General features: G+C 44.2%; 5 protein-coding genes and 3 long non-coding RNA genes across 17 annotated transcripts; 4 read left to right on the forward strand and 4 right to left on the reverse strand.

Moving 5' to 3' along the window:
• Window positions 1–3,194: 3,194 nt before the first annotated feature.
• Window positions 3,195–7,229, reverse strand: LOC114015958 (uncharacterized). Of its 2 annotated transcripts, XR_008731441.1 has the most exons (4): window positions 7,059–7,229; window positions 6,816–6,965; window positions 4,476–4,564; window positions 3,195–4,351 (listed from the first exon to the last, which is right to left on the reverse strand). It is a non-coding gene; the product is annotated as an uncharacterized LOC114015958 (long non-coding RNA). The 2 variants fall into 2 exon arrangements; XR_008731440.1 differs by having other exon boundaries at window positions 3,195–4,564.
• Window positions 7,230–8,120: 891 nt separating this feature from the next.
• On the forward strand, window positions 8,121–36,933 carry FAM83H (family with sequence similarity 83 member H). 2 transcript variants are annotated; one of them, XM_005439532.3, is made up of 5 exons: window positions 8,121–8,274; window positions 28,475–28,935; window positions 29,951–30,115; window positions 30,446–30,570; window positions 32,665–36,933. In XM_005439532.3, the coding sequence occupies exons 2-5, from the start codon at window positions 28,489–28,491 to the stop codon at window positions 35,309–35,311; spliced, it is 3,384 nt and encodes a 1,127-aa protein (XP_005439589.1). In that variant the 5' UTR covers window positions 8,121–8,274; window positions 28,475–28,488; the 3' UTR covers window positions 35,312–36,933. The 2 variants fall into 2 exon arrangements, with proteins under 2 accessions (XP_005439589.1, XP_055561260.1); XM_055705285.1 differs by lacking the exon at window positions 8,121–8,274 and having other exon boundaries at window positions 26,365–28,935.
• A 1,214-nt stretch (window positions 36,934–38,147) lies between these two features.
• On the reverse strand, window positions 38,148–63,304 carry MAPK15 (mitogen-activated protein kinase 15). 5 transcript variants are annotated; one of them, XM_055705290.1, is made up of 14 exons: window positions 62,929–63,304; window positions 59,691–59,789; window positions 59,212–59,241; window positions 56,471–56,561; window positions 55,790–55,920; window positions 55,469–55,632; window positions 54,407–54,546; window positions 53,076–53,133; window positions 48,067–48,204; window positions 47,709–47,814; window positions 44,433–44,730; window positions 43,818–43,969; window positions 39,918–40,145; window positions 38,148–38,358 (listed from the first exon to the last, which is right to left on the reverse strand). In XM_055705290.1, the coding sequence occupies exons 1-13, from the start codon at window positions 63,106–63,108 to the stop codon at window positions 39,939–39,941; spliced, it is 1,794 nt and encodes a 597-aa protein (XP_055561265.1). In that variant the 5' UTR covers window positions 63,109–63,304; the 3' UTR covers window positions 38,148–38,358; window positions 39,918–39,938. The 5 variants fall into 5 exon arrangements, with proteins under 5 accessions (XP_055561265.1, XP_055561264.1, XP_055561263.1 ...); XM_055705289.1 differs by having other exon boundaries at window positions 39,913–40,145; XM_055705288.1 differs by lacking the exon at window positions 38,148–38,358 and adding an exon at window positions 38,467–38,741 and having other exon boundaries at window positions 62,929–63,303.
• A 1,928-nt stretch (window positions 63,305–65,232) lies between these two features.
• CCDC166 (coiled-coil domain containing 166) lies at window positions 65,233–78,590 on the reverse strand. The gene is made up of 2 exons (XM_005439542.3): window positions 78,473–78,590; window positions 65,233–66,441 (listed from the first exon to the last, which is right to left on the reverse strand). Exon 2 carries the CDS (start codon window positions 66,407–66,409, stop codon window positions 65,456–65,458), a length of 954 nt encoding a protein of 317 aa, XP_005439599.2. The 5' UTR covers window positions 66,410–66,441; window positions 78,473–78,590; the 3' UTR covers window positions 65,233–65,455.
• A 3,560-nt stretch (window positions 78,591–82,150) lies between these two features.
• LOC114015962 (uncharacterized) lies at window positions 82,151–87,199 on the forward strand. Its single transcript, XR_003560168.2, has 3 exons — window positions 82,151–82,856; window positions 85,401–85,499; window positions 87,073–87,199. It is a non-coding gene; the product is annotated as an uncharacterized LOC114015962 (long non-coding RNA).
• On the reverse strand, window positions 85,508–90,780 carry LOC129735662 (uncharacterized). Its single transcript, XR_008731456.1, has 3 exons — window positions 90,448–90,780; window positions 86,993–87,174; window positions 85,508–86,828 (listed from the first exon to the last, which is right to left on the reverse strand). It is a non-coding gene; the product is annotated as an uncharacterized LOC129735662 (long non-coding RNA).
• GFUS (GDP-L-fucose synthase) lies at window positions 90,780–95,274 on the forward strand. Of its 4 annotated transcripts, none has more exons than XM_055705475.1 (11): window positions 90,780–91,275; window positions 92,009–92,170; window positions 92,256–92,370; window positions 92,589–92,717; window positions 92,793–92,866; window positions 93,094–93,227; window positions 93,402–93,466; window positions 93,707–93,773; window positions 93,852–93,931; window positions 94,135–94,234; window positions 94,690–95,274. In XM_055705475.1, the coding sequence occupies exons 2-11, from the start codon at window positions 92,022–92,024 to the stop codon at window positions 94,743–94,745; spliced, it is 969 nt and encodes a 322-aa protein (XP_055561450.1). In that variant the 5' UTR covers window positions 90,780–91,275; window positions 92,009–92,021; the 3' UTR covers window positions 94,746–95,274. The 4 variants fall into 4 exon arrangements, with proteins under 4 accessions (XP_055561450.1, XP_055561451.1, XP_055561452.1 ...); XM_055705476.1 differs by having other exon boundaries at window positions 91,032–91,318; XM_055705477.1 differs by having other exon boundaries at window positions 91,059–91,244.
• Window positions 95,275–95,529: 255 nt separating this feature from the next.
• On the forward strand, window positions 95,530–99,031 carry LOC129735527 (uncharacterized). The gene is made up of 2 exons (XM_055703858.1): window positions 95,530–95,688; window positions 97,087–99,031. Exons 1-2 carry the CDS (start codon window positions 95,530–95,532, stop codon window positions 98,077–98,079), a joined length of 1,152 nt encoding a protein of 383 aa, XP_055559833.1. The 3' UTR covers window positions 98,080–99,031.
• The last annotated feature ends 29,524 nt before the right edge of the window (window positions 99,032–128,555 follow it).

The following is a 128,555-nucleotide window of genomic DNA, read 5'->3' on the forward strand; positions in this document are numbered from 1 at the left end:
TCTGTAATTCCTCTGCAAGGGCCAGGTCCAGTGATGGTGACCAGGGTCAGACACAGCTGATATCTGGGCCAGGTCCACATGACGATGCAGGTGTGAGCTCAAGCTGGGCGGTCAGCCATGGGTTGGGGCCAAGACGCGGATGGCTGCTGCTGGGCTGCACATCAGTACTCACATGGTGTAGCTCAGGCAGGACAGAAGGCCCAGGTCTGACCTGAAATGAAGATCCTGGGGCTATCGGTATGGGTATGGATAAAGGTCATAGGAGAGTCTGGTGAGAGCCATTAAGGCCCACCCCTACACCTAGGGCCCCGATATTTACGCTGGATGTTCACATTTAGCCCCCTCTTCCTCTGTTTCTCCTCTGGATTTTGTACGAAAATGTCCTTCCCAACTGAGAATTATCCCGTTATCACTGCTCTCCATGTATAAAATGATGAGATTTGTGAGGTTCAGATTCTAAGTCGGATATGGAAATGTTTAAATAGTTTTAGGGGAAATGAAAAAGGTATGAAGGAAAGCAACGAAGCATGATGCAACCTGTAGAGCAGGATCGCGCACCACCTAGAGATACAAACTAGTTGAATGCACTTTGCTCAGGGCGAAACACAAGTGCCTTCTGCAGGTCACCTTTGGTTACTGTTTCAGAAAACAAAAGTCCAAAACAAGGGAACTGTAGGGCCTATTCCATCCTACCCTCTAAAACACTGACAATCGCCAAATTTCCCTTCTTTCCAGCTTCTGTTCCAGGAAAACTGTTAATTCCTCACAGCTAGAGACATCCTACTAGCCAGCGTATTGCTGTAGCAGGCTAGTGGCAGCTGTCCTTTCTAAAGAATAAACACTAACCTCTTGGCTGGTCTGAGCAATGGAATGGATAATAGCTTCAAACAAGAACCAAGACAAATCATAAAGAAAAACTGATCGGACAACTTAGTAACAGCAGTGCTATGAACAGAACTAATGCCTTTCCAGTTTGTACTTCCCTCCTAACTTGCTAACACGTTTTTGGTCAGGTGGTAGACAAAACAGAGAACTGCTAGGTTCCCTGAAGCCTGAGAGGCATCATAAGGGAGTGAGGTCACGATAAAAGACAAGCTCCTGTCAGGCCAGATTTTCACGCTGCAACCCAGCCTGAAAGAAGTCACTGATAAGAATGGTTCTGAACAACTGGCTTCCTGGCCACGGATTTAACCTTGAGCAGTTAGAGGCAGCAGTCCATCCAAGCACAGGCAGTCATTTTCTTCCAGTCCACTGTGATTTCCAAAGAAGGATGAACGCTACTACCCTAGGGGCAGGTGCTGATGTCTTTCTTCTCAAGTATTTTGGTCAAGTTCATCTGTGTGTTAACACCAACAAAAATCTAGAATTGGACTGAGGACAAGACGGCCTTGGACACGCATTCCCATGTTACAATACGTTTCTTTCTCCTCTTGCCAGTTGTGCTAACACACTAGTTTGCAGAGCCATTATGTGAACTGGACCAGGAAGCAATTTCCAAATTTTAGAAAGTTTTAAACCAAAATTTCATTTAACAGGGTTTAAGATGAAGTGGCAGATGTAAGGTGCAGGTGTTAGACACAAAACAAAATGAAATACAAGATGCAATCCAGTAAAAAACAATACAGAGCATCTTTTTTATTTATTGATTTATTCTTTATTATTCCTAAAGCCAGTAACATTTTTCATGGAACCATCCTACTTTAATCAGCTTCCTCAAATTCTGGATGAATTCTTTCTGTCTCTCAAACTGTTACTCTGGTCTGGGTTTCCTGCATTGATTTACAGCTTATGTTGGCATCTCAGCTATTCAAATTATTCTTTGTTTTCAGTATACTCCCCATCCCTGGTAAGCCTATGTGCTGTAGTGATAACCAGAAATCAAAGTTTTGTGGCTTCATGGACTCTTTAATTGTATGGATCATTTGCATAAGACAGTGTTTTAATCTAATTAATTTTACAACACAGGTAACTTAACCAAAATGACTTGATGCCACAGCATCAGTTTTGTTCATGCATCTGCCACTGCTGCTGTTATTTAACTCACGGAGGTGAACATGTGTGCAATTTACTATGCATACTTACACCTTTGCAGATGCGAAGCCTGAAGGTCCCTAAGCATTTCCTAAAAAGGAAAAAAGAGTCACTTTGCCAAATGGGCACAAACTTTTAAAATCTACGTGTCAATTCTGTGGCACTTCACAAATTCGTGCCATATCCTCCTAAATGCTGCTGGGGTTCACAGAAACACTCCAGCACAAGCCTGATCAAAAACTTTGTGTGCTGTGCTGCTTCCCTAAAACAGCAATGCAGCAAAGCTCTCCCAGCTGTTGCACAGCTGCTTTTCCCGCTTCTCAAATTTGTTATCACACAGGTGCTACCAGCGTCGCTGATTGGCTCTGCTTTGGCCAGTGGTGGGTCCATCTTGCAGCAGTCTGCAACTGGCTCTGTCTGACACTGGGCCAGCGCCTGGTGCCTTCCGACAGAAGCCAGCCCTGTAGCCCCTCAGCTACCAAAACCCTGCCCCGTAAGCCAACATACCGTTACTGATCACCACAGGTCTGTGCTATGTGTTGGGTTCCGCCTCATATACCACCAAGTCGCAACAGAACCAGACAAAATTCTCTAGGCTACAGTAGCAAGCGCTCTTGGACTGGTGTGAGCAGAATGGAGTGGCCTGTCCACCTTTTCAAGGTGTCCACTTGTTAGTGTCCTTTGGTGCTTACTCTTAGAGCGCTGAAGTCTTAACAGCTGTAGCAACTGCTACAATCTGAAATGAGGTTCACTCACTTTGTTTTATCCCCCTGTTGCATCATGTCATTGACCCAGATTACAACCAATCTGGGGCAGCAAATGTCTCTTTCTACTGGCTCTCTGAAGGCGATTAGCATAAAAGAGCCCTGCTGAAGACATTGGTTACGAACAGTAATTACTCAGTTGCATTACTAAACTAATCCAGTGTAACAATGCATACGTACATTACAATTAGTAAAAAAAGCAAACAAAATTTACAAATCAATGCAATGACTGAGGATTCTTTAAAAATAACCACTATTATCTTGGAAATAATATAGAAAAATAAACACAACCAACCTTAAGAATAAGAAAGTAGTAAAACTTCATTACTTATGACCGATTGGAAAGATGCAGGTAATACCATCATGCTACAGTATGATGATGAAGGCCTTTGCAGACCATTAGGAACGCCCTTCTTGCAATCAGCCATTCTAGATAATTTTCACTCACGAGTGCCACGGAAACTGGCTCAGGAAGTGTCAAACCTACTCAGATAAAGTTTATAGACCTTGGAATAGCACTATAATTTTGGTGATATATTTGTGTGTACAGCGATAGTGAACCTGAAAGTAAAACGAAGTGTTCAGTTTGATAATCAGATTTTTAAGTTAGTTTTGAAAAGCTGGAACAAAAAAGGTCCACAAATACAGTCTAAAGGGTAGGGGGAAACAGAAAACAACCCATTTTAAGATGTTCACTTTATTTAATAAATGAAAGAGAAGACTGAAAAGTGATGTGTTTATTTTAGATACATTACTGAGAAATACTTTAGTCAAACATAGGTTATCAGACTCAACGCAAAATTAACTAGATTAAATTCAATGTATAGTATGATATAGAAGGCTGAGACAGAGAAGCGATGGAGTTCGACTACAAACTCTGTGAAGCCCATTGCACTGGGATTTTCCTCAAGTAACAAATACCCAAGAAGAATAATTCAAATAGGACCTTGCCTGCTAATAGAATCTGGAGCCAACATTTACAGGGATTTTAAGTTCCTTTACAGAGCATTTAAGACTGTATTACAAATCATTATTATTTATGGAATAAAAGGTTTGTAAAGCCACACACTGAAACCCTGTAGAAAATTTTGTGAAACAGTCTAGATTTGACTTTTTGGGGCATTTCAACAATTTATACTTAAATATCATACAGGGAAAAGCCCCAAACTCACATGAAGTCTTGCTTTCCTTACAGTCATGTTTGGTTCAACTCCTTTTGAATCTCTTCTTTAGACTAGGAGTGCTATTTATCCAATCTAAATTTAGGTGTCTATACCCAAGATAGATGGTTTGGCTCCCTCTGTACCCAGTGAGGTTTAGCCGCCAGTTCATCTTTCCAGCCTTGAAGGTCTGAAAATTGCATCCACAGACATATTGACAAGCTCTCCAAAGACTATGCAATTAGTATGGGATGACTTGCCCAGATGTTGACATCTACGTAGCAGTCACCAACGTTCAGTCTGATAAATTCCACCTTAAATACCCGTATCATAACCGAGACACTACCAGCAATCTCATCACTTTTTTGGGCCTCAAAAAAGGTCCTTTGCAGTCTCCTGACAACAGAAAAGATACATTACCTCAAAGATTTAAATAATCAAATAAAATTCTATGGTCTGTTAGAGAGCAAAAAATGTTCTGTCCACAGGAAGAGAAGCCAAGGAACTGATGAATGATTACCTTGGTAGATCTGCCTCAATCATGAATGTGTTAGCCTTCAAGTAGTTTCTTCCTTCCCCACCGTCCATGCGTCTCCATTTTCTAGCATCCTGCAGCAGATCAATACAAAGGAGAAGAAATTGAAGTCACAGTGGCTGAATAAACCAAAATAAATCTATGCAGAAGCTGCACTGCAGGCCTGAAGCCTTCCAGTCTGCTTTCAAGTACTCTAAACCCAGATTCAGACCTGAGTATGCCAAAATCAAGTGTGGAGTTATCTGTCCAGTTATCCAGGAGAACTAAGAACCACAAAAAATAGCCAAAGGCCAAGCTTTAAGCACAAAACTGCATTGTAAGAACAGAAAAAAAAATTATAATTATCAGAACTGGCACATGACTCGGAAAGATATTTCTGCGCACGAAACATGGAAATGTACGTAAAGATCACAGGGCAGCAATTATACGTGCAAGCGCACAACATAAAGAAACCAAATGATAGATAAAGCCATTTCTTCAGGTACATGTAAATTTGAGAAAGAAGTTTACCAGGAGTTTGCAAATAGCACCAAAAGATTTATATCCATATGTACATTATCAGGAGGCATTAAAAGAGGAACAATGCTACTGAGAATTGCTTAAATTCCCAGACACAGCCTGGTAAACAGATGGTAGTAACAGTGGCTAGGTCTAAGCAGTCACACAGGTGATAACTAACAACTTCCTCACAGAATAATCACAGAACCAGTAGAAAGAGATACACTGTAAAATTTAGTTTTGCTAAGGGAGATTTTTATTAGAACTCTGACCATAAAAAAACCATAGGAAGTGTATCCTAGGCTGTGCTTCTGTCTGTGAGTGTGACATATATCCTTTCCACCTAAAGATGCTGCACGAGAACCATCGTGTCAGTCGTGGCTAAACTGCTGATAACTTCAGTCAGGGAAGGAATCACCTACATCTCCGCAACAGACCTTCAATGTCAGTTTTCTTTGGGAAAGTGGTCAGGTGACACAGACTCGAAGACAAGCAGCATACAAGTGACACACACAGCCCTACCTGTCTTTTGCCACAACCTGCCTGTATTACCAAGATAGCACAGGAAGTTTAGATCAGCTCACGGATGAAAACCAGTTAGTCAAGGCAGAACCTGAGCAAGAAAGTGGTTATAATGTTAGGTAAAGTATTTTGGAAAGCTTTCTATCACATGTACACTTCTTTGGCTGAAGGTATGCACAATTGGAGCAGTCAGTGTGTAGTCTAGATGTATTATCATACTCTCAGACATAATCAACTTTAAAGAAAACTCCCTTTAAATATTAGGGGAATAAAAATCACCATGAGGGTGTCAAGCACAGGAAAAGGAGCCCCCAGGGGCTGTGGGATCTCTGTCTTTGGATACACTCAAAAAACAAACAAGCAAGGCACCAAATAACTTGCCCTAATGAGTGCTGCATGAAGCAGGGTGTGCTGGATCAGATGACTCCCAAGAGATCCTTCCAACCAAAATCATTCTGATGTTTTTCTGTTATTTGTTTCTTAAGCTATAGTCTCAGATAACAGCAACAATGCGTAACACTTTCTCCTAGAGGATTCAGTCCTGTCCTGCTGGATGATGGCTTGGATTAACCAATCAGTCCTCAACTTTACAGAATACTTCCAAATAGTTCCTCAGCAGTGTGTTAACCACAAGAACATCAAACTGACCAATTACTCTTTGCCTTGGCTTCTCTTTGGATAAACACCCAAATTCTAAATTGTGTACACACAACATATAAAGATCATCTGATGTTCTAAATCGTGATAGAGACTATCATAATCATCCCAATAGCACAACAGAACGCTATCAGAGCACAAATTCACTTGTGCTTAAAACACACTTCTTTGATCTTGCCTTTTCTAACACAGATAGCAACCTGCACGTTAAAAAAAAGAACAGAACATAAAAGCCCTACCAAGGAAAAATATTCCAGGACATACACAACTATATGCAGGCTCTCAGGAAAAGAAAATGCAGAGAAGAGACAGCAGTCACACAGTAACGTGCTACTGGAAAGTGGGTACTTGGGGCTGAGGTCACTGAGAAATTATGAAATTACCAAATTAAGATTGTTTTATATGCACAGGTGGCCATCCAACCTCCATTTCTTATATCCCTGACTGCCAGAGACCCTAAAAGGTGTGATCCTTGAATCGAAGTACTCGGAGCAAGTAGAGCATTTTAAATGCAGTATTCCTGCTCCAGCTCCTTTCCTCCGAAACGGGGATAATCACACCATCACAGCCCAATTGAGTACTTGGAAGTTAATTGATGTTTGTGAAGCATTCCAGGAGGATACTGATGAACAGCATGGCAACACCTACCTGGAAGTTAATAACTCCATTCTATGTGGTGTTTAAGTGGCATATGGTGAACAATGCCCAGGGCAATACCGTGAAGGCTGATTAAAAGCTGTATTGAGTGGTTACCTCCCCAGCTGGCGCTCCGCGTCCTTCACAGAGTGGAGCAAGTTCCTAGAGAAAAACCAGCCCCCAAGTGTGTAACTGATGATGTATCACCACGCCGATTTCCAGATTCTGCGGTAACCCCCCCTCTCATCACGGCACCTTGATATTAAACGACGGCTGTTAATGCATACACGAACCGGTCGCCAAGCCCGCGTCCTGACGGAAGGCGGCACGACCCGGGAGCGCCCGGGGCCACCGAGCGCCGGCCCCGCGGCCCGCACGCCCTCCCGCTCCGGTCAGCGCCCAGGCAGCGCGGGCGGCCGGCGGCGCGGCACCGCTCCCTGCCCGCCTCCGCAACATGGCGCCCCCGCCCGCCGCGGTGCCCGGGCCCGCCAGGACCGGGCTGCCAGGGCCTGAGTCACCGCCGCCTGCCGCGGAGCCGCCTCCCGCCGCGCCCTCCCAGCCGCCCGGGCACCGCCCGGCACACAGCAGCCGCGGCGCTTGCCAGGCTGAATAAGATAGAACATGAAAGGTGAAATAACAGGAGCTGCCACGCCCGGGGCTGCGGGGAATCTCGCTTAACCCTTCTCCGCCTGCGCCCGCCGCGGCCCCGGCTCGTGGAGAGGCCGCGCTGCCAGCCGGGCTGCCCCTCCGCCAGCGAGGCCGGGTGCGTGGGACCGGCTGTGGAGGGAAGCAGGCAGGCGGGGGGCCACCGCTGCGGCCTCACATACCCTTTGCACAGTCCCCCCAGGGAGATGGGGGGGGGCGCGGGTATGGCCTCAGATGCCCTTTGCATCGCACCCCCAGGGAGACCGGGGGGTCGCGGGTTCCCCTCGCAGGCTCGCCAGCGCGCTGCCGTGCAGGGGGAAGGCACAGGGCCCTGCGCCCTTACCACCCCTGCGGCGGTGGTGCCACTTCCCAGGAGCTGCTGCTGCAGCACCCCGCCGCCCCCCAGCACGGAGCCCGGGGCGTGCGGAGCCCCCGCTGAGCCCCAGCCCTGCCCCCGGGGCGGCTGCGGGGCCGAGGTGTCCGGGCCGGGTGGCCAGGGCCCGGGCCTGGCTGCCAGCGCCGAGCCCGCTCCGAGGCCTGCGCCCCAGCCAGGCCTGAGCTGGTCTGACAGGCTCAGGGCAGACGGGAAGGGAGAGGCTGCCTGCGGCTCAGGAATGTGCAGCCCTTATCTCTGGCTCCCCTGCAATCCTGGGGAGGGAATAACTCTCCGGAGTTTGCCTTTCTCTCGCTCTTACTCACCCTCTGCCCTGGGTGGAGCTTGATTCTCGCAGGCTTGGAGGTGCCCGTGAATCAAGCTGCAGGCACGTCCAGGGGAGCAGAGAGCCGGAGAGCACGACCCACCACCTGCCCCGGCTCACCTGGGAAGGTAGGAGAAGTGCAGGCACCTCCTGGGGTACCCGAGTGGCTGCCTGAGGCGGCGGGCGAGAGGGCTGGGGAGGTCCTGTCCTGCTCCTCTGCACAAGGCAGGGCGCAGGGGAGCTGAGGCAGGGACAGTCTGTGGGGCAGGGGGTGGCTGCTTCAGCGCGGAAAGGCTCCAGCAGCAGGAGCTCCCGGCCACGCCATGGCTGCACCCCTGGGAGAAAGGAGAGGCCCAGGAGGGGCAGGGGGGAGGCAGAATGTGCCAGCTGGGATTGTGGATGGTGAGGGAAGAGACCTGTTGGTCCTCAGGTAGCCTGATGTAAACTGCTTAGCAAACGCTTCACTGAACTCAGGTCCCATCTCCTTTGAGAAAGCCCAAAAGAGTGGGTGTTTCTGAATTTGTCCGTCTCTTCGGGAAGAGATCTTGCAGCCTGACTCAGCTTCCCATGATCGAGCCCGCGCTGGCCTTCCCCTCGGATAGGAAATGCTATAGGGGCGTGTGGTCAAGCGACTGGGACAAAGAGGGCTTCACTGGTGGTAGCACTGGAAAGGCTGAGGTCTGCAGTAGGCTAAGGGCCAAGAAACAGCTCCTGAGGCCCACTGCGCCATTACTTGCATTGACCTCGCTCCACACGCATGGGTGTGTAGCCGTCTGCCAACATGGCCTGCAAGCAGCGACACAGGCATTCATGCACGTACATGCAAAAGCACCGACAGATGCATGTGGACACATGCGTGCACAGGCACACGTGCATATACTCACTAATTTTTTCCATAGATGTGAGCCTGTCTGACAGACCTCAGGTTTTGTGTGTAAGCAGAGAAGGGGGGAAAGGTCTTGTCTCCCAGTCACTCTACATTGACTAAGGTCAATAGAGGTCAATTATGGCTTTTCTCTGGCCTGAGGACCAGGGTTCTCTTATCTTCTAAAACAGTTAGAGGGGGAGGAGGCACTTGTAAAGGGACAGGAATGCCTATAGCATCCTTCTGCTGCTGAAAACACCTAACTTGTGAAAGCTGCAGAAAGCTGAGCTGTGACAGAGGCCCAATGTATGTAACAACTCTAAACACCAAACTAGCCCCAAAACAGAGCAGTGACAAGAACACTGGTGGCCCAGGATCCCTTTGCACAGCCCACAATAGCATGCGCTTTCATCGGGTTGAAGAGGCAAGCAGACAGAAGAAAACACAGCATGCCTTCACCCTACTACAAGGGCACAGGAGGGCTGCACTTTTGGGGAAAGAAAGCTTTTTTTCATTTTGGCCTACCTCCCATTTATCTGAGGGGCTTTAGAGTTGTATTTGAGAGAATTGTATTTGCTGTCACCTGGCAGTGGAAATGGTAGTATTCTGAGAGGAAAAAAGTTACGCTGTTTGTGTGATTGTAGGGGAATTTGCATGTCAAAGCAAAAAGTGAAAACGTCGCAGTCTGGTTTGGTTGTGCCAGCGAAGTGTCCTGGCTGAGGACGGAGATACCTGTTTTCTGTACATCATTTTTTAGGCAATCACAGGTTTCTAAACAACTGAAATTCACCTCCAAGCCTTGCTGGATTGGACGTCTTTGTATTTTATGGTTAAATGGAACATTTTTGGACGGCTCATCGGGCCCCATTTGGCTGGATTTTTGTAGCCCTAATGAGGAAGGGGAGTTCCATGAATGCATTTCTAAAATCAGGATGTGGGGGAAAGTAAAAGTCAAGGGCAGCGTGCAGTTCCCCTTCTCCAAATTATGCCTTACACTGTTGGACCTTTCCTTGAAGTTCTCTGTTTTAGACTTCCTTATACCTGCTGCCTAGTAAATAAAAATCCAAGGAGAGGGATTGATTGAAAGAGAGTAAGCTTGGCACGAGCGTTGCTATTGTGGACATGTCACTGAGGGACATAGTTTAGTGGTGGACTTGGCAGTGTTAGATTAATGGTTGGACTCAATGGTCTTAAAAGGTGTTTTCCAACCTAAATGATTCTATCTCTTTAGGTAATCTGCTCTCAGTAAGAGGCTACTTTTGCATGCAGGATTGCATTTCATTTTCCAGTAGCTGTAAACATCAGGTTTTGCCCTGCTGACTCTACAGGTTGGATTTAAGCATGCTGCTCCATACCCTTTTTTGCATAGGACAGTTAAAATTGACATGCTGTCTCAATAATACAAAGAAAATTATGACATCATTTTTCTGCTACTTTTCCCTTCCTCTGGCCTGTAGGAAGATCCCCTGGACATTCTGAATGTCTGGCTAATTTCCTGATTTTCCAGCAAAGAATATTTTGTGGGATCCCTTGCACTGGCTGATAAGCAGAGGTGAGTGGGAGTCCAGCAGGTGTTCTGACGTGCTGACCAGGCTCCCAGCTCTCCTCTGCCACATGCCTGTAGCATTCAGTACATTTACTACTCACCTTAGACATGGAAAGAGGTTATTTTGCCGGTTGGTAGGGTCAGCTGACAAATGTATATAATATGGACGATAAAGTCATAATCTCTGGAAGCTCAGTGAATGGATTGATTAAATTAATTGAAGCACTTCTAGACTACAGCAGGCAGACTTACCATTTTTTAAAAATGGTGACTGACATTCATATTAAGACCATCTAGAGTAAAGAATGTGATCACATTCACTTAGATGCTTTAACATAGGGTGGTCAGTAGAGGCAGATCAGATGACCAAAATAAAAGGTCTGGGGGTTGTATACATGGCATTGTAACAGGAGTATACAACTCCGTATTTTCTTCTTTTCATCAGAAATTTTAACCATAACCCAGGCTTTGAGCCTGCAGCCTAAAACTGAGAGAACACTGAGAACTAGAACACAGAGAGACTTCAGCAGAAAATACAGAAAGGAAAACTGGAAGAGGAGAAATAATTGCTGTGAGGACTTAAGGGAGACAGCTGTGGCTGAGAAAGAGTCTTAATTCAGACCGTTACCCACATTTCACCATGCTGTGCTGGGGAACATGTCTGAGCCTTGCTTGGTGAGAAGAGCAGTTAGGAATCCATCATCCTTTGCCACAGCTCTTGTAAAATTTCCATGGCAATGTGCTATGGCTAAACCAGGAAATACTGGGGTACACCTGAAAAGTAAGAGTGCTACAGGCACATCACTGTGAGATTGGCAAGTGAGAGGCCTTAAATTGAGACATCCTTTCTCAGTAGAAGTCTAATCCTTAGCACAGAAAGCTAGCACGTGTAGGAGTAGCTTCTGGAAAGGATGAACATATCTGTCACTGTTAATACAGGTTATTCAGTCTGCTGTAGTAGGATTAGAAGGCACTAGTTGTCCCTCTGTCAAGCAATGAAGAATTAAAAAACCCCACACCTTAAACCATATTCCAGGAGACGAGTCCCTCCCCAAATCATTTACATAGTACAGCATTTTCTTGAGAGCAAACCAACATTTTCCATGTCTTACTGTCCCAGTGTCTGCTCAAGTAGTTTTACCTTAGGCATTACCGTCCTTTCCTGAAAATGACCCTTCCAGAATATTAGCAACCTGTTTTCATATAACCTTTTATTTTATCAGGCCAAATAATTTTTATTTTTTTTTAATAATTGATTTCTAAACCTTGGGTATTCTAGACATTTTGGAAACATGAATGTTTTTCCCATCCCACCATAAGAGATGTAAGTGATGCCACTGACCACGGTGCATGGGCCAGCTGTGGCCCAAGCGCTCCTGCCTGCTGGACCACAAATGACTGCGTTACATTTTTCTCTTGGATATAACATTTGCGGCTTCCCTGACTCTCAACGTTGCTTTGATTCATCTCTTGACCACAGCTGACAAGTCCTTCAAACGTTAGTAGCACAGAGGGGTTTTATGGCTGGCTGTGCAGTACAGCACAGCAGGCTAAAGTAAATTCTTCTGTCTGCTGCCTTTCTCTTCTTGCTGGTATGCAGGGCAATGAAAAGACAAGGTGTTTAAGCCCAGCAAGTTGTGCCCATACTTGCACATAAGCTTGGGGTCTCAGGCAGAGGTCGTATCTCACTAGCCCTTTCCAGCCGGAGTGACACAGCCTTGCTTCCTCTCAGGCAGTTCCCTCCGCTGGTGCCATGCAGACCTGCGGAGGCCTCAGCTTTTGGGAGTGTCCTGAAGCAGAGAAGCAGGTCCAGCCAGGGAAGTGATCATCTGAGAGAGGCAGTCTGGGAACTTGCTGTGCAGGCAAAACACGTAACAACAAGCACTGGAGTCAGCATTGGGAAGGAAGATAGAGCCAGCCTGAGGTGCTGAGACATCAGCAGGGGCTGACATCAGGCAGCAGCAGATGAGAGAGAAAGGAGATGAGAGAGAAACATTGAACCAGTTTCCTTTTGCTTAGACTGGGTAAATACAGTCCATCGCTCTTGATTCACACCTGGCACAAAGAATCAAGACAAATAATGCGGGTCCCTTTTTTTTAAAAAAAAAAATCTGAAGGGCTTTATGGTGATCATCCACTCAGCATAGCCAAAACTAGGATTTCATGCTATTTTAGAAAAATAACTCCCAGTTAGTCCATTGAAATGAAATGCAATATGGGCAGGCAGCAAACGATGCACAAGCCAACAGGCATATACCTTTACCGGTTTCTGCTTGTAGCGTTAATCCAGAGGTAAAGGGAGAATTTTTACATCTTAGCTTCATCTGTCAGTTACTTTCCCCTGCTCTGCCTACAGTAAACATTTCCCTATGGTTGAACATTTTTCTGGGCAGAGGTAGTTGTAGAATGTGATCACATCTCTGCTTACTCTTTCTGATATTAAGAGGGTCTTGATAGCTTTTGCGGATCACAAAAACCAAATGCTTGTGATAAGTATCCAAGCCAGTAAAGGCACTCCCAGTTACACCAACCTGAACAGAAGCAGGCCTCAGGCCAAGCCAAAGGGAAATTTCTGTTGGAGACTCCCTCCTTTAAAAAAGCTCTTGATAATTGCACACAGGTAGCTGCCTGCTGCTTTCTCTCCTCCTGTTTCTCCCCTGCGAATGTTTTTCTGGCTGAGGAGGGGAGTGATTGCATTACTCCCTGTGCCGGGGTGCATTGGCACAGTAGCAAACAACCCAGTGTCTTTGGGAAAGCCCAAGCAGACGGGTGTAGGAGACCTCTGCTGCTGAGAGATTGAATACTGCCTCTCATCAGCCCATTATATCAGCCTTCATCTCCCACTTGTTAAATTTGCAACAAGCTCCTTTGTGCTCTCCTTTATCCACTGCCCCTAAGCATGGGCGGAGTTACTCATAAACAGCTACAAAGCCTAACTTCTTTTCCTCCTTCAGCTTCCTCCTGAAAAAAACCCAACATCTCTACCATATTAGCATGCTAAAGAGTAAGTTCTAAAGAGCTAGTGTACTAAATACTTGTTTCTTTCTATAGTCTTCTCTGTACCTGTCTGTGTTCCTTGTTGTCCCATCTACTATATGTAGGAAGGAACTAGTCTGAAGTTTTGGTTCACTCACTCATTATCTAATATGGTAAGGTTCTGATTGTGAGTGGTGTTCTTGATACTTCTAAATTTATGAACATGATTTTATGCAATGATTGCTTAGGATAGCAGAGGAATGACAGCAGAGATTGCATGAAATGCCAAATAATGCTAACAGCCTTCTAGAACATGTGTAGAGGAGACACTGTGGACCAGTGCTTTTTTTCCCCGACTTCACGAAATACCAGTTCTGAGTGACTACAAAATCAGAGGAACAGTAAATGCAAAGCACTGCAGGGCTTGTATGGAGAAGATGAGAGCCAGTTGTGGTGACTTGTCAAATGATAAGTGAAAGCTAGTCTGGAATCCCTGTAAAAATAAATTCACAAATGTTTTGTCTTGGTCCATGTGCTTTTCATGGTGGAGCACATGGACCAAGTACATGGTTCCTTAACAGACTTTTTCTTTATCTGTCTGATGCCAGTTACTTTCGCTGTCCTTTCGGCATTGTGATGGTTCTCCCATGCTTCTCCTTATGTTAAGAAACTCCATCAAAAATTTGTTTTTCAAATGTCCCTATAGAAGCTATCTGTAGTACAGTGGCTACAGACCACTTAATTCCACAACTGATTATATGTACAATGCTATATTTGCACATCTCCCAGTTGTTCCTTTGTACCTCCCAGCTCATTTTTCTCCTTCGTCTGTTTATCATGTCTAATGTGGCCTAGATTATGAGACCGTCTTAAGCAAGAACCCATTTAATAATTGTTGGTACCTCACCTAGTACAATAGGATTCTGACTCTTCATCAGAGTCTTTTACTGTAACTGTATATTCAACCAAATCAGCAAGGCTGTTTGCCTGTAGTCTCTTGGGATTCAGGAAAATCAACTGCTTGTCAGTGGGGCAGCTCAGCAACAGCAGGACTAAAAAAAAAAAACAGACCACAAAGCACAGTAATCCTGTCCTATAAATCAGCAGGATGCTTCTCGCTCCTTGGTGGTCAAAAAGCAAATGGCATATTAGGAAAGGAACAGAATGTAAACACCGTATGTAAAGCCATATTTCAATTCCATCTTGCAGCTCCAGTCCCACCATCTCAAAAAAGTATAGAGTTAAACAAATTCAGAGAAGAGAATAGAGGATCATCAGAGGCACAGAATGGTTTCCACATAATAAACAGTTGAATAACTTAGGGGTTTCTGTCTAGAAAGGTGATGAGTGACAGGAGAGTTGACAGATGTACAAAATCAGAGTGACATCACAAGGATCAATAGATGCTGATTTTCCTATCCAAAGCAAAAAACCAACTACAAGCACAGATTCAAAAGAGACTGCTCATGACTGTATTGCTGAGTTGTAGAACTTTTAGGTTTTTAGGGTTTAGGGAAGCTCTGTGTGAGTTTATGATAGCAAAATCCTTTGGAGCTATCCACAGTCATTAAAGCGTAGCTAGGTCAGGAGGTTCTTGAGCCTCAAGCAACTATAATTGGCTTAGAGAACTGGTGAACCATCATAAATGCTTGGCCTGTCCCTATATGTTTTCCACATCATCTGCTCTTAGTCCCTGTTGGAGGTGGGTTTCTAGGCTTGATGGGCCTTTGATCCAATCCAGTATGGCTGGTTTTGTGTTCTGTTCTCCCAGAAACATGCAGTAAAGAGGGGGCTCAGACATAGAATGAAGCCTGGAGAGACTGAGAATTTGTGCACTCTTTATTTAGAGAAAGCAGAAGGAAAATGCAGAAATTAAAATGAGTAAATGGCAGGTGAAATGCAAAAATGTTCAGAGGGGCTTTTACACTATAAACATTTAGTATTAAAGAAGACAATTCATAGGAGTATAAAATGCAGTACACTGCATGGAATAGGATTGGGAAAAACTGTAATCTTTCTGGAGGATTATAATCTAAATTATCAGAATTTATGTGATGAAAAGCCCTCTCAGTAATTTACACAGAGAAATTTGATTGAAATACATTATTTTGAATACAGTTTCAGATGAAGGATGTAAGTGCGCACAAACCCGCTGTACACTCAGGTGTGTCATCACAGAGTAATGATTTCATAGCAGCTGCCTGTATGCATGGACCTTTAGTGTATAATACTCTGTGGTAAATGCAAGGTACTACAGTTCACTTTTGTTGAAGAAGTAATTGCCTTTCATTCGTGACAAGGAACATGTATGGTAGGTACAGTGGTTCATTACGTTTGTGCAAACTTAGTTTGCTTTGCAGTAATTCGATCACAAATCCGTACCCTCATGGCCAGTCATTTGCTGGATAAATATGCTAAAATTGTTTCAGGGAATAGAAGTGCATTACTTTCAAAAGACCATTAATAAGATCTCTCATGAAGGTTACTGAAAGTAAGTGGTAATAAACACCGAAATCATTAAATCCAGAGATAATTGCAGGGAACTTCAAAAAAAACCTACCCAAGTGAACTGAAAGGCTGGGATAATGCAAATTTATTTTAATACAGTCATATAAAACACTATACAGAAATCCAGAATGAAGGTTTCAATTACAGAATTGAGGGTTCAGGGATGTGAAGATGAATTAAATTACCAGAGAAAGTACATAGAAATCTTAAGGAAAAGCCACATTGTCCAGTGACAGAAGACAAGCCCTACCAACAGAAAGTCTGTTCAATTTGTCATGGAGAAAGCTGAGAAGTGATCTACACCGCACCTGAACTGGCAAAAGATTTGGTACTGGGTAATTTTCCAGTTGTGCAGGTAGAAGCATTAAAATACAGTTAAAATCTGAAGTTAAAGATTACTTTGTGAAGTAAGATGCATTTTCACTGCAGTAAAGTTAAATGAACGCTGAAGTAGCTTGCTAAGAAAATGGTTGTCTTACAGATATTCGGTATTTAAAAAAACCACAACCCTATCTTCCTAATATATATATTTGAATATAGTTGCTGGGAGGAATGTGATCGCCTGTCTGTACAAGCCTGCCTGTACTAGGGTGTTCAGGCTGAAAGATCGATTGGCTCTTTTTTGTCCTTTGTATCTGCACTTTTCTACTCTGCTCTGCTCTGCTTTTCTCTTATCTGTCAGACCTTTTGTAAAGTAGGACTGGGTGCTGCATGCTAATCATGGCTACTGCTCTTCCATCTATATATTAAACTAACACTGATAATCAAATACAAGAAGTATTGTAGGACTTCTCTGAAGGACCCAGGAAGTAGTTTTCATTGCACATTGGATAAATGGATTTAGGGCTTTTCATCTTCCTTTGACCAAGCTGACCACAGGTACAGGTAGAATGGGACAGTGAAATACTGAGTTGCAACATGCAAGCCAGCTATTCACTGACCTGCAATATTCAGTGCTAAGCTAATGGTTTTCAGTGTTACATCAGATGATTTAATAGTCCCCTTTTATGTACTCTTAATCTTTTAAAAAGCATTTGTGATATACACTGGACAACAGAATTCAAAATTAAAACAGGCACTTTATTAAGAAGTTTTGTTTCAAAAAATAGTCATCATTGTGCAAATCCGTTAAAAACAAACCTATCCAAAGTTCGGTGTTATGCTTTATTTCTTTAATATTTTGATCAATGAAGTACAAACACCTCTGAAGAAGCTTTTAGGTACTTGATTATTGGGAAGGTCAATAAAAAGAGAAGGTAGGCCAGGTATACAGGGCACTTTGGATCACTTGATAAACTGATACATCACAATTGTTATTACACGTGCCAAGAATCCATTTCATACTTATAAAAAGGAGACTGTATCCCAACAACTGTTGCAAAAACTAATGGGTATCAGAGGAGCCAACGAACTGAAGTGCAATGCCATGGCAACATCCATGGATGTATAAGCAGGAGTAGGGAGGCAGTTTGTCTCAAATACAGCATTGGTAAAAGAACCATCGGAATATTGTGTTCAGCTTTGCTGGCTGCATTTTAAAATGGACCTCGAACAGGATACAGAAGAACTATGAGTACGATTTGGTGGTTCACAAAATGTTGTACAGTAATGATAGGGTTCATCAGCCTTGATGTGGGTGTCTAGCGTGAGACAATTACTTACTTCACTGTATTGACTAGATTTTGGTAGTTGGTAATAGTAGCGTAGACATCAGACATCCATGGAGTTGTTCTGCAATGAAGATGCCTGAAGTTGGTTGAGACTGATCTGTCCTACTGTAGAAGTTATATTTGAAAGTACAACTGAAAAGGCAAAAATCCTGCTTCAATTTCTTTACTCTATTAGCCATTTAAAGACTGAAATTTTGGAACCCATCCCTAGGCACGTTCTGGTATAAGATATTGACAATTTCTTGTCAGGTTGGATCGTGGTAGAATGAATTGTATGACTGGCTAAAGGTAATCTTGGAGTTAAAAAAATTGAAGACTGAGCACTGAAGCTTTGGAAGACTGATTTGTTAATGCCTCTGGGAGAAAGATAAGGAGAAGACTTGGCCAAATGTAAACACCTGTACTAGAAGTTTAATCTCATCCCGTACTCCTTTGATTTTACTCACTTATTCTGTATCAACTATAAAGGGGAACATAAGGCAATTAGCTTGAATGTAGGTATGTTGTACACCTGGATTTAGTGAATTAATCTGACCTTTGAGGAGCAATCCTGGTTCCTAAACTTAGGTGTTTAGTGTCATTTTAAGTGCCGTAGGGTATCTGAAACACAGCAGATGTGGTGCAGCCCTATGAGAGACTCACAGCCCTCTCAACCAGCAGCTGGAGGCCAGGCAAGGTACCTTAGGGCATCCCAAGTGACATTAAACACCTGTGTGTAGACACCTGAATTGCTCCCCTGGTTATAGTTTGTTTGCACTTTATTTATATTCAGTTTACCCAAGGCTTGAGGGCTAGGTGCTGGGAAGAGGTGAGAATATTTCCCCCTGCTACCTTATTTGGCTCTTGGAATTTTTCTTTCATCCTCTTCTAAAACAACAGGGACTGGACAGCAGGATCAGCATATGCCAGTATGCTTAGTGGTCTTTAAGGAACTTCTCAGGTCTCATATTCTGTTCTGCTCATAAAATCAAGTTTGAAACAACAGCTGGAATTTTTCCCCAGGTCATATTGGCAGGATATAATAGGATTCCTTTGCTTTATTGTACTATGTAGGGGCAGTACTCTTCCAGGGATGCTTTTCCTGATAAAATTGCAGCTGCTGAAGGCATGAAGGGCATTGGTGGTGTGCTTGAGCACTGGGGCTCTGGTACAAAAACTCTGGTACACTTGGTATAAAAGCTCTGGGGCTTTTGTACTAAGGGTCTGTAGGGTCTGTCTTTTTTCAGTACTTGCCATGTAAATGTAAAGACGGATCTTCAGTGGTCCTTTTTGGACTGACCATCTCATAGAATCACAGAATGGTTTGGGTTGGAAGGGACCTTAAAGACCCCTCAGTCCCACCCCTGGCCACGGGCAGGGACACCTCCCAGCAGACCAGGTTGCTCCCAGCCCCGTCCAGCCTGGCCTTGAGCTCCCAGGGATGGGGCACCCACAGCTGCTCTGGGCAGCCTCTGCCAGCACCTTGCTGCCCTCACAGTGAAGAATTTCTTCCTTACATCTAATCTAAATCTGCCCTCTTTCAGCTTAAAAACATTCCCCCTTGACCTGTCGCTATGGGCCCTTGTACAAAGTCCCTCTCCAGCTTTCTTGTCAGCCCCCCTTCAGGTACTGGGAGGTGCTCTGAGGTCTCCCTGGAGCCTTCTCTGCTCCAGGCTGAACCACCCCAGCTCTCTCAGCCTGTCTCCACAGGAGAGGTGCTGCAGCTCCCTGACCATCTTCATGGCCTCCTCTGGGCTCACTTGCACAGGTCCGTGTCCTTTTTGTGCTGGGGGCCGCAGAGCTGGACACAGCGCTGCAGGTGGGGTCTCACCAGAGCAGAGTCGAGGAGGAGAATCACCTCCCTCGACCCACTGGCCATGCTTCTTTTGATGCAACCCAGGATACGGTTGGCTTTCTTGTCTTCAGGCACACATTGCTGGGTCAAGTTGAGCTTGTATGTCACGTAGCTGTTCACAATTGCAGATGTGGGGTTTATGTGATCTCTTCTCCTCCTGTAACCGTAAAAATTCAGTTCCTGAACTATAACTGGACTACAGAGTATCTTGCTACCCTTTATAAAGACCCTCAAGGGCTGCATGGAGTGGCACACATTATTCTTTTTAGCATCTTCATTTTTCATGAGATTCCCCATAGCTCGTGTCATAAATATTTGTAAACTATGACTAACAATTAAAAGAAAATGCAGTTCTTAATTGAATAAAATACACAAGCATATAAATAAACAAAACTCTCTATTAGCCAGTAGTTACAGGCTCCCATATATATTTGGTGTATTTTCAGTTTGTGACTTAGTTTCTTTAACTTGTAGTGGTTCAGATTTCCAAAAATACGTCTGTCTTTCTCTGGGGTGAATGAACCTGCAGGAAATAGATTTGCAGGGTGAAGTTCAAGCAAGGAGGCAACCCCTTCCTGGAGTTCCTCTTTTGTTTTAGGTGCCACCATAATCTAGGAAAATACAGTCATCATGCAAGAATACTAATAAATAATATGTGCCCTAATCTTTTGTCACTCTCGATTGAGGGAATCTGACAAAGTGTTCACTGAATTCCTGTTAAAGGAACCAAGGCATAAAATCAAAGAACCGATGTCTAACTTTACTGACAGCCTTTGACAATCAGTTCTAAGGAAGTAAGAGCCCACATGGGCTATGCATTTCGGAGAGCTCTTGCCCAAATTTTGCTGCTTCTGCCAAATATTTTCTTCATTCTGCTCTTCCAGGCCTCCTGCATGACAACTGCCAAAGATTTAAGAAGGAATGTGAAACTACTTATAGTCAGCTTCCCTTCCTGGTGTTATACATCCTGAGTGCCTTACAAAATGAACAGAATACTCAGTTCTAGAGTCAAACAGTAACAAGGCAACACTGCGTACTTGGTAATATATCTGGTCTTTAAGGCATGTGAATTGGTACTCCACAAAATCCAGCATTGCACTATGATAAGTGACACATTTTGAATGGATCAAAAGTCGTTAACAGATATAGAGACAGTAGTTTAAAAAACTACAAACTGATACTAGCTGTAAATGGTATGTTATAATTTTCAGCTAATTTGTAGGGGAATTACTTATCAAATAGTGATTTGACCTAGAACTAGAGCCAGCGTTGTGGCTGGCTGCTTAACAACATGAAATTTGAACCAGAATCTCAGAGTTCTGCCAGTTGCAGATAGCTGTTCCCAGGAGTTGTAACCTAGAAAAAAAACCAAAACCAAACCACCAAACATTAATTAAATGCAGAATCTACATGAATTGTAAGATTGAATATGCAAGATGGACAGTAGCAGTAGCGTACTGACAAAGACTACAAGTGCATGGAATCCAAAAGCTCAGGTGACTCTGCTTTCTCATTGTGAATTAGCATTCCTAGCAGAGTTCCTGCTCAGGAGCTACCTAAACCATTTTGGTAAAGGTTTTATTTATTCATTGACCTGAGATCAGCTCATGCTTACTATAGTGACAAAAGATAATAACCTTTGAGCTTCCAGTTAAACTTCTCCCCTTCTGCTTAAATAGTCAGGGAGGCAGTTTGAAAGACTACTGAATGAGTATCAATCATTTTGTGCCTCTCTTGTCATGCAAAGCATGGAATATATTCATAGTAGATGTAGCAGCACACAAGAAGGTAGAGGGAGATTACTGGGATGATGCCAATGCTAAGTGTTCCTGAGACATTTCTTCACATAAATTACACATACTTTTTAGGGCTTACAAATGGTGTGATGTGAATACACTATACAAATTATAAAAAAATAAATAAGTTAATAAATAAATTAATATAAACCCCTTAGCATTCTTTATGCAAGCTGAGAATTCATCAACCTAGTATAGTTCTTGTTGCAGATCAGGGAATTAAAGCATGCTAACCAATTAATGGAATCATAGAATTATAGAATGGTTTGTGTTGGAAGGGAGCTTCAAAGGTTATATAGTCCAACCCTCCTGCCATGGGAAGGGGACACTTTGCACTTGATCAGGTTGCTCAAAGCCTTGTCCAGCCTGACCGTGAACACTTCCAGTGATGGGGCATCCACAGCTGCTCTGGGCAACCTGTTTCAGTGTATCACTACCCTTACCGTAAAGAATTTCTTCCTTATTTCCAATTGAAGCCCACTTTCTTTCAGTTTAGAACTGTTGTGCCTTGTCCTGTCACTACAGGCCTTGGTTAAGAAGTCTCAGTCCATCTTTCTTATAAGCCTCTTTAAGTAGGAGAGGATAGGATAGGATAGGATAGAATTTCAGTTGGAAGGGACCTACAGTGATCATCTAGTCCAACCGCCTGACCAGTTCAGGGCTGACCAAAAGTTAAAGCGTGCTATTAACAGCATTGTCAAATGCCTCTTGAACACTGACAGGCTTGGGGCATCGACCGCCTCTCTAGGAAGCCCGTTCCACGGTTTGACCACCCTCTTGCTAAAGAAGTGCTTGCTAATGTCCAGTCTGAACCTTCCCTGACGCAACTGTGAACCATTTCCAGGCATCCTGGTCCTGGCTCCCAGGGGAAGAGCTCAGCATCTCCATGTCTCCTTCTCAGGAAGCTGCAGAGAGCAATGAGGTCTGCCCTCACCTTTCTCTTCTCCAAACCAGACAAACCCAGAGTTCTTAGCTGCTCCTTTCAGAAGGACATACCTTCCTGCCCTGTCACTAGCTTTGTTGCCCTCCTTTGGATGCAGTCAAGGACCTTCACATCCTTCTCTAAATGTGGGGCCCAGCACTGCACACAGTACTAAAGGTGAGCCCGCACCAGCGCTGAATACAGCAGGATAATCCCCTGTTTTGACCGGCTGGTTCTGCTGTGTTTGATGCCCCCCGGGATGCAGGTTGCCCTCTTGCTGCCAGCGCACGCTGCTGGCTCCTGCTGCCAGCCGGCACCCCCGGATCCCGTTCGGCAGGGCTGCTCCCCAGACGTTCCTCTCGCCATTTATACTTGTGCCTGGCATTACTTTGTCCCATATGTGGAATCCAACATTTGTGCTTGTTAGATTTTATGCTATTCATGATTGCCCAGTCCCTCTGCAAGGCCTCATGTCCCTTGAGAAAGTCAGCAGCACCTCCCGGTTTAGTATCATCAGCAGACTTGCTCATGGGGCATTCAACTCCTGCATCCAGATGGCTGAGAAAAATATTCAACAGAGCTGGCCCTAGAATTGAGCCCTGAGCTGGTGACTGGTCACGCTCCAAATGTAGCCCCATTCACGATGACCCTTGGAGAACTGCGTTTGAGCCCAGCGTGTACCTGCTCATCCCACAGCTGGACAACTTGTTCAGAAGGATGCTGTGAGGGACAGTATCAAAAGCTTTACTAAAATTCAGAAAAACTACATCTACTGCCTTCCCTTCATCCACTAGGAGGGTGATCTTATTGCAGAAGGGTTTCAAAGTAGTTAAAATATTGGTTAAGTATTGAAAAGTGTCCCTGAGCCTCCTCTGCTCCGGGCTGAGCCCCCCCAGCTCTCCCAGCCTTTCTCCGCAGCAGAGGGCTTCCAGCCCTCGGACCAGCTCCGTGTCCCTCCCCTGGCCCCGCTCCAGCAGGTCCCTGCCTGGCTTGTGCTGGGGACCCCCGAGCTGGGCGCAGTGCTCCGGGGGGTCTCCCCAGAGCGGAGCAGAGGGGCAGAATCCCCTCCCTCTAAAGGCTGGCCACACTTCTTTCAGTGCAGCCCAGGATATGCTTGACTCTCTGAGCTGTGAGTGCACACTGCGGGCTCATATCCAGCTTTTCATCCACCAGTACACCCGCAAGTCCTTCTCCGCAGGGCTGCTCTCGATCTGTTCCTCCCCCAGTCTGTACTGATACTGGGGTTTTCCCTGAACCACGTACAGGACCTTGCATTGGCCTTGCTGTTCTTTGTGAGGTTCACGCTGGCCTGCTCCTCAAGCCATTCAAGATCCCTCTGGATGGCATCCCTTCCCTTGAGCAAATGAACTACAACGTTCAGCTTGGTGTCACCTGCAAGCTTGCTGCTAGTGCACTCAGTCCCACTGTCCGTGTCGTTAATGAAGATATTAAATTATGCAGCGTGAAGAAAACACACAAAACACATCACATCACTTTACCCATTATTTAATTTTTTTTCTAGTTGTATGAATGCTAATAGCCACTAACTAGAAAGCACTCTAGATGAGTAGCTTTAAGGAAAACTGCCATACGGAATAAAACTGAACATCGTAGCCCACCTCTCTGCTTCCGTAAACAAACCCCTGCCCACAATAGTGCCCTTTTGGACTATGAAATCAGCTGCCTGTGTGTTTGAAGTAACAGATACAGAGATACTTATTTGCCCGTGCTTTTTCTTCTTATATGCAGAAACTTCAACCTCTTCAACTGTCATTCAGACCCAGAGGTTATAGTAATATTTTCTTACAGATGTAGACACCACCAGTCACTCCTGAAACTGTTTTTATTCCCCAAACTCTAAATCTGTATTAGTAGGTCATCAGCTGCCCACCTTGCACAAATGTAAGGTGCAGGCACTTGTTCCACTCTGACGTATCAGGAGGTGCATCACAAGTGCAAACAGGAATGTATCTTTTTTAATGCATTCCAGGTAATTCCCAAGACCTGTCAAGTGCTTTCGCTCCCTGGAATCCTATTCAGTAAGTTAGTTTTCTCTTCAGAGTTGCAGAATATTTAAGATATTTTTTAAATTAAAGTCCTGCTTAGTTATGATGGAAGCTGTTTCAAACCAGAACTCATCTACCTCTAGCAAGGATTCTACAAATTGATGCGCTCCAGCGCATACAGTGAGTGCGGCGTGTGCAGGTGGTTGAAATTGCTGTTCTTGCTTACCTGTACTGTCCATGCAGCTATGAGAAGTGTCCTGAGTGTATTCGCCTCATTGCACCCACGCAGACTTTCTGTGTGGCACTGCTGCTCTTACCTGGGGGCACTGACCTTCTGTGAACACGCTGCAGAGTTCACCTCTGGGTGCACAGCAGGCTGCCCGCTCAGTCTGACAGCTGCTGTTGCAAACGGGTTGTCACACAATCCAGACAAAGGTATGAAATCCTCAGGTTCTTCCTGAACTTAATTTCTAAAATGAAAACGAGGGCCTGTTCAGGGGAATCAAAGCTACGTGACAGCTGTACTTTAAAAGTGAGCAGACTGGACTGATTTCCTCACGCTTAGACTCAGGGTAACCTAGGGTCTTCCTGGAGGAAAAGGATTTCATTTCTTACAGTTTCCCTGCTTTAACTTGCAAACAGTGTAAAGATCGAACACAGTTACTGTAGCTACTCTTAAATTTATTCTGCCCATTTGTTAGGAACTTGTCCTTGTGTCCTCACAGGTCATGAATTACTTAGGCTTACGGTGGCAGAAACATAATTTCTGGGTTTTATTTCACAGTTCTCAGATTTGTGCGTCTATTTTGGAAGAAATTAAAACCACCTGAAGGAAGTGAGGAGGCTTAATGACTAGAACCGTGCGTGGGCAAACACAGGAACGGCACACTCAGCAGGCTGCAGGTTCTTTCCAAGCAGGACTCGATGGTGCTTCCTCAGCATTAACTTCTAAGAAGGAGCTGGCTGAAGCAGGACACAGCATCTCCCTCCTTTGTTCTCTACTTGTGAGCCAAAGAGGGTGACGTTGCAGATTTTCCAGCCTTGTTAGTCAGCCGGGGCTTTGTTGGCGCTCCAGTGTTTGGGGAATCCAGTTCAGGTGTTTGCTGCCGCCCTGGGGATCTGTTTTCGCAGGTAAAGGTGGGGGCTGGGAGCCGCCGCCTGCTGCTCTCGGGTGGCGGAGCGCTGGCCCGGCTGCCCTTCGTGGGCCCTGGTCTGAGCCGCTTCCCCCGCGGGGGCTGCAGACGGCCTCCCCAGGGCCCGAGGTGGGAGGCAGCCTGGGCCGAGCAGCGTGGTGGCCCTAAAGATGTCCCCGTCTGGGTGCTGACAAGCCTGCTCCCTGCCTGCCCTCAGCCGGTGCCTCCCCCCGCCGAGGCTGGCGCTCCTTGGGGCGCACGCAGCGCAGTAACACCCTCCAGCGCGGGCGGGAGAGGCTGCTTTTGTTCTGGCAGCACAGGCCGGTGCCGATGGCCCTCCGCGTGACAGGAGCGGCACAGGCAGCCTTCTGAACATCCTCGATGAAGTCTGTCCCACTTCACCCATGGTCACTATATGCAGTCACACCAGGAGTCCCTCCAGCTCCCTGCTCAGAATCACAGCAGCATTTAGGCTGGAAAAGACCTTGGAGGTCATCAGGTCCCGGCCCTGGGGCCAGCAGCTTAAAGAGAAAACCACGAGGATCATTTTGCTTTTGCATCAAATTTATTTCATCACTGGTACTATTTCTCCTGCTTCTCCATGAATATATTGACTACCACAAATCCTTAGCGAACTAAAGCGACTCCTCTTACTCTAAAAACTACCCCACTTAGCCTTCCCCTGATGTTTCCTGACCTACCTTTCCAGCCACAAATTGTGGGATTGTGGAAAAGCGTTCTGACAGCGTTGTGTGTCTGTCCTGTTTGTACATACTTTTCCTAACCATCCTAAAACATCCCATGGGAAGGAGTTCTGCAGAGTAAGTACAACTGAGGCCATGTGTTTCCTGGTGTTCAACTTGAATCTACCACCTGCCAATTTAATTTTATGCCCTTCTGGTTCTTGTACTGGAGGAGAAAATGGACAGCTGTCCCTGGTCATATTTTGTAGATGTCTTCTCTAGAGTAAGGAGTCATAGTTCAGATTTATAATAGCCTCTTTCAAGATGTGAGGAATGACACTTTCATATTCACAATGCATGCAGGTTGCACGTTCCCTCTGAGTCTGTGTACCTGTGTTATTTTCTGTTTTCCTTACCTAATAATACTTAGCCTTTAGCTGACGCTTTGCCTTTAAAGTCCATCTTCTTAATTTGATTTTCAGTATTGGAATAATTATATTAACCAATAAAATACAAAATTAAGGTTGTTTGACCACTTCATATTTATCAGCATCCTTCTGCCCTTTTGATTGTCCAGTCAGTATCATAAGGTTCTTATGCTGCTGCTTTGTTTTTTGGTTTTGTAGTTGGCTCTCATCATCACTGTTCCGAGCAAGCTAGCATTATAGGCAGCATTGCCGTCCGTCCCCTTTATGGGTAGTATCTGATGGCTGAATATGGTGATCTCATATCCAGGAATGAACGGAACTCTGGGAGCATTTCCTTAAAATGAAAGGCTGAAGGCTCAAATAGTCTCAGACTATTTGATACTCAAATATACTCAAATACTCAAATAGTTCAGAGCAGATACACAGGTGACAAGCACACCGAAATGGAGGTATACGTTAGACTGCTTTTTATTTTAAGCAAAAAAAGACAGAATGAGAATTAGAGTGGGAAGATAAATCTAGACACTTCAGACTACAAATAAGGCTACATGTTCAGATGATTATCAGTTGGAATACTTTGCACAGGGACCTGTTAAATTGAGTTGCTATCTTTATGTTAAGACCCTATTTTTTCCTGTTGCACCATGCAGCTCTGTTGGGAGTTATAGTTTGAAGCAGGAGTAACTTGTGGGAGTATGAGGCGGGAGTAACATAGCACTGATTTGTGTTATGCAGGTAGTCAGAACAGACTTAAGTCCACCCCGGCTTTATCTTGAAACTGTTCTAGCTTTATACTTACAGCTGTTAAGAAGAGTGATAGTATGGGCCTGAACTCTTTTTCCTCCCCCCACATTCATGGCAATCCCTTTCATTTTGGGAGCAGAAGCGTTGGATGGCTATGACAACAGCAGCCACTTTCACCCTCTATACTCACACTTCTATTAATGTAACTTCTCCTGAGTGGTCAAAGACAGCCACGCTCTTTTTTTTTTTTTTTTTTTTGGACTATGAGGAAGCCTCTGTTGGCATGTCAGTGCTGGGGCCCCAGGAGAAGTATGTCTGGGCCCTGACATTAATTGAAAGTCAGAAGCCAAAGCACTTTGGAGTTCTTTACAGATCAGCAGGATATTATTTATTGAGTTGTAATTGTAGCATGACAAGCTTTTCTTCCAAAAAAACAAAAAATGGCTAAAATTAAATTTGTCTCTAGTCTCAAATAATGTTCCCTACAGACAATTGTCAAATACTGAATATGAGAGCCCCTTCAGCTCAGATTTCTCCCAACATCAAGAGACTGAAGAAGCAATCGTGTCCCTTGTTTTCTATTTCTTTATGGATCTCATGAAGACTCGTCTGACTTCTGACCATGTTACAATAGCAGGATACCCATATACTTGCCTGCATTCCACTCTGTTTCTATTCGTATGCTGAGGTGATTATAACACCCAGTTTATAAGGATTCAGAGGGTACATTTGTATACATGCACATGCTTTTTGGTTTAGTGCCATATTACACACAGTAAATAATTTCTGTAGCATTTGGAAATGAGTTTTAATGGAGTCCAGATAATAATCAGCAGAATTGTTCTTCAGAAGGGGTGGGGGTGGGGTTAACTTTACAACAAAAAGACAAGCTTAGCTATCAGCAGCCTTAAAAAGAAAGTCGGGCACTGTGTTAGAGGCATCATCCTTGTTCATCACATTGCTGCCTGATTTGATTTGTCCTTATTTTGCCCCAAAACAAGTAACTGTGTTAAAGTAATGCTTAAGTGATTACTGCCTTTGCCTAATTTAAGGCTCCCCAGCCATTCGGAATGAACTTTCTCCGACATTATTCTGTGTGCTTTGAATCTCTTCCCTTTTGATTTTGCCATCGTGAACCCCCAACTGTCACCATTAATGAGGACAGATGTGTCACTGGCGTGAAACTGCTCTCATTGTTGGTTCTTCTTTTCTTACAGCTCTCCCTCCCCTCATGGCTCGTCGATCTCAAAGCTCCTCACAGGGGGACAATCCCCTTGACCCTAACTATCTCCCCCCCCATTACAAGGAGTATTACCGCTTAGCTTTGGATGTGCTTACTGAAGAAGGCAAAGAAAGTTACCAACGCTTCCTGGCAGAGGAAGCAGCCCCTGATTTTCTTTGCAACTCAGAGGTGGATCACATCATACAGAATCTCCAGAAGCCCCAGTACGCCAATCAGGAAGGTAGCACAGACACCACAGGTGACAATGACATGGATGGATCCTCTGGGACTTACTGGCCCATGAACTCAGACCTCGCTGTTCCTGAGCTTGACCTGGGCTGGCCAATGGTCTTTGGATTCAGGGGGACAGAGGTAACAACCCTCGTGCAACCACCACCCCCGGACAATCCCAGCATTAAGGAGGAGGCTCGCAGAATGATTCGAGCAGCTCAACAGGTGAGACAGTGAAGAGCCCAGCTAGGGCAGAGACAAAATCAGATGTGTCCAAAAGATGTATCAGAATGCATCAGGTCCTCTGCTAATTCCCTTAACTTTGCTCCCAGGGCCTGGCAGAGGGGAAGGGTGATTCTGAAACTACCGTTTACAGCATCAAAGCCAGCCTCTGCTTCTGGTTTCCTGGAAAAGCATGTAAGATAATGCTAAAACACACCAAGAGTTCACAGAATCACAGAACAGCTGAGGTTGAAAGGCACCTCTGAAGACGGTCTAGTCCTGCCCCTCCTGCTCAAAGCAGTGTCGATTAGAGAGGGTTACTTAGGACATGCTCTTGAGTATCTCCAAGGACGGAGACTCCACAACCTTTCTGGGCAACCTGTTCCAGTGTTCAATCACCCTTATAGTATAAAAGGTTTTTCTTATGTTAAACTGGATTTGCCTGTATTTCTGTTTCACTGGGTACCGCTGAGAAGAGTTTGGTTCCATCTTGCATACACCCCTCCATCAGGTGTTTAGACTCACTGATAAAAGAAGAGTTGGGAACAACAGGGCAATAGGGCTTTGAAGCTACTTTCCATGTTATCAGTATACGGATGCAGCTGTGTAGTGGCTGACTGAATGCTGGCCAGGAAGTTATCTGAAAATGGCACAGGTGTGTTGGAGGGGGTGAGCAGGCAGTGGTCAAGCAGCCTGATAACCACACTGGAAGGTTGTACGTGACTCAAAAAATACCTGCTATCATTGGATTAATGAATAAGGGAACACTCAGTGGCAGTGAGGGTTTTCCCTTACCTCTCGCATACAGAATATGCACCATTGATAGCAATTCTGTTTCCAGTTTTGGGGCCCGCAGTGTTCAAAGGAACCTTTGAATGGGAGGGTTCCTGTTTAAAAAGGAAGTTGAAATGGAGACGGTGCAGCAGTGCAGCTTTGGAATGGGAGGTGCTGAGGAACGTGATAGTCAGGACATCAGCAGGCACAGATAGCTGATGTCTTTCTTGCATTCTTTTCCTAGGTGGTAGCCATAGTGATGGACATTTTCACTGATGTGGATCTGCTCTTTGAGGTGTTGGATGCCGCTGCTCGCAGAGTGCCTGTGTACATCTTGCTGGATGAAATGAACTCTCAGCTTTTCCTTGACACAGCTGCTAAATGCAGAGTCAATCTTAACTATGTGGAGGTGAGCAAACCAAAGGTGTGCCCTGCCCCTAATTCGCATCGTGAGGGCGCACAGGGGGCCACTGTGAAGTAAAAACCTGAGAAAGGGGAAAAATGGGCCAGAGCCTTGTGAAAGATGAGTATGAAGAAAGCTGGGAGAGCTGGCACAATACAGGGCTGAAAGCTGAGGACACACTAATAAATGGGTTTATCTCTATGCAGACAGACTCACTAAGAGCTGAAGTATAAAAATGGTGGCAGGATGGAAGTTAAAAGAGCAAGGGGAAGAAGGAGGGGCAGGAGGAGGGAAGTAACATATTCTAGCTGAGTTGGTGCCTTGTCTGCTTTGCAGTTCCTAAGGGTGAGGACAGTTTCTGGCCCAACCTACTACTGCCGCACGGGGATGTCCTTCAAAGGCCACATGAAAGAGAAATTCCTTCTGGTAGACTGCATGGTGGTGCTGAGTGGCAACTACAGGTGAGAAGCCCTGCAATGTTACATGTCCGAGTTTTGGTGAGAAAGAGGCTGGTTAATTGGTAAAGCGATGCTTCGGTACTTCCCAATGAACATCAGGGACAAAAGTTTTTCTCACTGAAGGATACTGAGCAGCAATTTTCAGGAAAAATACACTATTTTGCAACTGAGGTAGATACACCAACTAAACAAGCCCTCAAGCCCAGACACCTGAACCCAAGCTTCCTTCACATCAAGAATTAATAGAATCTGTGAAAAATATACAGCAATTACAAGGTATTGTGGGTTAACCCCGGTAGGCAGCTAAGCCCCACACAGATGTTTGCCCACCAGTCCCAGCAGGATGCGGGAGAGAATCAGAAGGGCAAATGTGAGAAAACTCATGGGTTGAGATAGAGTGTTTAATAGCTAAAGCAAACCTGCACACATAAGCAAAACAATATAAAGAATACATCCACTACTTCCCCTTGCAGACAGATACCTAGCCATTTCCAGGGGGGAAGCAGAGCTTGATGTGGGAAGACACACACCATAATGCTGAATGTCTTCTTCCTGCACAGAATCACAGAACGGTTGACCTTGAAAGGGACCTCTGATGGTCATCTGGTCCAACCCCGCTCTGCTCAAGCAGGGCCACCTAGAGCCAGGTGCCCAGAACCGCATCCACATGTTTTTTAAATATCTCTAAGGAGAGAAACTCCACCAAGGTCCCTGGGCAACCTATTCCAGCGCTCAGTCATCTGCACAGTAAAAAACTGTTCCCTTACGCTGAAATGGAACCTCCTGTGTTTCAGTTTGTGCCCGTTGCGTCTGGTCCTGTCACTGGGCACTCCAACCTCAACCACTCTGTGAAAACTGGACTCGGTACTCCAGATACAGTGTCACATATGCTGACTTGGGGGCAATAATCGTTTCCATTGACATATTGGCTGCGCTTTTACTACTGCACCCCTGTATGTGTTGAGCCACCATTGCTGCAAAGGTGCTGCTGTCTTTTTTTTGGCCTTGCTGCCTGCCAGAACCCTGAAGTCATTTTCAGCCAAGCTGCTTTCTAGATAGTCATCTTCAGCCTGTATCGGTGGATGGGGTTGTTCCATGCCAGGTGCAAGATTCTGCATTTGCCTTTGCTGAATTTCATGAGATTCCTGTCAGCGCATTTCCCCAGCCTGCTGAGGTCTCCCTGGCTGGCACATCAACTGCACCATACCCCATTCTGGTGTCATCTGGAAGCTTGTTGAGGGTGCACACTGTCCTGTTGTCCAAGTCATTAATGACAGTGTTAGAGACTATTTGCCCAAGCCCTCACCCCTGAGAAACACTACCTATAACTGTCCACCAGTCACACTTCAAATCACTGACTACCACCCGTTAAGCCTGACAGTACAACCAATCTCCCGTTTACTGTGTGACAGTCATTCAGTCTGCAGGGTTCCAATGTGGCTAAAAGATACTTACTTAAAGCCATGTGGAAACCCTTGCTAAAGTCAAGAGAAACCTCATCTTCTGCTGACCCCTTGTCCACGCAGCCAGCCTTCTTTTTGTAGAAGGCCATCAGAATGTGTCAGGCATGGTTTGCCCTTGATAAATCCCTGCTATCTGATCCCAGTTGTCTTTCTGTTATTCCTATGACTGGAAATTGCTTCCAGGAAGATCTGCTCCACAATTTTCCCTCAGACTGAGGTAAGGCTGACTTGCTGTAGTTCCCTAGTTGATCCTTTTGCTCCTTTTAAAGATGGGCACAACATTTTCTTGATAAAGATCAATTACAAGCCCGAAGTAATTGCAGGAACATCTACTTCATATAAGGATTATCATCACCTCACTCTCTTGTTGTTGTTAGTAATGACTGGCTTTTTTAGAACAGAAGTCATTTATTGCCTTGTAAAGTCCTCTGCAAAGATGTGATGCCAAATCAATTCATAATTACAAATTAGGAATTACGAATTAGGCTTAGGAACATTAGTGTGCAATGAGTTGCTGCCTGAGTGGTAAGTAATAGCAGAATTTTCTTCAGGCAAGCAAATGGTTTAATGTAAAGTGGTACAGTTGAGTTACTTGATGCTAAAACACTATCATGACTTCTATTTCTCTTTGTAGTTTTATGTGGTCTTTTGAGAAGATTCACAGAAGCATTGCACACATCTTCCAGGGGGAGCTGGTGGCCAGCTTTGATGAAGAATTCCGAATTTTGTTTGCACAGTCAGAACCTCTTGTTCCTCCAGCCAATGTCTTGGCAAAGGCAGAGAACACATTTGCCATGACTCCCTTTGGCAATAACATGCCTTTCTTTCCAAAAAAAGCACCCCTGATGTTCCAGAGGGATGACAGTCTTTTTCCCTCCTTTATGGACAGAGTTGATCCAGACAGGTACTTCCTATCAAATTTCAGGCGGGATGACATGTTGCGCCATACCGTGGAGGGGTCAGCCATGCGAATGTATAAAAAGGTAGAAATGGAGAATTCTCAGATGGATCCTGTCAGGGGTTTTCTCCGTTCCAAGCAGTTGGAGTTGGATGCTTTTAAGAGACACAGTTTTGCAGAAGGAACATTTGAAAATTTTGCTTCTTCCAAACAGTATGCCAGGCAGATGTTCATGAACAATATGGATGAATTTAAAATCCAGTCTAGTCATTTTCAGAAGGATCAGTTCTACCAGTACCAGTTTGAACATCCCCATCTTTCTGGAAGACCTCAGGGACTCTTTGAGAGAATCCGAGGTGGCAGGCCAGGATTCAATGAGCTGGAAGACTATGGAGAGGGACCCAGGTACCCTGAACTTGAATCCAATTTTCCACAGGAGGGCTTCCCCTTAAGGCTGGATTACGTACCTTCAAATTCTTCCAGGGAAGTGAGACATGGCTCGGATCAGCTGAATCCTGCAGGCAATGGCCCAATGGGAATGATGTTAAGAAGGCAGAATATAGGACAGAAATTTATTTGCCAGACTTCACCTACACAGAAGCAAAGCCTGGAACAACGCCTGTTCTTCCAAGACAAAGATGAGGACCAAGATGAAGACAAGAACACACAGGAAAATAGAACAGGTTTACGTAACTGGAGGATTTCTTCATATCTTAGCGCATACCAGTCCGAACCAGAAGAAGGTCTTCCAATGCCTATGGAATCAGAGGCATATAATGATGTTCTTGGGGATACCCTCACAAAGCACCCCACTGACCTCATCCCAGCATTCAAATCCCCTATACCTTTTAATAGCAAGTCACTGGGAATTGACAGTGCCAAAGAATTTGCAGATCCTGACAGAGTAGGTGAAGAAACACCTATAATGAAACAAGATGCCTTTAGGTCCAGGATAAATCCTTTGATCCAGAGGAGCTCAAGACTCAGGTCCTCTCTGATTTTCAGTGCTGCCAAGCTAGATCAGCCTAACACCACAATAGAAAAGGTTCAGATGATCCAAAAAGAACAAATGTCCAGTGAGTTGACAAAAGACAACGAAACTATAAAGACAGCCACCTCATCTAAAGTAGCAGAACTTTTAGAGAAGTACAAAGCTGTGGGCAAAGACACAGAACGAGCTACAGTCACTCATACCAAAGCTGTTTCCAGTTATCTACAAGAAGAATCACAGAACACAGAGAAGAAATGTACCAAATCTGTGCAATATAAGATTCTGGAGAGTAGGGTACTAGACTCCAAAGACTCCTGCAGTACTTACAGAGTGCATGGAGAAGCAGACAGACCATTTGGAATGGCATCATCAACCCCCCAGCTTGCTGACACATTGAGTAAAGATCCCCTAGCACACATTAGCACTAAGGTGGACAAATTATCATCTCGGTTTTACCCCATAGAGAATAAACCTGCTCTTCCAGAAAAGGAGAGTCTTATATTTGTAGGAGACACTCAGAAATTGACTCTTCCAGAGAAGAAGGAAAGAGTGACATTCAAAGATGACACTCAAAAATTAGTCAATACAGAACTGAAGAAACCACAGATTAGGACAGGTACCACATCAGTTCTTGAAAGTTTACCTAGAAGTCAAGGATCTGACAGCTCTCTCAATAAATCTGAGGAAGACTGTTCAAAACAAGAACAAAATCCAATGGAATTTTTAAGAAAAGGGTCACTACGGCTGAAGCAACTTTTGAACCCAAAAGGTGAAAAGAAATCGGAGGAGGAACCCACTTCTGAGAGTGGAAAATCTGACAAGCAGGCTGTGATTCTCAAACGATCTTCCATAGGGGACTGTCAGGAAACGATGGAGGAAGAAAAAACCCATAAATTTGCAACACCACTTCCTCCCAAAAGCAGCCAGCCAACACAGGGGAGATTTCCTTCATCCACAGCTAACATCCTGTACAGTAGCAACCTCCGTGATGATACCAAGGTGATTTTGGAACAAATCTCTGCAAACAGTCAGAAGAACAGAGCTGAACTGGCCAAGCAACTACCATCCACTAGTAACCCTGATCTTTCTAAGTCAACTACAAGCTTAGAAAGGAAAGGTGAGAAGGAGAAAAGCTGTAACATCCATAGGTCAGAGAGTTTTGGGAGCCAGAAACGAAATCTTCAGCGGCAACCATCAGAGGATAGAGATACCCTTCTGAAAAAAATGGAGAATATGCGGAAGGAGAAGCGAGTCTACAGTAGATTTGAGGTCTTCTGCAAAAAGGATGAACATACAAGTCAAAGTGAAGAGGAGTATGACACAGATGCCAAAGACAAGAAGATGGGAAAATTCATGCCCAAAATCCTGGGGACCTTCAAGACCAAAAAATGATCATACAAATGCTATTTAACTCCATATAATCACTGACTGTCAAAGGGGAATGAGGAAGTAACTTGTTTATAATGGCTATAAGCACCATAGGCAATACTCTTCATGGTTAGTAAGTGAAAATGTGTTCAGCGTTAGACTCCTATGGCACAATTTGCCCAATAAAGTCATGTGGTATCAAGCAACCTTATCCCAGTATATTTCAAATAAAATTATTAAATTGCCAAGATGCTTAAACCAAAGAAATAAGGAAGAGTCTCTTTATGTTGTGCTCAGGGAACAGTTTCAGCAGACAAAGCAATTCCACTTTCAGAAGGAAAGAATATAAATAGAAAATTCAATACTTGAGTTCAGTCCAGGAAATAAAAATACACACAGACACACACAGAGACGTGCATATGCATTAACTGGAAGAAATGTTTAAAAACCAATTGTTTCTGAGGTACAGTTATCTTTTGCTTGTATCCAATAACAAATCAAATATGGGAGGCACCTTTTCGGAAGTTTACAGGAGAAAAAAAATGTCAACAACTTTTTGCCATTATCTATGATTATGGTCTTGTCTAGCAGTACATGCTCAGCTTCCGTATTTACCATTTTCTAAGTTCTGTTTCGTTATTGGTTTGTTTCTTTATGTATAATGGAACTATCGCTTTAGGGGGTGAGCTGAAAGCAGCAGCTGAAAGGCCAAAAAAGGAAACTGACATGCAATTAATGGAAAAGGACCTGGGTTTTGGATTCCTTTTCAGCCGAGTCAGGGGTTTAACTAAGCATCTAAAATACTGTCTTGGCCAATTAGGAACTTCCTTGACAATGTAACTGCCCGGGAACGATCATTTGTCAGCACATCTTTCCATATGAATACAAGGAAAGAATGGACTCGTAACAATGGAAGGAATAAAGGTACTGGAATTTTCAAGCTCAGAAGTATTTTCTCTCACATACCTTTCTTGTAGTAGTTTGGTACCAAGCTTAAACACCCAGCTTTAAAACAGGCCAGAGAAGGCCATAGGTTCACGCTGTTGTGTTACAGTGTTTTGCAGGACAGAAGGTAGAGAGAGGCTGTCGAGAAAACACTGTACATTGTAACATACACATACATCGTTACTTAGCTGTTTGGGTTTTTTCCTCAGCTTGGATTGTCTCTGCTTGGCATCCAGCAGGATTTGCCAAACTGAATTATTTTTTTTTCCTGATCTTTGTGACGTTGTCTAAAGAGATGACAGGGAATAATGCTCTCATGTGGAACTACTGAATTTCCCATTCCCGTTAGCTTGGGTTTCATGTTTACCCACTTGTGACACTAGCTGCAGGCTCACCAAACCAGTTCAGGTACGTGGCTGATGGATGGAAGCAAGAGGCTGCATCAATTCCTGAAGGTAACTTCAATAGGGTCTCTAAAACTTGAGCTTTTTTGCTTTTTTTTTTTTTTTTTTTTAGGATGCCAGCTCCCATGGTAGCAGGCTTTATATAATTTAGCAGGCTTTATATAATTCACGTATCTGTAACAATTAATTAATTTTACTGCTTGTTGAAAACCTTGGGAACTGAATGTGTGGAAAGATAGACTGTCTGATCTGAAAAAAAAAAAAAAAGCTGATTTTCATATTAATACGGATGGCGGTAAAAATCTGCAAGAATCAAGAGGAATTATCATTTTAACATAAGGAGGTAAACCTAGAAATGAGAGAGTAAAAAAGACAGGAGGGAAGAGTAGCCAAAATTGGAAGAAAAGCTGCAATTGCTTTCTTATGCTTATTTCATATTGTATAAATGTATACCATTTCAGGTACCACTCATCATCTCTCACATATGTGCAAATTCATAAATGAATGTTGTATGTATACTTATTTTGTCTGCTGTTAGTAATGAATCAGATGCCGTTATTGGTGGGTCCCAAAATGAACTGTAATGATCAATACAGTCGTTATTTGACGGATGATACAGACAGAGATTATTTTACTCTGGAGAGCAAGATAGGCTATATAGATACATCCTATTATATAAACACTAGTCCTGTTTTGTGAAATTTTTACTCATGTCATTCCATACCTCCCCAGCCTTTCCCAAACCTACTTGCTCCAGCGTCGTTCTGTAACAGATCAGTTAGAAATGTAACTATTTCTGTAGTCTCAGATTACATTAACATTTTAGAATTTTGCTGTATTTGTTTAGATTTTTAGAATTTTATCTTGCTGTGTTCAGTGTAGACGTATGTTCCTGACCAGAACCAGAATAACTCATCTCTTTCAATGATCCGTGGATTACCAGATATTATAGGTGTACATAAATACTGCAGAATAACTAATTCACTTGCTAATAACAAAAGCCATTTTAGGAGTAAAAAGTTAGTGTTACAGCCTATCACCTATCTGTCTGAGACTGGGTTCTCAGAGGATCTTGGGTGTCGCGTTGTATTGTCTATTGCTAGGTGCTAGGCTTTCAGTGGAAGTCACAACCCCAAATTAAGCAGTAGGCTCCCTTTTCCGTGCGTGAGAACTGGCACCTTAGACTCGCAAGAGCCAACGTGCTGCACAGAGCACTGCTTACACACGTTCCCCCTGTCATTGCCATTTCCTGTGTCTGCCTGTACCTGAGAGAGGAAATGCCTAGGTTATGAATATATCAGAATAAACCAGGCCTTCCCTTGTGAGCTGCGTTCCCAGCTCGCTAGTATTACCAGACTTAAGTGCCTACACCTGGTACCAGAAGTGAATGTATATTTTTTTAACTGGACTAGCCTTTGGTGTTTAGGCACTATAAGATAAAATGGATGTTCTATCAATGGCAGTGGTACTCACATGTTGGAATTTAGTGTCTCAGTCCTCTCTGTAACTGTAGTCCCAACATTCAGGAATAACAACCATTTATCATAGGTGAAGTTAAAATTTCAGGGACAGAACCTTCTTACAAGAACTTCAAGTTAATGAGGACAACGTATGAAAAATCAGCATTAAAACAGGAATATGGTTTTGAAGTTTACTATAGTCCCACTGTTGCCTGATAACATCTTTATGTTTCAGGAGTAGTATCTCTTGGAACATTGCTTTCTGAAAGCAAAAAAAAAATATATTACTATTATTCCCTGAACAAAATACCCCTTATTTTTCCCTTTCACACACAGAAAACATTGATTGAAAGACAAAGATTTTCTGTAGTGGAATATAAAGTATTTATTATTACAATATTTACAATATTACAGGGTAGGTAAGCTATTAAATATTACAGCAGATCCCACCTATATTTAAAATGCTTTTCTACTTGATATTAATGAAAATAAGCCACTGTTGATTATGTTCATTTACCCTAGAAGGGCCATAGAAATTAGTGGAAACCAAAATGAAGTGCTTTAAGATTATCTGTGAAGAGTTCAGTCTTCTTGGTCTTCAGAGAACAGCTGGTTACCTGTTCCACTCAAAAAATAAAGGTAAATCTACATAAAAAAAAAGAAAGGTAAATCTACATTTAGGCAGTGCACCTGAAACTGCTGAAGAACCATAGAATGGGTTGGAAGGGACCTTCAAAGGTCACCTAAGTCCAATCACCCTGCCTTGAGGGACATCTTTCACTAGATGAGGTCGCTCAAAGCCCTGTCCAGCCTGGCCTTTAACACCTCCCATGATGGGGCATCCACAGCTGCTCTGGACAACCTGGTGTATCACCACCATCATCGTAAAAAAATTCTTCCTTATGTCCAGTCTAAACCTACCCTCTTTTAGTTTAAAACCGCTGACCCTTTTACTGTCACTACAGGCCTTGGTGAAAGTCTCTCTGCCCTTCTTATAAGCCCCCTTTTAAGTACTGAAAGGCTGCAATACAGTCTCCCTGGAACCTTCTCCAGCTCCTGTTCCCAGGCTGAACAACCCCAAGCCTCTCAGCCTTTCTTTATAAGAGATGTGTTCCAGGCCTTGAGCCATTTTTGTGTCCCTCCTCTGGACCTGCACTAACCAATCCATGTCTGTCTTGTGCAGGGGACCCCAGAGCTGAATGCAGTGCTCCAGGTGAGGCCTCCCCAGAGCAGAGCAGAGGGGAGAATCCCCTCCCTCTAAAGGCTGGCCACGCTTCTTTTGATGTAGCCCAGGATATGCTTGGGTTTTCTGGGCTGCGAGTGCACATTGCCAGCTCACATCCAATTCTGCATCCACCAGCACCCCAAGTCCTTCTCCCCAGGGCTGCTCTCAAGCCCTTCATCCCCCAACCTGTACTGATACTGGGGGTTGCCCTGACCCAGGTGCAGGACCTTGCACTTGGCCTTGTTGAACCTCAGTTGAGGTTCACATAGGCCCTGAATGTATCTGAATAAGTCTAAATATTCAAGTATCAGAATACTGCAATTTTCTGTAATTTTTTGCAATAATTCAAACAAGGATCATTAACTGACAGTATTCTTTGTTCTCATGGTATGGGAGCAAATAGTGCTGTGCCCTGTCTGGTAAGACAAAGGCAAAGGGGTAAGATTCTTTTTCCGTTTGGTTTGTCCAGAGGAAAGTAGTACATTGTTCCATGCAATAAATAAAGCGTTTCTCTTCAGCTGGACTAACTGTCAAATGCCTGTTATATTTTGCTCTCACTGGTTTAGTTAGGGGACTGATGAGATCACGTACCTCACCTGGTTAGAATGCTTCCATGTTCACTGCTGGTATTGTTGGGAGGACTTTGATATCGGAAGGCTCTGCAGCGCAGATTTACATATGGTTCCATAGGCCTGGGAGTAACTGCCCATGAATGCTTTCGGATCACCAGCAGCTCCCACGTTTGCAGTAATCTGGAACATCTTTTTACTGGGCTTCAGAAGGGGATGAACATCTTTGCTCTGAAACTGAGTATTTCTTGGATTCTGTGCAAGAAAGGCCAGCCAAGATAGTTAGTAACCTGTACTCAGCTTTCTAAAATCCAAATAAGGAATACAAATTTTCCTTCAGGTGCAGAGTAGGACAGATCATTAACGCCATATGAATAATAAACAAAACAGACTGTTCTGTAAGATCAAGAATAGGATGGTGAGAACGACGTGAGGGAGAAGGGCTTAAGAATGAGTGTATCAGGAATGAACTAGTGGCACTGGAGCAAGATACAACAAAGTAATCCTGCGCTAGAACACAAGTCTAAAGGCCTGTTTGACTAGTATTTTGTTTTCAACAGCTGTGAATGTTTTAAATATATGTACAAAAGACAGATCATCATCGTAATTCCCCAATATATACTCCTGGCTTCTGTCAATGAAATTACTTCAAGACATTGTGACTTGGAAGCTGCATATGGATACAGTGTTTATCAGCTCCTGTGGTGGGTTAATAATATAATACATTTGAATCTGCAGTTCACAAGGAGAGCTATTTCACTGCAGCTTACACTTTGTGAACCTCTATAGTTAACTGAAAGGCAAGAGTTTCCACCCACTATTGTGGCACTGGCTGCTGTCACCCCAGCCATTATAGGAGTCTTTCCTGGTCAAATAGCTGAGAAAAAATGTTTCATGAGCCTGATAGGATATTGAAAATGAACGCAGAGCAAACTGGAACATCAGAAATTTTCAGCTCCTGCTGAAGCTGAATAAGGAAGATGGAAAAGTCAACATTCACTTAAGATAAGCCACAATCATAGTCTTTTTTAGACTGTAAGATAAAGTCCAACCATTGACCCATGACTGCCAAGTCCACCACTAAACTATGTCCCTCAGTACCACATCTACACATTTTTTAAACACCTCCAGGAATGGTGATTCCACCTCTTCCCTAGGCAGACTGTTCCAATGCTTGACCACCCTTTCAGTGAAGAAATTTTTCCTAATATCCAATCTAAACCTCCTCTGGTGCAACTCGAGACCATTTCCTCTTGTCCTATCGCTTGTTATCTGGGAGAACAGAGCTACCCCCACCTGTCTACAACCTACTTTCAGGTAATTATAGAGAGCAATAAGGTCCCCCAGAGCCTACTTTTCTCCAGACTAAACAACCCCAGTTCCCCTCAGCTGCACCACTGCCACCAGCAATGGAAGCATCCAATGCTAATGACCTTCTACCACAATATCCTGTCTCTGACACTAATCAGGATTAGCTTCTCAGGGAACAAATATAAAGCACAGGGCATGTGTAGGGTGATCTCCCTATTATGCTCTTCCAGTAACAGAAAGTTGGTCACAGTTACCCAAAGAATCTTCAAAATGCATTGTTTGTATGTACATCTGCACATGCAGCAATCTCCACAATCTCATATTGTGGAATAAATGGTTCCACACTTGCTCCACACTTCTAGAATAAATGGTTCCTCTCACTCTCAAAACAGTTTCAATAGGATTCCAAAGCAAAGGGGCTGACAGACGGGTTCTAAGTGTGCATGTGGACACACTTGGAAGCTACTGGCAATTATGTCTCCTTTTAGCAGTTACTCATACGTATTTTCGTATCAATCACAACAGTTAAAAAGAGATCCAGTAGGAACAAGCTTGACTTTTAAGTGTCTGCAGCTTGTTTCTAGCTTGAAATGGTTCAGATCATTCAGAGCTGTGTTCAAACAAATAATTTCCTTTAAGGTAAATGTGATATTGATCCCACCCAACTCATCTTAGATAGTGGTGTCTGTCACAAGTCCCTTCACACAACTGCACTCAGCATATATTTTGAATGGTTTGGAGCTCCAGCACATAGACACTAAAGTATTCTTTTGTGGGGATGTGAGAAAGTCCCACAACAAACAAGTCAATCTTCAGTGTCACAAAAAAGGTAATCTATGGTGCCTCCTCCCATATTCTTCCCCTGATCACTTTGTGTTGGCTTGACTCTCCTTGAGCTAGTCAGCAGACAACTAGTTCAGGAAAAATAAAGAAGCAGGGGCAAGGAGGTCATTTAAGAACCCAATGAAGATAAGAACTTTTACAAGGAAATGTGGCCAAGAACAAGGAAGAGGGAGGAGCAGAGAGGACAGGACTGAAACTTTTCAGTGTTCAACAACAGCAATCCATTACGTTGACTACAGAGGTAGTGCAAATTCTCCAAAGCCTGGAATATCCAACAGTCTCAATTTGGCTAAAAAAAGAATTTGCTACCTCCACACTTTGGACAGGACAAGCCATCATTGAAGATAATGTAAAAGCAACTGATCTGTGATTCTAAAAGTCAAAGGGCATTTTCAGTGCTGCTGACAATCTTAACAATTTGGTAAGTCTGAAATGGTGTTGAAATCCTCACTTGTCTGAAGTGATAAAATTGAAAGTAGAATGGAGTCCAAAATTAGCCTTTCCTCTAGAAAAAGGGCAGTGGAAAAAAAGTCATATATCTCAGCACATCTCAAAAGACATTGCATTAAAAACTCAAGATGGGAAAAATAAGCAGAGGCAGAAGATCTGCAGAGATATTTTTACTTTTCTTTTTTATTACAGTTAGCTGACGTATATGATCCATTACAATTCATCTTTGTGAAAAACAAATTTACTGCTAATGAGGCAGAGACCTAGATTTACAAAAGGGCTGTGTTCCTTCATGTTCTCTGAAGTAGCTAATTCCCATACTTAAATTCAACAGTCATTCACAGAACTTCTGCATAAACGTATAGGCACCAAAATACTCTTGCTGCTCAAGTCACAGGTGATAGGTTTTTGAAAGACTGGGGCTAAACTTAAAACTGCAGGAGAAAGTTAGTGTTTATTAACCCAGGCTAGCTGAAGATCAGTATTACATATGTCGGAGATGTCATGTTTAAGCCACATCTGTGCCCTTGGCATTTCCTGGTGATTACTATAAGTGGTCTTCCTCTCAACGCTCTGCCTCATGCACGGCACTAAACTCAGGGTCATAAACTTCATTAGTAGACTAAACACCTGAAATGTAGGTATTGCAACACTGAAGACTGCAAGTATCTATGTGAATCTCCCCCATATTAGAGGCAAATTATGTCTAGTTACTTCCCTACTAGCAGAAACTCTACAGTGAGCACACGCTTCAGCTCTCTAGTAAAAGAAACATATTCCATACAAGCCCAACTGCCTTATCAAACTCCCCACTCAAGTTTAAAAAACTCCCAGTTTTTTCCCCACTCAATCTCTTTTCTTTTTTCTTCCCTATAATAATGCCTCATGGTGGATTACATCCCACTGTAGAAGGGTAGTACCTACTTTGAACAACAGTGTGTGTTATGGGATTGTATATCACACTGATCTTTGATCTCTGACATAAAGCTCTTCCTAAGTCTTCACTCCGGCTGGATACTTCTGGCTGGACACTACTTGTAGTTCCAGCATGCACATACGAAGTTTTTAGAAGAGGCAGAGTTGGTTGTCAAACTGGTACCATTTGACTGACACCACATACAAGCAACAGAAATGCAGTGTATATCTTTGTCATGAGTAATTTTAACTGACAAAAAATTAATCTGCTCACTCACAGAGCAATATGTCTTGCCTCTCATTTAGGTGTCTTCACAAAGTTGCAAATCAAGATATTCTGTGTCTATATCATTTTGGTCTATCAAAAGTTAGGATGGGTTTGGCTTTTTTGGTAGCATTACTACTCACATTATACAGGTTCTGTACACTTGTAGGAGGTAGCCAAGCATTCGCATTTGCCCACGTGATTCGTCTCTCAAGTTTCCTATTGTTGGAGATTCTGGCCTGTTGAAAAGGTGGTGCAGAACAGTTCCTGATCACAGCACCAGAATTTGCATTATCTGCAGAAGAAAAACCATGAGAGAAAGTAGGAAGATCATGAGGACACAGAACACACTAACTGAGGCAAGGACAGAACATAAAAACTGAGTTAGCCCCTGCCATCTCACCTCATCTCACAAACACAACAAAAATACTCAGAATAAAATCAGAATGTAGTAGGCAAAAAAACCCCAGAGTTCAAAAGGGAATGGGAAAAGGTAACAGCAGTAGAGAAGGAAAGAGAAAACCGAAAGGAACACAGAGTCAATACTGAGGCAGGAAAGAGCCAAAGAGAATGTCATACACCCCAAACTCATTCAACAGTGTTTTGTTCTTCTGTCATTTTCCTCCCACACTTTCACATTCTCATTTTGCCATGTAGATACTCCCAATTTTTTTCCCCACTCAATCTCTTTTCTTTTTTCTTCCCTATAATAATGCCTCATGGTGGATTACATCCCACTGTAGAAGGGTAGTACCTACTTTGAACAACAGTGTGTGTTATGGGATTGTATATCACACTGATCTTTGATCTCTGACATAAAGCTCTTCCTAAGTCTTCACTCCGGCTGGATACTTCTGGCTGGACACTACTTGTAGTTCCAGCATGCACATACGAAGTTTTTAGAAGAGGCAGAGTTGGTTGTCTCTGGCCTTTCCTGGTAGGTAAAGTCACAGAACTGGAATCTGGAAGTGGCCTGGATTCAGACTGACTTAGTTGAATGTTTTCTCTCTGCACTTGCTCCTTTGGATGACTATTTAATTTCTTTCCAAGGATCACCTACAAAAAGCAAAAGTTGGTTAGACTTAACTCAGCTACATAGTAGAGCAGAGGAACAAAACATAAAACCAAAGACTTACAAACAACTGCAATTTACTTAGCAGGAAAAGTAACAAGTATAATTTTAAAATTAATACAGGGTTGGAAAGACGATAGAAATGCTATTCTCAGTGGAGAGAAAGAATAGGCTGAAGCATTAAGAAAAAGGATTGGAATAGGATATACCCTGCGGCAGAACACCAATAAATAAAATGGACATTAGCCTTGGAAAAGACAGAATCTATATACCCAAAACGTTAAAACTATGTTGTTTCTTACCATTCCTTTCTAGAACTTTGCAAAGCTGATTTTTTAAGAGTCAGAGCAACATTCATTTTGGTTAGTTCGCAATTACTTCTCACCTACCTCTACTGCTATTATCTAGCAACAGAATCCTTGCCAAGGTGGTAAGAGCGTTAGGAGCCATGAGCAGATGAACTAGTAAAGTGAATACTAAGCGCAGGTAGTAAAGGTATTCTAAATGCCAATAGATTGGTCACAGATATTCTAGGTACAAGGCTAAGAAACAAGGAGGAGAGAGAGGGGGAGAATCCTCTCCCCCTAAAGACTGGCCACGCTTCTTTCGATGCAGCCCAGGATATGCTTGGCTTCCTGGGCTGTGAGCACACATTGCCAGCTCATATCCAATTTTGCATCCATCAGCACCCCCAAGTCCTCCTCCACAGGGTTGCTCTCAATCCCTTCATCCCCCCGCCTGTGTTAATACTGGGCACTGTCCTTATCCAGGTGCAGGACCTTGCACTTGGCCTTATTGAACCTCATGAGGTTCACATGGGCCCACTTCTCAAGCTTGCCCAGGTCCCTCTAAATGGCATCCTGCCCCTCAGGCATGTCAACCGTACCACTCAGCCTGGCATCATCTGCAAATTTGCTGAGGGTGCACTCAGTCCCACTGCCTACAAGGAAAGTACAGCTTTTTATTTTCCTTTTGATCTTACCACATATACCAAATGGTATCAAAAGGAGTATCTTTCCTTTTCCCCATACAACTGAACATTTTGCAGAGGTCTTTTTTCTGTTTGCTTGATTATTGCATCATTTCCTGATTTTTCAAATACTATTTCCCCCATGTCAATGCATTCAAAATATGGCTCCTAAGACATCACTGTCCTTTATTCTTAGTACATCAGCTACATTGATCTTTCACTTGCTCTTCCTCCTCTGTTCATTAATTATTCTGAAATCTGATAGTTCCGTGTATGTGGTGCAGCATTCAATGGTACTTATGTTCCAGCAAAAAACCTCAGCATTAGGTTATGCGATAACAGCTTGTCTGCACGCTCACAATGGAGCTCAGAAAAACAATGGCAGGATGGGGAGCCCAAATAATATGCTGCTGAGCTACTCCCTGACCCCTTTTCATGGAAGCCATCAGCTCATCAAAGGCCCATCTGCAACAGGCTGAAAGGAGCACAGGGATGCACTACCACAGACAGGAACCCAAATCAAGTGCTACTCAACACCTTGCCTAGGCCCCTGCCAGGGCTGTCCCAGCAAAGCCATCAGCCCCATTGTCCAGACCCGAAACTCATCACAAGTCATCAGGATTTCTCTGGATCACCTTTGGGATTAAGGGTAGCAGGGGATGGGGGAGTGGCAAGAGATGGAGGTGTGGAGGTTGCTGTCTAGGGGTTAGACACATTATGAGATGCAGGGGAAAGCCATTTGGGATCACACAGGACTTATGGAATGTTTAAGGTGGGAGCCAAAAGAGGAAAAGAGGAGTTTAGGTGGTTTGAGGAAGAACAAGTGCAGGAAGCAGGGGGCAAGAGGTATAAAAATGGCCAGTCCTGTGTAAATAGCTGGCTGGTCAATAAGCTTGTCTGGCCATGCCACGCGCCTGATCAATGCAGTTTGCCCTACCTTCTTACTAAAATCCTTCCTCCTTCCTGGAAGGGAGGCTGTCTCTTCCGTCTGTGCGTGTGTGTATGCAGATGTGAGTGCCAGCAGCTGGAGTCAGATCACAGGTCTGTGTCAGATCAGGCCCATGTGTCGGGTGCCAGCAACTGAAGAGAGTGCAGGTGTGCAAGTGAGCATGTGATTGCTAGCAAACATCAAGTCAGACTAATGGGTGAATAGATCAAGTAGCCTGGGAGCAAGGGGGTGAGCAGGTCTCTAAGGGTGTGACAGCACCTGCACATCCCCAGGGGTGAGAGCACCTGGGGGCAGGGGGAACAGAGGTCAGCTAAGGGACTTGGAAAGTCCTGGCCAGCTGTTTGTGTGCATGGCCTGTACCAGCAACTGGAGTAGGGTTGCAGCCTTGGGGGCTTGTATATCCAAGTGCCAGCAACTCAGGAGACTGGGATCCAGGGACCAGCTACTGAGCAGATGGAGTGCCTGAGACCAGCTGCTGCAGGGATCCACCTTTAATGTGTGTGTGTGTATATATCCTCACGAGTTGAATTCCACCTTGCTCAGACAGAGAAGGGAGCAGAATGAGGCTGATGGTGATGTCTATGTGTGAGTGCTCTGAGTGCCCGTTTGTGATCCCTGTGGCCAGCCATGTATAAATGCAGTGTGTGTGCCTACTGAGAATGCATCTTCAGCCTTGCTACTGGCTGGATCTGGGGACACAAAGTGGCAGCAGCCTCACCTCTCTTGCACTGTTGGATCCAACATAATATATTAACGTAATAATATCCTAATAAAATATATCCTCATAAAAATAACATAATAATAACACAGTCTCTCAGACATCAGGCTTTACAGACTTCTCCCAGCAGAAATCTAGACTTAAAGATCTCTCAAAAATGATGACAGTATGAAGCTGACTGATAAGAAGCACCAAGATTTAACTGTAAGCATGTATGGAAAGACCAGGGGAATGTAAACAGAATAAAATGACTGAATTCATGAAGTGTGTGCAAGAATGGCAGGTTACTTGGAGGATTAGGACTGTGGAAAACAAGAGAAATTACCTCATATAACTTATTTCGATATTCTCCCACAGACAGCTGGATATCATCACCTAAAGGAAGAATCACGTCGTAGTCCAGAGAGGGCTCCCTGGCAGGACAGTGAAACCTAAGAAGATGATAACACATAATGTAATTCATTAAGACTAAAACCAGCACAACAGATCAATATAATCTTAAAAAGGATTGTTAAATCATCTAGTGTAACCTCTAGTGTAAAAAGGGTTAGAGAAAATGAAGAATCATTTTTGTCTTTTTTTTTTTCTTTTCCTTACCATGCATACAAAGAAAACTTGTGCCAAGAGCAGGTCTGTCATCTCAGAAGTCATCAGGGTAAACTGCACATTGGCATTACTCTCACCTTTTCACATAAGGATGCTGCAGAGCCTCCTCTGCTGTGAGTCGTTTATCAGGGTTAAATACTAAAAGTTTCTTCAGAAGATCCAAGGCAGGCAATGGAGTGGAGGATGGTAAGATCTCCTCAAATGTTACTCGCTGCCTAGAAGTCAGAAAATGATGACATAAGCACCCAATTCACAGTGAAGGCATGAATTACAGTTCTGTGGATCTCATCAAGGTGACACCTGACTCCAGAGTTCACTCACAAATAGTACATCATAATCCTGGAACACCGAAGTATAGGCCTGTGAGTATGGTAAAGTCTTTTACCCCTTTGATTAGGTTTGAGTACCTCCTCCCTAGTGTTAGAAACTTCTGTGAAATGCCTAACTTGCAAGTCTAGTCTTTCTTTCTCTTCTTTCAGTGGAAAATGTGAGATATCAGACAGTATCAGAAACAGGGGAATAACAAGTCCTCTGGACAACAAGTCATTCTTTTGTTCTTTTGACAATGCAGGAAGCCCAGACTCCTAACTTGGATGCTGCAGTTGAACTGTTAAAGACCCCATGAATCCAGCCCTTAGACCACAAAAATTCTATATAATTCGCAATGAGAAGAGGAAGTTTAAAAATCTGGTTTTGCATTTTGAAATCCTAAAGATAATTATTAACATAACAAACACAAGAACATCTGATACATTTGAAAAATCAATTTTAAAACATGATACTTATTGATATTTCAAATAATTTTGTTACTCTATGACAACATTCTTTTAGTTTGAAAAATGATCCATCACTGAACATAGAATTTGGACTGAGTGGTTCAGAAAAAAATCTTCTCAGTTTTGAAGGCTAAGATTTCACTTGCTCTTTTACCTAGCTTGAGCCATCTATCAGAAACTTAGCCACTTGACCATCACATTTCAGCCAGGAATTAATGGAGAGTTCCAATTGCTGTCTTTCACTACTCAGAGAAGGGTTATAGAAATGAGAGAGCTCTTCTCAGAGATGCTGTGGTGGTTGTCCCCAGCTGGCCACTAAGCCCCCACCTACTTGCTTGCTCACTCCTCCCTGCCCATGCTGCTGCTCTTTGACATGCAGCAGCCTACAACAGAAGGATTCACTAAATAGGCTGGGCAAGCTAGACAGCTGTTTAATCCTCTCTGTATCCATGGCACCTACACCAAAAGCCCACTGGCACCCTTTTGGGTCCCTAAAGTAGCCTCTCCTGATGTAGTCCATGCCAAGGATGCACAGAGCCTCCGAATCAGTCACAACAGGATGCTTTTGCCACTTAGTGCTTGTTAGAGTCACTTCAGCCTCCAACACAGGTAACAGTTGAGACCATCCTGTTGCTCCAGAAATCCAGGTGGGTTCTGTCCCCTTGTATCCTGATGGCATTAGGGTCCCTGTGCACTGGTATCCAGCAGAGCCTTATACTCCTGTGGGTCCAATGTGCCAGACTATTGAATCCATACGGTCCAATAAACCCAGTTATGCCTTTGCTCTGCTTGGCTGGAGGCATGGCCCCTCTACTCCTAGTCAGAGCGTTCATTACCCAACTCGTGTAACTGCAAACCAGGATCAGAAGTAGTATCAGTCCTTCCACTGTGTCTGGGAAATTGCCCAACAGCAACTGGAGCAGGCACCTTCCTGAATGCACCCTTTTTGGCTGCTGTTTTTCCTTGCAATTCACATATACAAGTTTCTAGTCCAAGATCGATGCACTATCCCACTTCCTCAAGTCCTCCCCATGGTCATGCATACAGAACCACAAGGTGGCATGCACGGTTCTCTTTCCTTTGAACAGAGAAAGGCTGACTCCGTGTGGCACTCCTGATAACTAAGACACTAACCGGTATGGGTGAGGAGGAAAACATACTCTCTCTGAATTTACTAGAACTTTGGGGACAGTTTTTCTATAGCTGCAACACCATAGGGTTGGGGAGGTAGAAAGATTCTCTTTGTATTGCCAGAGCTAGCCAACCAGTCTGTCTACAGCTGGTTCCTCAATGTCTGTACGAGTATTGTCAGGGTGCTGATCTACAATGTTGGTGTGCTCTGTACAAACTTTTGACCATGTGCACTGGGCTTCACCCGGATCTATGGAGCCCTGATTATTGCCCAGGTTGCTGTAGACCACCTCCACCACCAATTCCTTAATGCTGGGTATCTCCCTCAACAGTGGTCCACTTGCTTCAGTAGTTTACAAGGTCCTCCTTGAGGGGATACCTCACCTCCACACTCAACAGAAGTCACCTCCAGAAGCTGCAGATTGTTGCTGCTCTTCTGATCCCTTTATCAGTTCCCCAGACATCCCAGCTGCTGCTCCAATTCCTGACTCAACACTGGCTCCAGTATCCTAGCATCAGAGCAACCAGGTGATAAATCTCCTCACCTGTGTGACAGCTGTAATTTTTCTGCATATCTTGCAGCCCATTCAGGGATAGGGACTGGGTAGTTTCTGCACTCATTCATGATTTCTGTCTCTTCCCCCTCCTGTTCTTGTGAGTGCTCTGCTGCAGAACCAGCTGCCTCTTCTCATTCTTCCTCTTGCTCCCTCTTACAAGCTTCTTCCTCCCTTACTAAGTCACTTCCTCTTCTATTGTTTAGGAGCAACTCTTATCGTGGAGGATTGGGTCTCTGACTTAGCCACACTGCCCATTTTTATGTCCTCAGATCCAGAGACCCTTTCACCCCACTAAGGCAGGTGTAGGCCAGGCCCCAGCATGGTGTGAGAAGTTGTTGTCTCTTTGACACAGGGCATCCTTTCTTCAAGTGTTCTGTCACTTCAGCAGGATGCCAAACTTGTTTGGGTGTGAAGTCCTACACCACTGGACATGAAAATTGCTCTAGGTACCTGCCCAAATTCTCCTATGCAACCTGTGACACATAACCTGACTACCTCAGGGCATATCCCTGTGTGGCATTCACAAATAGTCAATTATCCTTAGGAAAAGTCAAAATCAGATTCTTGACATATACCAATAAGAGCATTCTAGTTACCCAAGGACATTCAAGAAACTGAAGAGCTATTGTTAACAAGGCAGGAAAAAAAAATATCTATCCCAGGAAAGAAGAAGGGGAAGGTGCAATTCTTTACTTCCTCTACCAATTGGCTCTCGGATGAGAAGAGGAGCAATTGTTAATTGTATCCACAAGATGGTTCCCAAAGTACTGGGACAGAACCAGTGCAGGGCCTAAATACCAGCAGAGGCTCAAGGGCAGTGCTTTTACCATAACTCTCCCAGGCAAAACACAAAAAAAGTGCTAAACACCACAGCAAAGTGCAAAAGCTGAAAGCAGTCATTAACAAGCCCTCAAATCTGATGTACAGCAAGACAGGAAGCATGCCATGGAGCAGGTAAAGGAACAAATAAGCCCGTGCTGAGAATACATCAATATTATGATCAGCAACAGCTAAACAGGTGTAACTGCTACAAATTCCAGTCTAGCACACTCCAGTCAAATCCACTGTGATGTCAAACCCCTGTGGCCCCATCTTGGGTGCCAAAAAGGACTCTGGTGGGTGACCCCAGCTGACAGCTTAAGACCCCATCCAGTTACTCAGTCTCTCCTCCTCAGCAGGATGGGGAGAAAATCGGAAGGGCAAAAGCAAGAAAAGCTCGTAAGTCAAGATAAAGACAATTCAGTAAGGGGAAGGGGGGGAAAAAGGGGAAAAAAACAAACAACCAGGTTGTGCAAAAGCAGTCCCCACCAGCAGACCGATACTCAGCCAGTGCCTGACCAACAGCTACCTCAGAGAAATTCCTCCCCCTCCCCCCCCCCCATTTTATTGCTGAGCATGGCATTCTATTGTATGGAATATGGTCTGAAGGGTCAGCTGTCCCAGCTGGGTCCCCTCCCAGTCTTTGGCCAACCCTTAGCCTACTTGCTGTGGGGGCTCTGCAAGCATTGTTAAGCAGCAGCTGAAATGCTGCTGTGTTATCAGTGCTGTTTTGGTCACAAATATAAAACATAGCAGCATATGAACTGCTATGAAAGAAATTAACTCCATTGCAATCAATCCCACTACCGGTGCACAACAAAAGGACAAGAAGCAACATTTGTAAGTTGCATCAAGGGAAATTCCTATAGGCTACTGTGGCCATCCACTTCCCCCTGACAAGGTCAAACACATCATGCTAACAGCTGAATCAGCAGGGACAAACGGGTCTCAGTTGCTCAACTGCGTGGCACAGATTGATAAAGGAATCCTGGCATCCCTGAATGAAAGGGAATAATGCTCCAGGATGCCAGATGAGGAAGTCAGCATGAACACACATATGCTGTTCACGTGAACATCAACAGACTTGCTACAGCTCATGGTTTGAGGCACTGTAACCTAAACCTATAAAACGTATCAGTAAGTGTTCAGAGAACTAGTCCCACACATTGCTGGGCTATGCGTACTGCCGACTCCCCAGTGAGAAGGATGCCCACTGATGTCATGACAGATAAGAGTAGAGAATACTTAGAGACTGGTAAGTAACTTCTTATGGCCATAGGATAGTGTAAGAGCATTAAGTTTACTAACGTTTACTAATTAGGTATGTAATAAATGCAGAATAATGGGATAGTCTGTGTACATAACTGGAGGATGTGAAAGAAGTATGAGAGAGACAAGGAAAAAGAAAATTAAAGGAAAAAAAATCAGTGAAAGTCATTAAGCAGCTGGAATGAAGCTGTCAGCCTAAACAGGTTCAGGCTTTCCATGTGTGAACTGATGACATCAGATACCCAAATGACTCAGGATAGGAAAATATTCTAATTTTGACAAAGCACACATGACAATAGCTTGGAATGTAGGCCCATTTTGTTATTCCCAGATTATGTCATTGAAATTCTCATAACCCTCCATCATTATTTTTTTAAAAAAACTTTACATCCCTTCCCTAGAGGGAGGTGAATCCGCAAAGAGCAGACATCATTTCCACTGGTGAACACTGGAAGGTGACTTCAGGGGAACTTTTTGCCAACATCATACGGTAGATTGTTGACTTCTGAGACACATCAAACATAGAAGGCTTACCGGGAACTCATGCAGTTAATAACTGAGGCCCTGTAATCTGACTGTATAGCCATAATATCTGCAATAATGAAAGGAGACTGTTAATGCCAAAATTACAAATACCAGAGGTACACAGTTTATGAAGGAAAGCAAATATTTGATAGTAATATTGGAAATTATCCTAATAACACTCAATGAGAGGACTTACAGAAGGGGGATGGAATATTTACTTGCAAATTTTCTAAGCTGATTTTCTCAATTCCTGTTCATTCTATTATAGATTTCATAAACTTGCACTCATACCCACATATGCAGAAGCACCAAGCTATGTGAGGCCAAATGATCTAGCCAGGATCACTTGTGTGGGACACAGAGAATAAGGGATATTTCTTTTTTTTTTTTTTTTTTTTTCTTCAGAATCTTGCTTCTTTGGTCCCCATAAATCCTAGGCAAAGCTGCTGCTCATAGCTTGGTTTTCCGTGTTTGCAATAACTGTTGAACAAGTGCCTGTTTTCACTTGTTTGGCTAAAAGAAATAGAAATTGTGTCTGCTATAAGCTGCAACCTTGCAGCCATTTTCCTGCGGTAAGGACACAGGACCTTCTGTTAATGACTCATTTGTCCTGTGCTCTTAGAATGCAGACCTTCTCACGATGACGTTACCAACACATTCCTCAATTGTATTGCTGAGAATGGAATAGCATTTTTTTTGTTATTAGTGCTGGTTATTCTTCTAACTTCTGTTTTGGTGTTTTCACACACACGCATTTCCACTCATATTTCATTCACTGCAACCAAATCTCTAATAAAAACTATAAATAACTTTAAGCTTGGACGAAATTCTCCAAAACTGTGATGTCCTTAAACTGAAGGCAGTTATTTTTCTAAAAAACTGCTAGCTCAGTTAGAACGTATCAACTTACTGGAGAAGTTTATAAAGTGTATGGGCTGTTAGACTGGATCTCATAGAAGACAATCGTAATCATCATCATCATCCCTTTTAGATTTAACACATATTTACTTGGTCTTTTGCTTCCGTGTTTAGATTTCCAGACCAAAAAGTCCAATCTACCTTTACTACACAAGTCCCACTGAAGTATGATACTCTGTTTTAAACTGTTATCCTCTTAGAAATCTCATAAATGTTTTGAAGGCCTGGTTCTTGTTTCTCATCTAATGAAGTATGGGCTTATTTTCCTCTAACACTAACATTTCACAGTTAAGTCTTTAATTTCCTTGGAAAGATGCTGGAACAACTTGCAAGAGATAACTTCTTCCCTGATCCAGCTGGGCTGCTTTCCTTCACCCTTTTAATCTTTTCTCTAAATAACTTTCCCCATAAAAGAGTCTTACCTTCTGGGGATGGGGCAGGAATGACCCTCAAGATCTGCTCTATTTGATTCATTGTTGATGTTCCTGGAAAAAGAGGTTTTCCAAGTAGCATCTCTCCCAGAATACAGCCAATGCTCCACATGTCTACACCTTTAGTGTAACTACAAATAAGAATAGAACAGTTAGGACTAAATCAAGCAAATATTTTTCTGTACCTGGTATTCACATCATCTACATTACCTTATTTTGCTAGAAAAACAAGCTTGATGACTCCTTGAATATGTATGCTCACAGGTTTTAACTATAAAGTGAATGAGATTCAGGAATCATGAAGCTTGCGAGCATAAAACAGAAAGGAGATTTATCCTACTAAAATACACTCTAGGAAACCATAAAAGGAAATATATTAAAGGTAAATGCCAGGAGAAGGTAATAGATACTTTTCACATGACCAACAGTGAGGATAGGAGTTGCTGTTTGGAAACAACTGACTTTTCAGGGCATAATCTATCTAGAAAGTAGTTACTATTACTAAAGTAAATGTCAAACAATAGGTAAATGACAGTTTGCAAAACAGCCGCATTTCAAATTTTGGATACTAACCCATCCTGTATTTATTTTCTTTTCCAATCAATAAGATTTTGTATATTTAAGTCAAAAAAAGGACTAATCCTGACTAACAGGCAGCTGATTTAACATCTGATTACAGCATATTTTCTGAAGGTCTATCAAAGAACTCTCATTAAATTTGTAAAAGAGGACTGAAATACTCAACCAAATTTTGTAAAAACGCAGATTTAAGGGGAGAAAAAGCAAGTCTAGTGGGAGAATGGATGACAAACAGGTGAGCTGATAATGTATGTAAATGGACAATCTAAAAAAACAGGAAGGAAATGTACATGTCATGAGAGATTTTTATGTTGCAGAACTTAAGTTTAAATCCATATTGACAGAATGGACTGCTGACACGACATTGCATCTGGTGACATCTAAAATGAAAATATTTAAGACTTTTAGACAATATATTTTCCCAGTGCCAAAAAAATTTGAAATCCCATCCCTTCGCTCGCATTAAGCAGTTACCTCCGAGAGGAAAGTAAGATCTCAGGGGCTCGGTACCAGCGTGTTGCCACATATTCCGTTAGAGCAGGATTGCCTTGGTCCTCATTCATCTGACATAAAGAACGGGCCAGCCCAAAATCACAAAGTTTAACAAAGCAGTCTGCATCCAGTAAGATATTTGAAGGCTGAATTGAACAAAGGAAAATTAATAAGCTTTTTACTCTCTGAATGGCAGAAGATTATTATCAAGGTTCTTTTACTAGTCTCATTCTTTTCATACTTTTCCATTTAGTGTTTAACAGAAAACTTGAGTGAAGGATAAATACTATGACTGAAATATACCTTCTGATCTCTGTGAATAACATTTCCTGAGTGGATGAATTTAGTTGCCTTCAGGAGTTGGTAGAGAATGTAACACTTGTGGATATCTTTCAGCAAATTCCCCTTCATAATCACAGCATGTAAATCTGTCTCTGTAATATATTACATCAGTAATATATCTAACATCAGTAAAAGATTACCAAGTTGTGAATATAAGTTCTTCAAAGCAAGGCCAGACTAGACCATTGTCCAAACTGTAATCTTTCAAGTGCATCTTCAACAGAAGTTAACACTGTCATTACTAATAGTAGTGCAATCTCTCTGTATTATGGGTTTGACTTGCAGCTCATGCTACAGTAACTTTTCTACTATTGCATACTTTTGTTATAACAAAATTGCACAGTTCCTTCCATATGTAACTCTTCTGTCTCTATAAGCCTGCTAATTTGTTGCTCACTGCTGTCTTTCCTTCATCTCAACCAGCCAGTTCTCATATAATTATTAGTCCCTTTAAAGCCTCACTGCTATATCCATCTAGTTACAACTGACATATATATACAAAACAGCCTGTACTGCTCCTACTTATAGGTCTACTTATATGAATAGTCATGTGAATCATCACACACTACTATCAAAGTAAGGAACAAAGATAACTCATAGGAGAGGCTGTATTTAAATGGCTGATGCAATGCTAAGTCTCACCCATTGACTCAAAGATGAGGTAGATGTCCTTATCATTCTGAGCTCGGATAACATCAAGCAGCTTGATAACATTTGGATGTTCTCCAAATTCCTGCAGAGGTAAGGGACCCAACTGTCAAAATCAAGTGTCTTGCCTGTGAATTATAATTTCATTTGTATTATTGCCTAGAACAATCATTAACATGCTATTTCCTTCATTATGCTTCAACTGAAATAAATTAAAAACAAAGGATTTAAGCTTGCTCCACAGTATGAAACCAGGCAGTTAACCTAAAAAAAAACCCAATCAACGAACAACTCTGTTGTCCAAAGTACTAGTTCTAAAAATCCCTCTATAGCGTTTGTGAATAAAATCCACTCAGCTTTATGCACCTTCTATTTCCTAATGAACACAAAAAATCATTATGGCAGTGAAAACAGAACAAAGTTGCCATCAATATTCATAATTCAAAAACCCACCCAACCAAAAAGTATCTATTTGAGAGCAGGCTGAAACACTCTACAGGCTGCATTGATTGAACTGACTGTAATGGGAAATCAGGCAGTCAGCATACAAACAGTACCTAAAAATAGATATCTTAAACCGCAGGTGAATTCTGTCCTCACATTTGGAGACTTACAATGCCGTCAAGATCATTTACTTCATCCTCAGTCTTAACAACTTTTTTTTCCTATAGGTAACACTTCTATGCACCTAGAGACACTGAACACTTCACAGTATGCCAACATTTTCATGAACTACCCTGGGTATAAAAGTACAAATAGCTGCACCATAAAACTACACTTATATCTAAAATACATAAATGAATTTTTTGTTATTGGAACCAGCCATACAGACCTTTTATCTATTTCTGTCACAAATTCAGTTATGAACAGTCTAAAATATCATAATATTAAGCTATCTCCAGCACATTCTTACAAATAGCACCATCTTCCTGGACTCTGAGGCCAAAACATAAATTGGTTATAACGTATTACATCTAGAAAAATCCACAAACCAACACACTCACCTGCAGCAACCCATGAAAATATACTTACAAAGCAGTAATATACAACCAGGCCATCAAATACCCTTGCACTTATTCTAAGGACAATATTCAAAATACCTATCCAAATAATCTAAAGAAAGTTTTTATACCCAAAAGGGCTATTTTTCTAGAGATGCAGATCAATCTTGACCATGTAACTTGAGCTGTTTAAGAACTTACTTCGCACTGCAGGAAAACCCCATTGTCTCACACTGTCTTGCCCCGGAACGTTAAGTTAAATCACTCAACTTAACGGAAAGTTAAGAAAAAGTTTCAATCCATACTAAAAAAACAACCCACTTTGAAAAAAATGTGGTCAGAGCCAGTCTTACTTAGTTTTGCTTAAAGAACAATGCTCTCACTGATCACCAAAAATGACATTCTAAAATGTGGCCCAAAATGCACCAAATAGGCCTACAACTATACTAAACAATAAACATAAAACCTGCAAGCAGCTTGACAACCAGCATATTATATATCACCCAGAAGAGAATCACCAAAATGCCTAGATTCAACATCAACACTTCTCAATTACAATAAACTTCATCCAGTCCATCAAATTCTCATATGATAAACATACAGATTAAACTAAGCAATCATTACACACAGGAAGTAACGTGCACAGAAAGCACCTGGTTACCAATCAATGAAAGAGTATTTCTTATTTCTTTCCCTTTCTGATCTCTCAGTCTTGAACCTCAAGAAAAAGCTGTAAGATACCTTCAAAAATAGGAGGGGAAAATGACAATTCTTAAATCTATTGGTCACCAAAAGACATGAAAGTAAGGGCATAATAGCACATTAATCTCCCTCTCCCAAAATTACTAGTCCTTTCCTTCAGCAGAAATATCCTTCTTCTCCCAACTCCTTCTCCACCCATCTACTCCAGATGTGCTATACTTTCAGAGATGATCTAACTTACAGATAACTAACTTCTAAGGAATTGCTCTCATATCTTTTTAGCTTTTCAGTTTTCAGCTTCTGCTTCAGGCTGAAAGAATAATTAAAAAGTAAAAAAACTCATCTCTTTCCTGCTTATACTTGACAGTCTTAGGAAATACATCTTCCTATGAGTCCAGCCTGGCTTGTGTCCTTAGAAAAATCATAGTTATAACATTATCACCATTCAGAAACACTGGTGTTTCTACACAATAAGTCTGTGGAGGAACGGACAGATAATGTTAATGCCACTGCCGTTGATAACGTAATTAGGCATAGTGTGTGGTCAATTATATCAAAATAAGACCAGCCTTAAGGAATTCCATACGTAACTTCCATATTAGTTTTGCTTTAATTATTTCAAGTGGTCAAGTTGCTTCTCACATGATTAAGGAAAAAAATTTTGGCATGCAAATCTCTTCCACACCCCAGCCCCACCTCTGGATTATGGCATTTAAAATTTAAGAAAAACACTTTCTACCCACAAGGAAGTAAGAAGTAACAGAAAGTGCAAGTCAATATGGTGATCCTAGAACAGACATACTGCTAAAAATGGTGAAAGAACAGGGTTTATCTCAAAAAAAGTAAGACCAACTTTCCATTTCATTCAGGTGTTTTTATCTGGTCATGGAAAGACCGTTTGCCAAGATGGTGCAGAAATGAATAGAGTTGTCAACACTGATCATTGCATTTTGAAAAACAGTGGGAAGAAAATAGGTGTACAACATCTGAGATAATTAAAAGTCAGATAGGAGGGGGGGAAATGGACATTACCTTCAGGAACATAACCTCTCGAAATGTTCTCTAGAAATAAACAAAAAAAAAAGTTTATTAACACCTCAACAGAATGACAGAACAGACTATGGACTTCCCACGAGTAGGTTAAATTCATTCTAATCTCTAAAGCGAAGCAAACCCTTATATAGTAGACATGCTAGAAAAAACCCAGTTGCTCACCAGAGAGTCACAAGTATGCTCTCTGTGCTTAGACACTATACCATAACATAAGGGAGAATCAAATAGTGAATGCCTATGAAGGCACTTTTTCTTCAGGGACATCAAACAGTATTTTGTAGATGCCATAATATACAAAGCTTGATATTTATTTCTCCCTTTTATCCTAATACAGCTGTGGACTGTATTATTATATGCATAATTGTCAAATAACTAACACCTTTCGAGATATAAATCCTGAAAATATCTATGAACTCCCACCACATTTTTCAGGACATGTTAGAACAATGATTTCTCACCTGAGCATCCGTTCTGTTCCTGAAAGCATCAAAAATTTTTTTAACAGCAACTATTTCTCCTGTCTTGCGATTGATTGCTTTCCATACAATGCCATAAGCCTATGGAGAAAAAGGACAGATGAACAGTGTACTATGACACCTTAAGCACAGTTTAGACCTTTGGTGTGGAAGGTGGAAGAAGAACGTGCTCAACAGAGACTGAAAGAAGAGGTAATCACCAGCTACGCAGAAGAAAGAGACATTAGGCCAATGGGCAATACTTGGTTGAGTCAAGGACTAAGAACATCTGTACTTACTCCAACCAAAGGTCCACAAGGTCAAGCATCCTGGCCACCAAAGCAGCCAATAGTAGATGTACACACTCACGAAGTTCAGCAGGGTCAAGTGCAAGGCCCTGCGCTTGGGTCGGGGCAATCCCCAGTATCAATACAGACTGGGGGAGGAATGGATTGAGAGCAGCCCTGTGGAGAAGGACTTCGAGGTACTGGTTAATGAAAAACTGGATATGAGCCAGCAGTCTGCACTTGCAGCCCAGAAAGCGAAGCATATCCTGGGCTGTAACAAAAGAAGCTTAGTCAGCCTTTAAAAGCAAGTGAATCTCCCCCTCTGCTCTGGTCTGGAGACCCCACCTGGAGCACTGTGTCCAGCTCGGGGGTCTCCAGCACAAGACATGGATCAGTTAGAGAGGGACAAGAAAATGGCCTGAGGGCTGAAACACTTCTGCAAAGAAAGGCTGAGAGAGTTGGCGTTTAGCCTGAAGAAGAGAAGTCTCTGAGGAGGCCTCATTGTGGCCTTTCAATACTCAAAGGAGTTTACAAGAAAGATGGAGAGGCACTTTTTACCAAGGCCTGTAGTGACACTATTGTGGAATCATTTAGGTTGGAAAAGACCTTTAAGATCATCATGTCCAACTGTTAACCTGGCACTGCCAAGCCCACCACTAAATCATGTCCCCAGGCACCACATCTACACGTCTTTTAAATGCCTCCTGGGACTGTGACTCAACCACTTCCCTGGGCAGCCTGTTCCAGTGCTTGAAAACCCTTTTGGTGAAGGAATTTTTCATAGTATCCAATCCAAACCTCACCTTGCATAACTTCAGGCTGGTTCCCCTCATCCTGTCACTTGTTACTTGGAAAGAAAGAGCCATCCCAATTGCCAACAGTGTAGTAGTATTATAGCACTTATCTGAGATACTTATATGCCAACTGTTTGTAATTCCTGATGCACAGCAAAGGACCTGAACCCATACTCCGGGATCACACATATTCTTGGGAAGTCTGCCTCAATGTTGCTATCTGAGTATTTAAGCATGAAAATCACTCAATATCTCATATTACAGCTGCTTCACTTTCTACAAGTGTTTAAATATTAACTGGGCATTTCTGAATGAGGAATGACCCCACTGTGCAGATGTAAGGCATCTCCTAGAATGTGGAAAGTTAAAATTCAAATCTGTGACCTAAAAATAAGAAAACTGGTTCTGTATCACAAGGGAGACCAAGTAATCACCTTTTGCAAAGTATCACAGAGTCATCCAGAATAGGGAAAACTCAGGTTAAACCTCCTGTTCCCTTAGTAGACAACACAGATTTTAGTTAAAAAACAAAACAACAACAACAACAAAACCAAAACCAACAAAAAAACCCCAAACTGTACAGGAACAGTGTATTTCCCTTGCTGCTGCACTTCTCTGCTTTATATTCTGGGCAATCCTCATCTGTTTCAGGGACTCCAACAGCCTTTTTAGTGCTCTGGTAAGTACACTAGGTGTGTGCAAACACAATACATACAGAACTTTCTCATAAAAGAGGCAGGAAACACAGGTATTTAGGAGACTGGAAGCACTTAAGTCAAGAGCTTGACTAGTAGTTTTGATAATGTCAGTGATGACGGACCTGAAACCACTAAAGTCCTTTAAAGATGTGAATGTATGTAGTTATGTTTGTGAACAGTCTTCAAATGGATCTCTCAAATAATCTGACATTTCAGATGAAAGAATAATGTCATTCTGTTCAAAGAACCTAGCATGTTAAAAGATGTAATATATTCCATTGGCGAAGGGAGAAAGGTGATAACTAATAACAAGATGGCATCAAACCTTGTCGCGACGGAGGGAAGACACAGTCACTCAATATGAGTGATCAGCAGACTTCGTTTATTGTGCCTTACAGTCACCTTTTATGCCTTGTTATAATTAGCTCATACATATTACAAAAGTTAAGCTCATTATTGGTTAGTTGCCTAAATATCAAGCCCGCCCCTAGTTTCTCTTCTGTAGTTATCTGTTCCCACCTGCAACATTCTTTTCCCACCGCAATCTTCCTGTTATTGTGTAACAAGAACAGCCAACGATAGTGTATTTTTGCTTTACTTCAGATAAGCTGAGAGCGATGTGCATTTTTGTCCAGCCAGCTGGACTATGTCTATGTGACCTTTTTCAGCTAGCCAGTTATCCACAAAACCTCCAGTCAGAGGCAAACTTAGAATGAATTACAGCAGTAAGAAAGATCAATGTGAATTTAAAAGGAGAAAATGAAAGCATTGTCTTGGAGGATAATGAAGAAAATAAGCTCCTCTGAAGTGCCCCCTTGTACACGAGATATTTAACTTCCAGTATCAACACAACTAAACAACTGCAAAGGGCTGCCAGAACAGAAAAGCAGATAAACAGGAAAGGTTTGGAGGCTGCCTGAGAATAAAGATCTTAGGTATTAACGTTGGTTCACATACAAAAATATGAAATTTATGCGGAAAAAAAATATTTTATGCTGCATAAATCCTTGAAGCAATGGGGTTACGGCAAAGGCAAAAGAATTTGGCTGGCACAAACAGAATATAATTTGAGACTCAGATTCATTTTACTGGAAACCAGGTGTACAGGCAAGTTCAGTAGTTCAGTGCTTTGTGTGGCCGTAAGTTACGGGGGGGGGGGGGGGAAGCCTGATGGGGAATTTAAGGGTATTTTCAGTTTCACACGCTACCACATAACACTTCCTCTGAAGTTTAGTTGTGTAACGACTATAAGAAGTCACAGAAAAGTTATCAAGCTACGATTTATGATTTTTTTTCTCTATGAGTCACAATAAATATCTCAAAGCCCAGTTTTTCTTCAGCTGTATAAACGTCCGGGCCTCCAGCACTAAGCGCGGCTCAGGCCTGCGGCAGGAGGCCGCAGGGAAAGGCGGGACCCCCCCGCCCAGTCCCCCCGCGCCCCCCAGGCCCCCGGCACACTCACCCCCTTGCCCAACCGCTTCTTGATCTCGTACTTCCGAGAGACGAGAGCCTCCACCTCCGGCTCACTCATGGCGGACGAGCCGAGGCGCCGGGAGGGCGGGAGGGCGGGCGGGCTCGGCGGGGCTCGGCTCGGCACGGACGCACTCCCGCTGCTATGGAAACAAGGCGCCGCCAGGCGCATGCGCCCAGCGGCCCGAGCTCGCGCCCCCCGCGGCGGGAGGCGGCGGCGGCGGGCGCGGCGCCTGAGGCGAGGCGCGGTGCCTGAGGCGAGGGCAGGCCGCTGCCGCCTCCTTTCTTTCCTTCCTTCCCCCGCCCTGGCGCCCTGCTGTGTGGCCGGAGGTGCCGCCGTGGGCTCGGCCTGGGCTGGCTGAGCCGGTGGGTGCCGGGGGAGCCCCGCAGCGCCGCTGGACGGCTCCCTCAGGGGGCGGCCGGGCAGTGGCGCAGGCAAAGCGCAAAGCTTCTCCAGCGCAGCGCAACCCTGTGGCTTCATCTGATAAACTAGTGTCAGGGGGGGATGTCGGGCATTGCTCTCAGCACCTGGTGTCCTTCCAGTGCACTGTAAAAAAAAATAAATAACAAATTCCTACTTTTATTTTTTTTTAATCTAAACCCCGTTATTTCCAAGACCTGCAATGCAAATCTTTCCTTGCTAGCAGCATGCTCTGGCAGAAACTGATTCCCTAAATAGCCTTTGTTGACAAGCTAAATGTAGACTAGTTCAGCCACAGTTACACAGACTGAAAACTTGCTGAACTGCTGGAACCGAGGATTTGTCATCAGTGACATTACGTCCAGCTGGAGGTCAGTTGCTAGTGGTGTGCCCTAGCAGGTACACTAGGTGTACCTAGTGGTCAGGTCAATACAGGTGCCCCAGTGCTGTGTAGCTTCTTCACTAATCTGCTGGATGGGGGGCTGGAGTGCTGCCGCAGCAAGTCTGCAGGTGATAGAAAACAGGGAGGAGCAGCTGACAGAGCAGATGGCCATGCCACTAATCAGAGGGACCCTGTCAAGCTAGAGAGGTGGGTCAGCAGGAACCTTGTGAACTTCATTGCTGGAAAATGCCAAGTCCTGCACTTGGGGAGGAAGAGTCTCATGCAACAGTACAGGCTGGCACCTATCTGGCTAGAAGACAGCTTGGCAGGAAAGGACCTGGAGATCTTGGTGGACACCAGGTTGACCATGAGCCAGCAAATGTGCTTTTACACCAAAGGTGGCAAAGAGCATCCTGGGCTGCACTAGGAAGAGCCTTGCCAGCTCATTTGGGGAGGCAATCCTTCCCTTTTACTCAGCACTGAGAGACCATACCTAGAGCATCTTGTGTGGTTCTGGGCTCCCCAGTATAAGACAGACACAGACATAGAGGATTGTGTCCAGCAAAGGGCCACAAAGATGATTAAGGCTTGGGTACAGGAAGAGGCTCCCGGTGTTTAGCCTGAAGAAGGCTCAGGGGTTCTTACTGATGTATTTAAATATCAGGCAGAGCTGGGGGGTGTGTGGGGGGATGGGCAGAGCCAGACTGTTCTGAAATTGAAATTTGTGATGGAATTTAAATTGCATTTACATTAAGAAGAAACTTTTTTTACTGTGAGTGTGGTCAAACACTGGAACAGGCTGCACAGAGAGGCTATGGAGACTCAGTTCTTGGAGCTACTCAAAAGCCACTGAGAGTGGCCCTGCTCTGATTGATTGCCCTTTGAGGTGTCTCCAATCTCACTTAAGGTCTGCTGCTGTAGAAAATATCCCTATGTGAATGTTAAAACTTATAGTGAGGGTGACCTCTGGTGTTAATGAGGTAATTGAAATCCCTAAGTGTTCATCTTGGAAAGTGAATATAGCTGCAATCTATTTGAAATATAACTCTTTACCTCTTGCTTCTCAAGTGAAGCAATAAAGCAAGAAAAAAATCAGAAGTAAAAATTAATATGAATCTATCCAGTGAATATATTTTATTGATAGTTATGACCAAGGGCCAAATACCTCAACTGCTTATATTGTTTAAAGGATTCAATTGCTTGGATATTTATTTTCTGCCCTTTGGACACTAGCAGAAGGTAAAATAAAGTCTTTGGCATGTAGAAGATTTGGGAAAATGATTGTTGCTGAAAGTAAGAGCTGGCCTACATTGGTTCATACTATGGTATCAGATGTCATTTGCAGTGAAAAGTAACATACAGATTGCCTTTATATATTTATATAAATATAAAAAATACTAGAATTTTCCCATGGAAAATTAGTGATTAATAAAACATCAAAGTCTGATCTCAAAGAGAAAATTTCATTGTTTATTTTGGGACATGAAGGGATTGCAGTTTCAAATGTCTTGATACGGTTGGCATGAAAGTTAAAGCTGAGGTTACTTTTAAGATCTATTGTCTGGATTGCACGCTGAGCATGATCTATATGAATTTCCACCCACAGAACATTTACTTCTGTATACTCTGTTACCTAACTTATAGTGGCAACAGCTGACAGTCCAGCTATGTCTACTGACACATTGGCACGAGTGAGGAGTGGAGTAGTGGTTTTTTTTATTTTTTAGGTTGATGGACGCATCTGAACAGGCTGTGAGAGCCGTAGGTTTTGGCATTTGCATTGTGTGCCTCATGCTGGTGTAACAAGTGGCACATGTGTGCCATGTGCTGAGTGTACTGGTTCTCCCAAAGAAGCTGCTGGTGCTGCACTCTCAGTTGAACTTCGGTTTCTTTAAGGATTTTTGAGTATCGGATGAGTCTGAGCAATTCCTGGCGCAGATGCCGATTCTCTGCTTTTGCTTGTTTGATATGCTGAATCAGAGATTGTATTGCTGCTTCTTCTGCTGCCTTTGTGAGAACCTGGATCTTCTGATGAAAGTCTGTCTCACATTCAGCCTTGGCCTGCAGAAATCTGCTCTTGATTTTGTGCATTTCCTCTGAATGCTGTATCTTTGTGACCAACAGTTCCTTCTCCAGCTCTTTAATCTTTTCCTGCTGTTCCAGAAAAACAGATGGACCTTTGACAGGCTGCAGGTCTTCAATCTCCTTGATCATAAGAGAGTACTTTGTCTCCATATTCATCAGAGAGCTCCTTACCTCCTTCTCTTTTTCTGTATACTGTGAGATTAGTTTTTCCTTCTGCATCCGGACTTGAGACAAATCAGTGTGATTCTGGTCATTTAGTGTTATTATCAGATTCTGGCACTTCTGGTTGTGTTTTCTTATGTAAGAGAGGTAAGCCTTGTTCTCTTCCTGATTCCGTTGGACTTCCTTTTCTAGGAATTTATTTTCCTGCAGAAAGTGGTCCAGTCTTCCTGTGTATGTGTTCATATGTTCAGTGAGAATCTTGTGTTCCTTCTGCAAGTAGAGTTTTCTCTCTTTGACAAGTATTTCCATGTCACTGGATGTCATATCTCCATTCTTGGTTCTTACTCCCTGCTTACTTTTCCCAGCACGGGAAAAGTCTCCCAGCGTGGTGTCCTGTTTCATCTGCTTTGTCTTGGATGCCATATTTCATACTGGGGGTATCAAACTCTGGCAAACTGTAACAGAATGAAAAATTACAAATTCTAAACAAGCATTTATGCCACATATATAACCGTTGCTTTTTTCCCCAGTCATGCTCTCTTATGTTTTCAGCTAGTTATTCTGGCAGGTAAAATGTTCAACCTAAATTTTTTAATGTCTGGCCTATGTCTTGAGTTGAAGCACACATGCACATATGTGTATTTCCATTTTTACATTCCTAGTTAACTGAGAAGTAGTTCTGCTAATCTAAAAATACATATATTTTTAAGATTTCTTTTTGATTGTATAATGTGTTACTTTTGTAATTTGGAGTACAAAGTCAAATTCTACTAGTGAGTTATTATGGCCATTATGGTACATTGTGTACTGTCTTTCCATAGGCAGTAGATCTTGTCCATAAAACTTCAGCAGCAAGTATGTACTGAAGTGCTAATAGAGCCATGCCTGAAACTTGCAAATTCTAAAATATAACTGCTAAGTCATCGTGCTGGACTGGAAGCTACCGGTAGAAAATGTTATGGACAGTAGTACGGATTAAGCCCTGTTTCTCCATCAGACTAAGATTCTTTTATTTGTGTTTGAAGAGACAGCTGCATCCTTTTCCTGGATTTAGAAAGTTCAGTCAGTATTGTGTTACTAAATGAGGGCAGAAAATGAAATTTTACAGCCAGTTTTAACCTAGGGCTTCAATGTCAGTCAAGAGTGACCACATTCTTATCCTTCCACTGCCTGAGGTAAGTAAAGTGGTATCTTCTTGGACATCATCTGAACTATAATGTAATTTGAGATAAGACACAGGTAACTAATTATGAATACAGAGAGAGTGAAAGAATGACCGTAAGGGGGATAATGGCTGAAGAAACATCCTCCCAGCCACAGAATGTGGGCCATTTATTTCAATGGAATGTTTAATATGTCATGCAGATCCGATCTTCCCAGTTGCCTAGGACTGGATTCTTCCCTGCAGGGACAGTGGGTGGGAGGGAGGTACAGAACATTGTGGGCTGAACATCAATTCAGCATCTGTTGAGACTCTGCTGGATTATTAATTTGAAGATTATTCATCTGGCCTGCTCTACCTGTGTGCTATTTTGGTTTTGTTATAGGTGAGTAACCTGAAATTTGCTTTGGTGTTTTGGCCAAATGTTTTACCCTATTATGAGAAAGATGTTATGGCTCTGTCAGAGTACATTTGTGTCCAAGCTGATGCCTTGGTTTTCTGTGCTGTTAGGAGTTGTTCTGTCTGGGTCCTCTCTTGCTGAGAAGATAACAGTCTTCTCAGTTTAAATAAGGATAGTTTAATTAAGGCAGATTGAGAGGCTTCTCTTTCTGCCAGTGTCATTTCCTATTTATACTGGACAAATGATTGCAAGGCACAATATTATCATAGACAATGTATTTGTGTTTCTGCAGTAGATCATGTATTTAGTGCCTGTGGTAGGTATGTGAAAAAGCAGTGCAGGTCAAATACAATGACCTTGCTTTATTTTTACATTCTCAAGGTTTCAGGGACTTTTTGGGTGGGCAGATCACGTCCTTACTGGCAGATAGCAGGAGTGTTTTGCAGTGTAAGTACTATGGCACATTCTTTTGTTTGTCCTTGACTGGAAGTGGCTTTCTAGCATGCATCCTGCTTCTGGTCATCTGCATTGTGTACAGATAGACACCACACCATGCACCTAAGAATTCTGGTCTGATGCATCCCACTGAGTCTGTGTTACTTGTTCACCACTGATAGGACCGATTCACAGAACCACCACCTTAACTTTCAGGTGAGGTTGGAAGGGATCTCACAAGATTATCTAGTCCAGCCCCTTGCTCAAAGCAGGTTTAAACAGAGCAGGTTGCTTAAGACTGTGTCCAGTCAGGTGGAGACTCCACAGCTTCCCTGGGCAAACCTGTTCCTTCTGAGTGTTTGACGGCCCTCACAGTAAAAAGGTTTTCTCTTTCATCCTGTTCAACTTGTCAGGCCCAATAGAATTCTGTATGTACATTTTGTTTAAATGTTCTCTAACCTGATTCTCCTTCATTGAGGGTAAGTCTTCCTTGCTCCAGACTTTCTCCTTGGCCTTGAGGACCTGGGATTCTGGGAGGTCAGTCTTACCAGTAAAAACTAATGCAAAGAATGCACTGAGTAACTCAGCCTTTTTGGCATCCTTTGTTGCTAGTTCCCCTGCCCCTTTCAGCTAAGAGGTCATCTTTCCCTAGTTGTCTTTTTGCTGCTCATACACCTGCAGAAGCCCTTCTTGTTGCCATTCACATCCCTTGCCTATTCAGTTCCAGGTGGGCTTTGGCTTTCTTAACACCGTTCCTGCGCATTTGGACAGTGTCGTTGTGTTCCTCCTGGGCTGTGTGATCCTGCTTCCACTTCTTGGATGCTTCATTTTTACATTTGAGTTTTGTAAGGAGCATCTTGGTCTTTGGTGTAGGCCTTCTGCAACTCTTGTTTGATTTCCTGCTTATTGGGATGGACCATTCTTGAGATGGGAGGTGGTGCTCCTTGAAAACTATACAGCTCTACTGGACTCCTCTCCAGGACCATCTCCCATAAGATTCTTCCAAGAAGATCCCTGAATAGCTCAAACTCAACTCTGCTGAAGTCCAGGATTGTGATCCTAATATTTACATTGTTCCCTTTTCTCAAGATCCTGAACTCCATCATCTTGTGGTTACTGCAGCCAAGGCTATCCCCAGCTTTCACATCCACAACTAGTATTTCCTTGTTGTAAGTATCAGGTCCAGGAGAGTGCCTCTCCTTGTCAGCTCATTGATCACCTGTGCCAGGAATTTATCATCAGTGTACTCCAGTTCATCAGCACACTCTCTGCTTCCTCCTAATCAGGCAGTCTGTGCCAGACACCCATCACAAGATTACCCACATTGGCCTGCCTTCTAATCCTAACCCATAAACTCTCAACTGACTCATCACCTGTCCAAGGCCAGAGCTCCATGCATTCCTTCTGCTCTCTCACATAAAGGCATTTCCCCCTCCTGGAGCCTGTATCCATCCATCCATAACAGCACTCTGGTCTTGTAAGCTAACCCACCATGTGTCTCTCACCAAATCTCAATGAGATTTACAACAGATGCACACATGCTCTTTAATTTCTCATTTGTTCCCCATGCTCTGTGCAGCAATGTACAGGCACTTCACCTAAAAAAGGTGAGAGAGCTTTCTCCATCACACTGTCCTGTAAGTATTCCTTTATTTATGTCCTTATGATTGAGGTGGTCCCCCTTCAGCACTGAATTGTTGACTACAAGGTCTCTCCTGTCCAGTTCACCCTGCACATTTTGCATGCAGACTTAGTCCACAACTTCCTCATTTGATTGTTGTTTGTTCATCATCTTTCCTGCTTTGTTCCTAAAGTTCTCATCAGAGGAGAACAGACTGCCACCAGTCTGTTGGCAAAGATGCTTTTGCCCACTTTGTATTGTATATCCTGTCTCTTCCTATCAGTTCTTGATCTTCAAAGAGGATCCTAGGATCATAGAAGACATTCCCCTATTCTTGACACCAGCTGCACAAACAGATGTTGTTCCACAGTCCAGTTCCTCTCAAGCCCTTCCTCACCAGCAAGACAGAGGAAAAAATCACTTGTCCCCACCCCACCCATCCTCTTGCCCCTGGAACCATGTACTCTTGTTTGATAGGCTCCAGGTCTCCCCTGACAATATTATTTTTGCCCACGTGGAAGAGCAGCAGGGTGTTATAGTTTGAAAGGTAGATAGCTTCTCCACTATATCCTGGAACTGAGCTCCCAAAGAGCAGAGAACCTCCCTAGACAGCAGGTCAGATAGACAGATGAGGCCTCTGTCCACAGCAGGTGGGAGCCTCTTCCCAATATAATCTCTTGCTGCTTCCTCTTGGTGCTGCTGTGCGGCTCAGGCTCAGCCAGCTCAGGTCCTTCGCAGGAGAATTCCTAGAGCTTTGTCTGCTTCCAGAGCACTCAACCAGTTCTGTAATTGCAGAACTGCAGGTGGGGCAGGCACCTGCCTCCTGCTGCTGGAAGACAGAATTCCTGCCTTGTCATCATGGAAGTCTCCATTTCCCACCCCAGAAGCTCAGACTCAGTACAGCTGGGGATTTGGCCTCTTGAAGCTGCAGGTGTTACCGAAATCTCAGAATAACCACCAATGTGATATAGATAAGCAGACACTTCTTTATTAACGGCCAGGTGCGTGAGTCCTCTCACGATCAACGCACATGAAGTTTCAAAATCATATACCTTATATAGAACTCATTCATACATATTCATTAAATATTCATGCATAAACATAGTATTTCCAAAAATCCTTAACATACTCTCCTCCCATATCCGATTCTGTGCAGTAAAGGTTAGAAAGGTCTGGAAATGGGTCTGGGGTATTATTCGGGTAGGTGGTACATGAGTCAGTGGTCGTGATCTCCCCCTGCCGGAATTACCTTTTACTTAAGGTAACTGTTTCTTGGCAGGTAACTACGAGTTACTTCACTCGACTCTCCCCGGTTCCCATTAATTCTACATTTTGACATTTTAGTACATTCTCCTAGGTTACATATAAACAATCATCTTGAATCTTAAGTCTGTTATCTAAGTTCTAAACGTTCCTACTAGGTGATTCTGACCAATTCCTTTGGCCTTGGTACGGGGTTATACAGAAGATTTCATAGCAGCTGTTGCTGTACAAATACAAATTTCATTAAAATATTTCTTATAACTCTATATTCCTATTAAAATAACTATAAAATCAAATGTGTTTCTATAAAATCAAATGTGGTTAATTAATTCTAATAACAAATCTGTAACACACGGTCTCAGAAGATCCAGTCAATCTCTTGTTATCTCTGATGCTGCAGTCAGCTGACCTCCCTCAGGTCTTTTGGCAACAAAGATCCCACACAACTGCACACCTCCTGGTGGCAAGGAGACCATCTCCCCCTGCCCCAGCCACAGCAAGAGTGAGAGGCACCAGATACTCCCAACATCATGAGACATGGAGAGCTACATCCTCCCTCAGTCACTTGATCTGTGTTGAGGCCTCTGATATTCATAGAATCATGGAATTATTTATGTTGGAAAAGACCTTTAAGATCAGCAAGGCCAAGCTCCATGGGTAGAGACCTGGATAGAAAGCTGGTCGTAGAGGATTCACTTCAATTTATCCACGCTTTACAAAATGGGCCAAACCAATACAGTAGTGGTAGAAGATGGGATCGTAGCTCTTTAGTGAATGAGGGCTGATGAGACTGCTTCACCTGGCATGCTCCTTCTGTCTCCTGAGGTAACAGTGTGTGCCCGGACTTTGGCCCAATCCATTCTGTCCTTCATTAAACAGTGGTTTGATGGAGGCTAAGCAAAGCACCCTTGAATACTACCCAAGCATATTACACCTGAATTTTCCAGAATCCTGGCACCCTACATGAAGTACAGACCAACATTCTTGCTCCTAAGAGGTACATCCTCAGTGACTATTAGAGCATTCATACATATTATGGATGATAGCTTTCCCTCCAGTTCCTCTGGGTTTTGTAGACCTACCAAGGAAATCAAGACATAGGCAAAAGTTTCAGCCAAGCCTGCACTTTTGCAGGGTAGGGATCATATTACCCTTTTGCTGGCTCACCATAAAGTTATAAACTCTCAGGAACTGGCTTCTTGCCAACGTTTGCAGTGTTGACCTCATTCTTGTGGCCTGCTGCTTCCTTTACAACTTCAGAAGTGCTTGGTAGAACTTTTTAATACCAGTACGGAAGAACTGTTTGCAAAGCTAGCTGTAATGTTATAGTATAAGGGCAAGCAAGACCATGTCTGTCTAGTGTTAAGTTCACAGAATCACAGAATGGGCGAGGCTGGAAGGAACTTCTGGAGGTCATCTGGTCCAATCCCTCTGCTCAAGCAGGGCTACCTAGAGCAGGCTGCCCAGGATCATGTCCAGACAGCTTTTAAGTATCTCCAAGGAAGGAAATTCTGCAATGTTTCTGGGCAACTTGTTCCAGTGCTCAATGACCCTCAAGTAAAAAAACATTTCCTCATGTTCAAGTGTAACCTCCTGTGTTTCACTTTGTGCCCATTGCCTTTGGTCCTGTCACTGGGCACCACTGAACTCTCCTCTGCCCTTCCAGTTGCAGGGAATGATGAGGGAAGAGACAGGAAGAGCCAGCAGATCAATACATGGCTCCAAGCCTGGTGTCACTGGCAGAATGTGGGGGTTTTTGATCATGGGTCAGTTTACATGACACCAGGCCTGCTGGCAACAGGTGGGGTACACCAGTCCAAAGGCAGAAAAGGATCTTTGCTCAGGCGTTAGGGCTCATTGAAAAAGCTTTAACCTAGATTTGAAGGGGAAAAGGGATAAAACTAGGTTCACTAGAGATAAGCCTGGTGGCTGTGCACCAATGTTTGACAGTATGCTAGCAAGGTCCCTCAGTCTGCCGTCTCAGTAGAAGTAGGGAAATGAGATCTGTGTGGCAGTGAAGACACAAGGCTTGTTGGTGTGTTAGAAACCATGGAAATGCCTGAGAATGGTCATGTAGGAATTAGGAATTAGGGCTTCTCCCTGCAAAAAGGCGGGATTAACAGCCCAGCTGAAGTGCATCTTCATGAGTGCACACAGCATAGGCAACGAACAGGAGGAGCTGTAAGCCATTGTGCAGCAAGAAAACTGAAGTAGTTGCCCTCATGGGAAGATGGTGGGATGACTCGCACAACTGGAGTGCTGCAATGGATGGCTGTAAACTCCTCAGAAGGCAAGGAAGGAGGGGTGGTGGGGTAGCCCTGAATGTCAGGGAGTATTTGACTGTCTAGAGCTTAATGATAGTGACAATAGGGTTGAGCATTTATGGGTAAGAATCAGGGGAAAAGCCAACAAGGAAGTTATCATGGTGGGAGTCTGTTACAGACCATGCAACAAGGATGAAGAGGCAGATGAAATACTCTATAAGAAGCTGGGAGGAGTCTCACAATTGCTAGCCCTTGTTCTCATGGGGGACTTCAACCTACCAGATATCTGCTGGAAATACAATATAGCAGAGAGGAAACAGTCTAGGAGATTCATGGAGTGTGTGGAAGAGACCTTCCTGACACAGCTGGTGAGCGAGCTAACTAGGGAAGGTGACCCGCTCGATCTGTTGTTTGAGAACAGAGAGGGACTTGTGGGTGATGTGATGGCTGGGGGCTGTCAGGGGCATAGCAATCATGAAGTGATAGTTTTCGATTCTTGGAGAAGTCAGGAAGGGGGGTCTGGCCTGTTTAGGAGACTGGTTGACAAGAGTCCCTTAGGAGGCAGTCCTGAAGGGCAGAGTCCGCAAAGGCTGGACATTCTTCAAGCAGGAAACCTTTAAAGGTGCAGGAGCAGGCCATCCCCATGTGCCAAAAGATGAACCGGTGGGGAAGAAAAGCGGCCTGGCTGAAGAGCGAGCTTTGACTGGAACTCAGGAAAGTTTGTAACCTTTTGAAGAAGGGGCGGGCGACTCAGGAAGGCTACAGGAATGTCGTGAGGTTATGCCGGGAGAAAATTAGAAGGGCCAAAGCCCAGCTAGAACTTAATCTGGCTACTGCCGTAAAAGAGGGTAAAAAATGTTTCTATAAATACATTAGCAACAACAGGAGGACCAAGGAGAATCTCCATCCTTTATTGGATGTAGGGGGGGAACATAGTGACAAAGGCTGGGGAAAAGGCTGAGGTACTTAATGCCTTCTTTGCCTCAGTCTTTAATAGTAATGTTATCCCAAATCTGGGCTCATCACCCAGTGTGCAAGAGCCCATCCACACACAGCTGAGAATTTGCTTATTGCATGTCTGCGCAGAGGTGGGTGTTACATGGTGATCCGCAAAGCTAACACACCCAACACAGAGCAGAACTTTTTATATGCTTTGAAAGATTGTTTACAATTGCGTTTAGTCACTCTTAATTCTCATTTGTTCTTACAAGTCTCATCTCCATTTAAAGGTGCAGTCTTCTTTTTTTGTTCTGTGGGGAGGGATTTTGTTAGTAGGGGGCTCTCTTTGCTCTAGAGTGGATCTTTTAGTATGTTAAGATAGTTCACACATAGTTCCAGTAATTTTATGTTTAGTCTCATTAACTGTTTTTGTTCTCCTTCAGCTTATTTTGTGCCCCAGCTTGAAGTATTTATGGTGTCTCTTCCATCTTCCAAGGCTATGTTTTTTTAACTGTTTTTAAGGATTTAACTAACATCCTCTGGTTTTCAAATTCGTTCTTGATTTTTACTATAGATATTTACTATTTTTTGTTTCCCTCTTTTTTTCCTTTTTTAAAGTAAATAATTCTTATATCAGTATAGACCATTTCTTCTCCAGGTACCCAGCCCCCTGAGCTGGAAGACAGGGACAGGGAGCAGGATGAAGCCCCCACAATCCAAGGGGCAACAGTCAGTGACCTGCCATACCACTTAGACACACAGGTTTAGGGAGCTGGGTGGGATCCACCCGAGGGTACTGAGGGAGCTGGTGGAAGTGATCACTGGGCCACTTTCCATGATTTATCAGCAGTCTTGGCTAAGCAGCGAGGTCTCAGTTGTCTGTTTCTGGACATTTGCCAATGTGACACCCATCTACAAAAAGGGCCGGAAGGAGGATCTGGGGAACAGCAGACGTCAGGCTGACCTCGGTGCTGGGGAAGGCTATGGAGCAGATCATCTTGAGGGCCATCACGTGGCACGTACGTGACAGTCAGGGGATCAGGCCCAGCCAGCATGGGGTTATGAAAGGCAGGGCCTGCTTGACTGACCTCATCTCCCTCTATGACAAGGTGACCCGCTTAGTGGATGAGGGAAAGGCTGTGGATGTTGTCCACCTAGACTTCAGTAAAGCTTTTGACACCATCTCCCACACCATCTCCTGGAGAAACTGGCTGCTCGTGGCTGGGATGGGTGTGCTCTGCACTGGGTTGGAAGCTGGTGGGTGGCCAGGCCCAAAGGTGGTGGGGAATGGAGTGACATCCTGCTGGCGGCTGGTCACACGTGGCGTTCGGTTCTGTTCAGTATCTTTTATCGATGATCTGGACAAGGGGATCGAGTGCACCCTCAGGCAGTTTGCAGATGACACCAAGCTGGGTGGGAGCACTGATGTGCTGGAGGGCAGGAAGGCTCTACAGAAGGATCTGGGCAGGTCGGACCGATGGGTTGAGGCCAGCTGTATGAGGTTCAACCGGGCTAAATGCCGAGTCCTACTCGTGGGTCACAGCAGCCCCAGGGAGTGCTACAGGCTGCGAGAAGAGTGGCTGGGAAGCTGGATGGTGGAAAAGGACCTGGGGGTTTTGGTCAACAGCCAGCAGTGTGCCCAGAACCATCCTGCTTGTATCAGAAATAGCATGGGCAGCAGGACTAGGGAAGTGATAGTTCCCCTGTACTCGACACTGGTGAGGCCACACCTCAAATCCTGTGTTCAGTTTTGGTCCCCACACTACAAGTCAGACATTGAGGTGCTGGAGCACATCCAGAGATGGGTGACAAAGCTGGGTAAGGGTCTGAAGCACAAGTCTTATGAGCGAACTGGGTTTGTTTAGTATGGAGAAAAGGTGGCTCAAGGGAGACATTATTGCTACCCGCAGGGAGGCTGTAGCGAGGTGGGTGTAGGTCTCTTTTCCCAAGTAACAAGCAATAAGGCAAAAGGAAATGGCCTCAAGTTGTGCCAGGATGGGGTTAGATTGGATGTTAGGAAAAATTTCTTCACTGAAAGGGTTGTCAAGCACTGGAACAGGCTGCCCAGGAAAGTGGTTAAGTCACCATCCCAGGAGGTATTTAAAAGACATGTAAATGAGGTGCTTAGGGACATGGTTTAATGGCTAGGTTATCAGTTGGACTTCATGATCTTTAAGGTCTTTTCCAAGCTAAATTACTCTGATCCTATGAAAAGAGCCTGGCTTTGTCCTTTTTGCACCTTCCCTTCAGGTATTGATATACATGAGTAAGATCCCTCCTTGCCTTTTCTTCTCGAGGCTAAACAGTCCCAGCTCCCTCAGCCTTTCCTTAGATGAGAAATGCTCCAGTCCCTTCATCATCTTCATGGCCCTTTGTTGGACTTTCTCCAGTAGCTACATGTCTCTCTTGTACTGGAGAGGCCAGAACTCAACACACTGCAGGTGTGGTCTCACCAGTGCTGAATGGAGGCTAGTGTTAATGCACACAGGCAGTTACCCTTTTCCAGTTATCCTGCCTTCCCTCCTCCCCAGCATTATGTATCCACTTAGGAGTTGTGTAATCTGATAAACAGCTGTAAACTGGGAGAGGAAGGAGGGAAGTGAACTCAGTAGCAAAGGCACCCCCACACACACAGTATCACATATAAACCTCCACTTGTTTTACATCTGAAAACTGAACATTTATGGAAGGGATACCCCTGCTGGATCCTGGGAAACTTAAGTAACTGCAGAGCACAAGAATAAAGATACTGACATGTCTTGGAGATATTCAGAGGCTGCCTGAACATGATCCTGGACAACCTGCTGTAGGTGGCCCTGCCTAGGTTTGAACCTGATGACCTCAAGAGGTCCCTTCCAACCTCAGCATCTGTGATTCTGTGAAAGGATGATAATGGTGCCCTGGATCGTGTTCTCATGTATGTGCATCATAGCAGCCAAAAGATAGAAGCTGATTTGTAGTGCGCCAGAGCTATCTGTTCTGCAGGGAATTATGAGGGTAACAATGTAATGGAATGCAAAAGACTGAGTGAGGTAACTGACCAATCTGACAGGTTGCGGCTGCAGGTGGCGGCAAGAGCCAGCTCTGGAATGGGTACTGTATATGTGAGGGTAGGACCTGTGTGCTTCTTAGATGTACAGCCTGGTTTCCATGGTGAGAGAACATCCTAGGTAAGAGCCTAGGGTGAGGAAATGCACTGTAGTGCAAATAATGGTATGATTACCAAGTTGCAAGTAAAATTGGCCACAGTAAGATGCAAGGGATTGTTTTCCAGAAAGGTTAGACATTACTGAATAACGAACGATGAAGTGCAGCAACAAAATAAAGCTGTACATGTCTGAAATACATACTTTTCCCTTTAGGTTCAGAATATTGTTTTTGTTGGTCTTGTCTGTGTGGCACAGGTTCAAACTGGTGAGTATAGCTAAATACTTCCTGAATTTGAGAAATAAGTTAGAAGACATGTTTTGTAACATTTGTGAGATACCAAGTGAAGGTGATGAAATAATAGTTGATGCCCTATGTAGTGCTTTTAAAAATCCACCTTCGTATATATCGAGGTATTAGATAACACATCATAGGAAAGGGAAGTCTAGTAATTAGACATGATTGTTGTGATTTGAATGAGGCAGGGAATTGTTGAAATAACAGTAAGTGGGCACTGTGCCTACAATCCTACATTAAGAATTGGCTAATTTTTTTTTTAAGCATTCATTTTGCGAAGGGATTCAGGTTTTTTTAACATGCAACTAATTTTCAAAACTGATAAGATACCTACAATATAAGAGGCACAGTTAAGTCCACAACAGATACTAAAGGAAGGAAAATGCATCAATGTTAATGATTCTTGCAGACATAATTGGAAAATAAAGGAGTGACTAGTATTTGTGTGCTGAATTTCTAAACTAATTCAAAGGAGGAACAATGCAATCAAGGTTTTAGAACTGGAGAGAGGTCTGATAAGTCTAATGGCTTTAATGCACATTCTTAACTAAAAGTTGCTGTATCCTAATACAACTGGTGGCCCTTTTTAAAGAAGATATGCAAAATTCAAGTACATAGGTGAGCAACATAGAATAAATATACTAAAATTGCCTGTCATAGTAACAGCAGAACAGGTTCCAAGCTGGAAATGTGGCAGCTGCATCAGAAGGAGAGTGCATGTAGGGAGACATAAAAACCTGTCTAGAAATCAGTACAGTTGTGTTTTGGGAAGTAAACTTGAAGAGCTAGGAAAGTGTCACAATAGATAAGTAGTAGAACTGAGTTAATTGTAACTGTGTAGTTTTCGTGGGAAGGCAATTGTAGAGCTGTATGAATGTTAAGAGAAATTACTAAATCTGTGTGGCCTTGCTAAAGCTGGTATTATGCAAAATGTGGGTTTTTTTCAAAAAGCACTGACCTTTCCTGCTCCTGTGGTCTTCACAGATTTTCCAAATAGCTTCTTTTGGTTTGCTTTTCCTGGTTTACTGGACAGCATTTGCTGATAGCCAGACTGCGATCTCTGAAGAATGGTGGTGTTTGTAAAGCTGTGCGTGTCCATGGTGATGAAGCATGCGAAGTCACAAGAGAAGTGCTGCAGCAAGGTTCTCCGAGCAGTTTCAGTTCCCAGCTTGGTTGTGAGGCCTGGCTGTGACATGCTGTGTTACCTAGCAGAAACATAAAGGCAGTTTGGCTTATAAGAATGGCAGCTATATTAGTAGGGAAATAGCCTCAGCTAGCTATTATGATGTACTGAAGGAAAAGTTATGACTTAAGACACGGTACTCCTTGGGAATTAGGTGCCAGTATCTACTCAAGCATTTCTGGTCCATATATTTGGGTTTTCTTTCCAACAGGTTGGCAAGCAGTCCCAGGTCCCACAAAGTCAGGAAGGGGTGTGTCTATATGGGAGTGTTTGTGACATTTGAAAGGCAGATGCTAAAAAGGATTTTTGAAAATGCAGTCCTTATTTGTGGAAGGGTTTCTTGTTTTGGAAACAAGAAACATTTTATAGGGAAAATTATCCTCATACATGAGAAATTTTGTTTCTCTGGGTGTATAACAGTATAAACTTGGCATCTTTGTGGCATTAGGGCATAGAATTTCACTGGTTTTGTTACTCATCTAAACTGGCTATTTGTGGCCAAAGTACAACTTTCTGGAAGTGCATCTAAACTTAAATACAATAATAATGGAGAATATACCACTTCCTTTGATTGTTTTGTGCAGTGGTTGATTGTTTCACATAAAAATGTGTGAAAGTGAATTTTTTCTTTTCTAATTTCAATTTTACAGCTTCAGATTTTACTGATTTGTAGGTGGTGTCCTGACAAATTGGAACAACCTTGTATCGGGTTGCTATGGATTTCACTATGCTAAGAACTGTGACTCCATGCTAAACTGTGACTCCACTGACATGCTGGCTGACAAAGTTACAATGCCACAAGGGAGACTCTAAAGCAATAGCAAGGACTTGAGATGCGCAGCCTGTATCACTCAGCAGTTGATGGCCTTTAGCTGTAGCTGCCGGCATATGTGGTTCGCTCTGTTAGAGAGGCTGCAGAAATCTTAGCTTGGCTTTACACCCTTCAGTAATAGTATGTGTGTTTATAAGCTGTGTTAATCCTAGGCATTTAAAACATCAGGGAATAACCATACATGAACTACAGACTACCATCCTCAGACCTTTAGAAGTTAGCGAAGTGGCAAGAAGAACACAGACACCTCCAGGAAAGTTCCTGGCTTGATCCCAGGTAGGAGCCTGGAGTCTTAGGAAGGTTTTATAGCATCCTTACTGGACTTGTGGGTAATAACCAGTGATTCATGGGCTAGCACAGGAGAACAGTGACCGGTAGTTGAGTCAATGCAGTGTTTCCGTTGCTAGCAGGACCTCAACATCTGCATGAAGTCTCACCTGCCTTTTATGAGTTTGACTGTGGTCTTTTTGCCTGGAACAAGCAGTAATGCCTACAATAAGATTTTTCATGGCTAAATGGCTTACCTGTGTCCTAACTTGTCTTTGTCTTGCCTTGCTTGGTCTAACTGCTTTATGTAATAATAATGGCAGGTTTGCCATCCTGCAAATGTCTCCAAACCCCATCACAAGGGATGCCAATCACTCCCTGATGCTCTCCCAAAACACCTCTGAAGAGCTCCGCAAGGTTCCCAAACACTTCCATACTTGCCTCTTGGGTAGCCCTGTCCAAGTAATGCAGAGACCAGGAGCTGCTTGTAGGGCTGTGCATTGTTGTGGCCTCTCAGTAACTTGCCTGGCCTTTCTTTGCAGGTGCTGAAGCCTAATCGTGGCAGTTGAAGGAGTATCACAGCTGGGAGCTCTGCACAGATCTGTGGCTGGCCATGTGGGATGAATTCTGGTTTGCAGCATGAGCATAGCTAAGTCCTGGGGCTGCGCTGCCTGTGATGGAGGCTGAGAGGGTGGAATGTAGTTGGCCCTTAGCTGGAGATGTTGTGTGGGGAAAGCTGGAGGTTGGTTTCGGCCAACTGAAACTGGGTGCAGGCATTATGGAACGGATTGAGAGCAGCCCTGAGGAGAAGGACTTGGGGGTGTTGGTTGACAAGAAGATCAATGTGAGCTGGCAATGTGTGCTTGCAGCCCAGAAAGCTAACCATGTCCTGGGCTACATCAAAAGAAGTGTGGCCAGCCTTTAGAGGGGTGGTTCTCCTGCTCTGCTCCACTCTTGTGAGACCCCACCTGCATTACTGCATCCAGCTGTGGGGCCCCCAACATAAAAGGACACGGACCTGTTGGAGTGAGTCCAGAGGAGGCCATAAAGATGATCAGAGGGCTGGAGCACCTCTCCTGTGGGGACAGGCTGAGAGAGTTGACGTTGTTCAGCCTGGAGAAGGCTCTGATGAGACCTCAGAGCACCTTCCAGTACCTGAAGGGGGTCTGACAAGAGAGCTGGAGAGGGGCTTTTCACAAGGACCTGTAGTGATAGGACAAGAAGTGATGTTTTTAAGCTGAAAGAGGGCAGGTTTAGATTAGATGTAAGGAAGAAAATCTTTACTGTGAGGGTGGCGAGGTGTTGGCACAGGCTGCCCAGAGCAGCTGTGGGTGCCCCATCCCTGGGAGCTCAAGGCCAGGCTGGACGGGGCTGGGAGCAGCCTGGTCTGCTGGGAGGTAGCCATGGGTGGGACTGGGGGGTCTTTAAGGTTCCTTTGAACCCAAACCATTCTGTGATTCTGTGATTGTGTGTATGCAGGAATAGGAGAGCAGAGTACTGATAGCACAGAGGTGAGGAAAGGTGCAAACAACACAGGTATCACCAGTGTGTTGCTAATTTGCTGATCAGCCTTTGGTCTGCTCAGATGGGCTGTTGCCTGCTGAACGCAGCTGCCCTTTTAGACAGAGCAGATTTCAGTCTCCTCTCCTGCCTTCAGGATGCCATCTATGTGGGCTTGTTTGGTTTTTTTCCTTAAATCCCTCTCCAGCACCTGTTGACTCGCTGCCCTCACTCCCACAACCCCTGATGCCACCTGCAGACGTAGACAGCAATCCCTGGGGCTTACTCTGGCAGGGATACAAACCCAAACCTGTCCCACAGGCCCTCTCCACTGCTTCTCCTCCCCAGGGAACGGGGTGGGGGCACAGAGGAACAACCACCAGGTTTTTAAAGCCGTCAGAGGCAAAGGATTGAGATGCTCGAGCGGACTTGGATGCTGTTTTGGTGTGGATGCAGTGAGTATTAGAGCGGGAAAAAGGCAGAGAACGCTGCACCCTCGGCCGGTGGTTACCGTCCCTGGACGGCACAGGCGGGGCCGACGCACCGGCCGCTGCCCACCCTACTGAATAGTCACCGCAGAGGAACCAACGCCGCTCCCTGCCCCCGCCCCCGCCCCGCCCCCGCCCCGCCCCGCCCCCGCCCCGCCCCGCCCCCGCCCCCCGCCGGCCAGACGCGCATGCGCAATGCCGCGCCGCGTTTACCGCGGCCCCCTCCCTTAGCGCGCAGCGTGCCGGCCGCATGCGCAGAGCGCGGGAGGGGCGGGGCGGGGCGGGGCGGGGCGGTGGCGCTCTGTGGCGGGGGTTTCCTGCCCCCTGCCAGACCCAGGGCGGGGGGGTACGCGGAGCTTCCAGGCCGTCTGCCGGTCGGCGAGCCGGGTGTGGGCAGCCCTGGTGGGGCCCGAGAGCTGAGGGGCGGCGGTGGGGGCCTGCCGGGTGACCGGCATTACGGGGGGGAAGGGGAAGCAGCGGGAAGTGTCTGAATGAGGGAAGGGGTTAAAGAAATTTTAGTAGATCTAATTGCTTAACGATTACCTAGGTGGTTGCTGATAAATAATGCTTTGTTTTACTAACCACTGTGTAAATTAACTGAAGCAAGGAGTCTACTGTTCCTCCTGAAGGACAGTTCCTGATGAGAACTAGCCAAACCCAGCTGTCGTTTGGACAAAGACCAAGGAACAACTGAGTCTGTGCTAGGAGAGAAGGTAAAAAGTTCAGAGCGAGGGAGGCTACCAAAGCCTTCATCCCCACCACCTCCACGACCACCACCAAGAGGCAGCAGGCAAGCGCAGCTGGAAATGACTTCTTGGAGCTAATTTTAACAGGAAGCAGAGACAGGTCATGAATATGTAGGGTGTATTTGGAAACCTTACGTATATGCAACATTTGATTGTATAAATTGAAGCAAATTGGGACTACACCCCCCCACTCACCCACCCACCCCCCCGTGCTGCCCAGCGCTGCATAAACATACCTACTTTACAATCCGGTAAGATTGTGGAGTCTGATTCCGCACGTCATGAACTGTCAAATCCTCCCAGCAGCGCCCAGAGTGAGAGCTGTGGTGAGTCCTCTTGTGCTTAACAGTGTCTCTTAAGGACGTTATCAGAATTAAAGCCAAATTTCACTTAATGTTGCAGCTCTTGATCTTCAGATCTTCACTTTCATTAATTTCCCCACCATTCCATCATGCTTGGGAGCTTTGAATAATAACTTTTCTCAGTCTCGTAACACACTCCCCCCCTTCCCGCACCAAGAGATGCTACATTTAATTAGTTTCCTCCCAAAGATGTAAGTCAATAAAATTGAGTTATGATTGTTAAAACCACAAAAAAACCACCAGCCTTCTAGATCTGGACTATTTCTGAATATGTATTCATCCCATGCAAACATATGTCATCAGGATGTCGCCGAAACTGGGAATCAAACCTCTTAATACCAACGTAGTATTAAGCAGTAGGCACTCCTTCACTGCAGCGCTGGGTGCTCGGTGGCATCTCCACAAATCGAGCACACCTGTGTAGATTTTGCCATTGCATTTACACACAAAATTACAAGGTCGTACACTCCCACTTAACAATGTTTGGTTAGTAATTTGCATATAATTATAATATTTTCTGTGTCATCCTTTTCTGTTACTACACTTGTGCAGGGGAAGGGTCTTCACCTTCACGTGGTTTTTAGAATTAGAATGAAGGTAGTTCATTTCAGGACACCTTAAAAGTAAGTTCTGTTGCCAAGTTGGACAGCTGGATATCGGCCTTGCCAAGCTGTCCAATAACTTATCCTATACCAAATAGAACCTAGGTGCTCCGGTTATGGTCTGGAGAGTAAGGACTAAGGGTATCATGGTCTATAGCATAGGGACTTCAAGTAACAGTCTCGGATAACAAGCAGCACAGCGATTCATACATCATTGGTTAGTAAGTGCTAATGTAATTCTAACATGGAGGTTAACTCTTTAAAATCAAAATGCTCTTGTAACTAACTGTTACATAAACACAAAATACAGAAAGATTCAGTAAAACCTTAAGATAATCTGCAACAAGGATGCAGATCATCTGCACAGCATGCTGAGACAAAGGTGAACTCCAAAAGGAAAAAGACACAAGGTCATGAGGCTTTTTGAAAGTCATGAAGCTTTTTGTTTGGTGTGTTGTGGCGGTGTGGTTTGTGGGTGGGGGTGATTTTTGGGGGGTGTGTGTGTGTGAAGTGCAATGTTGGCTGGTGGCAGCCTGTGGAGCTCTGTTGCTGCCTGACTTCTCTCACTCCTCTTTGATGGCTGTAATTGACATCCGGATAATTTTAAAAGAGCAATTAAGTTACCTCCTGCATAAATGTGCTGGTAATACTGGGAAGGTAAATGCTTGAACTAGTAGTGAATAACTTGGCTACAGGTATGAATTCTGAGGGAAGAACAACAATAATAGGAAGCAAAGAGCAGGTTTCTAAAAATTTTGGTGTCAAACACATAGAACTTCTATCGCCAAATGTTGTTTGTCAGTATGTTCCAAATGGCTATTTTAGGTAAACATAAATTTTCAGGAAATTCAGGGGTGTGTGTAGCAAAGCACGTCCCTCTGTTTATGTGTCCTGCTACAAAAACAGCATCAGTCAATAGCGTGTCCTGTGGCAGGGCTGTTGTGCCCCTACTCTCAGCATTGCCACAGTAGTTCTGTGATATGTAGACGTAACAGATGGGTTTAGGAATGGAAGGAGAATGCCTGTTTTCTGTAAGGGCTGTGAATGCTGACCCTATTTTCTGTCTGTTAGTTTCCTGTGCAGGCCATGAAGCTGTTTTATTTTTCTCCCTTGTTCCTGGTCTAAATATTTCTAAAGCTCTTGCTGCTGTGGGTTTGCAATTTGTGTTACTGCATTTTTGTGGAGTTATGGGTGACTTCTGCTGTGGCCAAGGGTCAAGACAGGGTTTTCAGTTGAAAGCTTCAGAAACCACATTCACTGAAATTGGTGTAGGTGAATCTGATCTGGTGTGCGCGGCTGTGCTCGTGGGGATGCTGAGTGGCTCCTCATCAAAACAGCAACACATGTGTGGACATCCGTAGGGTTCTGCTGTGGGTCTGGGAGCGTGCCATATTTTTGCTGTTGAAAGATGGAATAGAGCTGTTAAATTTAAGGGCAGTCAAAAGCTGGTAGGGACCCTGAAGACATTTGGTGGTACAACTGCAGTTTTAAAAGATCTTGACCATTTTGAGAAACAGCCTGGAAAAAAATCATTCCTTTCTTGCAAGAAGGCAGTTCACGAGGAGAAATGGGTTACTGTACTCTTTAACAAAAATACTCAACTTGGAATGTATAGGGTGAGGAAATCTTGGCTATATGTAGGCTTGAGAAAATGTATATAGGTATCTGCGTCTCTTGTGTGTATCTATGACAGTGGTTCTAGTGAAACTGAGATGCCAATGAGTCAAAAAAATGCACAGTTGTCTAAAAAATGCAAAAGCTCTGGTGGCCTTTATCAACAATTAGACCAGAAATGATGTAAAATACTTTTTCCTTAACTCAGTTTTAGTCTCCACAAACCTTCACAAAAAAGGGAAGCTTCAGATTCCTACCCAGCTTTATGCTAAAGGATTTTTTCCTCTCTCAGCAGAATGCCAACTGCCACCATTCCACTCTGGTCACCCTTTCTTCTACCATGAAAGTACAAGACAGGCGGAAAGGATCCATAGTGGTCTGCAAGTACTAGGTATGTCTACAGTGTGTGCCTGCATTTTTCCTAAGGTGCTTGCAGTGTGTTATTAAATGTTATTAAATAAATATTAAATGTTAACATTAAAAATGTGCCAACTCTCCTTCTGTAGTTTTTATATGAAATATCTTAACACAAATGCTGAAAATATAATAAGGCCTGTTCTGGAGCATGTTATGCCTATGCAAAGCTTACTTCCTTCCATTTATTTTCTCTTCCTGAAAACATAATCTTCTGTTTCTGTGTGCTTACTGTTAAATAATACTGAAAACAATTTTATACTGAAAGAGGAAAGAAACCGTTTGTAAGAGTTCGGAAGAAACAGGCTTTGGTTTCATGATAAAGGCTTCACGATTTTTCAGTCAGTAAGTTTTAAAAATACCTTATAGCAGTACTCAAAAACCTTACTGAGATACTAGCATCTGTACTAAAAGCAATCAAGGTCAAAGAAGAGACATGGACAAAACAGGAGAAATCAGCGTTGCTTCTGTGTGTTTTCCATGTTTTTCCAAGAAGCATTAGCAGCTTTGTAACTAGTGACAGTGAGTCCTGATACAGTTTTGGTGAGTTACAGCTTAAATAACGTCCTTTTTCCTTAACCTACAGTGTGTAAAATTTGATTGCAGTTGGCAAGAGTTTTTCCCGAATGGAAATCTTTCTCATGCAAAGCAGTTGTATTTTATGAACTTCCCATCAGAGTGGATCTTCAGAGATTATGTACTTGGCAGTAGAATTCATCAGCAACCAGACTTTTTACACTTTTTTTTTTTTTAAGTCAGTTTCCTTCCTAAAGACCCAAGTGCAGCACATCTTCCAAAAGTTGATGGAATCACTGCTCTTTGGGATCTCAGTTGTAAAAGTCAAGATATAAAAATGTGTTCCTCTACATGCCTCACTCCAGCCAGAAGCATGAGCAAATCTACCAGTCCTTTTTGGTAGCCTTATGTGTTGCAGCACTGGTTCCCACCCACCGCACCCCCCGAAGAAAAAACATATGGGGGAATCTCTTACCTCACTGATTTTTCTGTCATAAATGAAACTTTAAAAAAAAAGTCCAAATTGTATAATTTACAAACTTACTTGCATTGTTTAAACTGTTACTGCCAAAAAGCTGCAGCATACATTTTATTAGGTGTATTTAAGCAGTTACGTATTTGTTCTAAATGTTTAAAAAGAGAGGCAACTGAATGTTACGGGGTTTTTCCCAATATTTTGACAGAGTGCTCCAAAGTACTTTATTTCTGTCTCGCTTCCATGGCACATTTCCATGGCAGATCAGCAGCATCTCTCTTGGGCAGCGCAGCTGGCCAGGTGTCCATCCTAATTCTGTAACACACACAAAACCCCCTAGTCATATTATAACTGTGTCCTTTGGAGATAGATAATTTAATGGTGTCAGTTCACAGCTATGCAAGTTCAATCAATGCAAAAGAAAAACGAAATACTTTTATAGTATGTATTTTATTGGATGTATATAAACATATACGCACCTTTTTGCTATAAAGTGAATTACTGAGGTTTGTTCTTTATTTTTCATTTTATGCTTTAAAGTTCTATGCTTTATTTTCAGCTTTATTGTCCAAGCAAGCAACATGTGCAGCAGTGGCACAAGGACCGTAGCTGCTGGGGTGAATCTCTAAGTGTCGATTACGGTATGACCTTGTCCTGCAGCCTGTATGGAAGGTGCTGTGGTTTAACCTGGCAGGCAGCTAAACACCACACAGGTGTTTGTTCACTTTGTCCCCCCACCACACAGTGGGATGGGAGGAGAGAACTGGGGGGGGGGGCGGGGAGGGGGGAGCGGCGGGAGTAAAATTTGTGGGTTGAGATAAAGACAGTTTAATAGGACAGAAACGGAAGGGCAAATAATAATAACAAAAGAATTAGAATATACAAAAGAAGTGATGCACAATGCAGTTGCTCACCACCTGCTGACTGATGCCCAGCCAGCTCCCGAGCGGTGCCCTGTGGCCAGCTTTTCCCCCAGTTTATACACTGAGCATGATGTCATATGGTATGGAATATCCCGCAGGTCAGTTGGGGTCAGCTGTCCTGGCTGTGTCACCTCCCAGCTTCTTGGGCATCCCCAGCCTCCTCACTGGTGGAGTGGGGTAAGAAGCTGAGAAGTCCATGATTTAGCATAAGCACTGCTCAGCAACAGCTAAAACATCCATGTGTTATCAACATTATTCTCATCCTAAATCCAAACCACAGCACGGTACCAGCTGCTGGGAAGAAAGTTGACTCTGCCCAGCCAAAACCAGCACAGAAGGGATAAGAGATTTTCCAACAGCAGCAAGAGTATTTACTTCTATGCTAAGAACGTGTTCAAAATTGTACCCATCAGTCTTATTACTGGTTTAATTGTTCAGATTGCTCTAGCTTTTAAAGAATGTGTTGTATTTTGAGCTGACCTAGAATCCTCCTTTAGCTCAACTACCATGGTATCCCTAATGCTGAAATATGCTTTTGTTTTTCGGATGTGTGTGTTTGCCTGTGGGTTGCTAAGCACACTGGCGCTAAGGGGCCAGCCCTGTGGCCAGAAGCTCCTGGCTCTGTCCTCAACAGGTGCCCTGCAATGCAGCAGTGAGGGCTGTCCAGTGGCGAGACTCCAGGACTGATGGGGACCTTGGGCATTTGTTGCCCTGGGGAGCCCGTCCCAGCATGGGAACAGAGTGGGAACATCGTGGAGCAGAGCCTGAGCGAAAGATGTGCCACCGTCCTGGGAATGTTGGCACCATTCTGGAGCATGCTACCCCTGTATCACGGGGCAGCCAACGGCCTGTGGGACAGGCGCTGGAGGGCTGTGACCATCTCAGGAGCTGCTCCCCCTTTATTTTTCTAGCAGAGGTCACCTTTCCTTGGAGGATGTGTACTTACATAAATGGCATTGTTAAAGTAAGGAGCTGCTAGTTGGAGCAGTTTATTTTTGTTTCTTTTTTGTGGAATGAATAAGAAAAAGGGTGTTGGACGGGTGATGATGTCATTTGGGGCACCCCGATGCCGCCAGGGGTGCAGTGATGCAGTGCAGCAGCAGGTGAGGGAGGATAGAAGGCTCCCCCCCAAAAGGGGGTGTCACCTGCCAAAAATGCCTGAAAATTCATGGGGAAGGTCTTAAAAAATATTAAACCCTGGAAATATGGGTATGAGGCACTGAAATAAAAAAGTCTCATTTTTAAATATAGATATAAAAATATTATTCGTTTATATATAGAAAATTATTTTAAAATAAACCCCTGTATCTACTGTATTACGTAAAGGATTTTAGAGTCCAGAATAGAGCTACCTATGCTTATGATATTACATAGTAAGTCTAAACAGATATTACATGTAATCTAAATAGATTATATATAAAGTGTAAATAGATATCTAAGTCTAAACAGATCTATGTGTAGATCTAAGTGTAAATACATAAATCTAAACAGATAATGTAGTCAAAATAGCTGTTCTATACAATGTGTTAATACATATTTGTAAGTGTAAACAGAGGTAGGTCTGAGTAGATACACAGTATCTATTTAAACATATACATGTTTACATATATAAATGGAAATAGATAATAGATCTAAAATACATATATTCCTTGAATAAATCTGTGTGTAAATACATACATAACTGTAAATGTCTATGCTATAAAGGGTTTTTGAAATGGAAAGAAACCCTCTTTACAGAAAGGGTTTAAAAACTCAAGCCCCCTCCAAGTATCTCTATGGAAGATAGAAAAGCACTTTCAGAAGCTGCCCCTTCCCCTTTTTCCCAGGGCTAATTCCCTGACAGAGGGAAATTTCCCCTGTGGAGCCACTAAAATGGCACAAAAACACCCCAAAACACCGATTCTGGGTCTGCAATGCAGTGTGGGGCTCCTGGGACGGAGGGATGGATGGACATCCCCCACCCCCCACATCCCCCTCCACACCCCAACACCACACACACACACAGACCCACACACCCCCCACTCACATGATATGGAAAATAATATAGCAAGAGACCTAAAGCTCTGCATCCCCCACTGATGCAGAGGAGCTCAGCAAGAACGTGGTAAGGCGCCTTCTGGCAAAGACGTGCTAACTGTGAAAAGAAACAAACTGTTGAAGAGATAAGACTCAAGGTTACTAGAAATATGAGCAAAAGAAGGGTAACGGTAATTGTGGTAGTGGGAGATCTACTCAAATGCCCCCCTCCCCCGAGGGAGGCGGGTCCCACGCTAGGAGCATGAGTAGTGAATTAAAAAGGCGCTGTACCTTTAAATCGAAGCGGGGAAGAAACTAACGGATAATTAATTACGAGGCTCAACTTTGGGCGGAAGCAGCCAACTGACCTGTATGAATGTGCGCTGCATTGGACTGGGTGTGCAAGTCAGGGGGAGCGATCCCCGGGCACCCAGCGCTCCCCGGGCACCCAGCGCTGCCCCCGGCACCCAGCGCTGCCCGGCACCCAGCGCTGCCCGGGCACCCAGCGCTGCCCCCGGCACCCAGCGCTGCCCCCGGCACCCAGCGCTGCCCCGGGCACCCAGCGCTCCCCCGGCACCCAGCGCTGCCCCCGGCACCCAGCGCTCCCCGGCACCCAGCGCTGCCCCCGGCACCCAGCGCTGCCCCCGGCACCCAGCGCTCCCCGGGCACCCAGCGCTGCCCCCGGCACCCAGCGCTGCCCCGGGCACCCAGCGCTGCCCCCGGCACCCAGCGCTCCCCGGGCACCCAGCGCTCCCCGGGCACCCAGCGCTGCCCCCGGCACCCAGCGCTGCCCCCAGCGCTCCCGGGGCACCCAGCGCTGCCCCCGGCACCCAGCGCTCCCCGGGCACCCAGCGCTCCCCGGCACCCAGCGCTCCCCGGCACCCAGCGCTCCCGGGGCACCCAGCGCTGCCCCCGGCACCCAGCGCTGCCCCCGGCACCCAGCGCTCCCCGGCACCCAGCGCTGCCCCCGGCACCCAGCGCTGCAGGAACCGCACCTGCTCGGTCACCTCCCGCGGGCTGGGACGGTTGTGGCCGCAAGCCAGAGGAGGGAGGAAGGGAGTGGAACATCTGTAATACCCGGCTGCTCCTCGACGTCGGGGCCAAGTCTCCCTGGGGGAAAAGCTGAAATTCCTGGCGGGGTCTCCCTTAATCCCATTCTTTATCAGCTTAATTTCGGGCGGTGCAAGGCCCTGCCTTTGCCTCCCAGCAATGCCGAAGGAAAAGGTGAAGGAAAAGCCAGCATCCCCCATTTGAAACCCTCCCGACCCGCCGGAAAGCTCCGCTCATTTTTAGTCTCAGTGTAGGTGAATTAAAGATGATTAAACCTTTTCTCATCGAAATCCCTTTGGAGAAGCCCTTGGCGCTGGGGAAGAGGGAGGGGACCCTGTGCGCCCCCTTCCCTTCCCCTGCACGCCCAGTGCAGGCCTGCAAGTGCCGGGGCTTGCGCCAGCGCCCCCTAACCCGTGGGGAGCGGTGCCGGTGGCCCCGGTGCCGTGGCAGGTTCCGCTGACCCCGGGCGCGGACTCCATTTCCCGAGGAGCCGAGCGGCGGCGCCCGGTGACGGTGGCAGGAAGCGCGGCTGAGCCGAGCCGCGCCGCGCCGCGCCGCGCCGAATCCAGCCGAGCCGCCGCCGAATCCAGCCGAGCCGCCGCCGAAGCCAGCCGAGCCACCGCCGAAGCCAGCCGCGCCGCGCCGAATCCAGCCGAGCCGCCGCCGAATCCAGCCGAGCCGCCGCCGAAGCCAGCCGAGCCGCCGCCGAAGCCAGCCGAGCCGCGCCGACCCCCGCGCCGGTGTGAGAGTGGACCCCCCCCGCCCACTGGAGTGTTTGTGGGGGCAGTCCCCCTCATGCGGGGGTGCTGAGGGGGGGTGGTGTAGAAGCGGGGTGTCCCCAAAGAGGGGGGACAGTACGGAGGGGAGAGCCGCAGGGGGTATGAGGGGTGTAAGGGCCCCCGCGGTGGGAGGCTCGGAGTTGGGGTGGGGTCGGCGCTGCGGGAGGGGGCCTGGGTGCAGGGAGGAGTGGGGTGCAGAGCTGGGACTGGGGGTGCGGGGAGGAGTGGGGTGCAGAGCTGGGACGGGGGGTGCAGGGGAGGCTCGGGGTGCAGAGCTGGGTGCAGAGGGGCTTTGGGGTGCAGACCTGGGACTGCGGGGCGGTTGGGTGTCAGGGTGCGCCTCCGTTTCGGGAGGCCGGGCAGTGCCGTGCTGCGTGGCACGGTCTGGCCCCAGCCCTGGTGCGGCGTGTGCACGGGGAGCCCGCGGGCCACCAGCCAGTTCCATTAATTAGCAACTACAGCTGATGAGTTTCTGCTGCCCTGGCCTGGCCACGTCACCACCAAGCACACTGCTTCCACTTGGGTTTTTGCTTTTGCTGGCAGAAGCAGATCAAAGCCCACCTCCCCCCCCCCCCAAAAAAAAAAAAAAGCCCACCAGCCTGATGTGTGGCTGATGCTCATGGTTGATGCTCATGGGCACCCACACCACGGAGGGGGTGAGCTTGGTGGGCTGTAGTGGGGTGCACCACAAGGTGACCCCAGCTTAGCCCCCCCCAACTCCCCACAGGGTTTTGGCCACAATGGAGGGGGCTGGGCTGGTGGGCAAGCGCATCCTGGTGACAGGTGGCACTGGCTTGGTGGGAAGAGCCATTGAGAAGTTGGTGGCTGATGGAGAGGGGCAGCCAGATGAGGAGTGGATCTTTGTGTCCTCCAGAGATGCTGACTTGACGTGAGTTGACTCTGTGGGTTTTTTGCTTGGAAAGCCCCCAGTCTGCTCTCTTGACCCCACTGAACCCCCAAATTTCCTGTCCCAGGAGCACCACAGAGACCAAAGCCCTGTTTGAGAAGCACAAGCCCACCCATGTCATCCACCTGGCTGCCATGGTCGGAGGCCTCTTCAGAAACATCCGCTACAACCTGGATTTTTGGGTGAGCACCTGGGAATCGGGTACTGACAGGGTCCCTGTGGATGCTGCAACACTCTGCTCTCCCTGAGCTGGGACATGGGGACACAACTTGCTCTGCTCCCAAAATCCAAACCAGAGCTCCTCTGGTTTCTAGAGTTATTAATGAGTTATTACCCATAGGGTGCAGGGTTTTGGGGGTCCCCACCACCCTGCAGATCTGAGAAATCTCTCCATCCCCAGAGGAGAAACATACTCATCAACGACAATGTCCTGCACTCGGCATACGAGACAGGGGTGCAGAAGGTGGTCTCCTGCCTCTCCACCTGCATCTTCCCAGACAAGACGACATACCCCATTGATGAGAGCATGGTGAGCATTTCTGTCCCTAGGCACGTCCCAGGAGACATCCCTGCCCTGCTTAATTCTCTTCTCTCCTATCCCCAGATTCACAATGGGCCACCTCACAGCTCCAACTTTGGCTACTCTTATGCCAAGAGGATGATCGACATCCAGAATAGGTGCGTGTTGGGGAGGAGGGGAGGTGAGGCATGGGAGAGTTCTTGCAGGCTGTGAGCACCCACCGGTTATCAGGCCAAGGGGAATCCCCTGGGACTCCCAGGAATTAAACTGAGCTGGGGAGGTACCTGGGCTCAGCGGATGGAAATGCCACTAGCCAAAGTCTTCTGGAGACGTCTTTGTGCTGGAGGGGGGTGAGCCCACCCACACCTTCCCTGCTCTCACCCAGGGGCTACTTTGAGCAGCATGGCTGCCGCTTCACCGCTGTCATCCCCACCAACGTCTTTGGGCCACATGACAACTTCAACATCGAGGATGGGCATGTCTTGCCCGGGCTCATCCACAAGGTCTACCTGGCCAAACGTGAGTGTAGCAGGACTTCTTGTGGCCTTTTTTGAGAGTGTTGGGTTGTTGTGGGGTTTTTTTGTTGGTTTGTTTTTTTTCCCTCCTGCCTGCTTAATCAGCTGTTCTGCAGAGTAGCCAGGGTGGGTGAAGGTAGCTCCAGTGCTTATAGACACACTTTCCTTCCTCCTGCAGAAACTGGCTCTGCTCTGACTGTCTGGGGCACTGGCAAGCCCAGAAGACAGTTCATCTACTCTCTGGTATGCATGGCCTCAGGGACCTCTGGGAGCACTCATGTCCCACAGCTTGGGGGAGGGCAGAGTAGGGGGCTGGGGGTGGGGTGGGGTGGGTGGGTGGGGAGCAGTGCCTGGATTTCAGCAGGGTCTGAGCCCACCTGGGTTGTCCCAGGAAGCATTGGCCATCCTCAGGGTTGGGTCCCCTTGTGATGGGAGGGCTGGGGGACAGCAGCCACCCCCCAAGAGCCATCTACCCCTCCACAGGACCTGGCCCGGCTCTTCCTTTGGGTCCTGCGGGAATACGATGAGGTGGAGCCCATCATTTTGTCAGGTAAGCACTGCCCGTCCCTGCCACAACCCTGCCTCCAGCCTCTTCAAGAGGATGGGAGAATCATGTCCTGCTCCATAGTGGGAGAAGAAGATGAAGTGTCCATCAGGGAGGCAGCAGAGGCAATTGTGGAGGCCATGGACTTCAGGGGAGAGCTTGTTGTATCCTTTACCACAGACTGGCTTCCCCTTGCTTGCAGGGCTGCTACAGCATGGGGGGGACCCCACTTTCCACCAGCAGCCACAGGGCTCCGGGGGAGATGCTGTGGTCCAGAGCATTGCTCCCGCTGCCCCAGCCAGGACACAGCGGGGCAGAACAAGACCCATCTTTCCCCTTTGGTTTCCCTTAATCCTTCCCATCCCAGTTTGATACCACCAAGGCAGATGGGCAGTTCAAGAAGACGGCCAGCAATGCCAAGCTGCGGCGCTACCTACCCAGCTTCCAGTTCACACCCTTCAGGCAAGGTGAGATGGGAGGCTCCACCGAACATGGAGGTCCTACCCACTGCAGTTCGCTTTGATGGCATCAGGGTGGTCCAGCCTTTCAGCTCTTAAAGGGGGCTCAGAAAGATGGGGACTGACTTTTTAGTAGGTCTTGTAGTGATAGGACAAGGGGTAATGGTTTTAAACTAAAAAAGGGTAGATTCAAACTAGATAAAAGGAAATTTTTTATACTGAAGGTGGTGAGACACTGCATCAAGTTGCCTAGAGGGGTGGTAGATGCCCCATCCCTGAAAACATTCAAGGTCATGTTAGATGGGGCTCTGAGCAACCTGATCTAGTTAAAGATGTCCCTGCCCATGGCAGGGGGGTTGGACTAGATGACCTTTAGAGGTCCCTTCCAACCCAAACCGTTCTGTGAGTCTATGAACAAACTGCATTCCCAATCCCAAAACCCATCCCATCTTCTCCCTCCCCAGCTGTGAAGGAGACCTGTGCCTGGTTCAACACCAACTACGCCAACGCCAGGAAGTGACAGGCCAACACAGCACTGGCACCGGCATCATCCTCTTCAACTCAGGGTTGTCCTTTTTTTGGGGTAGAGGACTGGGCTGGGGGAGTGCCAGTCACATTTCCAAAGTAAAAGGGGGCCAGAGCCCAGTGAGCAGCCCCCACATTCTTGCCCACTGCTGGGAGCGGCACAGGATGCCCAGGGGAGGAAGTCTGGGGCACCCCAAGGGTGCTGACACCCCAGACCAGTTAGTAGCAGCCAGCTGGAGCCACCACTATCAGCCACCTTGGCTGTGTGCAAGAGTCTGGTGGTTCTGGCTGAGCTGTAATGAGCTATGCTGCTAATTGCCTGTAATTAGGCTGTAATAAAGGGAAGGTGATCAGGGTTCCTCTGGCACAGGAATGGCAGCTGGTCATTTGCTGTTGCTTTTGGCACATGGGAATGGTCCAAAAGCCCCAGCATCAGGGGGACCAGAATGAGGAAGGCGCCAGCTGTAAATATGGCATTTATTAAAATATTTCAAAATAGCATAAAACTGATAAGATGAGGAGCATCCACCCTGCAGCACAGTCCTGTATCCATGTCAAATCGCACCCTTAGGGTCCTGAGCACCATTCTGCCAGGATCTAGAAGAGCCAAAAAAGGGTTTTAAACTTCTCTGGGAGGGGGGCAGAGGATCAAACACGGAGGTACGAGTCCCTGACCAAGCCGCTGCATGAGGCTTAACCAGTGGTGTGGAGATGGCAGAAATCCTGCCCATGGATGGCTTCTTTCCAGCATTGCTGCTCAGCCCCGATGAGCCCCTGGCATGGGGACCATAGGGACAGTAAGGACCTACAGAGGGAGGAGAGACCTGTCAGCACCCCAGGAAGCCCCCAGTGGGACTGTCCCCCCACGGCTGGGTCACTGGCTGCACCCCAAGGTGACCCCAGCCCCTGATGTCCCTGGAGAAGGGATGTCCTCTATGGTTGGTACTTGTATGTCGCTGGCTAGAGGCTGGCTCAGGCTGCAGGGTTTGGGCTCCCAGCACTTCCCACCACCCATGGCTGGCTCCAGCATCGCCTGGCTGAGGAAGAAGGGGTTTAGACAGGGCATCCTGCAGCCCTGCAGGAGATGTCCCTTGTCCCCTGATGACATGTAGGTCTTACAGGCTGTGCCTTGGCCATCATTGCAGGACACACACCACCACCCAAAATTTCTCCCGGTGTGTCACATCCCCAGCCCTGGCTCCTCTCCCAATGAGGTATCCTGCACCCAAAGGTGCACTGACAACGAGGACACCCCAGCCCTAGAGGGCCTGACCCTCAGGGGGACCTAGCTGGCCCCCAGGAGCAGGGTCTGGCTGAATCTGGGGACATCCCACCCAGCTCAGGCTTACCCTACACGAGCTTAGCTTTGTCCTCCAGCCACCAGGGATGGGTGACACCTGCCCTGCTAAGCCAAGGAGGCCCCCTGCCATCACTAGATGCTGCTCCAGGCATGAGAGCCCTGCAAGAACATGGCATGGGTGGTGACACATTCCCAGCGCTGCTATTGCTAGGTAGACAGTGGGGACACCCTGGAATGCTGCACATACCCTAGCATAGCTTGGAGATGCTCTGGGGTAAAACATGCCCCAGCATAGGATGGGGACATGCTGGGGCTTCAGATCCCTGTCCTAGAGCCACTACACCTCCCACCTCATGGTCGTCTCTCCCATGTCCCCCTGCCCAGACAGCTCTCACCTTGCAGGCAGCTCATCTCCCTCCTGTCTAGCTCCTCCTGCAACAGCTTCATTTCACACTCCCTGGGTGGGAAAAAGGAGAACTAGAGTCGCATGGCCTTGGTGGCTTCTGTGTAACCATCACGATGGCAGCCCACTCACCAGCCTCCCCTCGCCATCCTCTGGGCAGAAATAGAGCAAGGATCTAGGTTGAGGTGGCAAAAAGCTATCAAGATGTGTGCTGCCCACACCTCCTGCGGGCCAGCAGCCCACCCCTCTCCTCCTGAGAGCCAGCAGCCCAGCCTAGCCCACTCCACATGAAGACCAGCAGCCTTCCCCTCCTCTCTCTTCTCTCCTCCCATTCCCACCCATAACCTCCCCACCGCTCTCCTGTCCTGTCTCATCTCGTCTCGTCTCCTCTATTCTACACCCCTCTCTCCTCTCCTCTCCCGTCCCCTCTCGTCCTTCCTTCTACACCCCGCCCATCTCCTCCCCTCCCCTCCTCGATTCCCCCCTCCTCGGTTCCCCTCTGCCCCCCTCTTAATTCCTCCCCTCTTCTCCCCTCCTCGCCTCTCCCCGCCTCCCCTCCTCGGTTCCCCTCCCTTCCCCATGCATCCCCTCCCCTCCTCGGTTCCCCTCCCCTCTGCTTCCCTGCCTGCCTAGCCTCGCCTCTCCGCCTCTCCTCTCTCCTCCCTTCCACATGCATCCCCTCCCCTCTCAACCACTCCTTTCCCCTTGCCTCCTCTCCTCCTCCCTCCTCCTCCCTTCCCCGTACATCCCCTCCTCTCCCTTCCACACTCTTCCCCACCCCTTCTCTCCACCTTTTCTCTTCTCTCACTACTTTGCCTGGCCTCTCCTACTCTCGTCGCCTCCTCCTCGCCTCTCCCCTCTCCTTCTCTCTCCTCCCCCATACATCCCGTCCCCTCCCTTCCACACTCCTTTACCCTCCCCTCTGCTCCCCTTTTAATTCCTCTCCTCTGTTCCCCTCCCCTCCTCGACTCTCCTCTCTCCTCCCCTCCTCTCCCCGCCCATCTTCACACCTCACCTCCTCTCACCTCCTCTCTCTTCTCCTACTCTCTCCTCCTCCCTTCCCTTTACATCCCCTCCCCTCCCTTCCCCATACATTCCATCCCATCGGTCCCCCTCACCTCTCCTCTCCTCTCTTACTCTCTGCTCTCCTCCCTTCCCCATACATCCCCTCCCACGCACTCCTTTCCTCTCCCCTTCCCTCCTCTCCACTCCCTGCTCCTCCCTGCCCCTCTCCTCTTCTCCCCTCTCCCCTCCCTTCCCCATACATCCCCTCCCCTCCCTTCCCCACTCTTGCCCTCCCCACCCCTCCCCTTGCCTCCCTCTACCTCGCCTGGCCTCCTCTCCTCCCCTCTCCTCCTTTCCTCTCACCTCCCCTCTCTCCTCCCTTCCCCATACGTCCCCTCCCCTCCCCATACATCCCTTCCTTCCTCTCCCTCTCTACCCCTCTCCTCCCCTGCCCTCCTATCCATTCCCCACCCCTATCCTCTACTCTCCTTTCTTCTCCAGTTCCCCACCCCTCCCCTCTCCTGCCCTCACCACCCCTCCCCAACTCCCCTCCTCTGCTCTCCTTTCCTCCAGTCTCTCCCACACCCTTCCCCTCCACACTGCTTCCCTCCCCTTACTTAGGCTTCCCTGAAAGTTTTCATACTTTGCGTTAAGTTGGTTAGTAGGCTTAGGACATTTAAGTTACCTAGGATTATGGCCATTACAGTGTATGGTTTTAGCGTGGTTAGGGGGAGAAATTCAGATTCCTGAAACCCAGTGAAGGTGCTAGTTGAGGTAAGTTTAGGCCCTAAAACTCGTTGAAGGTTCTAATGGTGAAGACTTGATGTACTGAGGCCTGAGCAACAGGCCCTCAGCCAAAGTTGGCCTTTAGATGAACCTACCAACGGAATGTTATGAAGAGATACATATATATTTAGTATTCTATCATGAGTGAAAGAGGCATGATCCTTAGTGAACTATGTATGATCCTTAGCGAAAGATGAAGCTGAAGATAAACTGGAATCGTGAGTGAAGAGATAGCACATCCTTCCTTGCTTAGAGGCAGGTCACCAAGGCCATGAATCCAGCTGTTTGGCCTTGTTTGGAACCAGGTGGTCAAAATCCAGTAGATAAAGGAAACTCCCTCAGGTCCTCCCTGAGCCCTGGCCAGGCTTTGGTGGGATCTGAGGGGAGAGTGAAACCAGGTGTTTCCACATTTGCAATTAGGTGGGCTTTTTTATTCAATAGTACAAATGCTGGACACTCTTGCAGCGACTTTAGAGACCTTGCCTATGAGGGGACACCCTGTGTAGGACTCCCCCATTGCCAGGAGAGGCTGTCCACATCCTTGCTGCAAGAGGGGCTCCACAGCACCTGTGGACCTGGAGGACAGTAATGTATTAAGGCAATTGGTATATGTATCTTCCTTCATCGCTATAGCTAACCTGGAGTAGTAATGATTAGGTCCATTGCCTTGCTTATCTGTTCTATTTCTTGAATCAGGGTATTGTAGGCTCATCCTTTTTGTATGTGTGTATTGCCTTCTTTTCTGTATGAATGTGAAACCAACAGTAAATAAAGGTTATTTTCTCTATTGGTTTCTGTGTGCTCTGTGCCTGAAACTCATCACAGGCCCTAACTAAAGTAAGCGTAGGCCCTAAAACTCGACAAAGGTCTTAAATGAGGTAATTTTAGGCAATAAAACTTGGTGAAGGCCTGAAAGCTGGGCAAAGGTCCAAACTGGGGTAAATTTAAGCCCTAAATCTCTCTGAAGCCCCTAACTGAGATTAGTTAATCCCTAAAACCCAGCAATGGCTCTAAATAAGGTAAGTTTCTGGCCTAAAACTCAGCAAAGGACAGAAAACTTGGCAGAGGCTCCAACTGAGGTAAATTCAGTTCCTGAAACCCAGTGCAGGCCCTAACTGAAATAAGTTTAGGCTTAAAACATGGCAAAGGCCCTAACAGAGGTAAGTTGAAGTCCAGGAATCTGGCACAGGCCCTAACTAAGGTAAGTTTTTGTCCTGAACTCGGTGAAGGCCCTAAAACTTGATGAATATGCTAAGTGAGGTAAGCTTAGGCCGTAAAAGTTGGTGAAGGACTTAAATGAGGTAAGTTTAAGTCTTGAAACTTGGTGAAGGCCCTGACTGAGGAGAGTTGAAGTCCTATAAAGCCTCGCCACCCCTCCCCAACTCTTCTCTCCTGCCCTCCCGTCTCTTGCTCCCCCTTCCCCTCCACACTCTTCCCCTCCCATCCCCTTACTTAGACTTCTCCTAAAGTTAGGGTACTTGAGGTTACATCAGTTAGTATACTTAGGCTTAGGGCATTAAAGTTACTTAGTGTTAGGGCAGTTACAGTGTTTAGTATTATCATGATTAGGGGGAGTTAAGTTATAGGTAGGACTACAGCTAGGGTCAGAATTAGGCTTCCCCTAGAGTTAAACTGATTAAGGTTAGGTCAGGTAGTATACTTAGGTTTAGGGCATTAAAGATACTTAGGGTTAGGGCAGTTACAGTGTTTAGTATTAGGGTGGTTAGGGGGAGAAATTCAGATTCCTGAAACCTGGTGAAGGTGCTAGTTGAGGTAAGTTTAGGCCCTAAAACTCGTTGAAGGTTCTAATGGTGAAGACTTGATGTACTGAGGCCTGAGCAACAAGCCCTCAGCCAAAGTTGGCCTTTAGATGAACCTACCAACGGAATGTTATGAAGATATATATATATATATATATATATTTAGTATTCTATCATGAGTGAAAGAGGCGTGATCCTTAGTGAACTATGTATGATCCTTAGCGAAAGATGTAGCTGAAGATAAACTGGAATCATGAGTGAAGACATAGCACATCCTTCCTTGCTTAGAGGCAGGTCACCAAGGCCATGAATCCAGCTGTTTGGCCTTGTTTGGAACTGGGTGGTCAAAATCCAGCTTTGGTGGGATCTGTGGGGAGAGTGAAACCAGATGTTTCCACATTTGCAATGAGGTTTATTCAATAGCACAAATGCTGGACCCTCTTGCAGTGACTTTAGAGACTTCGCCTATGAGGGGACGCCCTGTGTAGGACTCCCCCATTGCCAGGAGAGGCTGTCCACATCCTTGCTGCAAGAGGGGCTCCCCAGCGCCTGTGGATCTGAAGGACGGCAACGTATTAAGGCAATTGGTATATGTATCTTCCTTCATCGCTATAGCTAACCTGGAGTAGTAATGATTAGGTCCATTGCCTTGCTTATCTGTTCTATTGCTTGAATCAGGGTTAGGGCAGTTACAGTGTTTATTATTAGGATGGTTGGAAGGAGAATGGCTAGGCTTAGGGCTAGAGCTCCAGCTAGGGGTAGGGTTAGGGTTAGGATTAGGCTTCTCCTAGAGTTTGGGTACTTAAGGTTAGGTTAGTTAGTGTACTTAGGGTAAGGGCAATTACATTACTAAGTATTAGGGTGTTTGGGGGGAGAAGTGTTATGGGTAGGGCTCCAGCTAGGGTTAGGGTTAGGCTTCCCTTAGAGTTAGGGTGATTAAGGTTAGGCTGGTTAGTATACTAGGGTAAGGGCATTAAAGATACTTATGTTTAGGACTGTTACAGTGTTTAGTATTAGGATGGTTAGGAAGAGTCAGGATAGGGGTAGGGCTAAGCTTAAGGCTTGGGCTCCAGCTTAAAGGTTAGGGTCTGGCTTCCCTTAGAGTTAGGCTACTTAGGGTTATGCCAGTTAGTATACTTAGGGTAAGGACATAAAGGTTACTCTAGGTTTAGGGCAGTGACATTGTTTTACGGTTAGGATGGTTGTGGTTGAGAAATGTTACGGCTAGGGCTCTGGCTAGGGTTAGGGTTAGGCTTCCCCTAAAATTAGGCTGATTAAAGTTAGATCTGTTAGTATACGTAGTGTAAGGGCATTAAAATTACTTAGGGTTAGGACAGCTACAGTGTTTAGTATTAGGATGGTTGGGGGAAAAAATGTTATGGGAAGGGCTCCAGCTAGGGTTAGGGTTAGGATTAGGGTTCCCCTAAAGTTGGGTTGATTAAGGTTAGGCTGGATAGTATACTTAGCATAAGGGATTGCAGTTACTTAAACTTAGGGCAGTTACACTGTTTAGTATTAGAATGGCTGGGGGAAGAAAATTTAGGGGTATGGCTAGGCTTAGGGCTAGGGCTCCAGCTAGGGTTAGGGTTAGGCTTCCCCTAGAGTTAGGCTGATTAAGGTTAGGCTGGTTAGTATACTAGGGTAAGGGCATTAAAGTTACTTAGGTTTAGGGCAGTTACAGTGCTTAGTATTAGAATGGTTAGGAAGAGTCAGGTTAGGGGAAGGGCTAGGCTTAAGGCTAGGGCTCCAGCTAGGGTTAGGGTTAGGATTAGGGTTAGGCTTCTCCAAAGTCAGGCTGCTTAAGGTTAGGACGGTTATTATACTTTAGGTCAGGGTGTTAATGTTACTTAAGGTAAGGGCAGTTTCAGTGTTTAGCATTAGGATGGTTATGGCAAGAATGGTTACAGGCAGGGCTCTGGCTAGGGTTAGGGTTAGGCTTCTCTAGATTTTGCTTGCTTAGGTTGGTTAATATACTTAGGGTAAGAGCATTAAAGTTTCTTAGGCTTACGGTTTACTGAGAACTTAGGTTCTCAGTGTTTAGCATTAGGATTGTTGGTACGAGAAAGGTTATGCGTAGGGCTCTGGTTAGGGTTAGGCTTCCCCTAGAATTAGGTTGATTAACATTAGGTCAGTTAGTATACTTAAGGCAAGGGCATTAAAGTTACTTGTGGTTAGGGCAATTACAGTGTTCAGTATTAGGATGGTTGGGGGGAGAAATGTTATGGGTAGGGCTCTGTCTAGGGTTAGGCTTTCTCTAAAGTTAGGCTGATTAAGATTATGTCGGTTAGTAGACTTAGGTTAAGTGCATTAAAGTTACTTGGGGTTAGGTCAGTTACGGTGTTTAGTATTAGGAATGTTGGGGAAAGCAAGGTTAGGGGTAGGGCTAGGCTTACAGCTACGCCTCTGACTAGGTTTAGGGTTAGGGTTAGGCTTCCCCTACAGTGTACTTATGGTTAGGGTTTGTTTTCTCCATGTCTTGTCTTTCCTCCCCTCCCCTCCCCTCCCTTCCCCTCCCCTCCTCTTTTCCCCTACTCTCTTCTCTCGTCCCCTCCCCTCCCTTCTCTTCTCCTTTCCCCTTCTCTACCCTCTCCCCTCCCTTCCCCTCCCCTTCCCTCTATCTAGCCTTGTAAATTGAAAAACACTCAGGGTAAAGAAATAAGATTTTTCTTTTATCTCTTCTCATTACCCATAGAATTATCCTTTAGTAGTTTTATTAGATGCCACTTTTTTGGAAAAGGTTATACAGATAATTAAAGCAGGACGCTTCTCTGTGTTCCGCTCAGCAAAACTATCAAATAATCCTCATAGCACAAGAAAAATCTTGTAGCATAAGGCTGAAAGAGATGGTTGGGCTGATGACTGCCTCTTCTGTTAGTCATGCTTTCTTCCGCTTAGCATAGGAAGAGAGGAGGAAACCTCCCATTAATTCCTCTGCATCTCTCCTTCATTGGGACAAAGATCCTGCACACAGATGTGCACTGGGGTGTCTGCTCAGATCTCATGGTGCCTTGATAGAGAAGCACTGGCAGAATTTGGAGGCTACTTAGCAAAACTGTCTGTTTTAACACCTAAACATCATGTCTTTTCAGTTAAAAATATTTCAATATACTTATTTACATATTTTCATTACCTGTGTTGATATCAAAAAAATGCATTCTTTGATCCAGTGACTTTGCTGCTTTTTTGTTGGTTCTAGTTCTGATGAGCCTTTCTGATCTCCTCGACAAACATGCAGCTTTCTTGCATTTGTCAAAAGTGACACACTGTCTTTTGTAAAGCTGAGCTTGGAACTTTGACCCAAAGTAGTACTCAGTATAAAATTAAAAATACTATGAAGATATACAAAACATGTCAGAATTTGCAGAAATTTAAAACATCATTGAAAAATTGCATTTCCATTTTGCTGTTTTTCATGTAAACAGTTACAAATTACTTGAAAACAGGCTAGATTTTTTTCCATTTAATTGTTGAGCTTCTCTGTTAGAAAAGAATAGTAGCTTTAAATGCTGCAAGACAGAACATACATTTCAAATCTTTGATCATCATGTGATGTGGATAGGTTGCCTTAATGAGTTGTCTGTACACATTTCTAAGTGTGCTCTAAAAGAATATCCTTAATAACAATAGAATCTGGAAATTCTGTTATAACTGTGACCCTTCTTATACTTTCATTTATTTTTTTTTTTTAATATAGATGATGAGAATTCATATTGTCAAAACATAAGAACTAGCTGATAAAAGCAAATAAATTAATACAATTACATTTTCTCTCTAAATAAAAGTATTTCTACTTTCCAAAGATGAATCTGTCACATAGAAATTAATAGACAGTTAATGTGAAGGAACAGTCCTAAAAATTAACAGAAAGAAAAAAGAACAAAAACCCAATTACATTTAAAAAGCCCTGTCTTACATCAAAAGTCAACTGTTTGTAGTGTGATAGCAGCAGTCACCATGTTCTGATATAAAGGAAATTATAGATATAAACCCCTTAATTTTTAATGTTTGTAGGCCAAGGATTCTTTTGTACAAAACCTTAGAAGTTTTGTAATACTTTTCTATGTTTACACTGAGGTTTTTTATAACAATTAATTTTCAAGTACAAGAACTCTTCATTCTGGTTTAACTGGACTCAGTAACAACTCCCACACTGAAGTCAACAGGTTTATAAATAGGCAGCCAAAGTCATTCTGTTGTATTTGACACTGAAATTAAGTTTTTTCCATTTGTTTCCCTCTTGTTCAGGAGCAGACAAATTAAGAAATTAGAAGTGGATCCTAGTAAATATTCATTCCCTGATGTGACAAAAATAATTCAAGAAAAGGAATGAATTGGACAGGGACCCATTAGGCTATAACCAGAGAAAACTGCAGACAGTAAGAAGGGTTATGTTGATTTTGAAAATAATAAAGATGTTCCTCTTTTAATTTGAAACATTCTTAAATAGTCCTTCTATGTGTTGTGTATGCTTGAGCTATTTTCATGACCCTCTGTGAAAACTAAGTATAATATAGCTAAAGTTGGAAATATTATTACATTTCTTATCAATAACTTTGCTATGCCTGTGTTTTCTGCAGCACTCTGTTAGTATATTGCTATATAAATGCCTTTTTTTTTGAGATTGTTTACTTAGTGAATCTCTAACCAGAATGGGGGCCATATAAGTCAGACATTGTCATTTCTTCAAAGAATTTACTGTCTAGATTGAAAGATGACATAGTACTTTAGGAAAAGAGAGAAAGAAGGAAAAAGCACTTGTAACAAGGTTTATGACTTTTCTCACTAGACTGAAGATAGCAAAAATCTCTATGCATTCCTTCAGTGTTGTCTTTTTTCTTGAAGGACAACAGTAAAAGAAAATAATGTATTCTGAGACAGAGAGGCATTGCTGTCATCTACCATACCTAGTAAATTTTCCAGCACAATGCACAGCTCCTGCACCCTGGAGCTGGTATAACAATGCCACTCCTTGAAGAGTTTGGGAGAGAATAAGGCTGAATGCAGTATCTCAGATGTGACACCCCAGAGGAGCTGGGAGGAATGAGCCAGACCATTCTTATGCTTTTTCATGCAGCTGCTCTCACCTGTTCCACCTTTTTCAGGATTCCCTAAAAGTGCCAAGGCTAATTTTTACATGTTGGATGAAATAAGGTTGAGCAGCTATAATGGGATGAGCTGCTCCTTCCCTACCCTCCAGCTCTTTTTTAGTGACCAGAGACTCCATTATAATTTTTCCCCTCAGCTTCTGGATTGCTCCTTGGCTGAAGCATCAAAGAATAAATGGATACGGGATTGTTAGAAAATTATTGCAATTTGGCAAGACCAGATTTTTTTTTCCTCACTCTTTTCCCGAGAAAACAAGACTCTTGATTCTTAGCTCTGCTTCTGAATGCCATTTCTGTTATTTTCACCCTATTTGACGGAAGAGAAAGGTCAAAGAAATACTCAGCTCCTCTAAAGTTACTGAAAACCACCACTGAATAGTAAAAAGGGATTGTCTTAATGCAGATGCTGTTTGGAAAAGAGAACTCAGCCATTGCCTACTCTAGCAGTAGTTGCTCAGCTAATCAGCATGTTGGTAACAGAACTCTGTGCATGTCTGCATTCCCACCTACGTGGTAGTTAAAGAAAGTAGGAGTCATGATGGCCCTGGGAACTGGGGGGAAAAGCTGAGGAGAGTGTGGGAAGTATTTAGGAAATATGGTTAGACCCTGAGTTGCTATGGAAGCAAAAGGTGGATATTGAGAAGACAGTGAAATTTTGCAGAAGGAGAGCTGCAACAAATATTCTGGTTTGGTTAGCTGTTGAAATGAGGAATATGTAGGAAAGATATGACATGTGTCTTGGGGGTGTTGGCAGGCAGCTGGCTGAATATGAACGAGCATTGTGCCCAGGTAGCCAACAGCATCCTGGCTTGCATCAGAAATAGCGTGGCCAGCAAGACTAGGGAAGTGATCTCTCCCCTGTACTCAGCACTGGTGAGGCTGCACCTTGAATACCGTTTTCGGTTTTGGGCCCCTCACTTCAGGAGGGATGTAGAGATGCTGGAGCGTGTCCAGAGATGGGCAATGAAGCTGGTGAAGGGTCTGGAGCACAAGTCTGATGAGGAGCAGCTGAGGGAACTGGAGGTGTTTAGTCTGGAGGAAAGAGGTTCAGGGGAAGATCTTATTACTACCTGGAAGGAGACTGTAGCGAGGTGAGGGTCAGTCTCTTCTCCCAAGTAACCAGCGACAGGACAAGAGGAAATGGCCTCAAGTTGTGCCAGGGGAGGTTTAGATTGGATATTAGGGAAAAAAAAAATCACTGAAAGAATTGTCAGGCATTGGAACAGGCTGCTCAGGGAAGTGGTTGAGTCACCATCACTGGAGGTATTTAAAAGGCTTGTAGATGTGGCACTTAGCGACATGGTTTAGTGGTGGCCTTGGCAATGCTAGCTTAACAGAGGCAATCGATGATCTTAAAGGTCTAGTTCAACCTAACTGATTCTATGATTCTATGACATAAAAGCATAGGAAATCAACCTCATTTGCTCTGTTGTCTACAAAACAGTTGATGTAAGGATATGTATCTGCTTGAATGTCTCTTTTGGCCTTTTAGCTGGGCAGTTAACATTCGATTCTATAGCAAAAAAAAGGACATCTTTTGTTCTTTAAGGCCAATGTTATTTCAAAAAAGGAAGAGAAATTCCAAACAAAAAGCAAGTTGGGTGACCTACATTACCTTTTTAATGAATTTGAAACTGTTTCTCTGTAAAGGAAGACTTCATTTGGTCCTGCAGAAGTAAAATGTTTCAGGTTTAAACCAGCTTTTGATTCTAACCCAATGGAATAAAGCAAATTAATTCAACTCAGGAAGAATCAAGGAAAATTTTGTGGTTAGATCTGGCTTTCATCCTTAAGAGAGAAAATCAATAAGCTGCATTTATAACTGAACCACTAAAACTTTATTTAAAATGTGTTGTTTAAGTAGCGGTCTAGGTTCAGATGGTGCTCATAATATCCTTTAGCACATACTCAAGTTCATGATATATTCTTTGAAAATGTGGTATCCCTAATTGTGAAAAACATCATTGAAAAAAACTCAGCAGTTAGAAAGAAAACACTGGTATTGAATTCTGGGATTTTTTAGATGTTTTAAAGTGCTTTATGCTTCTGCACATATATGTTTAATGTAAGATAAAGATAAATAGTCTGTCTTAAAGTGCACTGAGGAGAAGCAGAATGTGTTTATCAACGTAGGCTGATGGGTTGAACTGATGCATTTTTTTGGGTTACAATTTGAAATTGCTATAGGATAAAAAAATGAAGTTTCATACTAATGCTGCATATACTGAGAGCTGAAAATAAAATTTATATATTGCAAAGGCATAAACCAAATTTTAATTTGGTCATCATCTGATCTATTGTAGCATCATCTTGGAATTTTCTTGTGCACTGACTTGATTTTTCCAATTCCAGAGTAAATTATTGCATGATATAAGCCTCCTAGCCCTGAAATCTGTTTAATCAGCTCTACTCTGGTAAACGGGGTATAAAAACATTGATGTCTTTTGCAATATACCCCTGTGCGCTATAAATGCCTACTCACACTGGCTAACTATGGAAAAGACAGTATTATGTTTTACCTCTTGATGTGGCTGAATAGTTATATGCCCATAAGGATGAGTATGGATCATTTTCTGGATTGCACATCAAAATGCCTAGTTTCGAGATTGTACAGAGTGTCCATGCCCAAGCGCTGGCAGTGGGGCTGGGGGGTGGCCTCTGTTGGGGGGGACCAGGGTTAGCACAGGTTTGGGCAAGGGCCAGAGGCGGCCCAGGCAGAGGAGGAGGCAGCCGAGGGGGGAGCAGCAGCAGAGGCAGCCCCAGGCCGCAGCAGGAGGAGGGCAGGAGGTGCCGCAGGCCCGGAGCAGGGCTCCCCTGCAGCCCTGGCGAGCCCCCGCCGGGGCAGAGCCCCAGCCTGCAGCCCAGGGAGGGCCTGGGGGTCCTAAAAGTTGATACTGTTTGATGGAACAGTGTAGTCCTAGTAGGAAAACAGGCAACAGGTAATGTAGTTTTTAGCAGTCAAATGGCCAATTTATATTTTGATTACTTTCCACCCTACTTCCACTTCCTGTGTATGAATTTTGCTGACCTTGGGATGTGTGCAGAGAAAAGGCCCCAAAACATTTTTGAAGATAAATATCAGTAGCTTTTGGCAGCAGATCCAAAAATTTGTTTCCTGTAGATTTATTGATTGCTGTGGAGATTTTCTGATGTTTCTAAGAGGTGAACACACTGAAGGCCTTCCTCTTCTTCTTCTTCTTCATTGCTTGTTTCTGAAAATCTTGTAGGGACAATACACCTTTCAGACACTCAACCAATTTGGATGAACCTGTCAAGAGTTTCAGAAGGTTGTGGAAAACAGGCATCCATACAGCCTGGTCATATAAGATTATTTCATTTTTTCATAAGTAGAGCGGTACAAAATGTGACCTTTGCTTTCAAACCAAAAGGTAATATGAATTAATCTTAGCACATTCCAACTCAATTCTCTTTTTCATCTGGTTTCCAGTGGGCAGATAACGCTCCGTTTTGGTGGCGGTGGGGGGAAAGAAAAGAGCTTTATTGAGCTACAGTTACATGTCATAGGAAAATTAATAGCAGGTACCAAAATATACTTGGAACTACTGAAGAAAGAGTTGTTTCACATGGTACCATGATCTTAGGATCCACTCTGAAAATGGAAAATATCCTGAGAATCAGCTTCAATAAAATTCTCAATGTGTGTATAGGCCATGGAGAAGCAGGGGTTGATCGCAGAGGAGCAAAGAGTACAAGTACCAGGTGATATGAATGGCCCACAAGAGCATAAACGCACATCACAAAGTATGAATTACTGATCACTAAGGTAATGTAACTGTGAGAAAAGAAGACGTAAGAAAGAGGACAAATAACATGCAACCAACATAGCCAAAATATCCCCTCTATAGTGAAAATGCAAGGAAGATAACAAAAGGAATGAAAGATAGTCACAGCCCCCACAAGAAAAAAGAGCAAAGGAGGAAGAACAGCACCAGCATTGTCTCCCCCAGTTAAGGACATGGCAGCTGATCAAAGCCGTTGTGCATCTCCATCAGGTTACTCCTACCTACAGCACAAAAGAAGTGCTGCTTTTTGATTTGCCACTTGCCTCATTCTGCCACTGCAGACTCAGCACTTGTAAGTACAACATTATCTCTTACTATGTAATTGGGTTAAGCAGATGAAAATTTCAAAGAACACACTATGTGTGTGTGTATGTGTATTGCAATATTTCACCTCTAATTAGATGACTGAATGAATTTAAGTAGTATGCAGTGGATGGATCTATTAATCATCCAGGAGATAGGAGATAGATGGGGTTAATGACAAATTCTAGCAGTATTGAGGGGAAAGAGGATGTACAATGGCTCAGAAAGACTCTTGGATTTGCCATAAAATCCTCCCCTTGCTCTAAGACTGGGGAACGGGGTGTAAGTTTTGGATTTGCACAGTCAGAACAAGAGAGTTTTGTTGTTGATGTACAAGACAGGAGGAGTTTGGTTCCTCACAGAGTTAAGTTGATTCACCTGGGTCAAAAAAACCCAAGAAGCAGAAAAGAATCTGTCACACTATTACAGTGTAAAACTGTACTGCAGTTAGAATTACAGTTGTATTACAGAACAACACATACTAAAATAGCAAAGCTTGAGTCAAAACTTCCTTTTGTCTTATAGTCTTAGCTCAGTGTGGATGCCTGAATATACCCAGTACAGGTAACAGTATTGGACATACAAAATGTACTTTCCCCCTGGATGCTTCACATGATAATTCCCATAAGGGGAAACTGATGAATAGCAAATGCATTTCTTACGGGTTAATGAATAATGGAAGAAAGCCGCATGGTAGCCTGAGTGTTAGTCTTTTTCTGAACAGTTGCTGAAGACCAGGTGTTAGCTGTCAAAATGAGACTGTTCGTAACTGTAACTTTACCCAGACAAAATCGCAGACTTACAGAATCACAGAACAGTTGAGGTTGGACGGCACATCTGGAGGTCATCTGGTCCAACCCCCTGCTCAGACAGGGCCATCTAAAGCCAGTTGCCCAGGACCACATCCAGATGGCTTTTGAGTATTCCCAGGGATCGGAGACTCCACAATCTCCCTGGGCAACCTGTGCCAGTGCTCAGCCAGCCTCACATTAAAAAAGTGTTTCCTGATGTTCAGAGGCAACCTCCTGTGTGTCAGTTTGTGCCCATTGCCTCTGGTCCTCTCACTGGGCACTACTGAAAGAGTCTGGCTCCCTGCAGCTGTGGAGCCTCCCTTCAGGTATTTATATGTATTGATAAGATCCCCTTGATCCTTCTCTTCTTTGGGTTGAATAGCCCCAGTGCTCTCAGCCTTTCCTCATAGGTGAGATGCTCCAGCCCCTTCATCACCTTCTTGGTCCTTTGATGGACTGCCTCCAGTATGTTCGTGTCTTTCTTGTATTGAGGAGCTCAGAAGTGGACACAATACTGAACTTTATGAAAATTTATGAAGTTTATATGAATTTATAAACTTAATGAATCATACTTTCAGAGCGTTTAGTGCTAAGGTTTTGACTTATCTGCCAGGCTGTTTCCTTTGGAATATACCGTTATCAGTGCCATCCTCTGCATGAGGGTGAAGTCTACAACACAACATGTAAAACACTGACAGAAATTACTGCGATGGCTAGGATCCCAGCTGGACTGCCATGAAGGCCACAGTCAGAAGTGAGCTTTAGAAGCACTTGTGGAGAAGAGGTGGCAATAGAGAGAAACAGCTGTGTAATAGGATTCAGAAGTATTTTCTGGCAGGGCTAATGCAGGTGTAAAACCTATGCACTGTGAGGGGCTTGTAAAAAAAAACCCCAGCTTTTCACACAAAGATGTAGTAATTGCTTTTGGGATTGAAAACTAATCATAGCAGCTGACATCCATTCATCAACCTAATTATATGTACCCCCTTTGTAGGGTGAAGAACTTTGTCATGAGCCTAACCAACAGTTGACTTGGACGGAGAAAGAACTTGTTTTCAACAGCATCTTGAGTTAGTAGGGTAAACAGAGGGGAAGGTCAGAATGCCAGATCTCTGGGCGCAAAAGACCAGGTAGATGGATAGTAAATGATTGGAGTGATGGCACTGCCCTTTCCCCTATCCGCCAGCAAATAAATCCTGTTATTCATTGTTTAATTGTAAACTATTTGAGAATAAATGTATTTCTCTGTTACAGAGTTATCTGTAGCATGTTGAGGCTTATTGTGCTCATTTACACCCCCTGAGCAGCACTGACTGTATACAACCGTTTCCTGCCACCTCTGATACACCCAGACAGAGCAAAAGTCCAATGAAGCCGAAAACTGGGAAAGCAATATATAAATCATTAAGGAAAAAAGATATGACATAATTTAGAAAACACAGCTTACTCTGAGAGCAACAGTTTATGTTTTGCATTTTAAAAAGCAGAAATGATCAAAGTAGGTTATTTGTAGCAGTAATGCTGCTGTTCGTTGCACAGTTGTGCACTGGAACTAATAACAAGCAGGATCCCTCTGAGCTAGGTTTTGTACAAATTGTTCCTACATCAAACCTGTCACAGTGAAAACATTATGAGAGCCACAAGTACATCAGGCCTCAAGACTGTTTACTTTATTGGTGAATTAGCTGAGCTGTTCTTAAAACTTCTTGAAGTTAGAAGGAGCAGGGAAGGATGGGAAAATATTAATTCAGCCCTTGGAGCTGTTATTTCTGTTCCTTGTTTCCTTTAACATAAAGTCAGTTAGACAGACTGGACATAGTCTCTTCTGCCTTACAAGCCCTTCCTGCAGGCAGCAACAATCACACCCTTCCACAGAGCAGAATGTCGAACAGAAAGCTTCCATGAGAGCCACATATTCATTTAAAGAAACTCTACCCCTACAGCTCCTCCCTAGAAAAGCCCTGACTTGATGGAAATTGGCCAGGGCTCGAGTCAAGAGTCCATTCATTTAAGGAAATGGTATAGTACAGGACCAGCCCTCAACTTTGAGCAGATGTCAGCATAATGGTTTGCCCTTGGATGAGTTTGCATCTGCACACAGTAACAATTTTCCCATAGAGGGCACTGTATGGAGGAATCTCAAACTAAGAGACTTTTCTTCTGTTTGACAACAGCTTTGTAGCGTGAAGCACAGGAAAATCATGATGACCAAGTCCACACTGGGAGCTGTACTGCTGTTACTGGAAATAAAATTTTCAGTGTAGTACAGCCTTAGTGTCTGGGGAAAAAAAGATCTCTGAATTTAGAGCATGTATCATATGAACAGTAGCACTTAAAAGCTCCATGGCTATAAACTATAAGCACCTTTCTCCTCAGAAACTTCACAGAAAATATGTGTATAGAAGAGGAGACTGATGAACATTTGGTTAGAAAGATGTGAGCTGTGGCTATGCTTTGACCCTTGATTTTGTGCTCTCATTGCTAACCATCTGCAAGTCTACCAGCAGCATAATTATGCCTGTTTTACAGTGTACATAAATTAGTGTTGGCTCCTCTGGTTTTGCAACCCGGCAGGCAGCCATCTGACTTTTTAATTAAGCATTTCACTGAGGTAGATTGATAATAAAGTTCCAATATGCTTCCATATTCAAATGAAAGTGCATCAGCAGTATAAAACTTTCAAAGGGAAAACATCTACAGAGATATATCAGTCACCTATGAAGTATAGCTGAACTGAAGCATGACATCAGCTATGAAAGAAATCCAAACTGTTTGATTTTACTGCACAGAACTCCAGTCTGCAGTGGAAATCCTCTAAGAAAATCAAGTAAATTTTTTTATTAATTTTATTTTTATTTCCATGAGCCTCAGACTTTGTAATGAACTTCTAAACATTTAAAGTTGCTGATATCCTGCATCATTTTCAGAACTTCGTCTGTGCTTATACTGAGCATCTAGTTACAGTTTCAGATATTTAAATGCTTAAAACAAGATCACCCTCCCTTATGTAGATACTGAAAGCTGTATTTATCTCACGAAAATTATTTGTCAATATTCTAAATAAAAATATGTCTGTTTAAATGTATGCTTACAGTTCAGCTCGATCTGGGAACCCATGCATGAAACTAAGTCACTGTCAAGCATTCTTAAAGCTTTTCCAAGTGTCTCCAGTACAGGCCTATAGTATTTTAGATCAATCAATCAAACTTCTTCAGTTTCCTTCCCACAAATCTTGAGATTCAGTCTGGACATCCTCAAAGTGGTAGTGAAGTAGTAGTGAAGAAGCTCAAAGGTTCCTGAGACATGTTAATGTGTCCCTTACAGGTGTGACTGCGTAGTCAGGTTACTTTGCGCTAACTGGTCTCGGGTGATTTCTGTGGGGCTGAAGGTAATTTCTCACCTTTATCAGCTGCGATGAGACACATAATTACATGTATCTGATCTGTAAAGCAAATTCTTCCTCTCTATCAGTGTTTGACAGTGGACACTTAACAACCTGGTTAATCAAAACCAGATTATACTGCTAGAATTAATGAGGCATTGAAAGGGTTTAATGACTAATGGAAGCTTTTTAAAGCCTGTTTCAAAGGGATTACTTAGTTTAATATTTGCTCGTAAGTAATAGATGTTTGGTGTGGAAGTCACAGTTATTCAGTCAAATGAATTTCCCTGGGTCAACTCAACCTGATACCTTGTAATTGAAAATCTATAGATCTAGTTCATGTTCTTTTGATAAAGAGAAAAACTCTTCTTTCCCATTGTATTAGTTCAGGATTCAGTGTAGAGGATTCAAGGACAGCTGGCAAAAATGACCATTTAAATCAGCTTGGGACTGAAGTAGAAGAGACTTTATTATTGAGAATAAGCTGGATATAATACCTGAATCACAAGATTAAAGCGAATTGCTACATGTAGTAAAAGGCAGAGAAGACTACCTTCTCTATGAAGAACTGGATTAGTTTCAGCACCTAGCTCTTGAGATATCAGACCTTAAATTTATCACTGGGCCCTTGAATCAAGAAAAAAAATAATCATACTTTCATCAGACAGACTGAGATTCCAGATTTCCCTCCTTGGCGGTGAAGACTTTGTGTGGTATTCTTTGATCTGGAGCTTTTCTCAGATTGGGAAAGAGGATACAAAATATTGTCCAAGGAATGAACACCTGTGCATGAACACAAGTATAAATATTCTCCCCACTACCTGTGCTGCAAAATGGTCTCACTGCTTGTGCACATGCTTGTGCATACTGGGGCATGACAATGGCTTTTTTCAGGTGGTTCTAGGAATCTATTGCTTGGCATTGCAAACAAGGGCACAGAAAACGGAGACAATCAGGAGACCCACTTCAAAAGTACCATCCAGTTCTGAACTAAACCAGACTCCCACCAGTTCATTTCCAGGCTACTCTTGCTTGTAAATGTGGTGCTGTTTTGCATCTTTCATGCTGATTTCAGGGTTCTTGTCTTATGATCATAGGAACTTGCCATTCGCTTTTGCCAACAGAATTTGAGTAAACAGCTTGATGTGCAAAGTAACTCTTAAATTCTGCATATAGAATGGTTTATTGTCAGGATCAGAGTCAGGATCAGGTAAAATGCTTTTGCAATAAGAAACCCCCAGCACTCAGTTCCACAGGTTCTTTGCTCCAGGACCCTATACATCATACCCTACAGTTTGCCAGAAAGGTCTGAGCTCTACTGTTTTATCTAGTCTCTACTAGCTTCCCACACATAGCTCAGCTTCACTAATACTGAAATCATTGGTGAACCAAGAGTCAAAAGTGGGAAAAACATATCCTTATCTTATAGGTGAGCACATGAAGAATCGTACATAAAGTGACATACCTCAGTTACTCGACCCAATAGTGACAGAGCTGAGTATATAATTCAGAAGTCCATCACTTGAGGACAGGAGGCATAGATACACTGATAAATTTCTTAACGCCATTGCCCACAACAGTAGGTGTAAGAAAGGCCAGATGAAGCCAAATCAGAAGCCCATTTATCTCAAGATGTCGCTCAACACCAGGCAGGACATTTCATAGGCCAGCAAAATGCAGGACATGGCAATGTACTCACCGCTCTGGAGGGCTGTGTGAGACTGCCCCTCATGCCTGCTAACCCTCTGGGGGAGGCAGGACTGTAGTTCTCCTGCACGCTCTAACCTAGCCCAGTCCCTTCCCCCTCATTCTGGGGGAAGCAAAATTCCATTTTTGCATACCTTGCTGGGAAGTATTGAACCTGTTCTGTATAGGAAATGTTGAAAACAGCAATCCTTCCCTGACACGATCTCAGACAGTCAGCAGCTGTAGGATATCCTGACCTAGGGGCTAACATGCAATTATCTTTGATGGAACAGTCCTCCATGAATCTGTGTTGTCATTATTTTACACTAACTATGCTTATAAGCCTCCGTTCTGTATCCTGTGGCTACAAGCTTCATGCTTTAATTATGCATCTTATGAATATTGGCCTTTGTTTATTGTAAGCCTATCAGCATTTCCTTGGGGATTCCTAATTCCTTTGATTCTCCCTGTTGTCTTCCTCAGAACATTTTTCCACTTCTATTACATCAACGAATGATCAGGACAACACGTAAGAAGTGTTTCCTCTGTGGTTTTACACAGCAGCATGTTATCTTTTGCTTTCCTATAATTTCTAGATGGTGTCTTTTGAATACTGTCAAGCACTGAGCCCACTTTTTTTATAAAACTGTCTACAGGGAGCTCAAATTTTATTTCCTGAATTTCAATAGCTAGACAAGAACTGCCACTATGTACTGACTGATCAAGCTGCTTTAGGTAGAGTTATTTATTACACACATTGAACTATTCTTTCATTCAATCACTCAGCCACTTGGGATTTTCAGAATTTTTTGTGCTTTTCTCAGACACTTTGAGATACGACTACTGCAAATAATTTTATCACCTCAAAATTTATTTTAGTGAACGCTATCATCTCATTATTCATCTCTTTTTCTGGACCATTGAAGAAGAAGTTGAGCAGCTCAACTTTGAGCACAGGTCTCTCTGGGGATCCACAGATAATCCTCCATTGTGAAAACCGACCATTTATTCCTACTCTATTTCCTGTCTTCAAGAAATTCTTAATCCTTGAGGTGACCTTCCTTCTTATGCTGTGACAGCTTAGTTCCTTTCCTAGTCTTTCAAACTTGTCAAAAGCTTTTTGAAAAACTGAGTACATTATATCAACTAGAACATCCTTTTCCACATGCTCACTAAAAATATTCCTATTTGGGTTGAAATATGGATAGTAAAACTTTCAACTGACTAGTGATTTCAGTTGCTTCCATTTTTGGTATCTAATCTGAGGTTGCCTTTAGAGGGCAGTGGTTTTTCACTTTTCCAATAAATACTGAGACCCTACCTTTAGTTATTCCCTTGGAAGAGTTTAAAATTGAACATACAGGACCACCAGTGCCTGCTTAAAAACTTGATATAGCTATGTGGAAATACACAAACAGAAAGCAGAACGCAGTGGCATTTCTGATTATGCTGGGACAGAAGCTGGTCTTACTAAAATGGTAAGGTATTTCAAAACCGCCTGTCTCCCCAAAAGCACAAAACAGACACTTCTTACTTCGCCTTCAGCTTTTGTCAAATTAGGTAAGTTAAAAGCACAGAAGTTTTTTCCGTGCAGGCAGATAGGATGAAAAAAGATGCTACCACTTGCTGAGAAACCAGAGGAGAGAGCTAGAGTCTTCCCTGCTTCTGGACTGGGGTTGAGGAGGAGGCAGAACATGCTGAGATGCCAAAGGCACCAAAGTGCAAAAACCCTTCCAGCCCTTTTGTCCATATCACTTCCTGACAGCAAATTGCTGGGACCTTTGCAGGCAGGTGGCAGGCACCTGGCATCTTCACTTCCACAGCAATCTGGCAGTATAATGTTTTTCAATAATGTAATTTTCATTTGAAAGGTCATGCCAGCAGAAAAGTTCTCCAACAGCTAGCAGTGCAGATTTTTACTTTTACTTTTAGAAACCCATTTCCAAATTCCTTTTAAATTTTTTTATAAAAGGTAATGAACTCTTATTCTACACTAGAACTGGAAAGAGGTGAATGTTCTCTTGTTCCCTTTTGTCTTTAAAGAACATATCATTTGCATGTCAATAGTCTTTAGTAGATCCACTTTGTACATCATTTGCATGCCTTTGACTGTATGACAATTAACAAATTAGTATCTGCATATGATGTATTTTTCTGGGAAATGGTAAGAGGTCAGTGAGAAGCTTTACCATATTCATCATCTTCATTGGCATTTCGGGAGAAGCAATTTCAGCGGCTCCACTAAATTTATTACTACACTCTGTCAAGGGATTCAGATCTTGACAGTTTACCCTTGGATGTTCTGATAGTAGAAATATGGTGGACCATAAAAAATGCAAGACTTTTAAAGACATTAGTCAAGAAACTCATTGTGAATTCCATTGTAAAGAATTTTGGAAGGAAGCATGACTCAGGAGTCTAAATATAGCCTTTCAAATGCCAGTAGCAAATACACCAGTGAACCTGAGAACATCAGTCAGGAGGAAGAGTTGTGGCCCGAATACAGGATTTGCACAGGTGCTAATTTTTCTTCCACCAAACCCTGCAGAGGGATTTTTAAAGGACCGAGGACATATGTTACCATTGTCCGGGTTGGACAACCCAGGCCTGTTAGCTGAAGCTGCAGAGCAACTTAAAATTGTCCTTGGAACAAGCAGTGGGAGAAGGAAAACAAGCTATGCACAAAGAAGAAGCCAGGTGCAGAGCAAGTCCTGGGAACCGTGAAATCAACACACTCTCATCAGCACACTCTGATAAGGCACCTGCAGCATGCTCACCGATCAGCGACACGGACCCCCACGTGGCCCAGAGACTTTTATCCAATCACCTGTGTGTAAAGTCGGGTGAGTGGTCGGTTTAAGTTATAAATATGACCTGTTTGTTTAATAAAGGGAGCACGGCGTGTAGCTATATTGGTGTGATTGTCGTGACTTGGCCGACTCTCCATGGGGGACCTTCTTTGTCTGGCGCCTGAACAGGGACCCATTTATTCACTTAAATGAGGTTCGCTTAAATGTGGTTTAGCTTAAATGCTGTTCGCTTAAACGCGGAAGTCTCCATGCATCGGACCCGAAGGGAAGTTGTCCGATTAGGGAGCTGGAGGTCGGAGGCGGGCGGAACCTGAAAGGTGAAAAGTGGAGTCCAGAGTTTGGTGTAGAGCTGCAGATCACACCCCTGCCGGAGGTAAGACCGTGATGAATAAAACGCAGCAGGGCTCTCCGTTAATTTCCTCTCTGAGAGAGGGGGGGGCACTAACGAAGACCGCGACGAGTGCAGAAGGGCTCGCCACTGATACCCTTTCTGTGAGAGGGGGGAGCTCTCAGGAAGACCACGATGGAATTAGACGCGGCAATTAAACTTTTAACTAGTATCCTCTTTAAGAGAGGGGAGAGCATTAAAAAGCAGAAGTGGAGGCTTTAGTTCGCTGGGCACAAAAAAAGGATAAGATTCCCGAGCCCGCATTACTGTTAGTATTACGGAATGGAGAGAAGTGGGAAATTGCCTCTGGGAAAACCCTTATGAATTTGGGTAGTTTTTATTGGTCTCTTCATTCATTCTGGCATTTCAAGACAAGAAATGCTGTGCAGTCAAGAATCCACCACACACAGATGTTGAGTCCTTGGAAACAAGGTCTAATACAGATTCTTGCAGCACCTATGCATATAAATCCACTGATGCGCCACTAACTGGTGATAAGGGTGTATGTGTCAAACCCCACCCAAGTGGGACAGAAAGAACACAACAGAGTCCAGTTGGAAGGGACCTACAACGATCATCTAGTCCAACTGTCTGATGACTTCAGGGCTGACCAAAAGATAAAGCATGTCGTTAAGAGCATTGTCTGAAAGCCTCATAAACACTGACAGCTTGGAACATTGACCACCTCTCTAGGAAGTGATGATGATCATATTGGTAAATAAATGTTTCCTAATGCCCAGTCTAAATCTCCCCTGGTGTGGTTTTAAACCATTCCCATGCATCTTATCGCTGGATCCCAAGGAGAAAAGATCAGGACCTCCCTTTCCACGACCCCTCCTCAGGAAACTGTAGAAAGCAGTGAGGTCACCCCTCAGCATCCTTTTCTCCAAACTAGACAAACCCAGATTCCTTAGCTGCTGCTCACAGGACATTCCTTCAGCCCTTTCACCAGCTCTGTTGCTGTTCTCTGGATGCAAAAGAAGAGGACCTTCATTTCCTTTCAAAGATTTGCTTAGAGTTTACTAGAGGACAGCAGCTTTACTCTGTGCCAGTTTAGAGAAAAGTTTAGAACTTTACTCTGTGCCAGTTTACAGTCCAGCTTCTGAAAGAGTATTCAGCCCTTCTGTGAGGTTGGTGGGGCCCTGCCTTCTTGGCTCATGTTTGCTATCATATCTCAAAACTTGCACAATCCAACACAGTCAATGCCATCTAGTGCCTGTCCCTCCTCCAGTGTTCACATGTAGTCCTTCTCATCCATGACCTGATGACAAATGCATTTTTCATTTTTCTCCACTATGCTTCAAACAAACAACACCCTAATGACCAGCACTGGTCTGTGTCAGTCCTATTGCCTCCGTCCTCACACTGCCCATCAAGTGATTAATTTAACCTTTAATATGGCCTAGGAAGGAGAGGACTGTTGACTTTTCTTTATCCTACAAGACACTCTCTTCTTCTCCTGCTTTATCTACCCAATCGGTAGTGCTGCTGGAAGCCCTGTTTGTGTCACCACCAGCCTGTAGGCATCCTTCAGGCCTGTGCAGGATGGTGCTGCTTGCAGAGCTCCAGGTGTTGCACAGGAAGGCACCCATGCTGCAGGATGGGGCTCAGCCCTCTGCCTTATTGCTGCTCCGGCCTGATTCCTGGTGTGGTTTTCAGATCCAGACAATGTGGCCTTGCTCAAAGTTTCATCCTCATTGCCTCTATTTCTTTTTTTTATCTTTTTTTCAGCTTGACATGTACCCTGCAGCTTCCAGAGATCACAGATACCTGCCTCTTTCCTGTCAGGGACTTGTATAATCCTCATGGGGTTGATGGAGTACCTGGTCATGGTCCTCACTCCCTCTCCTTCCTGTTTCAAAGTGGCAACGTGTGGGTTGTAAGGCAACAAAATTCCTGCCTCCAGCGGTGATACTAGAGGGCACGGCAGTACCCATGCTATGGCTGGCTGACAAATTCACGGTTTCCACTGGAAAGTTTTCCCAGTTTGCTTTTACATAAAATGTAGCTCCTGAAACTGAATTTGCAAAATTACTGAAAAGCAGAAGGGTTTGCATGGAATGAAAATTGTGTCAACAGTTTAACAGGCTGCTTCTGAAAACGTGGCTTTTCATTTATTTGCCCTCTACGTCCATGTGTCAGGTACAAACACAGCTCTCTTCTGATTATGAGCTTGCTCTGATTTTTCCTAGTTGTAGAATTTTATGTTTCTTTGGCAGAAAGACCTTTTTTATTAACTTGTTTTCTTTGGTATTTTTTGCTGTTTCTGGGATGAAGGTCATGCTCTCTACAGGTAGAGTCTGGGATCAAAACAAGGTGTTGTATGTTTGACAACAAATGTGTCAGTAGAGTGTCAAAGCACATAAAACTAATGGTCTGGGAAGTGCTGGCTCCTACCCTAGGGGCCATATAATCTAAAGACTTGGTTACTTGGGAGAAGTGACTGTATATAATCTGTGAACTGATGTCATCCTTGTTACTCCAAGCAAAATGTCATCTAGAAGCTGAATAAAGGTGATCTCTAAGACACATTGCTTGCTAGTAAGCATAGTTACTGAACTCACTGCACAAATTACTGGGAAGTAATTTTTTGCTATAGACAAGACAGCGAAAAAGAGATCTAAAAGATAAAATAGAATCAGAATGTCACTTTCTCAAGGGGGTCAGCATCAATCCCTACCCCACATCCAGCTGCAGAGCAAGTCATGGCTCTTTCAGAGAACAAACGAGTGTTGCTTATCTCACCTAAATTTAAGTGACGGGCTGGGGTCCCTTATAGTCAATAGGAAGGCACAGGAACTTACAGAAAGTTTCTCTGTGTGGTGAGTAGGCTTCTAACCTAGACACTTTGATGGGAATATATGCCTAACTTCTTATGCAGAAAAAACAAATCCACAAAATATTGTGTAATGGAATTTTTTTCTGATATCTTCACACCATCTTTCTTACCATATAAAGTTTGCTATGAAAATGTCTGGAGATCTCCATGCTGCACCCTGCAGCCAAAGATAAGACAATTTTGAAGGAAACAAATTTTCCAACATCTCATTACAACTGCAAAATGAACAGAAATGCATCAACTTTCTGCATCTCCTTCAGACATTTCCGTGTTTAGCAAGGTGAGTTCTAATGCAGAAAAATGCTGATTATTATTCTTCTTCCCCATCTATGATCTTATAACCTTGCACCAGGAGGAAAGATGAGCCAATACTGGAACGTGACCTAGAAAACATTTGCTTGTATTTATTGGTCCAGCAAAATAAAGTTTTGTAATCAATGCAATGGTGTTTCTCTACATCCAGCCATTTTTCCTCTATGTTTAAAACTACATTTCCAGGATAATCTTCACTATGAGAATAGTGAAATTTTGCTGTTTGTGACGTAGCCAAAAAGTTTAAGGTAGTGAAACATAAAAAGAAAGACCTCCATGCCTTGTTTGGTTCTGATACTACATTTTTGGGGAGATTGTGAGTTTGGAGAACAGACTGTAATTTGTTGGAAGGACTGGATTTGGTCATCGTTGGGGGAAAAAATGGCATCTTCTACAAGAGTTCAGAGAGTAAAATTAAGGGATAATGGAGGATCTTGCTAGAGATGACCCTGATATCCTGGAGGACAGCTGGAGCAATTGTAGGAAGCCCCCCTTCAGACACGCAGAGGATGAGGATGCACAGAAAGGTTGAAGGTAAGTAGGAGGAGGGGACTTGTGGAAAGTTGGGTGTGTTAGTGAATTCCAGCTGGCTTACGCTGGATTTCATAAGTAAGATACAGTTTTGATCAAACATTCATGGATTCTCATAAGCCTCTGACTGCAGTACCCATCATATCACACGCCAATGACAGCTAGCCTTCTGCTTTGGGGCTTGCATGAGTGTTCACACAGGAAAAGTGAAGAAAGTCTGCAGCAGCCCGGCCACTTGTTTGAGGACTTTTGGCTGGTGGTAAATGGAAGGAGTCTGACAACAGGTGCCTTATCCTGAGCTCTTCAGGCAGCAAGGATCAGCTGGCAAGTGACACCAGAAGGCTGAAGGCAAACAATCCACAGCCTGTGCTACTCAACCATTCTGAGCATCCTTTGCTCTTTGATAAGAAGGGAAGATTTGCACTTTTTGGTGAAATTAGCTTGTAGGAAACAAATCTTTGTTTGTTAAATGCATGACACATCAGTTGTTTGTACATGCATCTAATTAGCAGAGGATTTGAAGATGCCTCTGGGGGCAGCCAGAGGGTAGGGGAGGCATCACATTCTGCTTTCTTTGTCAAAGCCATGTCATTTATGTTAAACGCCTTATTAGCCAGAGTCTGACTTTCTGACATGCAAAAATACATCCCTTTGAAACTAAACTGTCCGGATTATGTAAGACCCAAGACACATTTCTTCCAGCCTTGGAATGGATTAGTCTCCGACTGAGTTACCAGCTCAGTGAACACTGACATATTTTTTGTTTGATAGCGCTGCATATTTAGCTGCTGAGCAAACTGAGATCACTTTTTTTTTTTCTTTTCCCCCTCTGGATGCATTGCCAAGGTGCAGCCAAGCAGCCCAGCATTTCAGTCAGGTATTTTATAGAAGAATATGAATATGTTATATTTTCCATGTATTCAGCTGAATTCAGCCTCCTTAGTTTAAAATCCTACGCAGTCTTTTAATCGGACATGTGCAAACACTCCATTTGAATTGAGGACTTGTATTTCTCAAGTGTCTTTTCCTACCTCAGCCAAATTTTACTTACATGAAAAGCACTCTCAATAATCAACTCTTTGCATAGCCTGCAGCACACGCTAAGAGCTCTCATGCAGAATTGCCATGCACAGTGCACTCATGCCATGCCTATGCATGACCTATGCAAGGTCCATCCAGTTTGTCCATCCTGTGTCCCCATGTCTCAGTATCTTCTAAAGATGGACTGTCTGATATGTGCATGAACATAACTGACAGTCTTCCAGAGTTGAAAGATTTTGCAACCTCTTTTCTGCTGGGAAACTGTAAAGGGGGTTCACTGCCATCGAGAGCAGCTATTGCAGGTCCCACTGATAGCTGCATTTGAACAGGAGCCAGGGGAGGAGTGTGCAGAGGAGCCAGAATAGGAGTGTGGAAAAGGGCACTTCGAAACACCAGTCACCTTTGAGAACACAGGCGCACAGAGATTAGGGTCATCCAGGAAACCAAGAGGTGAATATGTGCTGTGGAAAACTCATCAGAAAGACCTAGACAGGCTCGCAGAAGTTATTCATAGTGCTGCTGTAGTCAGAGAGGCTATCGCATATGAAGGACGAGCACTTTGCAAACAGGACATATGAGGAGATCCTCCAATCAACATATCACTGGTAACATACCTTCTAGCACCTTCCATCTGTGGATCTCTGGGTGCAGTCAGATAGCATTAATTTATCCTGAGACTCTCTAGAAGTAAGGCTGATTTACTTCACTCCTGTCCACGTGCTTGTTCTAGTGCAAAGTGGTGCAGAATATTACCATGACTGTGAGATTTTGCTTCCTTTGGATCAGGCTCAGAAGATGGTGGGAAATAAACGAATAAAAATCAGCAAGCATGAAGGAGCTCTGGAGCAGTGCAGTTATGGCTGAAACCACATAGAACAGACAGATTTTGGGTGATGTGAAAGGCAAAAGTGACATTTCACCAAGTGATATCGGCAAAAATTTTTGATTACTCCAATGATTCTCCAGCTCACTGCAAACAGTTGTGCTAGCTCCAGATGTCTGGTTCACACCAAATTACTGAGCAAATAACAAGTCACAAAATATAAAGAGAAATGAATGCAATATCAAACATCTCAGAGACAAAGAATGCCAAAAGACATGGTTGCCCTCAGAAAATCAGCTCTTCTCTAGTTTACCGACCTGGCAGTCTTTATTCAGTCTTTCTTGTCTTTGTATAGAAAGAAAGAGAGAATGAATATATGGATAATTAAAAGATAGGGCTGAATTTGCACTGAAATGAACCATCATAACTGTAGGAATTCCTGATTTTTTCAATGTGCCTAAAATACCTTCTTTGAATAATACTTGTGTTAATCTTATTTTTATTTTTAATGTATTTAATTCTGAAAAATTATTTAAACTCCAGAGATGCCTTGAAAGAAGTCACAGACAATTACATGTTCCTGCTTAATATTCAGAAGAAAGAGAAAAGAAGCTGTTAAAACTATCCCTGGTCTGTGCCAGAGCTCCAAATGTCTTCTCTGAGAGCTAATTGCATCTTGGCATATGGAGTCCTGGCAAGAGTGTTGCAATAAAAATAGAGGACAAGAAAAGAACTAATTCTCTCCATTTAAAAAATAATTCATAGAGCAAAACTACTTGGACTCCTGCTGCTTGCAAGCTGTTAATATAGAGCAGAGAGGAACGTTTCCTAATTTAGTATGGACTTTCTTCTAAGACATGCCAATTCTTCAGAGGCTGGGGGAGAGCTAGAGTAGCAGATATGTCCAGAATATCAGAATTATAATTGTTTTTGTCAGTCTCTGCTGCCTATCAGCAGAGACACTGGCAAGTAATTCAATTAAAACAAGCATCTCTTATTTGGAGACTTGAACCCTAACAAGAAAATTCGAGCTCCAATGAAGAAAATGGAAGTTTCACTGAAACCAGGATTAAAAGAATTGCCCTTGATTTCAGAAATCATTGATGGGCAAGAAGGAAATTTGAAGTATATGCTTAAAACTATAAAATATTAATTAAGTCCCACTGACTTCAATATGGGATATTATATTGGGAGCGTAACTGTCAGACACTTCAGGGAGATTCATCTCATCTACCTTTAGATTTCTACCATAGAGATGTCTGTGTCTCTCCTACTCAGTCTTCACAGTTTTATAGTCACAGAGAGAAGTAAGAAGCTTAAAGATGTGAGTAATCCACTTTTGGTGTTCATGACAAAGTGCCTGTTTCTCCAGATTAACTAGAAAAGGACTCCCAGGCAGGCTACAGCTGCGCTATTAAGTTAACGGTGTTTCTCCACACAGGTTGTGGAAATTTTTCCTGGTGCATTTTCTGTCTGGGACCTATGAACATGGTCCCAAGTTGTCCAGAGACACAGCTGAGAGGCTAACAGAAGCCAGGCTGGTTCCCCATGGATACTACGGATACAGCTACTGTATGTCAAAGGGGAGAGATTTTGTTCCTACAGAAGTGGGTGAGCTGTGCTTTTTGTCAGGTAGCAGGGATGCAGACATAGCCTAGGAGACTTGGTCCAGTTTACAGGTTTGTAGATGTCTGCTTTCAGCCATGTGAATGGCTTTTGTACATCTGAGCATAGCTGAAATTGTTTTTTTCTACCTTATACAAAAATTATTTTATGGCACAAAATTTCTGTGATGGCAGGGGCAAACATGGCCCATAGCACCATGTGTTGTTGAGTGAGATTAAGAAGTACGTACCAGCAGCAGCAGCAGAACTGAATTTCCTTGCAATTTTGATGCAATATGCATCCTCTCTGAGCCTGGCCTGGCAGGCATGAATCTAGAAAATCTAGAAAACAAGTTTAACGTATACTTGTAAACAAAGGTACTGTGCAACCCTTGGTCTGCATTGCTTAGAGCAAATGGGAACCCCATCGCGTGCTCAGTGCTTGGCTGCATGAGTATGTCCAATGTTTATCTTACTATGTCTGGCTTTTATACAATAGCAATGTAATTAGCATTTTGACATTCACGTAGAAGGAAGGAGAGTTACAGCTACATAGATACTATGTCACCTGAACATTTCTCAGATTTCTTACACTTTGTGCCTTTTTGTGCTCAAGTATTTTTCTTCTGAGATTTATTTAAAAGAAAGCTAATCTTGGAACACTTTGGGTATGTGTTTGTGAAATTCAGTTTGATGTAGAATAGAAATATATTAGTTTACCTAAGACCATGGAGAAAGTCAGCTTCAGTCATGCCAATCCCAGATCAGTTTAGAAAGAGCATGATTTTTCTAGAGTCTGAGTAGATAGGCTGCGTAAAGGATAAAGAGAACATTTTGATCATCCAAACAATTTTATAGGGGATGTTTTCAGAATCAGCCAAGAGATTGTAATCCTAGTGTCACTGAAATAAAAAATGACAGGACTTCAAATCACCAGGACTATTTAAGAATTCTAATTAGATTGCATGTTAATATTTTTTACTGATGTCTCTTTTCACCAGGAGTCAGTTGGGGAAAATACTCATGCAAATTTAAACTTTTTTCATGATATATAATGAAAATATATGATGCAAGTATGTTAATTTTCATTTTAAAGCAAAACAAAATTTACATTTCAGTAAACTATTATTGACTGTGCTCTTAGTGGCTAGACAAAGCCCTGTTAACAATTACTACCTTTGCTAGTTCAGGTTTTGATCTAGTTTTGATCTATTACACGGCATTTTTACATGAGATTCTAGATTCATTTAGACTAAAATGAAGAGGTAGAGTCATACCTGTTATGCTTGAAATTAAGGAGGTGTGTACTTTATTTAGTTTAACATCTTCTGCATTAATGAGGATGGCATGATATCTAAGAACACTGCCCTGGGGAAAACATCAAGAAACTAGTCCCTTGTATTGATTACACACACAAAAAAATATTCTAATTTACTACAATTGTATCAAGATCATGTTATCTCTACAGCTTCACCTTGTATTTCATTATCAAGGACAATTGTGGCAAACAATCAAAACATTCTCATTTATGCTAATGTTTTCTTTTTATTTTTTCATTTAGCAGACAGGGTTGTACTAATCTTCCTCAGCAACAGGAACACTTTGGTCTATTAATAGAACTAGATGTTCAATGTTCAGCTATCAGATGATGTTAAGCATATTTCTTATTCCAGAATTAAACAGTAATAAAAAGGAACAGAGGGTAAAACTTAATAATAAAAAAAAGAATTAGATTTGCACTAACACAATGACTGAAAATGATGAGCTTTGTGAACATTTCATAGATACTTAGTGGTTTCTCCCATCTTTGCAAAGCATAGGTAATAGGGCACCAGTCAAAGTCAGAGAATGAAATGCATGCACTCGATTCACAAATCAATGCATCGGGTTTTCATGAGAGCTGCATATGGTCATTCAGGAAAAAGAAGGGTGGCCAGCCATGCTTCTGAAAGAGTTAGCAGCACAGACTGAGCGTGGTTTGAGCTTGGAAAATCAGACACTGCAGTGAGAGCCCTAGACCCAGCCTCCACGTGGGAGCCCACAGGCATTGCTGAAACACTTGTTGGCAGTCTGTAAGCAGCTCCTTAAAGAGCTGACAGACAACCACAGGCCCTCTGATCCAGCAGGTAAAAGTGCATCCAGACCCAGTGACTATAAACGGAAACTGCACTGCCAGGAATGGAAAAATGAAGCTGATGTTTAACTAAGAGGGCAATTAACCATCACAACCTTATGATAAATCAGATAAAGTCTTCATCATTTCAGGTGTTTAAAACATAGCTGAAGGCCTTCCACTATGAAAATTATAGGTCTACTCTAAGTTAAGTTATGGCTCATGCTGTGGCTTGTGATATGATACTAACAGCAAAACAATTGACCCCTTCCCTATGCACACATTGAGGTACTTGCTTCATTTCTGAGATGATTTAAGGTCCCCTATAATCTGAATTTAATCCTTTGCCCTGCTATCCTACTTCCTACCAATGATTCCTCTTAAAAACCATCGTGATCTTAAACTCCCTGGTGGCACAGATGAACCCTACTGCTCTTCTGCAGTCTGTTGCAGACACCCATTCCATGGGCAGAGCAGGAGAGGAAATAAATTACATTTAAACAGGGGGAATTGGGTTTGTGGATAGAGGTCAGGTCAGTCAGGTTATGATTCTCGGAAAGCCATTGAGTCCTCCTACAGGAGTCGTCTTGGATTATTTAATCTAAAGACCAAGAGAGAGACTGGGTGTGAAAAAGGAACTGGGTCACTACTGATGGTGACAGGCCAGGGTTATGTGTCACTTGTGAGTTAGAAGCTAGACTGTCAGAAACTTAGGCTGTCAGTGAAGCTTGAAGACATCTCATCTTGTTGAGAGCAAAATTAGGGTTGTTGTGCATGGTGTTCGGAAATAGCACAGTATGTAAATGCAATTAAACCAGCATCACTGATGACTCTGAAAGACTATGCCAGCAGAATAAGCCTTGGCAAAGCTGTGGCTGGCTCTGAGCCTCCCCCTTCCACTTCCCCTGTGGAGCAGTTGCTCCCTAGCGAATGAGACAGTAAACACTGTCTTTTGCCTTTCTCATGTGGGTTTTTAGACTGCATCCCACTGTGGCCCCGCTGTGAAGACCTTCCTGTGCC

Source organism: Falco cherrug, chromosome 3 (assembly GCF_023634085.1).
Source record: "Falco cherrug isolate bFalChe1 chromosome 3, bFalChe1.pri, whole genome shotgun sequence".
NCBI lineage: Eukaryota > Metazoa > Chordata > Aves > Falconiformes > Falconidae > Falco > Falco cherrug.

What these genes read in the sequence shown, in the direction of transcription:
- MAPK15 (XM_055705290.1), bottom strand. Translation starts at nt 63,108, where the DNA reads ATGCGCCTGGCGGCGCCTTGTTTCCATAGCAGCGGGAGTGCGTCCGTG. An exon ending in ATTAACTGCATGAGTTCCCG is followed by an intron (nt 48,205 to 53,075) that starts GTAAGCCTTCTA and finishes TCTGACTTCTAG; the next exon opens with GCAGCGAGTAACATTTGAGG. An exon ending in GTGTACAGAACCTGTATAAT is followed by an intron (nt 40,146 to 43,817) that starts GTGAGTAGTAAT and finishes TTTCTTGCACAG; the next exon opens with AATCCAAGAAATACTCAGTT.
- CCDC166 (XM_005439542.3), bottom strand. Translation starts at nt 66,409, where the DNA reads ATGGCATCCAAGACAAAGCAGATGAAACAGGACACCACGCTGGGAGAC.
- FAM83H (XM_055705285.1), top strand. Translation starts at nt 28,423, where the DNA reads ATGTGTCACTGGCGTGAAACTGCTCTCATTGTTGGTTCTTCTTTTCTT. An exon ending in TGATTCGAGCAGCTCAACAG is followed by an intron (nt 28,936 to 29,950) that starts GTGAGACAGTGA and finishes TTCTTTTCCTAG; the next exon opens with GTGGTAGCCATAGTGATGGA. An exon ending in GTGCTGAGTGGCAACTACAG is followed by an intron (nt 30,571 to 32,664) that starts GTGAGAAGCCCT and finishes TTCTCTTTGTAG; the next exon opens with TTTTATGTGGTCTTTTGAGA.
- GFUS (XM_055705475.1), top strand. Translation starts at nt 92,022, where the DNA reads ATGGAGGGGGCTGGGCTGGTGGGCAAGCGCATCCTGGTGACAGGTGGC. An exon ending in TCCAGAGATGCTGACTTGAC is followed by an intron (nt 92,171 to 92,255) that starts GTGAGTTGACTC and finishes TTCCTGTCCCAG; the next exon opens with GAGCACCACAGAGACCAAAG. An exon ending in ACCCCATTGATGAGAGCATG is followed by an intron (nt 92,718 to 92,792) that starts GTGAGCATTTCT and finishes TCCTATCCCCAG; the next exon opens with ATTCACAATGGGCCACCTCA.
- LOC129735527 (XM_055703858.1), top strand. Translation starts at nt 95,530, where the DNA reads ATGGGGACCATAGGGACAGTAAGGACCTACAGAGGGAGGAGAGACCTG. An exon ending in GAGAAGGGATGTCCTCTATG is followed by an intron (nt 95,689 to 97,086) that starts GTTGGTACTTGT and finishes CTGCCTGCCTAG; the next exon opens with CCTCGCCTCTCCGCCTCTCC.